The 132565-nt window shown below is 42.6% G+C and overlaps 2 protein-coding genes across 6 annotated transcripts; one reads left to right on the top strand and one right to left on the bottom strand.

Annotated features, from left to right (window-relative positions):
* The first annotated feature begins 968 nt into the window (after positions 1 to 968).
* SLC37A2 (solute carrier family 37 member 2) lies at positions 969 to 76973 on the top strand. Of its 3 annotated transcripts, none has more exons than XM_073603244.1 (19): positions 969 to 1093; positions 30437 to 30518; positions 32386 to 32476; positions 37724 to 37802; positions 43312 to 43447; positions 48024 to 48100; positions 50141 to 50307; positions 52032 to 52072; positions 52395 to 52556; positions 53059 to 53149; positions 54118 to 54180; positions 56106 to 56191; positions 62508 to 62556; positions 64657 to 64730; positions 67106 to 67184; positions 68668 to 68765; positions 71859 to 71923; positions 74172 to 74231; positions 76546 to 76973. In XM_073603244.1, the coding sequence occupies exons 2-18, from the start codon at positions 30453 to 30455 to the stop codon at positions 74215 to 74217; spliced, it is 1470 nt and encodes a 489-aa protein (XP_073459345.1). In that variant the 5' UTR covers positions 969 to 1093; positions 30437 to 30452; the 3' UTR covers positions 74218 to 74231; positions 76546 to 76973. The 3 variants fall into 3 exon arrangements, with proteins under 3 accessions (XP_073459345.1, XP_073459344.1, XP_073459343.1); XM_073603242.1 differs by lacking the exon at positions 969 to 1093 and adding an exon at positions 6193 to 6448; XM_073603243.1 differs by lacking the exons at positions 969 to 1093; positions 74172 to 74231 and adding an exon at positions 6192 to 6448.
* A 13474-nt stretch (positions 76974 to 90447) lies between these two features.
* Positions 90448 to 116134, bottom strand: LOC141111187 (gastrokine-2-like). Of its 3 annotated transcripts, XM_073603245.1 has the most exons (7): positions 115979 to 116072; positions 114361 to 114412; positions 111805 to 111942; positions 111502 to 111639; positions 111312 to 111428; positions 106893 to 107015; positions 90448 to 90664 (listed from the first exon to the last, which is right to left on the bottom strand). In XM_073603245.1, the coding sequence occupies exons 1-7, from the start codon at positions 115990 to 115992 to the stop codon at positions 90575 to 90577; spliced, it is 672 nt and encodes a 223-aa protein (XP_073459346.1). In that variant the 5' UTR covers positions 115993 to 116072; the 3' UTR covers positions 90448 to 90574. The 3 variants fall into 3 exon arrangements, with proteins under 3 accessions (XP_073459346.1, XP_073459347.1, XP_073459349.1); XM_073603246.1 differs by lacking the exon at positions 114361 to 114412 and having other exon boundaries at positions 115979 to 116134; XM_073603248.1 differs by lacking the exon at positions 106893 to 107015 and having other exon boundaries at positions 115979 to 116077.
* Between the last annotated feature and the right edge of the window lie 16431 nt (positions 116135 to 132565).

Here is a 132565-nt window from a genome sequence, read left to right on the forward strand (position 1 = left end):
AGCCGCACCACCCAGGTGGAGAACAGAGCGTGTCAGGCTTGGGCAGCAGGCGGGAGTTAGACACAGGAGGAGGAGAACTGGAACACGTTGGGCACGGGCCGCCCCACCGTGATGTCACTGCGTGGCTGGTCTCTCACACAGAGACAGCCGCTCCAACCTGATTTCGCTTTCCTCCTCTGACAGGAGGGAGGGGGGATGGGCCTCGGCAGGAAACACAGCGGCGTCCAGCAGAGAGAGCCGCCTACAGACAAGGGGAGGAGGAGGAGGGAGAGGAGCACTCTGGCGCTTCAGCGCCCCCACCTCTGTGGCGCCCAAGTGCACTGCACCCCATGCACCCCGTTCAGGATCTGCCCTGCACCTGGCTAGTCCATTTAGAGAATCCCCTGTATTCATTGAGAAAATGCAACACATTCTCTGAATGGTGCCTGTGCCAAGCAGCTGACTTCCTGTGTTCACAATGTAGCTGGGCAGCCGCTCAGCATAAGACTCAGAAGCAAGTGGAGATCATTGGAGTAGCGGTGTCTATCAGTGGCGAAATTACCAGGGTGCAGCAGTCGTAGTTGTGACTGGGCCCTTGAGTTCCACCAGTGTAGGGGGGGCCGCCGCTGCCCCAGAAGTTACTACACTCACCGTGCATTCAGGTGCACACAGTCCCCGCCCGCTCCACCCATCCTCTTCTCACGCACGCACGTACGGACACGCTGCACAGTCCCCTCCCTCTCAGCCCTCCCTCACGGGCACAGTCCCTGCCCGCTCCGTACATCCTCCCCGCCCGCACTCACGGGCACACTGCACAGTCTCTGCCCGCTCACCGCGGCCGAGAGGGAGTTCCACGGGCCTGGCCTTGTTCCGCGCGGAGCTCCCCTTCCGCCGCGGAACCCTTTTCGGGGCGGGAGGGTGCGGGAAAGGTTGCTGCGGATATATGTGAGGAGGTGATTTTCACGGGCACAGTCCCCGCCGGCTCCACCTATCCGCTCTGCCCATCCTCTCCGTCCGCACTCATTGGTACTCACAGGCCCCGCCCATCCTCTCTGCCCGCCCAAGCAAGACCTAGCAAAGAGGAGGAAGCAAGTGATCTGCGAGTAATCTGCAAGTGAGTGGCACTGATCCCATCCCTCATATCAGCACTGCTACTGATTGCCCCCCACACCACTACCACTGCTGCCACTGATACCCCCACCACTACTACTGCCACTGATTCCCCCCCACCACTATTGTCACTGATACTCCCCACCACTACTGCCACTGATACCCCCACCACCACTACTGCCACTGATATCCCCCACCACCACTACTGCCACTGATACCCCACCACCACCACTACTGCCACTGATACTGCCCCATCACCACTACTGCCACTGATATTGCCCCATCACCACTACTGCCACTGATACCGCCCCACCACCACTATTGCCACTGATACCCCCCCACCACCACTATTGCCACTGATACCCCCCCACCACCACTATTGCCACTGATACCCCCCCACCACCACTATTGCCACTGATACCCCCCCACCACCACTATTGCCACTGATACCCCCCCACCACCACTATTGCCACTGATACCCCCCCACCACCACTATTGCCACTGATACCCCCCCACCACCACTACTGCCACTAGTGCCACTGATACCCCTCCACACCACCACCACCGCCACTGATTTCCCACACCACCACTAGTGCCAATGATACCCCCCACACCACCACCACCACTACTACTGCCACTGATTTCTCCCCCACACACACCACAACCACTGATACCCCTCCACACCACCACCACCACTACTGCCACTGATTTCCCCCACCACCACTAGTGCCACTGATACCCCCCACACCACCACCACTACTGCCACTGATTTCCCCCCCACACACACCACCACCACCACTGATACCCCTCCACACCACCACCACTACTGCCACTGGTTTCCCCCACCACCACACCACCAGCACTACTGCCACTGATTTCCCCCCCACACACACCACCACCACCGATACCCCTCCACACCACCACTACTGCCACTGATTTCCCCCACACACACACCACCACCACCGATACCCCTCCACACCACCACTACTGCCACTGATTTCCCCCACCACCACAGCACCACCACCACTAGTGCCACTGATACCCCCCACACCAGCATTACTGCCACTGATTTCCCCCACCACCACACCATCAGCACTAGTGCCACTGATACCCCCCCACACCACCACTACTGCCACTGATTTCCCCCCCACACACACCACCACGACCATTGCTGCCAGTGATCCACCCCCCACAACCATTATTGCCACTGATCCACCCACACCACCACGACCACTGCTGCCACTGATCCCATCCCGCAACCACCATCCTTGCCACTGATCCCATTCCTTCCCCCAACTGCCACTCATCCAATCCAATCCCCCTCCTTCAACTACCACTCATCCCATCCCTCGCCACTGATCCCATCCTCCCACCACCGCTGCCACTCATTTCATCCAATGCCCCCCACCGCTTCCACTCATTTCATCCAATCCCCCCCTTCCACTACCACAGAAGGCACAGATGACATGAAATTATATACTGCACAAGGTGCAAGCCTTAATTTAAAAAAATAAAATTTGGTTTACATCCACTTTAAGTTAACAAATGAATCCAAAACTAAACACATTTTTCTTTTGTGCACATCTCTAATGGTGACCCTTATGTTTGCTATATGTGAAGTCCAGTGGCGGGTGGTGCTATGTTTTTTTTTGGGAGGGGGCGATAAACAATCAATATCGCCACCCACCCCCTCCCGGCAGTTCAGATGGATCACCTGCACCCCCCCTCCATCGGCTGGTCACCCATCAGCCCTGCTCCTACCCCATCTAGGTCGCGGGCAGCGCTTTCTCTGGGCGGCGGCTTCACCCGCGTCTCCTCCCTCTTCGGCTTCACAGCTTCCCCCCTGTGTCTCCTCCGCTTCTACCTCTTCTCCTCCAATATGAGCGCTTCTCCACTCGGCCAATCAGGTCTCAGGATCTGCTTCCTGATTGGCTGGGAGGAGAGTCAGGAAGACAATGGCAAATATTAATTTGCTATTGTCACACAAGTGGGTGGACTCGGGGGCACAGCCCACCCTTTTTTTAAAGCCAATTAGAGCCTCAGGCTCTAATCGTGGGCTTCTAAAAAAAAAAATAAAAAAATAAAAAAAAAACCATTGGAATCCATTTGTCCGGCGCCCTGCATGTAGATTAGGTGCCGGGCAAATGGATTAGGGGGGCGGCACCCCATATGGACGGGCTGCCACTGGTGAAGTCTTGTATCTCAACCTATGTGATAACTACCAGTTATCAGAGGTTTACGAGAATATTAAGGGCACTTTTACACTAATACGTTTTTCCTGTGTTTTTACCCTTCAAATCCTATGTGACTCTTCACACCACTGCGTTACAGCTGCAGTGTGTTTTGAAAAGTCCTGAATGCTGCATCTTTGGTGCAGTTTTGGAAACAGCACCAAAAACGCAGCTTGCCATTAAAATGAATGGAAATCGCAGTAACATTGCTGTAAAAACGCACCGCGATTTGCATTTTTTGTGCGTTTTTGAGTCACATGTCTATTTTTCACAGGTGCAGGCAACCCAAAAACGTACCAGAAAACTACAGGAAACTCATCTGAAACATAGCATGTGTGTTTTTACCGCAATTTTGCTACAGAGCAGTGTGAAAGGGCCTTTTGGCTACATGTACATGGGGTGTTTAGCCTATGTGCGTCAAATGCCGTCATTTTCAAGGCACAGGTGCAACGTCCAATCCTGCTGCCAGCAGCCTGTTAAAATCGATGATAGGCTAAAAGCTGGAAACTGTACTGAGTGTTTAGGCTACTGTTACACTGATCTGCTGCAAAAACGCATATTTTACCACATTTGCGGTGATGTTTTTTATAGGACATGTGACTCAAGAACCACACCAAAAACGCGTTTTTGCCTCTTATTCCATTGCTTTTATTAGAAGGTGTGTTTTTTTTTTTTTTGTTTTTTTTTAATTCCTCAAGCATGCTCCATAAATGCTGCAAGGAGGATTTTTTTTTCACCGTAACAGAAGCGCACCGCCCTAGTGTAAACACATTCATTGATTTGAAAGGAAAGCACCTTTCACGCAACAAGACTGTTCGGATCCGCCTGTCTGTTTTTCAGGCGGATCCGAGCAGGCCATCCATTGACTCCTATGGGCAGACGGATGTCAGCGGAGATGTGTCCGCTGACACCCGACTGCCATCCGATCCACTCAAGACAGATGTATGGCGATACGTTCGTCATCCGTCTTGGCGGATCGGATGAGATCTGCTGAAAACGGACATGCTGTTTTCTTCCGATCTCCCCATAGGAATCAGTGAGCAGAGACAGACCTGTCATCCGCTGATTCAGCGGAGATCAACGTAGCGCTCTCCGCTGAGCTAGCCGACGTGCAGGTGGCCAAACCCACCCCTGGGGACAGAAGAGGACAGCAGGAGCTCAGAAGTACCTCCCCTATGCACGTCGCAGCCCCCGATCCGGAAGTGCAAACCACCACCAGACAGTGCAGTGATGTCCAGGTCCAAAGTGTGGGTGCCCAGGGCACTGACATACGGAAGGCATCCACACTTTGGACCTGGACATCCAGAGGATACAACCACTTTGGGACGTCTGGATACTCATCCACCCGTTATGCAGCCCATATTACATAGGCTCTAACGATCGTCTGCCCCAAATAGATTTGCTCAATATACATTGGGTCTGGCGTCCATGAAATATTTCTATTTGACCTTGGTGTCCTGAGTGCTGTCTGAACACGGAATCATTCCATTGGAATTTATACATTTGTAAAACATCTTCAACTCTCAAATCCCTGATGAAGGTATCAGAATACTGGAAACGCATTGGGTATCAGGGTACATCACCCCTAGGAGAGTACATATAACATGATCATTTTCATCTGTATATTTTCTGTTCTGTTTCTGTATGGAATGTATTTTTGTATGATGTAGACGTTTTCACGTCTTTTTATTGCATATCATTAAAAACATATTTTTTATCTTAAAGCGGGATTCTGGCCGTAAAAAAAAAACATGTAAAAGTCAGCAGCTACAAACACTGTAGCTGCTGATTTTAAATAAGTACTTACCTGCCCTGGGTGCCCGCGATGTTGACCGCCCGAGGCCGACCCGTCCCTCGGCTCTCGGGTCCCGGCACCGCCATCCTAACTCAGGGAAACAGGCAGTGGAGCCTTACGGCTTCACTGCCCATTTCCTACTGCGCATGCGCGAGTCGCGCAGCACTTTGTGAATGGGACGCGATGTGTTGTGGGACACACACAGTTCCCATAACACACCTCGCCCCATTCCCCAGAAGACAACGCGGGGAGGAGAAGAGACAACATCACCGCGGCGTAGAGGCAGATTAGGAAGACTGCCTAGCAACAGCCATTTCACGTAAGTAAAAAAAAATTTTCTTCTTCTTTTCCTCCATTTTTTTTAGGTATTTTTTTGTGCAATTTTTTTTTTTTTCAGGGTGGACCTCCACTTTAACAGTTGGTGGTTTATTAAAGTCCCGCTAAAGGGGGGGGGGGGCCATTTTTCTTTGGTCTATCACGTTAGGGATGGGACCACCACACTCTACATTTGATATGATGGAAGCCTCTCTCTTTCTCAGCCGCTGCAATGTGAACCCAGGCTTAAGCTTATAGGGATTTGTGCTACAGCCCAGTGTGCATGAGTCATTATTGTGGGGATGTGTCGGTGCATGCAATACATACACCTGTTGTAGATTGTAAGCTCTAACGAGCAGGGCCCTCCGATCCCTCCTGTATTGATTTGTATTGTAAATATACTGTCTGCCCTCATGTTGTAAAGCGCTGTTGGCACTATATAAATCCTGTATAATAATAATAACTCAATCATGCTGACTCGGTATATCATTTTTATTGTTTTTGATTGCAATGTAAATAAAACATCTTAAAAGAAAAACAAATGAAATAATCTGCACACATGGCCAGCAGGCTAAAAGCAGGCACCCATGTATATATCACTTGCAGTCTCCTGTTGACATAACACTTGTGCTACACACTCATCACTTAGTGACTGTGCAATACCCATCCCAAACTTTGCTCAGCACCCAGCCAGATGTTGCAAGGGTTAATGTGGGCAGTCCCTTTTTTTTTTTTTTTTTTGTCCTGCCTATGGTGATCACATGTCCCCTGTGGTCACATGGTGTTTCTTTATTCTCATTCATTGCTTGTACAGCTGTTTGATGCTGCACTGGGAGGGTGTGATGCCACAGTATATAATGCAGGACCCCAGCAGAGCCATGTGATCCTGCAGCCAGGAGCCCCAACACAGCACAGCAACCACCCCACCACCAGGACCTGCTCCATCCCAAATCCTCACCATGAGATCCTCCCTGGCTCCAGCCATCAGGCTGTTCCATACTGTGTCCAGAGACAGCTGGTAAGAGGGGCAGCGGGGGAAGGGATAAGGGGGGGGGGGATACAATCAGATAGGATGAATGAATTTACACATTTCAGTAGAGAATTCTTTAATATCTCATGTACCAGTTGTAGAAAACTGCAACAATAAAAATCACTTCTGCGGATGCTGCTGCATTGCCAAATTCTTTTGTATTTAATCCATTATATTGGAGAAGTAACCATGCCCACATTTGTAACGGATGCAGCCCGAGTAGGAGCGTTCCCTTGTTAGATTTTTGCTATTAGTGTAATGAAATCTATTGTTCTCATTCATCAGCGCGCAGTGCAAAGTTCAGGGTCTGCAGAGTGTAGTAATCATCCTGAGCAACAGGCATTCAGCCTTGTCCGATGTAATACAATAAATAAAATCAGCTATTTTGGATAGCAACGCTTTGATCTGCTTTATGAAATAAAAGCATAAAGTGATTTGAAGCTGCATTAGTGCACTTGTAGTGATATTTATTCTGATCGCTATTATTTTCAAACGTTTACCCCCTCCTTAAATCCTAAAACAAAAATCTCATCTATTGCTGCTTACCAATTCTTAGAAGTGATGGCTGCATTTGTAATCTTTATTAGGCTTTTTTTTTTTTTTCCTTAATTTTCACCTAGTGATACGGCCAGTAATACACTTCTTGTCTTAGACTCGGTTCACACTATTGTGACTTAAATTCTTATACAGGATTTATATAGCACCAACAGTTTGCACAGCACTTTACAACATGAGGGCAGACAGTACAGTTTCAATACAGGAGGAATCAGAGGGTCACGAGGGAAGGGGCACTTAAATGCAGCTTCTTACACTCCATGGCACTCAAGTCGCATCAAAGTAGTGCAGGAACATGTTTAAAGATGCTACGACTTTAGTTGCATAGATTGGAATAGGTGCCATTGAAGTAAATGGGTTTTGACTTGTCATGCAACTCACAACACATAAAGTCGCATGACAAGTTGCACTCGTGTGATCCGGGTCTTAAGCTTGCCATACACTAGTAGACGTTCATATCATTCCATAGAACATTAAAATTTAATTTTGCTTGTAACAATTAATTTTGGGATGAATGTCATTTCCTCAATGAAAACCACATTCATTGAAAAAATCCATCCTGCTCCTTTTGTATTTTCTCATCACTACATTTGAAAACGAACGTAGATTTGACCCCACTAATGATTAGAAAATGGAACAAATGTTTTAAAATGAAATATTGCAGACAACTTTTATATTAGTAACCAGCCAGCATTAGGGTGTCTCTGTCCTGGACGGAGGAACAACGGAGACACCTTTTGACAGCAGCGTTGTCAATCTAAGGAGAGGTAAGTGTAAGAGCCCTTGCACACTGGGGCGGGGGGCGGCGTCGGCGGTAAAACGCCGCTATTGTTAGCGGCGTTTTACCGTCGGTATGCGGCCGCTAGCGGGGCGGTTTTACCCCCGCTAGCGGCCGAGAAAGGGTTAAATACCACCGCAAAGCGCCTCTGCAGATTTCAATGGGCAGGAGCGGTAAGGGAGCGGTATACACACCGCTCCTTCACCGCTCCGAAGATGCTGCTGGCAGGACTTTTTTTTACCGTCCTGCCAGCGCATCGCTCCAGTGTGCAAGCCCTCGGGGCTTGCACACTGGATACACAGCAGCGGCACTTTCGGGGCGGTTTGCAGGCGCTATTATTAGCGCAATAGCGCCTGCAAACCGCCCCAGTGTGCAAGGGCTCTTAGATGTACCAGCAGATTTAGAAGGACTTGATTAATAAATTCTAACTAATCAAAAGTCTGAACTTCAAATAACACTTTTTTTAAGCAGTTACAATAGTTTTTTTTCGCCTTTTGGGACAAAGGTTTTACATAAAGAATTTTAGCTGACCATTGTAAGCATCCCCCATCAGTGTTAAATGGTTTATCTCAGCTCTATAATTGCCAGTTTTGCTGGACAGCTTGGTCTGTCAAAGGAAGTTGAAAAATAACAGATTCACTGTCAGGATCAGCAGGTGAAAATAAAGGGGGGGGGGACCTACAAAAAGAAAACCAATGCAGCCATCACGTCTAAGAATTGGTGAGCTGCAATATATTATATTTTTGTGTTTGGGTCTAATATCACTTTAATGCCCCGTACACACGGTCGGACATTGATCGGACATTCCGACAACAAAATCCTAGGATTTTTTCCGACGGATGTTGGCTCAAACTTGTCTTGCATACAGACGGTCACACAAAGTTGTCGGAAAATCCGATCGCTCTGAACACGGTGACGTAAAACACGTACGTCGGGACTATAAACGGGGCAGTGGCCAATAGCTTTCATCTCTTTATTTATTCTGAGCATGCGTGGCACTTTGTGCGTCGGATTTGTGTACACACGATCGGAATTTCCAACAACAGATTTTGTTGTCGGAAAATTTTATAGCCTGCTCTCAAACTTTGTGTGTCGGAAAATCCGATGGAAAATGTGTGATGGAGCCTACACACGGTCGGAATTTCTGACAACAAGGTCCTATCACACATTTTCCGTCGGAAAATCCGACCGTGTTTACGGGGCATAACAGCATACGCTAGTGGAACTGCATAGGAACATTCCTACGAAAATTCCTATCAGAACATTCCTTCTTGTTTTCCAGAGTCAACTAATTTTGAATGAAGTCCCAGACAATATTAAAAGGGTTTCATTGCCATATTCCACGATTTTTCCCTGAACAAAAACAACATTCACAGTTAGAATTTTCCATGCTGCTCTTTCAAATTTTCTTGTCACTATGGTTAAAAAACCATTAGAAAATCAACCGAACGTTTCTAAAACTAAGAATTTTGTTCACAATTCTATTAGCAGATGGCAAACCTAAGCCCAGTCCCATACAGTTTATGGTACATTAGCATGATAGGTTGTAGTAAGGTTATATGAAAGAATACATGATGTGATGCACCTCCTGCATTTGATTGACAGCTGGAACATAACATAACACCCCCCTTCTTGCTCCATACAACAAAACAATTTTAAGTATTAATCATGAAATGAGATGAATATACAGCAGCAGTGGTGGCTGGTGCTCAAAACTTTTGGGGGGGAGCGCAAAAAAAAAAATCAAACGCCGCCACTGTGACCCCGCCTGCTCGCCGTCTGCCCAGCACTTACCCTGTCTCGGTGGGGCAGCAGGTGACGGCGGTGTCTGAATGTGTCTCTTCCCATCCTCTCCACCCATCAGGCGTCCAATCACAGCGCCTGTCATTTCAGCCAATCAGGTGAAGGATAACAGAGCTGAGCACCTGATTGGCAGAGAGGCGGTTCAGTGTTTGGACAGCGAATATTCATTCGCTGTTCTAACACACCTGGGTGAACTGCAAGCGCCACACATGGCGCTCACAGGTCACCTTTTTTTTACGCCTATTAGAGCCTATGGCACACTCCTAAACCTTGTGGACAGCCTTCCCAGAAGAGTTGAAGTTGTTATACCTGCAAAGGGTGGGCCAACTCAATATTGAACCCTATAGACTACAACTGGGATGCCATTAACATTCGTGTGTGTAAAGGCAGGTGAATATAGTGTAACTGAATAAAAATGAAAGACCTGTGGATATAAGAGTTAGTATATGGATCGGTCCATAGTAACAAGAGCTCAAGTCAGAAACTGGTGCCCAAGCAGTCTACACGTTTTGTGGCATAAACCACTTCATCAGGTGCAGTTATAAATTTGGGACGCAGTTTCCTAATTACACCTCTTCTCCTGCTTGTATCTTCAACCACTTCCCACCCGGCCTGTAGCAAAATGACGGCTGGGTGGTGGTTCGGTTATCCTGACTGGGCGTCATATGACGTCCAGCAGGATAATTGCCGGCGTGCACCTGTGAGGGCGCGCAGTGTGGCGATCGGTGGTGCGGCGTGTCAGTCTGACACACTGCTACACCAATCTTGGAAAAGAGCCTCTGTATCACAAGAGTGTGGCTGTGTACCGCTATTAATTTGTATTGGAGGCTGTAAGTGGCGCGTGGGGCTCAGTGTTAATTTTGTCGACTAAAAAGACTAAAACGTTCTAGTCGACTAAAATGGGACTAAAACTAAAATGCCATTTTAGTCAAAAGACTAAAACTAAATTGAAATTTGACTTCAACATTAACAATGGTCTGTAGTGCATGTTCATACCTCAATACCATAAATAATAACATATTAGATTTTTCACTCCAGCAGTATATATTGAGTTTGGAAATTGTAGAGAAATGTTAACTAATGCATTACAATTTAATTACACCCATTAGATTTTAGAGGACTAAAATGTACTGGAGATTTAGTCGACTAAATAAAACTAAAACAATTGCAGAAGACTAAAATGCCATTTTAGTCCTAAGGCTAAAACTAAATCGAAATTTGCTGCCAAAATTAACACTGGCGGGGCTCCATGGGCACCAGAAAGTGCCAGGGATTTTACACTTGAGAACTTGTAAGTTGATGAACGTCCATGTGCACGATGCCTGAAAGAACATTCCTTGAAATGTTTACAAAGGATTCAATGACAGGAACATCAGAAGAGCCACAAGGATATTCCAAGTGCTGAAAGATGTTCTTTCCTGTAGCTTATGTGGATGAAGGGGGAAGACTAAGGAATGTTACCACCTCCAGCTTATTTTAGGGGGAGGGAGAGTAATGGTCAGCTGAAAATATTTAAAATGGTCAGTTGACTTTATCTAAAGATTAGAGGGCAGGAGGCATGGCCTTAGGCCCCATTCACACTAGCGCGTTTTTTGATGCATTTTGCATTTTGCAGAAATGCACGGGAATTTTTTAACATGGGTTCCTATGGAACATGTTCACATCAATGCTTTTTTGTATCTCCGCGTTTTTGGAAAGGGTCGGGGACTTTTTCTCATGCAAAATGCAGCGTTTTGCATGTAATGGTTTTCAATGGACAAGCATCAAAAACGCAAGTGCACCTTTTTTGCAGCGTTTTTGGTGCGTTTTTGGTGCGTTTTTGGTGCGTTTTTGCCGTTTTTTTTTTTTTTTTTTTTTTTTTATTTTTTTTTTTTTGTAATTTTTTTGTAAGACTGTAAAAAAAAATGAAAAAAAAAAAAAAAACGCAAAACGCAAATCGCGGCAAAAACGCGGCAAAAACGCCGCTAAAACGCGGCAAAAACGCGGCTCAAAAACGCGGCAAGCATGAAAAAAAAACCTCCAAAAACGCTCAAAAGCAACATGCATAGGTGTGAATCGAGCCTTAGACCTATTATAATATCCCAAATCAACTGTGACCGGCACCTTTTATCTTAAGTGCCCATACAGACATCTACAACTTGAATCTGATATCATGTGCTGTGGTGCAAATATCTTCTGTGAACCTAGCCTAAAGCTGGCAAGTTTACCTGCTTTTCATCCACTGGGTATTATGGGTACATCACATGCGATCTTCCATTGCCAGAAGTTATGCAATCAACAAATTTGAATGACCAACCAACCTTGGTCTATTGTGAGTTTTAAACTGTTCAATAAATTAAAAAGTTCTAATAGTTTATTACAATATTTTATTGAAAATGGGGGGGGGGGGGGCTTTGGATCCTGGGTTCAGTCTGTGTAGTTTCAGTCCTATCTTAATAATAATAATAATATAAAACAGGATTTATATAGTGCCAACAGTGCACCCTTTCTAAAAGGTCTAATTGTTTGTTTAATGAGGGGAAAATCAAGTTGCACCCTCAGACTTAATGTACACGGGACGTTTTACAACCTCTCCAGAACAATTCAACTGGACAGATAGTAACCGATGTTTAAAAACGTTCGTTTTGCCGCGTTTGAGTTTAGAAGCGTTTTTTTTTTTCCAAATAGTCAAAAATTAAACACCTGTAAACAAAACGTGGCTAGATGCGAGTTACCTCGTTTATACGCATATACCAGCTGTTACAGGCGTTTGGCTTTTCAAATGCCTTTGAACATCCTTCCTGAACATGTGTGGTGGTTTGTTTTTGTTTTTTTCCAAAAAAAAAAGCTTCTAATCTCAACTGCCTAGAAACACTACAAAGGGCCCTGTGTGCATTTACTGATAAGATAATATGGAGGAGAGTTCAGGGTCAGCTGAAAAAAATACCCAACTGCTCCTAAACGTCCGTTTACCAGCAGCAGTGTACATGAGGCCTTAGGCCAACCATACACGGTTTGAATCTCGGCCGGTTTAGCAGGAACCCGCTGAGATTCGAAACCATTCGAATCGATTGGGTACAACCAGCCTGCCAGATTCACCTCCGATCATGGAAAGCGGCTGCTATAGCCGCTAGCGATAATCCCTGTCTTCTCCCGGTGGGGTAAGCCGTCCCGGCTGGGAGATGACAGTGATTATCTCTACCGGTGCAATAATTGGAAGTGAAACTGGCAGGCTGGTTGTACCCAAGTTGATTGATCAACGGGTACATTCAGCCTGCTCATTAATAGTTTGAATCTCAGCCGGCAGGAGGGATTCCCCTGTCAGTGCTGTTTGTGATGATTAGGGAAATGTGCATATCTTTCCTGAAACCCGTGGCTATAGGAAAAATAATTGGAACCGTCTATGGCTGGCTGGCCTTACTAGAAGATCCAATTTTTTTTATTTTTTTTGTTTTGTTTTTTTGGGAGAGGTGGGAATCTGGTTGCAACCCTACTAAGAGATCCAATTCAGTGAGGGGGTGGGGGGATCCGATTGCAACTCTATAGCTAGCCATACGTGGATCAAAATTCAGCCAGACCAATCGGCTTCTGTACAACTACCCTATCTGGTTTTCTCCACTCAATTAGCTCCGCAGGCTATAGCCGGCAGTGCTAATCTTTGTATTCTGTCAGCAGGGAAGTCTGCTGCACCCCTGCAAAGAGATCCAGTTGTTCACTAAGGCTTCTGATGGTCCGGCTCATACTTATGTGGCTATGTACAGCCCTTCTTGAGGCTTTCAGGTTAGGTTGAGCTGTGTGTTTGGTTTTTTTTTTTTTGTTTTTTTTATATAGCAGCTCAAGCCAGGCCAGTGTTGCCAACCGCCCGTAGATTTACGGGCAGCCTGTAAATTTAACCCCTTTTTCGGGCTGCCTGCTAAAGTCCGTTATGGGCATCGGTGCCCGTAAAAAAAAAAAATGGCCGCAAGCCGACCATGCAACTGCGCATGTGCCGTTCCGAAGCCGACCGGGCTCGGGAAAGCTCGTACGCGCTCGGCCGGGCGGCGCATACGCAGTAACGTAATGGCACCTCCCGGAGCCATTTTCGAATAGAAGATCGGGACACTATGGCGGTCGGTGGATAGGCGGAGAGGTCCAGAGGAGCCGAGCAGGGGTGAGGAGGAGGAGAATAAAACTGTAGGGGGGATATCAGAGTGAGAGGAGGACATCGATGAGAGCCCGGAGGGTGAAGCCGTGGCATGCAGGGGAGGCCTGGACAGATAGTCTCTGTCCAGTGTCCACCATCATATTACTTCTCCACATCATCAGTGTGCTGTGTCCTCCTGTGCCCATTTCACCTCTCCACAGGTCAGGGCAGCACAGTGCTGCCCTGACCTGTGGAGAGGTGAAAGGGGCACAGGAGGAGGACACAGCACACTGATGATGTAGAGAAGTAATATGATGGTGGACAGAGGAGGAGGCTACTGTGAGGAGGACACTATCGTGTCCGCAGCCTCTGGCCACCTTGTGCAGTATATCCTCAGCCTCGGACCATCTCTTGTCTTTTATCATGTGTGCAGTCTCTGAGGGGGATTCTAGAAAGGAGTCAAGAGTGGGAGCGCCACTGGGATGGGGGTTATGGGAAGAGACAGACATGTGTGGACTGTGGAGAGGAGACTATAAAATAAAACAAAACCAGAGCCGCCAAGCTGGAGCCCTGCATGGTGCACCTGAGAGGAGGTCAGTGACAGCGCTGCCAGGCCAGTCTGGGGGGGTCACTGATGTAAGGAGGGGAGTGAATACAATAATGTGAGGGGGCATATATACTGATATAAAGGTTCCCCCCCTTCCCCGTTTTAGTAACCCCCCCTTACCTTAGTGTATTCACTCTGCGGAAGGTGGTCTCTATTCACCAGAGCCCCCCTCCACATCAGAGTTCCCCCTTACATCATGATCTGCAGCGTTCCCCTTTACATAAGAGTTCCCTTGCACTATAAGGGGGAATCCTTCAGACTCTGATGTAAGGGAGAACTCTGTGCTGGCTGGGTTATAGTAACCTAACCTTCATGTAAATTGAGAAATATGTTTTTTGACTTTAACTTAAACACATTGCTAGTAGCATTAGCTATGTGTTCATAGTTCAAATATTGATATTTGCACAGTTTAGCACTAAAAACAGTTATTTTAGGTACTTTTTTTGCCAGTAAAGAATGTGGATAATGAATGTGGATCTTCCAGTAAATTTCATGATTTGTTGCCAGTAAACAATTGGTGCCGTTTGTAAATTTTGTCGTTCTACCAGTAAATTTCACTTCGAGGGGGTTGGCAACACTGAGCCAGGCTATGTAAGTATTTTTTGTTGCCAGCAGCCTGAACATGCCCTGGGCTCTGACAAGAAGGCAGCTGACTGCTCTAACATTTCACATGCCTTTACAAGTTCAGCTGATGTTAAAGCGGAGGTCCGCCCACCGCTGCAAAAATTAAAAGCCAGCAGCTGCACATACTACAGCTGCTGACTTTTAATAATCGGACACTTACCTGTCCTGGAGTCCAGCGATGTCGGCACCGCAGCTGATGTTTCCATCAGCTGTCTGGTGCATGGCACCTCCATTGCGAATAAGGGAACCCGGCAGTGAAACCTTAAGGCTTCACGCCGGGAACCCTACTGCGCATGCGCTCCGCTCCTCTCCTCTCTCCTACTGGCCCGGCGACCGGGGAGGGAGGAGGAGGGAGCCCCAGCCATGACGTCAATACCCATGGCTGAGGCTCCCGGAAGTGGGAACAGGTATCCTGTCCATCCCCCCCGAAAGGTGCCATATAAGTCATCGGAGGGGGGTAGGCGTACAAAGAGTGGAAGTTCCACTTTTGGGTGGAACTCCGCGTTAAGTGAGCACAGTGTGTCCAATCTGATTTTATTCAGGACAGATTTTTCATTGTGTTATCCTCAGGAAGGAACCTGTCTCTTTAAACTCTGTCATATCACTGTTACAACATCTAGAAACTGCAAGATGCAAACATGTATTTCTTTTCCAAACATCTATTTCTCCTTTTTCAAACAATCCACCGCTTAGGTCAGCAATGTGCGTTTTTTGGATGATAAGAAAAGAGAAGATACATTTTCACCAAATAAGCACATCTCTGTTCCAACCTTCGGATTGTTATTATACATTGCCTGCAGGTCTTCTTAAACTAAATGTATACCATAAGGCAATGATGGCGAACTTTGGCACCCCAGATGTTTTTGGAACTAGATTTCTCACGATGCTCATGCACTTTGCAGTGTAGATGAGCATCATGGGAAATGTAGTTCCAAAACATCTGGGGGTGTCAAGGTTCACCATCACTGCCTTAAGGTCTCATTCATATGAGGCCCGTAGACCATAAATGGACAATTTGTTTATGCAGCTTGAGCCACGAGATGCTGTGTACAGGCATCCCATGTAAGTATATGAGGATACAGCAACTACACGGACTGTTGTCCTAATTTGTCACGTGTGCAGGTGAGCGGCCTCAGCACCCGTGTGAATAAGGCCTAACTGAACAAGATTTAGCTTGCTCTGTGCATCATAAACAGTTGTCATGTTTTGTGAATTCAAAAAACCTTTTCACCCTTTTTTTTTTTTTTTTTTTCTTTTTGTTTTTTTTAGATGAACTCAAGTGATAGCTAAATGGCATTTCTTACGGCGGGTTTTCCAATGGTGATAACAGTGGGAAATGCCTGTGTATTGTGTGTTGGCCACTTATAGTGTATATAAGGGAGACAGGCTGACAATGCAGGAGTACAATCGACTGAAAAGAGGATTGTCACAGGAAGTGCCTGAATGAGGCCCCACATCTGAATATTTTAAAAAGTTTAAAAGCTACTTTTAAAATGACATTAACATGTGAAACATGAGTTACCACAACACATTGCAATGCACAATTCATTGTGAATGGCACCCCAATGCATTGTACAGTAGAGCCCAATGCACAGCACACCGCAGTGCAACACAATGCTTTGGGCTATGTGTTTTTTTTTGTTTTTTTTTTCATCTGCTGTGTTGTGTTGGCAGACCACAAATACTGAATGGACCCTCTGTACACTGCTACACCCTTCCCAGCAAACTATGCAATGAAAAATAAAAAATGAGGATTTTTAGTTCACATATACTGTATTGCAATACATGTTTAAGCTGATCAACTCCGTCAAAGTAATCCATCTTCTGGCCAGTCCTACACTGCCTTGCCACTCAAATGCTACGGTGGACAGCATGCCAACCATACATGTACAAGCTATTGGGATTTGAGCACAGGTATATCTTTTCTCTGTGTTGGCAGACCATCCACAATGTATGGGGCGCCTTAATGCAACACACATTAAAGTGGAACTTCACTCTCTGTCGGAAAGTATATAATACTATAATAATTTACTTTTGAACATATATATATACTTCCTGGTTTCCAGGCCTAGACAAATGATGTCATGCACCAAAGATGCCTTCAGGAGGGAGGAGGGGGTTTTCTCGGCTAAGCATACCCTCCTGCCTGCATACCCAAACTAAGGGCAGATGGATTCCAGGAAGTAAATGCTACATGGATCATCTGCCCTAAGTGAAGCTGGCCACAGAAATGCTAGGAGGTGTTTTTGAAAGTAACTTCTCAGCAAAATAAAGCATGGAAACCTGAATGGATGGGGGAGTTTGCTTTCAATATTAAAATAAATTAAATAGTGTTTTTGGTTTGTGGTGCTCAGGCGCAGTGTAGTTCCGCGTTAACATCTGTAAATTAATGCATCACAATGCAACAGTTAAAGTGGAACCAAAGGGGTTCATACTTACATTTCCAATGGTCCCACGCCGGAATCTTCTCCTGTGTGCTGGTCTTTGGCTGTCTCCATTGGCCGGCGCAGGATTAGGCTGTTATTCTGGCACACGGAGACCGACCTGTTGCTGTAAGCTGAGCTGCACATGCACTGCTCAGTTTACAGTGCTGGAGAAGATAGGAAGCACACAGAAGGGGCAGAAGAGACATTGCATATCCCTACTGCAATAAAAGCCTGCCTTCTTGCTATTTGTGTATTGTATTTGTGACAGCGGAACCTCTTTAACCCCTTTTTTTTTTTTTTTTTTTTTTTTTTGCTTGTGTACACTTGCTTCAAAATGTGTCATTGAATACACTTTTTTTTAAAGCCCTCTCAATGCCAATCAAAGCACCTGTGTTTTGGAGGTATTGCAGGTATGAGATATCATAGGATGCACTGGGAAACAAACAAGCGAACTGGAAAGACACCATGAGTAGTCACTTCCAGTTCATGTGTATATATTCTGGAAGTGTCTGGTGCAGACATTACATCCGGTGTGGAGCAGCAGGAAGGTGAGTGGGGTCTGGAGTGGAGCAACTAGCAGACAACATATGTGGTATGCAACATGGGAACGCTATAGCGGATGGTGAGCATGGACAGGAGAGAGAGGACTGAGCTGCAGAAAATCAGCATAGTTTGGGGTCCAGAGCAGGAGACACTAGCAGATGTCGCATTAGGTGAGCAGTGTTGGAGAAATATACAGCCAGAGGTGAGGGGGCCAAAGAGAGGAGAGGAATAGTAAACCAGAGGATCAGCAGAGCTGAGGGTTACTACTGAGCGGGGCATCAGCAGAGCTGGGAATACTACTGAGCAGGGGATCTGCTGAACGAGAGTACTAATAAGCTGGGGATCTGCTGAAGAGGGTACTAATAATCTGATGATCTGCTGAATAGGGCTACTAATGATCTGGGAGTACTACTGAACCAGGGTTATACTAAACCCCTTTAAAACAAATAGAAAGTCAGCACTCATATGTCATTTGCCAAGCTTCATTAAAGCTTCAAAAAAGCATCACAGAAGCATCAAAAACACATCAAAAAAGCATGTTGAAGCTGTAGGTGCTTTAATGTGTGGTAAAGTCAAAGCATATTTAAATGAGCCCTAAATGTGAATGGACCCTAAAGCGTTCAGCTGAGATACAAGTTGTGCATCTGACACAATAATGAAATGTCCATCTTTTGACAACAGATTACAGTGATATTGAATTTCATTCTTAAGGCGATTGAATAGGCTTTGTAATTACACGTTACTGTTTTATCCTAATTCCTGGCATAGAAATACTATCACTAGACAATGGTGACCTTTTTATTCAACATATTCAAGTTATGATCTGTAATGAATATCTCACCAGCTTCTGGAAATTGAAGAGATCACTTTAATTAACATTTCTCTCTATAATATGGTTAAAGGTTAACCAATGACAAAAGTGTTACCTAGTTTTCTCTCAGCACCCCTCCAATCCTGGCCATTCGGCTTTGGACACAGTCTTCTTTGAAGGATTTCCAAGCAGAAGTGCTGGCTGGCCATTTCTATAAGGAGAATTCGTTCAAAGGCTATTTGATGTCAATATTTAGGGATAGTTAATGAGAAAACCACACTTAAAGTTCATGGAGTTTATCAGAAAATATTTTCTTGAGAGGTCCAATTTAGCCAGTTTGATCTTGGTAAATTCCTATTGGTAAATATTGGCTTAACATATGTGCAAAGGTCACCCTGTATAGTTGCCATAGATGTAAAAGAATGCATGACATGACATGTAGTGTTGGCTTGGGGGGATGTTTGTAAGCTGGGTTTGTCCAACGAAAAATCGACTGGCCATAATTAATTAATTTGGCTAATTGCTATTGGTAGTTAGGGCACTGAGGGCCTTCTCCTTTCCACAAATGTGGAGAAGGCCTTCAGTAGAGTTGTGAAAAAAAGTTGCGCTAATAATGTGATAAAGGCAACAGATAAATGCCTTAAAACCTCATGGAGGAATATAAATACAAATATAAGCAATATTCAATGTGCAAAATGAATTATAAACAAGTGATAATCAATGTTATAAAACAAATCTTAAAGAGCGCAGATAATGTCCATATAATCTGTGCGCAATGAACAGTGATTAATTGAAGTCCATATACTGTGTATAGCAAAAAACAAAAACCAAACAGAAGGACCAGGAAAAAGGACCAAAAAAGAAATATCCCCAAGTGACAGGTGAAAAATACTCTTGCTGCAGTGAATGGGGTGCGTAGATGAAACCTCCACCTTCAAAAACTGCTGCCTCTTACCAGAGAGCGTTGGTCTCTTAATTATAGGAGACCTCACTGGGCAGACGGCTGTAACCCCAGCCCGGGATCTCAGAGACAGGCACTAGATGTCATCAGGTCCACAGGAACCCTCTCCACAGACCACAGCAGGATGGGTTGGATGTGTCTCCTCAGGAGATTTACAGCCTATATTGGGGGGTCTTCTGAATCGGGAGTGGCTGAACCCGACAGGATGGATGGATAAGAGAAAATAAATAAATAAAATAAATAAAAATAAACTTTAATTTTATTTATTTTCTCTTATCCATCCATCCTGTCGGGTTCAGCCACTCCCGATTCAGAAGACCCCCCAATATAGGCTGTAAATCTCCTGAGGAGACACATCCAACCCATCCTGCTGTGGTCTGTGGAGAGGGTTCCTGTGGACCTGATGACATCTAGTGCCTGTCTCTGAGATCCCGGGCTGGGGTTACAGCCGTCTGCCCAGTGAGGTCTCCTATAATTAAGAGACCAACGCTCTCTGGTAAGAGGCAGCAGTTTTTGAAGGTGGAGGTTTCATCTACGCACCCCATTCACTGCAGCAAGAGTATTTTTCACCTGTCACTTGGGGATATTTCTTTTTTGGTCCTTTTTCCTGGTCCTTTTTCCTGGTCCTTCTGTTTGGTTTTTGTTTTTTGCTATACACAGTATATGGACTTCAATTAATCACTGTTCATTGCGCACAGATTATATGGACATTATCTGCGCTCTTTAAGATTTGTTTTATAACATTGATTATCACTTGTTTATAATTAATTTTGCACATTGAATATTGCTTACATTTGTATTGATATTTCTCCATGAGGTTTTAAGGCATTTATCTGTTGCCTTTATCACATTATTAGCGCAACTTTTTTTCACTACTTATCTGATTGTGCTGTATAACACTCTAGTCGCAGCTTACACATTTTTTGATTGTTAGCGCAGTATTTTATTTTTTCCTTCAGTAGAGTTGTTTGGGGCTTTTTATTTGTCATGTTTGAATAAAATTAGACTTTCTTCCTCACATGACCATTTGGGTTGCCAGCTTGTACGCAAACCCTAGTACTAAGCTCAAAATCAATGGCCTCCAGTCCTAACCCCTGCTTATTAGTAATGGGACACAACTGGGGTGTCCTCTTGTCCCTTGTTATCTTCATGTTATCAATCGCGCTCTTTATCAGAGCAACTCATTCTTTGCCATGCTTTTCAGGTGTCAGGCATAAAAGAACACCGTGATTCAGCATTTATTGATGGCCTACTAATTACTATTTCCCAACCACAGCCTACAGTTTAACAACTCCTCAAAGCTTTTTTTGAACCTTAAAACTAATTGTTCCAAATCAATGACCCATTTTTGGTCCCATCTCAAGACCTCTCTGCCTTTCCGCTGGGAACCAGAAGTCTATTAAATACTTGTGTATCCACATGCCCTCCTGATTACCTGACCTCTTCCAGGTCAACGTGCCCCAAACAAGCCCTTTAAAAGTGGGATCTGACAATTTTGTCTGATTTGGTTGAATAGCTATGATTCAGTATCCTGCCTAGACTTTTGCTTGGGTATCAAATTGATTTCTAAAAGTTTTCAGCAACTCTATTGGAGAGTGATTTGAAGGAACCAGCCGCACACCCCGACATCCAACAGGTCGATGCTGGCATAGGTGATGGTAAAAAGGTGATTCAACCCCCTATTTTTCTCTGCCCCCCCCCTTTCCTCGACTGCAAGTGTAAACAAGCCCTTACTATGCTGGCTATAGATTTAAAATGTTTCTTAATATTAGAAGTTTAATCTATAATTTTTTTATTATTGTATATCAGTTATCACGCTCTATATGCCGCATTACACAAGACCCAGAGAGCAGTATGATGTGCAGAGACGACTTCACTGTTCTTGTGGTTTGGACAGATTTGCTGCATCTGGTGCAAAGATTGAGTCATCCTGTCATGTGACTGGCCAGGAGTGACTTTTTGGAAACATTGACAATTGGAAAAATGTGGTTCTTTGTCACTCACAGCCTCACATATTGTGGTTCTTTGTCACTCACAGACAAACTTATTGCATAGTGCTGTGCAAAGATGATCTTAATGCAACCCATAGAAACGACTTTCACATTTCCAGAGACAGAGAGAGTGTACAATGTAGTGGAGAAGGGTGGATCAAAGAGGCAGAGGAGATTTTTGCTGCAGAACTTTTACTGGTAGACCATTCACTTGTATGTATACCCCAACAATGGAGCTTTTATTTGCTCCCTCCCTAATACAGTTTAAACCATCTTGTTCTATCTGTTCAAAAAGTGCGAAAAAAAGTTGATCCTGCCTGAAATCTTTTGAGCTGATACTTTGCTGTGCTCTCTGCCTGTGCTGGCTGTTATTAGTTACATTTATTCTCAGTTCTCTCTGTGGGTTACAGAATCCCCCCCCCCCCCCATGTTATACTGCTTCTCCATAGATACAGTGCAGTGAGTGTTGTCATCCTAGGACAGGATGTGTGTTTTTGGCAGGATCAGCAGGCAAAATTGAAGAAAGGAAAGCTAACACAGCCATCACATCTTAAGAATTGGTATGGTGCAATATAATACATTTTTGGTTTTAGACATACTTTATTATTGTTAAATGGTGGAGAGCAGTAGTTCCTCCAGCCCAAACTCGCTCATCCATGCCTTTATGGACCTTGCTTTGTGCACTGGTCCAAATCATTTGGTGGAGGGGGGATTTTGGTGTGGGGTTGTTTTTCAGGGGTTGGGCATGGCCCCTTAGTTCCAGTGAAGGGAACTCTTAAGGTGTCAGCATACCAAGACATTTTGGACAATTTCATGCTCCCAACTTTATGGGAACAGTTTGGGGATGGCCAGTGGCAGCTGCTCCATTAGGGGCGCAGGGGTGCCGCCCCCTAATCCATGCGCCCGGCCCCTAATGTACATGCAGGGCGCCGGACCAATGGATTTCAACGGGGTGTTTTTTGTTTTGTTTTTTAAGCACATGATTAGTGCCTGAGGCTCTGACGCAGAGCACTGAGCCCACCCAGTTGTGGAACACTAGCAAATTATTATTCGCTATTTTCTTCCTGCTTCTCCTCCCGGCCAATCAGGAAGTGGGTCTTAAGACCTGATTGGCTGAGAAGAGAAGCAACTGTATTGGCCGCCGAGGAAGGACGCTGCCGAGGTAGAGATGCAGGATGAAGCCACCGAGGAGGAGGAAATGCAGGAAGGAAATGAAGCTGCCCGTGATGTAGATGGGGTAAGTCTAGGGCTGGTGGGCAGAGAGCAAGTGATTGGAGGGGGGAGGGGGTGACAGGTGGTTTGTTTGCCCCCCCCCCCCAAAAAAAATGGCTCACCAGTGTTCCAACATGCCTGAGCACAAAGCAAGGTCCATAAAGACATGGATGAGCCAGTTTAGGGTGGAGAAACTTGACTGGCCTGCACAGTCCTGACCTCAACCCAATAGAACACCTTTAGGATGAATTTGAGTGAAGACTGTGAGTCAGGCCTTCTCGTCCACACCAGTGCCTGACCACACAAATGCACTTCTGGAAAAATGGTGAAACCTTCCCATAGACACACTCCTAAACCTTGTGGACAGCCTTCCCAGAAAAGGTGAAGCTGTTTATAGCTGCAAAGGGTGGGCCAACTCAATATTGAACCCTATGGACTATATAGTGGGGACGGAAAGTATTCAGACCCCCTTAAATTTTTCACTCTTTGTTATATTGCAGCCATTTGCTAAAATCATTTAAGTTCATTTTTTTTCCTCATTAATGTACACACAGCACCCCATATTGACAGAAAAACACAGAATTGTTGACATTTTTGCAGATTTATTAAAAAAGAAAAACTGAAATATCACATGGTCCTAAGTATTCAGACTCTTTTCTGTGACACTCATATATTTAACTGTCCATTGCTGTCCATTTCTTCTGATCATCCTTGAGATGGTTCTACACCTTCATTTGAGTGCAGCTGTGTTTGATTATACTGATTGGACTTGATTAGGAAAGCCACACACCTGTCTATATAAGACCTTACAGCTCACAGTGCATGTCAGAGCAAATGAATATCATGAGGTGAAAGGAACTGCCTGGAGAGCTCAGAGACAGGATTGTGGCAAGGCACAGATCTGGCCAAGGTTACAAAAAAATTTCTGCTGCACTTAAGGTTCCTAAGAGCACAGTGGCCTCCATAATCCTTAAATGGAAGATGTTTCCTAGATCTGGCCGTCTGGCCAAACTGAGTTATCGGGGGAGAAGAGCCTTGGTGAGAGAGGTAAAGAAGAACCCAAAGATCACTGTGGCTGAGCTCCAGAGATGCAGTCGGGAGATGGGAGAAAGTTGTAGAAAGTCAACCATCACTGCAGCCCTCCACCAGTCGGGGCTTTATGGGAGAGTGGCCCGACGGAAGCCTCTCCTCAGTGCAAGACACATGAAAGCCTGCATGAAGTTTGCTAAAAAAACACCTGAAGGACTCCAAGATGGTGAGAAATAAGATTCTCTGGTCTGATGAGACCAAGATAGAACTTTTTGGCCTTAATTCTAAGCGGTATGTGTGGAGAAAACCATGCACTGCTCATCACCTATCCAATACAGTCCCAACAGTGAAGCATGGTGGTGGCAGCATCATGCTGTGGGGGTGTTTTTCAGCTGCAGGGACAGGACAACTGGTTGCAATCAAGGGAAAGATGAATGCGGCCAAGTACAGGGATATCCTGGACGAAAACCTTCTCCAGAGTGCTCAGGACCTCAGACTAGGCTGAAGGTTTACCTTCCAACAAGACAATGACCCTAAGCACACAGCTAAAATAACAAAGGAGTGGCTTCACAACAACTCCGTGACTGTTCTTGAATGGCCCAGCCAGAGCCCTGACTTAAACCCAATTGAGCATCTCTGGAGAGACCTAAAAATGGCTGTCCACCAACGTTTACCATCCAACCTGACAGAACTGGAGAGGATCTGCAAGGAGGAATGGCAGAGGATCCCCAAATCAAGGTGTGAAAAACTTGTTGCATCTTTCCCAAAAAGACTCATGGCTGTATTAGATCAAAAGGGGCTTCTACTAAATACTGAGCAAAGGGTCTGAATACTTAGGACCATGTGATATTTCATAATGTCAACAACTCTGTGTTTTTCTGTCAATATGGGGTGCTGTGTGTACATTAATGAGGAAAAAAATGAACTTAAATGATTGTAGCAAATGGCTGCAATATAACATAAAGTGAAAAATTTAAGGGGGTCTGAATACTTTCCGTCCCCACTGTGTGTGTGTGTATGTGTATAAATATAAATATATATATTATATTCCATTTAAATATAATTCAAATCCATTGAATATAAATTCAAAAAAGTGAGTAACCCAAATAAACCATTTCATCCAGCCAAACCTGCAAAAATTTGCATTGCTACACTGCCTTCTTCACACAGCGTTACACATTGCAAAAAAACTTTAATAACGTTTATAAACTTTTCCAGAATGTATACCAGCTCATTATGAAATGCTCACCTTCGATCGATGCCGTTGAAGTGGTCCCCGCACACCGCTGTGACCGGCGACATGTCTCTCCGGAGTTATTTCCGGGTTCACGGGCTCCAGTGTTGTGATTGGCCGAAGCCGTGATGATTTTGCTCCCGCGCCTATGACGTTGGCACATGCGTATACAGTGAATATCTCCCAAACGGTGCAAGTTTAGGAGATATTTACGGTACCTACAGGTAAGCCTTATTAAAGGCTTACCTGTAGGTACAAGTGCTGTAACTAGGTTTACAACCACTTTACGGATAATATTTCAAATGGCATGACATTTCCTATCTATCCTTATAGATAAATGTCTCCTATGATATCAAATCATAATTTACAAAGGTCATTTCCTTCCGTACCTGTGTTAATTTATCCAGAACGCAACGTCCGTACATCTACGTCAGCTGTGTATGCAAATAATGAATCATTCACAACGGTAAGTCTGTTATCTTGAGCAGATGATGCATGGCTGTATTTCACTGCTTAATCCCACATAGAAAGGCAATTATCCCATGGAGCTGCCAATGTATACACTTTGTATATAGAAATGTTATTTCTTCAATTTACATTGGCAGCTCTATGGGATAATATTGCTTAGCTATGTGGGATTAAATGGTGAGATACAACCATGCATTGTCTGCTGAGGATAAGAATAGGATATTTTGTGCTCACTGTAAAATCCTTTTTCTTTTTTTTTGGACAGAGTGGAGAAGGATTAAGACACCTGTCGGGTTTTTTTTTGCTGTCTGTGCCCGTTAAGGAGATTCACCCTCTCTTTGTCCGATTTACCATTATTTGTGAAAGTAAAAGTAAATTCCCAAATTTTGGGTAATCCCCAGCAAAGTAATAGAGAAGTCTTCCAATGGGGACATGGGGGTCCCCAAGGAATTCCTTTTTAACCTCCCTGGCGGTATGATTATGTCCGATTTTTGATGCTGAATGCGGTACAATTATTTTACATGGAAATTTGGTGTTTTATATTGTAGGCCTGTAATTCTTAGGAATAACTCACTTAAATCTGTCTAAACCTGAGTCTAGTAGACATCCCGGGTATGATAAAGTTTGAAAAACTAAATTATAATATAATAAATAATTATAACAAATAATAAAAAAATTATTCAATAATGTAATCAAATAAAAAACACTGAAATTTGCTCAGTTGCAGAATTGTCGCTGTCATTACTTTTAGTGTTTGATGACGAATTTCCCCACAAATCACTATCACTCAATTCTGCAAGTGATTCTAATTCACTATTGCTGTTTTCTAGCTGGTCTAAAACCACTTTTGATGTAAATGGACACTTTTTGGTTGCTATGGACAATTTCCAGTTTCCAGGCAGAAAGAACAGTATTTATAATATAAAACTGCATGCGGGGCATTGGACAAACCACTAGGGACAAAAGGGATGTGAAATAAATTGATACAGTAATGGAATCTGTAAGATTACAGTGTACTGTATATGTATTGTGTTTTTTTTACTTTTTTTAATTTGGCGCCGTTCTCCGTCCCCGTGCGTCGCAACGCTCGCAGGGAACGGAGCTCGGCACTGTGATAGATCCGGCGGAGGACACTGCTCGCACACAGAGCAGGGAGAAATCGCAGGATTCTGGGTACAAGGTAAGGAAGCTGTACCTGTATCCTGCGATTCAATCCCGAGTGTGGCTCGGGGTTACCACTTTTGGTATTGAAAATCCACCCCAAGCCACATTCGGAAATACGTCAGGGAGGTTAATTTGCAGAGATTTCCTCTCGCTTCCTGTTTGGCTATGGGACAAGAAGTCAGGGGAAATCTCTGTAAAGGGACCAGATGGCAACCCCCCCACTTTCTCCATACTCTATCCAAAATGGAGGAAAAGTTTTGCCTATAGTTATGCTTTAAGCACTGTAAAGTTATACTGCCAGCTGCAGAAGAAATGGGCACTCGGCATGTAAAAACTGATGGCCAACCCCCTAGAGGCTATAAGACATACTGCTCTAGTAGATGGGGGTTTAACATGAAAAGGTGGTAATTCATCACACAGCCCATGAGCCTGCACAGCAACCTGTTGATTCCATTTAGAAATGGTGGATCTGGAAGCCAGAGAACCTCTTTGAAGACCTTCTAAAATACCAAACAAGGCCTCCCATGTTGGATGATAAATCTTGCAGGAAGTAGACTTAGGAGCTTCAAGCTTGGTTGGGATAACAGAAGCACTAGGACACAAGAGTCAGCTTCATACGATCCTATTGATCAATCTTCTGGGAGACCAGTGTGCCAGTGAGAGACAGTATTGGCCACCTAGTGACCAGCCTTGCTAGTTGGCTTATGCGGAGACTTGGGAATGGCATTAAAGCAGTATTAAAGCGGGGATCCACCCACACCGCCAAAAAAAAAAAATATTAAAAGCCAGCAGCTACAAATACTGCAGCTGCTGACTTTTAATACATGTCCACTCACCTGTCCCAGGGTCCAGTGATGTCGGCAGGGGACGCCAAGAACCCGCTCGGTTCTCTGCAGCTGCCGCCACCATCCTAGGTGAGGGAATCAGGAAGTGAAGCGTTGCAGCTTCACTTCCTGGTTCCCTACTGCGCATGCGCGAGTCGCGCTGCGCGTCCCTAGTGGTCCCCGCTCTCTCCTGGGAGCTGTGTGTTCCCAGCAGACAGCGCGGTCGGGACGGGAAGAGGCATAGACTCCCATGGGAGTCTATGCCGGAAGTGGGTGCAAATACCTGTCTTAGACAGGTATCTGCACCCCCCTCCCCCCTGAAAGGTGCCAAATGTGACACCGGAGGGGGGGAGGGTTACGAAAAGCGGAAGTTCCATTTTTGTGTGGAACTCCGCTTTAAAGCCAAAAACAAAACTGTAATGCATTGCAGCTTACCAATTCTTAGATGTGCTGCCTGCATTTGTTTTTATTTATTTATTTTTTTTAGAAGTTTTTTTTTCCTTTATTTTCATGTGGTGATACAGCCAGTTAGTCTGTTATTTTTCAACTTCCTTTAACAGACTAAAAGTGGCAGTGGGAAGGTTGAGACAAACCATTTACCACTGACAGGGATGCTTAAAACGATCCGCTTTTATTTTTTTTTAAAAACCCTTATCCCAAAAGAAAAAAAAAAAAAAAAAGTTCACTATATTTGCTTAAAAAGTGTTAGCTGGAGTTCAGCTGTCAGTTGTAAGGTGGTCCATAGATCATGGGTGCTCAACCTGTGTCCTTCCAGCTGTTGCGGAACTACAAGTCCCATCATGCCTCTGCCTTTGGGAGTCATGCTTGTAACTGTCAGTGGCTTACAGTGCCTTAAGGGACTTGTAGGTCCGCAACAGCTGGAGGGCCACAGGTTGAGCACCCATGCCATAGATTATTCTTTTTTCGTTCAACCGATAGGTTGAATGAAAAAAAAAAAATTGACTCTGACTCTATTCCCCCATCCACACATTTGTTGTGGATGGGGGAATCCTCCTGCAGTGTCTTTGTATTCTGATAGTGGGGAGACTCCCCCGCCGTCAGAACGCATCGATCAGCAATGCCAGCTATAGTTGGGGCGTGCTTATTGAGTGGCAAAATACGACAGCCTGCCCATACATGGATCAAAAGTCAGTCCCTGCTGAATTTCAGGCCTTGTATGGCCAGCTTTGGTCAAATCCATCAAAATCTGCTAGTGCATTTAAAACTACCCTCCCCCCAGACTGACAATGCTGCTGTCCAAGGGTTGCTCTGTTGCTCCTCCAGTGGGGTAGAGCCACCCTAAAGCTTCATACACACTACTAGTGTTTTTTTTTTTTTTTTTCAACCCAGCGGATTGAATGGTAAAAAACTGACAGCTCGGTCGGAGCCGCTGTTCTAACAATCCGATGTTAGTACAGCGATCTCTCCTGCTGTGCTATTGTGTTCTGACAGGAGGACACCCCCTGTAAGAACTATGGTCAGGGCTCTCATTGGCTGAGAGCGCTGATTGGGAGCCGGTTGTCAGACTTTTTTTTTTTGTTATGTCCCTTCGACAAAAGTTGGTTGACTTCTATCAGACTGGCTGCCATACACAAAGGCCAAAAGTCGGCTGCTTTCTTTTGAACCGGCTGATGTCGCCTGACATTCAGCCTGCGTGTACTAAGCTTAGGACAGAAAGTGTTACTGGTTGGATCACCTGTATGATAACCTCTTGTTTGTACAAATTATCCACAAAACTAAAAATTATGGGAAAAAAAAAATTAAAGGGAAAAAGAAATACAAAAAGAAAACGAATGCAGCCACCGCATCTAAGGATCAATAAAATGCAATATATTACTTTTTGGGTTTAGATACGCTTTAAAGATGAACTAAACTATCCTATCCCTTACAGCCAAGGAAGCTATTACATTTGTTTGCGGGTTTAATGCCTCTTTAAGCCTTCACAGGCAGACTATCTGATACGCTCTGATCAGGCACATTGTCTATTCATTTGCTTTTGTTGTGTAAAACTGATCTCCCTGTTTGTCATAGGCTGGCATTCTTCTAAGAAGTTTGGACTTCTAATGGTCTTGTGTGGTCGGCAGTTGCTGCTATCACTACGAAATTCCATTCTAAATTGTATCAAAATGTTACTGTGCAGCCAGACCGGCACTGCAGGGAGTTCGGATGTTTCATATACCGTATAACCAATGTGTTTACTCTGCTCAATGCTCAATGTTTTCTGTATGGGAAAATGGAAGGACATAAGGCTGGGTTTGGCATTTGCACAGTTCTGCGGCTCTCTTAATGGCAGCCCATGACTTATAATTGCACAGATTTCAGTGTGTAATTAAACACATACTGTCCTTAAAGTGACACTAAACTCAGGTTTGGAAAATAAAGTTATATTCAAATATATATTCTTGGCTCCGAACTTTTCTGTTGCTCTCAGCCTTCTCCAAATCACCGAAGTCCTTCCTTCTTTTTTTTTTTTTTTTCTAGCTGTGATATAACTACTTTTTGAAGGGTGGCTGCATTTGTTCTCTATTATTTCACTGTATATAGGAATGTCTCCGGGGTGCCCCCCTTGCATCAACGGGCCCAGCGGGGGTGCCCCCCTTGCATCAACGGTCCCCACGAGAGGGCCCCCTTTGCATCCCTGGATGCACTCTGAAAACTTGGGGGGCACAACAAATCTGGGCTAAGGGCAGATGGATTCTAGGAAGTATATGCCACATCAATCATCAGCCCTTACTCAAGATGTCTGCGGCTAGAAATGCTAAAAATTAACATAAAAAATTTGACCGTCACAATCTGAAGGGGAACTCTGAATGTTTGTTTTTATCTCTCTTCTCTTTCCTGTAGGTATCGGGGGTACATTATGGTTTTGACTTTCGTGTTTTACACCAGTTATCACTTGTCAAGAAAACCCCTCAGTGTGGTAAAGGTGAGTAGTGATTTTCTATGTAGCATGTATTTGAAGAGTACCTGTATGTTAAATCTGACCTCCATCCTTCCCTTTTAGTCTTGCACAGTTGCACAAGCTCCTCTCCTGTACTGAAATGACTTACTCTGATTTCACTGCACACTGTGAGCTTCTCACAATGTGCATAGGACGCTGCAGCAAGTCAGATGGAGACTTCCTCATTTCCTGGCTGAAGGACATCCAGCATCTTCTAGCTCTTTCCTCCCCAGCCTGACTAATTATATCCCACCCCTTTTCATTCATTGGATTTCAGTTTTTAATTGTGGATGGTCACCATCACATGTGGGCGTTACCTAGGAGGTCTGCATGCAAATGTAGCTTGCCTTGAAACGCCCAATTGCATGTATATGTTGAAACGCCCATAATGTTCCGTTTTCAACAAACGGGCGAACAGCCAGTGTTCGAGTCAAACTCATGTTCGACTCGAACAGAAAGCTCATCCCTACTTGCCATGAGGTGCCATGTTGAACTTCCAGTGATCAGTATGAGAGAGTGATAGCGACAACACCAAATTTAACACACCTGCTCCCCATTCACACCCGAAACCTTGTAACACAAACGAGTCACATGACACCGGAGAGGGAAAATGGTTAATTGGGCTCAATTTAGATTTTTTGTCACTTAGGGGTGTACTCACTTTTGTTGCCAGCGGTTTAGACATTAATGGCTGCGTGTTGAGTTATTATGAGGGGACAGCAAATTTACACTGTTATACAAGCTGTACAATCACTACTGTACATTGTAGCAAAGTGTAATTTCTATATATATATACACATATTATTATTATTATTATACTTTTATATTATTCTCGATCTCAAAAACCAGAAGGGGGGGGGGGAGTTTTCCCCATTATGAGTTCAGAGCGTTCTCTTTATACTGAGTGCCTTTCATTGAAACCATCATCCATATCATATGTTTGTCAGCTGCTCCCCCCGGGTTTGCCTGTAACAATGGTGAGAATGGTATTACAGAGGAGCCATCTACACCCACCAACATACCTTCAGCCAATATACTGGACTTTTCATCAGAGCTTCCACGTGATGTATTTTCAATACTCTTAAAGCGGATCTAAAGAGAGGAACACTTGCCTTCCCAAGCTCCCTCGCTAGTGCTGGCATCTTCTCCTGTGTGCCGGGTTTCATCCGTCTTCATTGGCCTGGCACAGGATGATGTCATTCATGCTCAGGATCTAGTCATCCTGGCACAGCGAATCGGCCCGGCTGCTGTTAGCTGAGCAGTTCATGCACAGCTTAGTTTACAGTCTGGGGATTGCTGTAAGCAGACAGGTAGGTATGTTATACATGCAATGTCTCTTCTGCAATTAAATGCTTGGCTGATCACAGTTTTATCACAGTGGAACTTTTGTTCCACTTTAAATCTGCAGCCTTCATTAAAGTGATCCTGCCATACAGGTCCTTGTTCAGGCACTTCCTGTTATGGGGTGCCAGCACTCTGTCCCTGTTCCCCCAATTGTGCTCCTTGCGTTCTGCATCAGACATTCTCAGATGTGTGAAATGCCTGATCCTCCACTGTGCCCTGTGCTGAGAGGAGTACTGATGCAGGGTGCTGTGAACATTTTCATCACTAGCTACAAGTCACTTATGTGTCTGTAGTGAGAAAATGACACTTGTGACATGTTGCATATAGTATATAAGCACAGAGCACAAATGATATGCACTAACCCATATCAACCAATAAAAATGTATTTCTTAACTGAGCCAGTTACAAAGAACTAACTTCTAAATGTTTCCTATAGGTCAGTGCACATTATTCTGGCTCTTTACACAGCTGTTGTACATTAATAACATGTCTTGTTTTGTGCTTACAGGGTCAGCTGCATCGAAATTGCTCTGAATTTCCCAAACCTCCAGGTAACCTCTCCGAAAATGACACCACATGGTGTAACTGGGCCCCGTTCGGTAAGTGGGAATAGACTAACCTCACACTGATGACATCAGTGCTGATAAAACTTTTCTAGCTTCTTAAACTGACAGTAGTTGGAAGTACCTGAATTTGTCACCTGTGCCAATAATGTTACAGAATCTCACGCAATGGCTTGCCTGAATTAGGCACATGGTAGTTTTAAAGGAAATATGTGTTGTTGGAGCTCTTGACCCAAGGATAGGTGGATAACAAAATGGGGTGGCCTAACTTTTAGAGGCAGATATGTTTCCCAAAGGGTCCCTATGGAGCTCAGATGTGCACTAAAAAGGACGAGCGTGCCATAGGACTTGAATGAGTTTATTGATCACGGCAAGGAGTGAAAAAGCCAACACCTTTCAGGGGCTTAACACTCCTACTTCATCAGGGCAACATAAAATACACCAAGGATCTAAAACTACAGACATTGATTATATATATATATATATATATATATATATATATATATATATATATATATATATATATATATATTCAATCACAAAAATGAGTACACCCCCCTCACATTTTTGTAAATATTCTATTAGATCTTTTCATGTGACAACACTGAAGAAATTACACTTTGCTACAATGTAAAGTAGTGAGTGTACAGCTTATAAAACAGTGTAAATTTGCTGTCCCCTCAAAATAACTCAGCACACAGCCATTAATGTCTAAACCGCTGGCAACAAAAGTGAGTACATCCCTAATTGAAAATGTCCAAATTGGGCCCAATTGGCCATTTTCCCTCCCCAGTGTCATGTGACTCATTAGTGTTACAAGATCTCAGGTGTGAATGGGGACCAGGTGTGTTAAATTTGGTGTTATCGCTCTCACTCTCTCATACTGGTCACTGGAAGTTCAACATGGCACCTCATGGCAAAGAACTCCCTGAGGATCTGAAAAAAAAGAATTGTTGCTCTACATAAAGATGGCCTAAGCTATAAGAAGATTGCCAAGACCCTGAAACTGAGCTGCAGCACGGTGGCCAAGACCATACGGCGGTTTAACAGGACAGGTTCCACTCAGAACAGGCCTCGCCATGGTCGACCAAAGAAGTGCACATGCTCAGCGTCATAATCAGAGGTTGTCTTTGGGAAATAGACGTATGAGTGCTGCCAGCATTGCTGCAGAGGTTGAAGGGGTGGGGGGTCAGCCTGTTGGTGCTCAGACCATATGCCGCACACTGCATCAAATTGGTCTGCATGGCTGTTGTCCCAGAAGGAAGCCTCTTCTAAAGATGATGCACAAGAAAGCTTACAAACTTGAAGACAAGCAGACTAAGGACATGGATTACTGGAACCATGTCCTGTGGCGCCATGTTGAACTTCCAGTAACTAATATGAGAGGGTGAGATTGATAACACCAAATTTAACACACCTGCTCCCCATTCGCACCTGAGACCTTGTAACACTAATGAGTCACATGACATCGGGGAGGGAAAATGGCTCATTGGGCCTAATTTGGACATTTTCACTTAGGGGTGTACTCACGTTTGTTGCCAGCAGTTTAGATATTAATAGTGTGAGTTATTTTGGGGGAATAGCAAATTTACACTGTTATACAAGCTGTACACTCTTTACTTTACATTGTAGCAAAGTGTCATTTCAAAATATTTACAACATGTGAGGGGTGTACTCTGCGGTGTTGCGACAGGTGGGGGGCTGTACTGATAAGGTGGGGGGGTAGTTTGTTCTGGTAGGGAGGCTGTACTGATAAAGGGGGGTAGTTTGTCCTGGGGGTGCTGTACTGTTAAAGGGGGTAGTTTGTCCTTGGGGGGCTGTGCTGATGGAGGTGTTAGCTTGTGCTGGTGGGGGGGTTGTACTGATGGAGGTGGGTAGCTTATGCTGGGGAGGGGCTGTACTAATGGAGGGGGTGGTTTGTACTGGGGGGGGGGTCTGTACTGATGGAGCGGGTTTATACTTAGTGAGGGGTCTATACTGAGGAAGGGGGGTCTGTACTAAGTGGGGGGGTGACTATACTTGGAAGGAGGGGGGGTCTGTACTGAGGGGCGACTATAGTTGGTGGAGAGGGGGCGACACCATGTTTTACCGCACCAGGTGACACCAACCCTAGTGACGCCACTGTCTGCTGGAAAAGGTAGTTGAACTGTATAAAACAGGAAAGGGATATAAAAAGATATCCAAGGAATTAAGAATGTCAATCAGCGGTGTTCAAACTCTAATCAGGAAGTGGATAAATGAGGGGTTCTGTTGAAACCAATCCACGGTCAGGAAAACCAACTAAAATTTCATCCACAACTGCCTGGAAAATTGTCCGGGATGCAAAGAAAAACCCACGAATAACTTCAGGTGAAATACAGGACTCTCTTGAAAACATGTGGTGTGGCTGTTTCAAGATGCACAACAAGGAGGCACTTGAAGAAAGATGGTCTGCATGGTCGAGTCGCTAGAATAAAGCCATTACTACGCAAATGCCACAAAGTATCCTGCTTCCAATATGCCAAACAGCACAGAGACAGGCCTCAAAGCATCTGGCACAAAGTAATTTGGAGTGATGAGACCAAAATTGAGCTTTTTGGCCACAACCATAAACGCTACATTTGGAGAGGAGTCAACAAGGCCTATGATGAAAGGTACACCATTCCTACTGTGAAACATTGAGGTGGATCGCTGATGTTTTGGAGGTGTGTGAGCTATGAAGGCACAGGAAATTTGGTCAAAATTGATGACAATATGAATGCAGTATGTTATCAAAAAATACTAGAGAAACATTTGCATTCATCTGCCAGGAAGCTGCGCATGGGACGTACTTGGACATTCCAACATGACAATGATCCAAAACACAAGGCCCAGTCGACCTGTCATTGGCTACAGCAGAATAAAGTGAAGGTTCTGGAGTGGCCATCTCAGTCTCCTGACCTTAATATCATTGAGCTACTTTGGGGAGACAGCCCAAAAAATTACAGGAACTGGAGGCTTTTTGCCAAGAGGAATGGGCAGCTTTACCATCTGAGAAGATAATAAGCCTCATCCACAAATACCACAAAAGACTTCAAGCTGTCATTGATTTTAAAGGGGGCAATACACAGTATTAAGAACTGGGGTATGTAAACTTTTTTTTGATCAGGGTCATTTGGGTAGTTTCTGTTTCCATTTTGATTTAAAAAGGGTAAATACAGTTGATAATGGCTTTAGCCAAACACTAACCATGAGTGAAAAGTTTTTGTGTTATCGGCATATTCTGTGAAAAATGGCCAAGAAATCAAATTCTACCAGGGTATGTAAACTTATGAGCACAACTGTGTATATGTATATATGTATGTGTGTGTCAAATAGTCCTGGTGCCTATGTCACAAAGTGAGACCTGCAGTAAAATGTCACTAGTGCTCTGAATGAGACTAAGCTTGCTGACGTTTAAAATATATTTAATACATTCAGCCTTTTTAATGACCTGTAGATCTTTTTATTAGTTTTTTTGTTTACCAAAAGAAAAAGGTTAAAAGCAAATTGGAACAGTGTGTGTGTTTTTCACATGGTTATTTAGCCATTCTAAACCGATATTTTTCTTTACCAATGCCAACAAACATGGATGGGAAGAAAAAGAACAATGGGCATTTCCAAGAAAGGCTGACTATTCTATGCATGTGTTGCCACTGAGGTGAGCAATGTTTATGTAGACCCCGCAGAGTATCGACAGTATATGAAAGAGAGATGGCAGACACTAGACATCTATTGCCCTCGGTCTTCCATAATAAAGTGAAGGATATGATTATAATGCCATGAATGTATTTACCTGCTGGCACAAATAGGACATTAGTGACCATTCATCATCCTTTGTGTTGCTCATTTATTGGCCCTAGTCATTGAAATCCAACACTGAATCATTTAATTTACACACAATTAGCAGATAAGGGGCTTGTGTAAAGGTTGTAAACTGCATTTAATTACTTTTTTTAAGCGGATTCCCATTGCCATGGTCACATAATGCTTGCGTGATCACAGGTGAGTTTTTAGTCACCCCCCATGTGACTGGCACATAGCCCTAGGCCAGGGGTAGGCAACCTCGGCCCTCCAGCTGTAGTGAAGCTACAAGTCCAATGAGACATTGCAAGACCCTGACAATCACAGACATGACTCCAGAGGCATGATGGGATTTGTAGTGCTGAGGTTGCCTACCCCTGCCCTAAGTTGTGGGTCCTGGTAAAACTAGCCATACGCTTGTAGATTTTTTTTTTTTTTTTTGAGTGACTGTTGAACCATACAAAAATTGTAAGTACATTCCGTAACTTGACAAGTGTAGTCTGACAAGATTTTGTTTGCTTTTAGCTTTTGACTTTGGTACTAATAGATTTTACTGAAGGAAAGCCACATACACCATTAGAAATTTGTACATTCAAGAGAAAATTTACAACCAGCTACTTCAAATTTTCTTGTAATTGTGGTTGAAAAAGAATGTTGATTTGACCCCACTAATGATTAAAAAAATCGAACAAATGTTCTTAAAGCAGAGAATTTTAAACACAATTTCACTAGTGTATTGTGGCAGATGTTGCATGTCAGTTGGAAGATCAGACCTGTTGATATATCATTCATTTGAAAATATATTCAGGTTCAAGCTTTTAATATATGGGATTTGAGTGATTTAGGTTTACATCAACTTAAGTGTTTAGGTGTGAAGGGCAACATTATTGCCTTTGGAATAAATCTGTAGTATTCCATAATTGTTTTTTTTTTTTTTTACATATCCTAAGATCAGCACAGCAACTATTTCCTCTGTGCTATTTTAATCAATGAGTAATAATGGGGTTATTTTTAATGTCAGTCACTTCTCCTTGAATTCTCTTTTGTTTGGAAAATCTTAACACTAGACCCATAGCTGACATGTGACTAAATCTATGTGTAAAATCATTTTTCTGTTAAGTCACACATGTCGGATGCTTACAAAATATTTTCCAGTGAAGGAAATTTTGAATTCCTGGTTCATATATGGTTCATTCTAAATATGTGAAATCATAGTGCTACATTCTTACCTTCAAGTAAAGTTTTTTTTCAAAATGTGTTTTTTGCATTCTGAAGCCTGGACAAGTTTATACCTTTTAATTTTTTTTTTTTTTAATTGGTTTTTCAAAGCCATACAGAAAGAAAAACGCATAAAACAATTAGACTTTATATACCATAATATACCATATTTTACATAAAATGAGCAACATTATAGCTTAATTTGGCTGCTGCTATAGAAATACAGTATGTAAAGAAAATACATTTTTGGTCTTTTCTTTCTAGATGGTCCCAATTATAAAGAACTTCTGGGGTCTCTGGACACAGCGTTTCTAGTATCGTATGCCATTGGCATGTTCCTGAGGTCAGTATATGAAGATATCACTGATGAGATTTTGACAAATACTACTACTATTACTACTATTACTATTACTACTACTACTACTACATTGGAAAAATATGCTATACTAATATTTGGAGCCCAGCAGGGCTGAAGGCCAGGCACAAGTTAAAGAATGTGACCCAACAGAGCAAGTGACCATAATGGTATGGCAGTCATCAGATCTTGCTTGTTGTTACTGCCAATTCTTGCCTACCAGTATTCTAATCTTTATGGGGAACTGTTTGGACGTGTTTTTAGAAACCTCATCTTAATATTCTGCCCCATATAAGAGTTATGTATGTGTTAGTGGAGAGTTGGATCCATAGTAGATTGTAACCTGGAGTCAAAATCTAACTTTTAGAGATAGCACTATGTCAGCTGGGGTATTTAGACCCTGGGTTCTAGTCTTTTACCTTCAGATGATTAGACACTTGCAGGCTTTTGAGGACACGCCCCTTGGGCACCTCAAGGAATAACCCTATCCAAACCCTTGAGTTTTCAGTTTTTTGCTAGTGTCCTAAGGTGATGGACCTCTTCTCTCGTAAAAAAAACATCAAAATGATTCATAGTTTAACTAGTTTAATATTTATTTTTTTTCTTTGGAATCTTCTATAAACTCTTAATATAGTATATTGATTGGTTTGCGCAAAAGTTGTTATAGCATATACAAACTATGGTATATTTCCTGGAAATTTTTTATTTATTTATTTTTTAATTTATATATATATATATATATATATATATATATATATATATATATATATATATATATATATACACTAGCAATGGTGGTGATCAGCAACTTGTAGTGGGACTGCAATATTGCGATGGACAATCAGACACCAACTGACACTTTGTGGGAATCACAAACCAGTGACACTAATACAGCACTGCCACTGTACTAATGACACTGGCTGGGAAGGGGTTAAACGTCTAGAGTGATCAAAGGGTTAAATGTGCCTAGCCGATGATTTTGTATAAACTGTGTGCGGCTTTTTACTAAGGGAAGAGATGGATTTTATCACCTGCTTTGCAGGAACACAAAGTTCATCACTTTCCCCCTGTCAGAACGGAGCTCTGCTTTGTTTACATAGGCAGAGCTCCGTTCTGTGTCTCTCCCCGACGATCCCTAGGTGCCAGCGGACATCCATTGCGCAGCACCTGCAGATCGGCTTCTGCTGTGAGTAATCACAGCAGAAGCGTGCCGCCGACAGCACATGCGCGCACACACATACCCTCACCCATAACTATAGTGGAAACCAGGCGACAGGAAGCCATGGTGAAAACTAAGGTAAACAATTGCTCTGCTGAAAGCCCATACAACACTCAACCTCAGAGTGATAGTGCTTCCCTTGCACACCGGTCTCTGCATCTGACTCTTGTTCCATTTTCAGGCATGCAAAGAGTCCCCTACATAACAAAGGCAGATTTTTCTGCACCTATGTCACAATTTCTCAGACAGCTAACTACTTTAATACAGTCAACTCTGTTCAGGGCTACAAAACGCCAGGCCTCTTCTCTAGCTCCTTCATCTTTAAATGAGTCAGATTCAGATATGCCTCGTCTGGAAGAGGTGGACACAGAACGGAAAGAGGAAAATAGAGGCAATATTAGAGTAGGTTGTGGAAGATTTCTCATCCCCATACTCCTATACACCTAAAGCAGCAGCTTCATGTAATCTGCTTGCTAATGTGGATATGCTCACTTCTGCTGTGCACAAAAGCTTTGGCATTTTGGTACTTGGTTTTTCCTCCATCTTGCCATGTCTCTTTGTGTACAAAGAGACCAGCAAAATATATAAAAAGAAATTCCCTGTCCGCAAACAATTAGTATGCCAAATGGGTCACTCCAAAAAGATTTTCACTCCTTTTAAAAATCATTGCTGATCAAATAGAAAAGTGTTTATGAAGAAGTGGTCTGTAGCAGTAGTTGATCCTGCCATTTCAGTTCTCACTGTACCAGTTGACGATGTTCCTTTATTCAAAGATTCTACATACTGTATAGGAAGTTTGAGACACTCTATTCTGGAAGACCCAGCAACGTAGCAAATTTCAAAGTAAACAATAAAACTTTTATTGCATTTCAACTTTACTAGGTTGTTTACAGTAGATAAAATAAATGCCAAGGCTTTTAAGTTATCAGGAATTTCAGAAACATGCAAAGTAATGAGTGCTTTGCCCCTAATCGTTCTTTAAAAATGTTGATGAATTTGGCAAAACATTAAACATGGATTACCTCACTTCTGCATTTATCGGACTCTATTCTTAAAGTAGTATCTGACAAATCTCCTCATTTGGTGCTAGGCTGAGAGAGGTCCTGGCACAACATGCATAGAAGACAATGTTTGTGACGTGATTAAACTTTGCAATAGGCAATACGCTTGGACTGTCCTTCAATCTGGTATTCTCCTGGCTCAAAACAAAGCCAGCTCCATAAAGACATGATTTGACCAGTTTGGTGTGTAAGAACTCCGGTGTCTGCACAGAGCCCTAACCTCAACTCTACTGAACACCTTTCAGATGAATTTTAATGCTGATTGAGAGACTGGTCTTCTCATCCAAAATCAATACCTGACCTCACAAATGGGCACAAATTCCCACAGACATACTCCAAAATCTTGTGTAAAGCCTGCCAGAAGAATGGAGGCTGTTATAACCACAAAGTGGGCATCTCCATATTAATGGCCATGGTCTTCTCATCTAAAATCAATACCTGACCTCACAAATGGGCACAAATTCCCACAGACATACTCCAAAATCTTGTGTAAAGCCTGCCAGAATAATGGAGGCTGTTATAGCTACAAAGTGGGCATCTCCATATTAATGGCCATGGTTTTGGAATGGGATATCCAACAAGCTCATATACTTGTGATGGTCAGGTGTCCACTAGCATTTGACCATATAGTCTTCTCTATTCCACCTTCTTTGTAGGGAAAGGTACCTCCCTATATCCAAAAGTTCTCCCAGTTGTCTTGCGGTTCCTGAAAATTTCTCTTTCTTGGGTAGAAATGTCCCTTTTTAAAAGGCTTTATCCTAAGCACAAACATTAACTCTTGATCAGGTTTAGCCTTCTGATATAAGAATTGTAGCCACAAAGTACATTAAGGCATTCTCTGCCACCTGCTGTATTTGTGTCTGATTTCAATAAATGATCTTGATCTCTGCATCTTTCTTTGGACTGTTCGTTTTTGACATTGCATATGGTGTACGTGTTTCTGAAGAAAGCTAGGAGTCCTTGGGAGTTCATTTTGGTGGACGTGGGCCAGGTCCTATGGCATTGGCAGCCATTTCAATAATACTAAAGTCAATAATTCACAGGCTGGTTTTAGAGGATCAATAACAGAAACCTGAAATATGATATTTGTTGGTATTTCCAGCAGGCGTGTGAACAATAAATATTTATCTCCCAGAATAATGAAATGATTAATGCTGAAGCAGCATGCTTTTATTTTCATGATGGAACCCAGTAATTGTAATTTAAAGTAAACAACTCCCAGTAGGATCTGGTTTAAATGGCTGAATTGCCTTTTGATTTTTCATAGTTTTATATAATTAGCACCACTTCAGAAGTGTAATTAAATGAATAAAAAAGTCTACCTGAAACAGTAATCTTGTGTTTTACCTAAATAAAGGAAACTCCTGTTTGCCAAGCTTATAAATCCAGTTTTTATGTTTTTTTTTTTGTGAGACCAGGTCCTGGTAAATTCTTCCAAAACCTTCCATGCCCCAACCATTTAAAAAAAAAAAAAATACAATAAAAGTGTGGGAATATAAAATATGTATTTTGAAAATGGACTAAAAAATGATCAGTGGTCAAGAACTACTGGTATAGAGCACAGAGCTCAGGAGTGTGTAAAATGAAACACAGTATACAGAGTGCAGCAGTGGGATTATAGAACTTGGTGCCCTTTACCCCTTTAGGTGTAAAGAAAATGCTCTGCTTTTGATGGTCAGTAAGAGAAAAAATGGCTGGCGTCAGTGGAAAAACGATTCACTGTCAGTGGGAGTAAAATTTCTCAGCATCATAGGTCAGTAGCAGAAGGTAAAAATGCCCCTCTAGGGCAAAAATGGCCCATAATTGACTGTAAAAAATTCTGCAGTGTCAGATGGAGGAAAAAATGATCCAGTGTCAATTTGAGAAAGGATATTGATGGTCAGTGTATGTGAAATCTATAGATTTGTGGAGATGTGCGTGTACTAGACACCCACTGGATGATGCTCTGGCTTTCCAGTGGCCCAGTTTGAGTGTCCCTTAGCTAAAGAAAGGAGGGAGGCTGCAGCCTGGTGGTTGAGAACCACTGCTCTGAACGACAAGTGTAAAATTTGCACCCAACTACATCATATGTACACAAATTCAGTAAAACAAACTACAATATAACAAGTAATAGAATCTGCTCAAAGGCCTGGAATTTGATTGGCCCTTAATTCAGGCAATAGGTCAGTCTTCACTCTGCCTCAAGACATTTATGTCCATGTTCAAAAATTAAGAGGACAAAATTATCATTTTCTAGGGTATGTGTTCTTGTTAAGCAGTTAAAGCTGTAGCACATACAACAACTGAACATGAACAATATTGAGAGTTTTTTTCTTTTCCCCAAAGTTAGATCCAAAACCTGAAGAATTTGGCATAAAAAAAAATGTCTGTTCTGCCTCTCCAATCTAAGCACTGAAAGTGATCTCTATAACTGATCCATTTGTGGCAAGATAGCTGTAATTTACAGTCTCTGTAGAGTTAGCAGACAGTGACTCAATCCAAATTACATTTTTCAAATCGTAGAAGGCTTTAATCCAAACTTGTACAGATCATCACAGATGAAAATCAGATAAAGGTAAAAAAAAAATCGTAGTATGCCTAGCTCCAGCAATTTCTCAGAACAGAAACTAAAGACACATTGAAAAGACTCTGAGACTAGCTATACAGATCATCTCCTAGCTACAGAGAGGAAGGGGCAAAATTATTTTTTTTTTAATTTTATTTAATGAAGCAGTGGGGTTTAAATCTATCCCTGTGCCCAAAACCGACCCCTTATTAGTCTCACCGTTTTTACATTTTTATTTATTTTTTTTTCACAGAAAATAAATGGTAAAATAAAGTATGCTAAAAAAGTGACAGCACACAAATATTGATCAAATGCACAAAAAAATTTTTTTTTTTTAAGAAAATTTTTGCAGAAGCAAAACAGTTTCTGCTTCAGCGATATTTTATCAATGGTGAGCTTTGAGAAAAAAAACTTTACCCCTAATATTAACTGCACACTATAGACCAGCTTGTTACTGTCTTCAAGCTATTCATTCTATCCCTCGAATTAAGGCTTTAAAACCATCAGTTGCTTCACAGAGCAGCCAAAATAGATTTATTGTTGGTAAGTGACAGATCATAATGAAGTAAATAAGCTGTTCCTACTGTTTAGCAGCTTTCTGATAATAGAAGACCATAGAGAACATGTAAAAGAAAAATAATCTTTTATTACTTGTTTTTTCTTTGCTTGCAGCGGTATCTTTGGGGAACGTCTTCCGTTGCGCTATTATTTGTCCGGTGGTATGTTCATCTGTGGTGTGTTCACTGCTTTCCTGGGGCTGGGCTTTTACTGGAAAATTCACGCCCTCTGGTACTATATCCTCTTCCAGGTGAGATCGTTATATCAAAGAGCAATACCATTATGTAAAATAACCACAAAATAGAATGCCAATATAACAGTATGCTAGGTTTTGGCGTGAAGAACAGTAGTGTTTTTCAGTACTAAAATCAGAAATGGTTCTCCACATGCCCTGATCCATAACATTAGTTTAACCCTTTAGGTGACCATATACTGAATAATCTGACTGTACAATCTCCTTTAGATCTGCCATCAACTAGGTAGTAAAAGGGCTTACCACATTTGATACAGATTTAATAGATTACTTAGGCGTGTCCTCCTATTTCATATTTTTGGTAAATGTAAGAGAGATTGTATAGTATTTGGCCAGCTTTTGGTTGATTCTATCAGTTAAAACTCAGTTGAAGTCAGTTTCAGCCAGATAGACTCTGTACTAAGGCCAATGTCACATATGTGCGGCTGCGGGTTCGTGCCTGGGGTCCGGCGATTCAGGTTAGAAATTTTACCTGAATTCGCACCTGAACTGGACCCAAACACGCACCGGACCCTTTTTCAATGCGGACCGGGGCCGCCACGGACATGTGTTAACCGGCTCCATTGAGAGCTGGTCAAACTTGCCTGTCATGCGAATTGGAATGCGTAAAAAGCCGCATCCAATTCCCATTTTCATAGTCCTACGCACTTGCCTGTTTAAGCAGTAGTACAGGGTACCTAAAAAAAAAAATATGACTCTGCAGTCCTGTAGGTGCCAGGGTTTGATCCCACTGCCCAGTGCACTCTCTAATGCATCAGAGATGGTAAAACATGTCCACTATTTTCCACAGTATCCTAGGACATTTATATTGAGGAGTGTGGCATTTGCTCATTTTATACCATCATAAAGCACTGGAGCGGGAGGGCAGGAAGTGGAATTTCACTACAAAAAAGAGGGTATTTTTATTTTATAACTTAAAAAAATAAAATAAAATTTGGACATACAGAAAAAAAAATTAAAGTGCATCTAAGCCCAAAGAGTAAATGCTTCCAAGCCCCAAAACAAAAAAATATATCATATATTGCAGCTTACCAAACCTTAGATTATTTTTTTTTTCTCCTTTCTCAGTCTGCTAATTAAGGGGAGTGGTTAATTGCTCACAGGTGTGTATATACGTTTTCATACAGCTCACATTTGCGCTGGCTCACTGCCGATGCTGGCTTGTATGTGGAATTTGTGAACAAAAGTGGAGAGTTTAAAAACCAGGAGTTGAAAACAGGAGTTAAGACAGGAGTCTTCTAACCTGTAAGTAACATAGTAATCTTCCTATAAGTAATTCTATTGTAACTGAGAAATGAGTGCTAGCAAGGTTGAAGGTTTTGCTCAGTGCACAGTGTGCCACATGTATGCAAAAATGCTGCAACAGCTCCAGGGTGGATACCACTGGGACAAATGTGGGCAGGTTGCCCTTCTAGAAGCTCACATTAGAGATCTGGAGGAGCAAGTTGCAACACTGAGCAGAAAGGACAACCTTGAAAGGGGGTCCTCTGCTTGCTGAGCAGGTGGTCAGTGGGGTTGATGTGGAGGGTGGAAGGGCAAGTCAGGATTATCAGGTAGGAAGATGGGTTAATGTAGTTAGAGGGAGTGATAGGGGCTCACAGAAAAGGAAGGCCAGTGCCGTGTTTGTGCACCAAAACATATTTTGGTGCACAAAAGATCAAAGTCTTTACCAAGTAACTATATTTCAGTTGAACTTCTATAGTTGGAAAGATACTGGAGAGTTTATTAAAAGACCACGTAGATGAGTTCTTGCTGGAAAAAAATATTCTAAGTAACAGACAGCATGGATTCATGAAAGACAGAAGTTGTCAAACAAATCTGATTTCCATTTTATGAGGAGGCAAGTAAAACCTTGGACAGAGGGGTGGCTGTAGACGTGGTATACTTGAATTTTGCAAAAGTGTTTGACAAAGTTACCCACACAGCTAATGTCTAAGGTAAGGTCTACAGCAGGGGTCTCAAACTACCACTGGACAAGTTTTATATATCCCATGGGGTCCACATGTAAATTTCAAAAACAACATTAAACTACATACAGTGGTAGTTACTACTTGCTACCAGTCACTGCAGCCTCACTGTGCCCATCAAATGCACCCTTACCAGTGCCCATCTAATGCACCCTTACCAGTGCCCACCAAAAGCTTGCCTCACCTGTCCCCCCCCCAAAGCGTGCCTCACCTGTGCCCACCAAAAGCGTGCCTCACCTGTGCCCACCAAAAGCGTGCCTCACCTGTGCCCCCAAAAGCGCGCCTCACCTGTGCCCACCAAATGCAGCCTCACCAGTGCCTGGATCACACAGAGCGACAATCTCCCACTGTGCCACGGAGCTTGGATTTGAATTGCCCAGGCGGCCACTGTAACAAAGTCCCACCTCCTAGACCGGCTCCGGCTCTATGATACACGTCACACTGATTCAATTTTTCTGACATTGGATCAGTGTGCTGCCTATCACAGTAAGCGGGACTTTGTTACAGCGCCACTGAACAATTCAGACCCAAGCTCCGTGACAGAGCAGGAGATCCCTGTTTTGTGTGTGTGATGTACACAAGGAAAGGAGAAGGGAGGGGAGCAATCCGGCACTTCGGCACCCCCTCCCGCTTCTGCCTCAGCTTGTGGCGCCTGGGCGCAGTCCCCTCTGTGCACCTGCCCAGGATCAGCCCTGCCGTTACAGCTCATATCGGCCCCAGGGCAGGCGGCCTACAGGGAAATTTCCCTGTATACCGGTAGGCCAGTCTGGCCCTGATCCTGGTGGACCAGTCCTGCTGGCCTTTTGTAACCGGTCCGCGGGCCGGTACTTTAAGACCCCTGGTCTACAGGTTTGGAAAAATCAGTTTGTACATGGATAGAAAACTGGCTAAAAGACTGAATTCAGAGAGTAGTGGTTAGAGATTCATACACCAAATGGTCTAAGGTTATTAGTGGTGTACCCCAAGGTTCAGTGTTGGGACCATTACTTTTTAATACATTTAGAAATTATATACGGTCTAGGATTAAAAGTACCACTTCAGTGTTTGCATATGACACCAACCTATGCAGTAGAATAATGTCATTACAGAATGTCTCCAACTTACAAGCCGACCTCAATGCACTGTTTATTTGGGCAACTATGGGTCAAATTAGGTTTATTGTTGATAAATGTAAAGTTATGCACTGGGGGGCTAAGAATATACATGCATCATACATACTGGGGGGTGGGGGGGTACAACTGGGGGAGTCTATAGTGAAGGATCTGGGTGTTCTGGTAGATAAGCCTAATGGCATGCAATGCCAAGCTGCGATTTCCAAAGCGAGCAAAATCCTTTCTTGTATTAAAAGTGGTATGGACTGCAGAGAGAGAGATATATAATTTTGCCCCTGTTCAAATATTTAGTAAGACCTCATCTGGAATATGCAGTTCAGTTTTGGGCACCAGTTCTCAAAAAGGATATCAGGGAACTGGAGACAGTGCAGAGAAGAGCAACCAAACTGATAAAAAGGCATGGAGCAGCTCAGCTATGAGGATAGATAGCTGGTTCTGGCAAGCTCAGTAGATTGTTTTAAGAAAGGACTGTATTCTTACCTAAACGTACATAAATAAACTGGATACTAATAATTATAGGTGAAGTTGATACAAGGAATATACGATTGCCTCTAGGGGGATCAGGAAGGATTTTTTTCCCTTGCTGGAGCAAATTGGCTCAAGCTGTATTGGGTTTTTTTTAATGCCTTTCTCTGGGTTGTCACCCAGGACACTGCATTTCTGGCAGGATCAACAGGTGTTTTCTAAAACTAATGTAGCCACCACATCTAAGGGCTAGTAATCTGTAATATATTATATTGCATATTAAAGTGATTGTAAACCCTTACATATACCCAGTGAACTGGCCTCAGGTGATGCACAGAGATTAAACAAAATATCCTGCATAATTTGCACCTGTCTATCTGCAGCCCTTTCTTCTCTACATAAATCCAAAGTGCTGAATTTTAAACTTGTCTGAGAGTTCAGCAAAAAGGGGGCAGAGAACTGAAGTTACACTGGAGATCCTCAGTGAGGAGAGCTCTGAGAGCTGATTGGAGGGCAGAGATGCACCCCCCTCCACACAGCACACATGAAATGAGCTGAGGCTGTCATTCAGCTGGAGATCCCTCCTCTGTCACCTTTTTTCTCTTGGTGTCAGGAAAACTTGTCAGAAGTGATTTTAGCTGATAGCAGAGGGAACGAAGCAGAAGCCAAAAGTGACACTTTGTGCTTTTAGTACACACTATACAGGGATATGCTTTGTTCATGTTTCATGTCTGATGTTTACAACCACTTTTAACTTGAAACAGAAAAAACGTAAAGCTTATTCCTTAAAGTCATAACTCTAAAACCTAAACCCCTAAAATACTGGACTTACCTTATTGGTGCCAACAGTATCTACTATAAATCCTTACAATCCTGTGACAGCATTAAACTAGTTTAACTTTGTCCTTTTGGTGTTAGGAAATTTACAGGACTTTCCATGAAAAAATATTTTAAAATGTTGGCTAAACCTTCTCTTATTTAATTCTGTCTATTTGTGATGCTCACTAATCATGCTTTTTGTTTTTGTAGATATTAAATGGTTTGGTTCAGACTACAGGATGGCCGTCTGTGGTAGCCTGCATGGGGAATTGGTTTGGTAAAGGAAAGTAAGTTCATAATACAGCTGTGCCTATTTCCTGGGTGTATCTTCAGAGGTTAAAGATGTTCTCGTACAATATAGAGGAACCAGCAGATCATAGTGTGCCATTAGTCTGTGTTATGTGCCATTGGGACCTAGCAATCCAAAAAGGAAAGAAAGGAAAAAGGGTGCACAAGTCTTGTGCATTATCCTTAGATATATTTTATTAAAAGTTGAATAAAAAACTACTCACAAACGTATGGAAGAAAACTTGCGATACAAATCTCCAGACAGCAATTAGTGACCACAGACTCCAGTTGGTAACAGAGGAGATTTCAGGGGCCACTGCCCTCTGACGCTTTTCGAAGGATTACCTTCTTCCTCAGAGCCCAGCAGTGTTGCATCCTTCAGCTTCCCATATATATATATATATATATATATATATATATATATATATATATATATATATATATATATATATATGCACCAATATGCATCCAAAAAGGCACCTCCCAAAGGGATCCAGAGATACCGCCGATATTAGTGGGTGGCCCATGGCCAAAGGGTAACACCCACCAGTCAATGGTAGTAATAATAAAAACCACATAAGTAGACAAACAATCGATTTAAAACAGTTGATTAACTTCATAGACAGAGGGCAATGACGTCATGCGATAGGTTAGTACCAAACTGTGTCTATAGACTAGTGTTAATCAAAGTACAAGGAATGGTATAGAAAATGACATTCATATATTCAATACACACACGATCAAAATGATACCGATAGTGTGGAGCGATTATTGTTGACAGATGAAGGGCCGGATGATCACTGTAGTTTCCTAATTCATATTGCATGAGGATCACCCTGTCACTATATTGCCGGTCCCCACCACCAGAGGGGACCAGAAACACTGTCCCCACCACAATGTTGGTGCAACATTGGGAACTTTGAGGGTTGGCATGTTATTGAGACCCCTCAAATGTGAGTGTGTCATTGGGCAAGGCTCAAAATTTCAGGTCCTGAGCTACTAGCCAGGCCTTAAGAGTTACTCCCCACCAGTTGCCCCACCCAACCCCTACTCTACCCCGCTCTGCCCTTCACCTAATTCCTCCCCTAAACACGCCCTCGTAAATGATCTCACTGTTAAATGTTTAATGTTTTTATACAGAATTAAGTTACAAACATAAATATTAACAATATTAACATAATAGCATATTTCATTGATCTGACTGTGATAAATAAAATAAGGATAAAATACGATTGGCTACTATAGGAATTGTACACATCATTACTGTCTTATTAAGTAAATATTTTAATGCTATATTAAATATAGTATTATTAAAATTAAAACCAATGAATGACACTTTCACTGATTTTAGGATGCAGAGAGACTTACAGCGAAGTTCAGCACTGGACAGGGGAGTTGGAGCTGCCAAAGTTAACTTTTCTTATTAAGAAGCTGGTGATTGGTTGCTAGGCGGTAATAGGAAAAGTAAACGTTGGCAGCCCCCACCCAATCCCCCTCTTCACCCCTCCCCCACCTGATCTTGTTCTTAGCACACAGTGGGAGTTGGGAAAGAGAATGACGGAACAGAGACTGGAAGGAGAATCGCCTCCCATTCAACTCCGCCTGCCGGCGGCACCCGCCCCTCCTCCGATACAGCTCCACTCTCGCCCTCAGCTTATTTCCACTCGCCTAATGCGAGCAGGCGAATGGAAATTTGAGGGCTAACTGGTACAACAGAATCTTATGTCATTGGGACCCCCGAGTGTCAGTGTGTTTTTGGGACCCCCGAGTGTCATTTTGTTTTTGGGACCCCCCCCAGCCTCTGTGTGTCAGTGAGCCATCGTTTTGAGAACACAAAAAGAAAAATAAATCTGAGGATGCCTTAAAAAATATACATCAAATCCATGTCTGTTTTCCCATTCCATATGTGATTTATCCATGCTATAATTAAGTTACTTCGTTGTTTCTCCGTTTATCTATATTGGAAGAATAGCAACACATTGTAAACTCCTCCTATTGATACAATCTTATTGTTATTTTTTACTTTGTTCCGCTCACAGGAGAGGGTTTATCATGGGGATCTGGAACTCTCACACAGCTGTCGGCAACATATTGGGCTCTCTAATCGCTGGCGTTTTTGTCTCCTCTGCCTGGGGCTTGTCCTTCATCGTACCTGGAATTATAATCGGTGCCATGGGAATCATATGCTTCTTCTTCCTCGTTGAGTGTAAGTCCCTGGTATATTTGTTCTGGCACGTTTTGTGCCAGTGGCGTATCTAGAACCTTCAGGTCCCCGGTGCAAGAAACCATGAAGGGCCCCTCTGACCCCCGACCGGGGCTCTTCCCTCCGAGGCTGGTGGCAGAACACCAAGGTCCAGTCGCAAGTGCGACAATTGTGTCAGTAGTTTTTCATTTTTGTAATTTTATTTTATTTTCCATTTTCAAAAAAAATATTTTTTAGGAGCCCTGTTGGGTGGCAATGGTGAGATATGGGGGGTCTAAACAGACCTCTGATGTTTCACCTTTTGAGACAGAGAAAGGAGATTGAGGACACAGCCCTCAAACTCCTTCTTTGCAGCCTCAGCTGCACTGAATGAATGGATAGGAATAACTCTGTACGGAGTTTCCCATTCATTCACAAACTAAAGCATAGTAAACAAAGTTTACTATGTTTGAGTTATGAATGGACAGAGTTAGTGATCGGTACGGATCACTGACTCTCCATTCAGACAAGTAAGGGGCCAGTAAATGTGACCCTTCCCTGCTCTCCGTCCTGACAGATTCTCCGCAGCAGCCAGCAGGAGAGGTAAGGGGAAACCCGGCAGAGCTGTGGGAACGGGGGGGGGGGGGAGCTGGGAAAGAGCACGGGGGGGGGCAAAAAAAATAAGCTGGATAGGAGGAGAGGCGGGGGCGGCTGCATATAGAGGAACCGATCTGGTTTCCTCCTGCAGCTGCTAAAAGACCCCCTTCTCCTCCTCACCCTCCCTTAGGAGGAAAATAGAGGGATCAGTTCCTCTATATGCAGCCACCGCTTCTCATATCCAGGTGTGCAGGGGGCTGCACGGGCCCTCTGCAGCATGGGACCGGGTCACATTTGCAACCCCTGCTTTTGTATTGGTGGAACAGTGTACGGTGTAAATTACAGTTGTTTTTTGGGTGGATTATAGTTTGTTGGATGTTGAACTGCAGCAATTTGGTAATTTGTAGGTTACAGCATTTTTTTCTAGTGCGGGCCGTAAAGTATTTCCTGACTGAAGGTATCTACCGAAGTGGAGCCTTTACCGGCTGAGGCATTGTTCAATTTATCATTAACAATCATAATAACCCTTTTCTCCCCTGGGGACTCAAAGCGGTGTTGGAATCTTTTGAAGAAAAGGGTTTGTCAGGGGTTGCTATAAGCCTGGGTTTATAGGTGTGTGTGAGTCTGCAGAGAGGTGCTTCCTGGACAATGGATGGCAGTGAGTTCCATATGGTGTGTGTTGCAAGATAGAATGCATGAGATCAAAAAGATTTTAAGACTATTCTGAGCAATTTGTCTTTTCTCTGAGGAGTGGAAGGCACATGTAGGAGTATGGGTGACCAGACGTTCTGTCATATAGGGGGAGGCATGTTATTTAGAGTTTTTTATAAATGTGTAGGCTGATTTTTGAAGGGTATCCTCCATAAAATTGGAACCGAGTGTATGCAGACTAGAATTGGAGTAATGTAGTAGTGATGGAGTTGGTGGGTGAACACATGACTGCTGCATTTTGTTGGTATATCCTCTGCTAGAATCAGATGTTTGATTGTTGTAATCTTCTAAGGGAGAGTTCTCCATATTTAAAGCACCCAAGAGTCACAAAGAAGGAATGAGAGGGCCACACAAAAATCCATCCTGATAAGTCATGGCAGGTCGAGACTGTCTCTTGACTTTATCTCATCCAAATGGTCTTATTTATGCTTTCTCTGCAGATCCTGAAGATGTAGGCTGTACCCCTCCGGATCAGAAGAATGTGAGTCATTTTATTATCCTAAAAAAAACTCAGAGAATCTTTGTACAGAAGCTACTCTAGACAGGTATTTAGGACAATGCAATAACAACTTGGAAACTATATTTATGGTAGGATTGGTAATTTTTTTTTCCCTGGAATTGCTAAAAATATCCTTAAAAAAAAAAAGGTTTAGTTATTCTTTAATATCAAGACATTATCAATTACCAATCAGTATTTGTTTAATTTTCTTTAAAAAAAAACAATGCCATGATTTGGACATAAATGCACAGCTGTAATGTGTCGGAGAAAACTGACCCTATGCCATTATGTGTTATAATTTCAGGAAGAAGTGAAAGATGAGTTGGAGAACATTCAGGCCATGAACGCCAGCACAGAGAACATATTTAAGAGACCGTCCGGAGCCGACCTTGAGGAGTCTGTAAATCCTCAAGAGCCTGTTGAACACCCACAGGCCATTAGCTTTTTGGGGGCGCTTAAGATCCCGGTAAGTGGGTATTTCCAAAGAAATCTTTGGATGGAATGAATTCAAGGTTTTTTGTTTTTTATTCTTTGTCCAGACTCTGGGCTCTGGCTTTGGGGCTCTTCGGTGAATGGTTGATGGGACCTTGTGAGGGTCCTCTGCTTTTCACTTAGCCAAATGCTGGTTCCTCAGGATGAAAACATTTGTGTGTGTGCATTGAAGAGATAAAGCCAACCTATTTCTCCTAAATCTTAAGGCCTTTTCCCATGAACATACTTATTTTATGAATGTGTACAGATTTTACTTATTCTGCCCCCTGCATCCCCTCCCATGCTTAAAAGTAGAAATACTGAGCGAATGTTCTATCTCACCAGTCACATGACTAAAGAACCATGCTAAAATGCTAACATTTTGATACTAAAACTTTGATGGAATCAAACAACAAGGGGAGCTTGTGGATGGGCCCCAAACCATCCACTCTACATTGTTTGTCTGACTCTGATCAGAGGCAACTTTTTCTTTTCAGGGCGTGATGGAATTCTCGCTGTGTCTGCTGTTCGCAAAGCTCGTCAGTTACACCTTTCTCTACTGGCTCCCGCTCTATATATCGAATGTCGGTAAGATCCCATGCAGTGTAATTAGAAGGCCCGGGCCATTCAGGGATGCAGAGGGGTTAGAAATAACAAATGGAATCTTTTTCCTCCCTGAGACTTTTAATAAGACTCCTTCACTTCTTTAGGATTAATGCATTGGATTACCCAACAGAAGCAATTATGGTGGCTGCCATGTAAACAATGAATATGCTACTTACTTTACTGTCATGCTGATATCTTGGCTTCAGTGCTTTGGAAACCGTTGGCCCAGAACAAGTATTAGAGATGATCAATTCAGACACTTTTCTGACTCCTATTTAAGGCATGCTTGTTTTAAGTCTGTGATTCAATTCTCTAAAGTCAGACGCAAGCCAGGAAACTAGCATTTTTTAAAGGTTGCCAGCAGTGTTAGCCCCAATACTTTTGTCATGACAAAATCACTGAGTTTCTATAGGACTCCAATGGTGAGGACGTTCACAGTGGTTTGTCTCTGTACTTCCTACAAGACATAGGGGAAGTGTCAGACTCTCACAGCTGGATTCTCTAGTTATTTCTAGATTTCAAATAATTCATCAATACAGGGAGACACCAATATCTTAGTCAGGTTTAAGGGTTTCCGTCATCGTTTGTTCTCAATTGAGTCTTCTTTCCATCCATAGTTAGACTTATAATACGTATTGCTTCTGACCTTTTTAGCTCTCACTTTGTGCCATAAGTAATAATCTACAAACTGTAAAAATCCAAGTAGATGGTTTAGAAACAATTATGCAACCTCTTGGTGGTTTGCCTTGGAATGGCTTTTGCCCTCCTCATCCAGCAAGGATGTTGAATGCATTTTCTGGCGTACAAACAGCCACTAGAGGGAGAGCGCACAAATCTGTATATAATTATAATAGAGTATGACAGTGCGTGCACATAAATGTCAGAGTCACTAAAATAAAAACATGGTTTATACAGTATATTTTAACATTTTTGTTTCCTTTGCTTTCTAGCTCACTTTGATCCCAAAAAAGCTGGAGACATGTCCACTCTGTTTGATGCTGGCGGAATTATAGGTAAGGTCTTTCAGATCCTTTGTTTCAGTAAAAAAAAAAAAAAAAAAAAAGAAAAAAAAAATTCCAAATAGCTACTCTACCCCCAAATCATTAACGCATATCTAAACCCAGCTACAAAAAAGGTAATATATTGCAGATTGCCTGTTCTTAGATGAGGTTGCTGCATTCATTTTTTCTTTCAGGATTTTTTTTTTATCTTAACTGCTCTTTCCCTCCTTTTTTCCATACCATAGAGGGGAGGGGTTCTGTAGTCCTTTAGCAATAGCATAGAAAAATATAAGAGATAGAAGTGCACCACAAGCAGAGAGCACAGGAAGTTAACAGTTACTTAGATTTCTGCCGGGATCAACAGGTATTTGATGCACTTAAAAGAAAAAAACAGCAGGAGCAAATAAGATGATTTTTTTTTTTGTCTTAATTTTTTTTATTTTAATGCATTTTACTACATACAGATAAGAGAAAAGATATCATCAATGTATGCCCAATGTCAGCCCAGGCTGTATTTTTTGAAGTGTTTTAACATGATGTATTCAATGCATAACAAACATTCATATAATGGTATGACAGTGACTGAAATATAAAGACCCCTCAAAAATATGCTGAAATATGAAGTATGAGGCCAACCTCTATGCGATGGGTTTTTTCATAAGAAATCTCAAAACCTCAATTGAGTCTATGGATTGCTCAGAAAAGGGAAGAGAAAATGTTTGTAGGTAAATTAAATCAGAGAAGTTAATTGTTAGGCCCTGCCTGTTGTGCTAATGGGCAACCTTATGCATGACAAAGTAGAGCATGGAGCATTTTGTCGTGTTCTAGTTTTTAGTGTTTTTTACTACATGACAAAACACGCATTTCCTAGCCGCTTTTGGGGTGCTGTTATCAATTTATGGCACCACAAGCATGAAGTGTGATTTTTTGCGTTTTGTGGGAACGTGAGTAGAAACCTGAGTTTCTATGCACATTCCCAGAACGTGCAGCTATGAATTGAGCCTTGAGGTTTACATTGGTGTTTTTATCAGAAGGTGTTAGTTATAAACCCAGAATATCAGATACACTAGAACAGTGGTTCTCAACTCCAGTCCTCAGGACCCACCAACAGGCCAGGTTTGCAAGATAGCTGAAATACATCACAGGTGATATCACTTGCTGCTCAGTGATTGCAGTATTCTAGTCTGCAACTCCCCAAGGTAATACTTAAAATCTGGCCTGTTGGTGGGTCCCGAGGACTGAAGTTGAGAACCACTGCACTAGAAGAAGGCGGGAGATGAAGAAAAGAGGGTGACAATGGGAGGGAGCGATTGGGTAGGAAAGCAAACTCACCCACCCATCCATGCCTCCATGCATTTTATTTTGCTGAGAAATCACTTTGATAACCACCTAAACCTAACCTAGCATTTCTGGCATTGGCCATCGTAAGTAAGGGCAGATGATTCATTTAGTATCTACTTCCTTGAATACATCTGCCCTTAGCTTAGGCATGCAAGCAGGAAGGTGTACTTAGCTGAGAAATGTATGAAATGAGGGATGTATGAAATCATTTCCCTAGGCATGAAAACCAGGAAGTAACTAAAGAAATGTAAAAACAAAAATTTAAAATGAGTAAATATGATCTACTCTACTTTCCTATCTATCCACTGATGCTAGCAGCATGAGGATTACAATGTTGACCGAGAGAGAAGTTCCACTTTAAGTACTGCATCCCTGTGTCTGGATGGGTATTAGATGATCCCTAGAGAACCATTGAAGTCTCCAGGAAAGTAATGCACTAGCCATGGAGTCCAAACCATTTTGAAGTTGTTGAAGAATGGCTGACCATTTTTTATTGATCAGCTATCATGTCAGTTTTGTTGAATTTGCTTGATTGTTGAAATACCAGGCCACCATATTACTGTCATGTTTTAATCAATGTATGAATTGTGTTCTAGGTGGGATTGTTGCAGGAGCAATATCTGATTACACTGGGGGACGAGCCATCACCTGTGCTGTCATGCTGATATTAACCGCCCCAATGGTGAGTGCTGTGACTTGACGATGATCGCAGTAATTTGTGGGCCTGTGTCCTTGCTCACTTCCCCACATGGAGGACATCCTCTATTATCTATATAATTTCTTCTTTTTGTTTTTTCTGTCTCTATTGAATATGGATTGTGGTACAGTGTTCAATTTGTTCAACCATAACAGAATAATACAAATTTCTGTATTTACACTGGAGATATATATATATATATATATAAATTTATTTTTTTTTAAATCTTTTTGTTTTTATTATATACCATATTTTAGACTCAGTGGTATCATTGTTGGGTCTCTGAGCTTTTCAGTGCAAATCAGGCAGATCACAATTGGTGGGAGATGCTGTACGCAGTAATGCCCACATGTGATGCAAAGCCTCCATGATTAAAAGAACTAAAATCCAATGAATGGAAGGATGGAAGGGGTGGGCCAGGGACAGAAAGGCTGGGGAGGAAAGCGCTAGATGATGCTGGGCTTCCACCAGCCAGCAAATGAGGCAGGTTGCATATTACTTGCTACAATTTCCAATGCACATTGTGAGAAATCTGTGCAAGACTATAGGGAAGGCTGGAAAATTCAACATTAAATCTGTTTCAAGTGTTCCTAAACTCAAAAAGTAAACTGTATTTTCTTTATCGTACATCACGGGACACAAAGCAGTCATTACTATATGGGTTTTACGCCACCTACTGGTGAATGGGCACTGGTAAATCAATCAAACAGGAAGTCCTCCTCTATTTAATCCCTCCTACAAAGGAAGTACCTCAGTTTTTTCGCCAGTATCTGTTAGGTGGATGGTCACTGATGTGACGTGCTCTTGGAGCATACTTGGAGGTCTGGATGGTTCTATTAGGAATCATGGACTTCCATCGGATCCATTCGAAAAAGCTATCAGCCAAAGTGGATGGTACCCGAGCTTCATTGGAAGAAGAGAAGATTCCTCAAGGTTTTTGCATGTAATTCAGCCTTATGGCGCTGGACCCTGTGTAATGGAACCCTGTGCAGTGTTTGTTCTGACCAAGGTGCTTTCCTGCAGGGTACTATACAGGTCCAGGGGAGTGGACACCAGATTAAGGTGGACCCAGTCTCTGAAGGTCTTTTATGACAAAAATCGCCGTGATGGGTGAAGATTGGACTCCTGTTATGTTCAGAGTCCTGCAGCAGGAATGGTAAGTCTGCATTTTTGCAGTTTCTCTTTTTTAAAAAAAAAAAAAAAAAGAGAGATCTGACTGTCTGTTCTCCCGGTGGCCACCGGGGGCAGTGTGCTATGTACTTCTTAGTCATGTGGGCTGCGGTTTCTCCTCCAGCCACTAGGGGTGCAGGCTCGCTCAGTATTGCCTATTTTTATATAGGCAGGAAGTGGAAGGGCGGCCATGATGCATGTGGCAACAGGTTCAGCAGGGCCTCTGGAGACCTAGCAGCAGCCCATGGATACTAACAAAGTGTGAGTACTTGCTATGGGAGAACTGTGTGGCAGACAAGTCATGATTATATGCTGCATGTTTACTGCTTATCCGGGGGGACTGTACAACTGTAAGTCGATACACCCCTGGATGGTTTGCATGGGTGCATTTTAAAGAGTTGCATCTCCAGTATAGTGTGCGTTTGGATGCATATGTGCTTAGCTAAATCCTGCAAGATTAATATGGCATAAATGGTGCAGTTAAGCAGGTGCTTAGCAAACTAGCTAAAACGCACAGTTGCTGAAATGCACGATTGCTAAAGATACGTGTTTTTTACATATTCGCATTAATATACATGGTTATACATGTTTGCAATAAATGATTATGGTTGCACAAAGATGCATGTTTATTCATGGTTGCATAAAGATACATGGTTGCATAAAGATGCATGTTTAGACATGTTTGTATAAATATATATGATCGCATAAAGATGCATGTTTACTTAAAGATACATGGTTGCATAAAGATGCATGTTTATACATGTCTGCATAGATGTGTGTTCCGTAATGTTGTATAAACACATTTCGTAAACGTAGGCTTGCTTATTGCGTAAATGCATGTTTCCATGGGCACCTATTGCATGAATGCGTTTTTACAGGGACGCACGCTTTCATATTTTGCCTAAATGCATAGTTGCATAAGTACATGCTTCCATGGATGCATATTGCTTAAACACATGCTGGTATGTTTTCATTTGTACTGCATACGTATGTTTATATACATTACGCTGGATACATATGCACTTGTTTGCCTGGGACTACATGCAAATGTGCTAATTTGCCTGGGACTACATGCATATGTGCTTGTTTGCCTGGGGGTACATGCGTGTGTGCTTATTGGCCTTGTACTGCATACATAAATGCATGAATGGCAAGAATACTTGAATACCTGCATGCTTGCATACCTGGGTACTTGCATACCTAAGGGGTTGAATAGAGGTAAACCAATATTCTTTTATGCCTGCATCCTTGGAGGACTGTATATTAGGTTGGCTAATATAGTTGCTGCGTTATTTACCTGTTATACTAGTTAAATCATTCCAGAAAAGAGGCAGTCGGGGGGGGAAGCAGGTGCACCGCTCTCAGGTTGAGTGATCTGGCGGTTTCCACATCCCCCGATGGGCAGTGATGTCAGAGGCTTCTAAGCCACTGTGGTGTTTGCCATTGCAGTATTTTCCTGACACATTCATTTTTCATCAGAGGAACTGTGGCCACATCACCTTGATCATGCCTGATCTCTGTTGATTGAAGCCCAAACAGGATCAAGCCTGGTTAGTATATGGATGTGAGACTGCCCGGGAATACCAGATGCTCTAAGCTTTTCCCCATGTGTGAGGGAGGCATCTGAGGCTGCTGTGTTTGAGAGTATCTCAGGTCAGTCCCTGAGGTGGTTTTGCTCCTTTAGCCAGCAAAAGCTTGATAGGTTAGGCCTTCGGGGTCTGCCAAAGAGTCGTTAGTCTTTGCCTTGCATTTGACTCTTGGAGCAGAAGGTATGAGTTCATTAAAAAAAAAAAAACCCTCAACCGGTAGCGGTCCCAAAACCAAATGGGAACATAAGGTCTAGCTTAGATTTTAAGCCGCTGGACATCCTTCTGTTGCAGGCTCTGTACATTTATGTCCCGTACACACGGTCGGATTTTCCGATGGAAAATGTGTGATAGGACCTTGTTGTCGGAAATTCTGACCGTGTGTAGGCTCCATCACACATTTTCCATCGGATTTTCCGACACACAAAGTTTGAGAGCAGGATATAAAATTTTCCGGCAACAAAATCCGTTGTCGGAAATTCCGATCGTGTGTACACAAATCCGACGGACAAAGTGCCACGCATGCTCAGAATAAATAAAGAGATGAAAGCTATTGGCCACTGCCCCGTTTATAGTCCCGACGTACGTGTTTTACGTCACCGCGTTTAGAACTTTGTGTGACCGTGTGTATGCAAGACAAGTTTGAGCCAACATCCGTCGGAAAAAATCCATGGATTTCGTTGTCGGAATGTCCGAACAAAGTCTGACCGTGTGCACGGGGCATTAGTGTTGACCTCTCTATGAGAGGTAGATTTTGGGGTCCATAGTCATCAATGACGCATATCTTTATGTGCTGTTTTTTGCAAATTGCAGTGTAAATTCGTCTTTTATTTTTGTGACTCTGCTCTTCGGGCTGACCACAGCTCTGAGGGTTCACAAAGCTTCCAGCCCAGTACTGGTCTTGCTGAAAACGCAGATGTGCCAATCTCAGTTTACCTCAACTATCTTTGTTCAGGAAGCGGTCTGTTCCAGATTTTCCTTTGATACATTTCTGCAGGAGGAAGTTGTATCCAGGTCAAGGCACGTTCCCTATGTACAGTCCTACTCAAGGTCTTTGGTAGAGGATCATTCTCTCTGTCTGAAACGGGAAGATCCAGGCAGTAGATTGCCAGAGGGCTCTGTTCCTGGGGTATTGCAGAGCTAAAATTGTTGGTTGATGGTTTGAAATCTGGAGAAGGAATAGGCAAGATAACCACTGATGCTAGCTTCTCCAGTTGGTTTGAAGGTGGCTATAGTTCAGTGGACTTGGTCTCCACAGGAGAAAAACTGCCCATCGATATCTTGGATTTATGGCCAGTACGCCTTGCTTTAGATGTTGGGACAAACCAGTTGTAGATGTAATCCGGAAATGTCTCTGCAGGCATATATCAACCACCAGGAGTCATGCGGTGGTTGATGTATATATCAACCATCGCATGACTCACCACTGATATATATACATTCTGTCTGAGACAGTACAACAAGTGCTGTCTCTATCACTAGTACATACTCCAGGTATAGATATATGACATGGGGAACTCTGCAGGTGGATCTACTTGATTCCAAGTTGCACAACAAGTGGGATCAGGTTGTGTTTGGGATGAAAGTTCCACCGGCAATAGGGGCAGATGCACTGGTAACACCTTAGGGACCAGTTCTCCCTTATTTGATGCTTTCCCTCTGTTTCGACTTGTCCCACATCTTTTGCAAAGAATCTGGGAGGTGGTAACACTGATAATAGTGTTAACCGAATTAGCCCAGGAGGGCTTGGTACACTGACATAGCGAGGCTTGCGGGGTTTGCTCCTTGAACACTCCCAGTCCAGCGGGACCTAATGGTCTTGAGTCCTGTATTTCAGCACCGTTGAGCCCCGGAAGCAGGTTTCAGGGAACCTCGATACAGGACTTGGAAATATATATATATTTTTTTTTTCCTGGGGGAAGCCAGGAAGTGGCACCCTCAGGAATATGAGTGGGACATTTTCTTTTATTTCTCCAATCAGTAGGGGAAAGGAGATTGGCCTTAAGTACCATTTAAGGGTTCAAGTTCATCCCTATCCATTTTTTCCAGAGGCCATTGTTCCTTGCATGATGTTGCGTCCTAATCCATCTCTATTGCCTAGAGTGGTTTCCAGTTTTTACTTGAATCAGGACAGTGTCTTGCTTTTTTATTTTTATTTTAATCCAGTCGGCAGGAGAAAGATCGCTACCTACTCTAGAGGTAGTTCAGACGTTCAGGGTCTACTTGAGTTGTTGGCACAGGTCAGGAATCCTGATTTGTGCAGCCAGAAGAGTGCAGGAAGGGCAGGTGGCATCCAGGTCAAATGTTTAGCAGTGGAGCCGCCAGTTTATCAATGATGCCTATGATTTTAATGAGCAAAATCCCGTTTTTTTTTTTCTGGGGTGAGATTCTCTGCCAGGTGTGTGGGAGTATCTTGGGCCATCGGCCATCAGGTGTCAGTGGTCCAGGTGTGCAAGACCGCTATTTAGTCTTTAATTTTATACATCCACAGTGTTTTTACCAGGTGGATGTCAAGAACATGGAGGAGACTGCCTTCGGTCTCAGCGTATTACAAACAGTAATAGTGGCAGTTTTTGCAATGGTGTCTCCCTCCCCTCAGGGGCATTGCTTGGGAACGTCCCATATATTAATGACTGCTCTGTGTCCTGTGATGTACAATAAAGAAATTAGGATTTTTTTCTACAGCTTACCTGTAAAATCCTTTTCTTGGTGTACATCACGGGACACAAAGATCCCTCCCCTTTTTTCTGGGAAGTGTATTGCTTGCTACAAAACTGAGGTACTTCCTGTGCAGGAGAGGTTATATAGAGGAGGACTTCTTGTTTGATTTACCAGTGTCCATTCAGCAGTAGGTGGTGTATAACCCATATAGTAATGACTGCTCTGTGTCCCATGATGTACTCCAAGAAAAGTATTTTACAGGTAAGCTGTAGAAAAAATTCTAATTTCATGCAGTTTCCCTTCTTTATTTTTACATAATCATCTTGCCAGTAACACACAACCTGTCCTAGGGTGACAATGTCTGCTCACTGTATCATATCTATGGAGAAGCAGCATTGAAACTTTGGGACAAGATTACAGAAACCCTCCTTCTCTCCTCATTTCAATAGCATAGGGGAGAGGTGTTCTGTAGTCCTCAGAGATAGCTGCGAAAATGTAACTGGAGTGTAGCACAGCTAGTACAGGCAGTGTACAGGAAATTATCAACTCTCTGGATTTCTGGCAGGATCATCAGGTAATTTTTTTTGCACTCATTGAACAGATATATTAAAACACTTTCAATCGTATATTTAACATACCAAAGGTGATTGTATAGTCAGATTGTAATAATGCACATTACAGTCTGATAGTACAACCTCTCCTTTAGATCCACCACCAAAGTGGCAAAGACCTGAAAAATTCAGAACCAGCAATCTAAAGTGATTTGTGTTTAAAAATAACCAATTCCTTCCGTTTACAAAGATAATTGAGTTTTGAATAAGTCTTGGATTTAGGATGTTCAGCATACTGTCTGCTAATCCCGCTCTCCTTTTCTGCTCTTCCAGCTGTTCATTTATAATCAGTTTGGTCAGACCGACATTTCCACCACAATCAGTGAGTCGCCATCTCCTTTGTTGGTCCTACAATGTCCTCTTCTCTGTTTCTTGTTACATTGTATCATTGGTCATATCTCCTTTCTGTTCCTTGTTACATTGTATCATTGGTTATATCTCCTCTTTGTTCCTTGTTACCAGGGCCAGCACCAGCATAAAACCTCTTTGGATAGGATAGAGGGGGTGGTAAAATCTGAATCCCCAGCCACTTGATTTGGATTCTTAAAGCGGAGCGCTGCCGAAAAAATTTTTTTTAAAAGTCAGCAGCTACAAATACTGCAGCTGCTGACTTTTAAAACATGGACACTTACCTGTCCAGGGCGCCCGCGATGTCGGCACCCGAGGCCGAACCGTCTCTCCGTCCTCGGGTGCTGCCGCCTCCATCTTCGGTAAGGGAATCAGGAAGTGAAGCCGTGCGGCTTCACTTCCCGGTTCCCTACTGCGCATGCGCGAGTCGCGCAGCGCAATACGGATGGTCCCTGCTGCCTCTGGGACCCGTGTGTTTCCCAGCAGGCAGTGGGGAGGGAGCAGGAAGTGGCGTAAATAACTGCAGATTCTGCGGCTATCTATGCCGGAAGTGGGTACAGATACCTGTAATATACAGGTATCTGTACCCCCCTCCCCCCTGAAAGGTGCCAACTGTGTCACCGGAGGGGGGGAGGAATCTGATGAGTGGAAGTTCCACTTTTGGGTGGAACTCCACTTTAACATCTTCCCGCTGATTACACGTGGGTGGGTATTTATCCGTGAGTCCTGGGAGCATGTTGCACAAGTGCTCTCCCAGCATGAAGACCGGCCTCTCACCGAAAGTCCCAGGTCTCCTATCTAACAATAGGGAACTGGAACTCCTGTAACTTTTAAATGGCTATCACAGTGATCAGTCACAGCAGCCTGCCCCTGTGTTTTTCTCTCTTCCCTGAATTGAAAGAATACATTGTTCCTTTCTCTCCTTGCAGGGGAGAAAAATGTCAACAAACAAGTGTGTAGTAAAAGAATACAAATAATAAAAATTTTTTTAAATAAAGAAAAAATTTCCAGATCAAGGTTTGTTCTAGGCCAGTGCCACGGTTAGTGTTAGGGTCAGGGTCAGTCTATTTTGGGTAGGATTTAACAAAAAAAAAAAAAAAAAAAAAAAAAGCATTTTTAAAATTAGTATCAGTGCCAGTTAGACCCCTTTCACACCGAGGGCGTTTTGCAGGCGCTATAGCGTTAAAATAGCGCCTGCCATCCGCCCTCAAACAGCTGCTCCATTGTTTCCAGTGTGAAAGCCCGAGGGCTTTCACACTGGAGCGGTGCGCTGGCAGGGTGTCAGCAAAAATCTTGCCAGCAGCTTCTTTGGAGCGGTGAAGGAGCGGTGTGTTTACCGCTCCTCCACCGCTGCTCCCTATTGAAATCAATGAGGCAGTGCTGGAATGCCGCCGGCAAAAAGCCGCTATTGTGGCGCATTGCAGGCGGTTTTAACCCTTTCTTGGCCGCTAGAGAGGGATAAAAGCGCCCCGCTAGCGGACAAAATGCGCTGCAAATCCGACGGTAAAACGCCGCTAAAAATAGCAGCGTTTTACCGCCGAAGCTATAGGCAGCTCGATGTGAAAGGGGTCTTAATGTCAGCATTGATGTGTTTTTTAGGGGGGATAAAAACAAAAGCAAAAAGCGCACTATTGTTTCTGGGCCCTACTATGGGTACAAATAATGTACACATATGTGATATCGCTGCAATCGGCAGCAAAATGCACCTTCGCCTTTTGTAGACAAAATTTTTGCACCAGCCTTGCTTGGTACGTTGTATCATTGGTTATACCTCCTCTCTGTTCTTTGTTACATAGTTTCTCTGATTGTATCTCTTCTCTGTTGTGTCATTGGTCATATCTCCTTTCTGTTCCTTGTTACATTGTATCATTGGTCATAGCTCTCCTCTGTTCCTTGTTACATTGTATCATTTGGTCTTCTCTGTTCCTTTTTACTTCATATGCTGGGTTGTATCTCCTCCCTGTTCTTTGTTACATTGTTTCACTGGTTTTATATCTTCTCTGTTCTGTCATTGGCCATATCTCCTATATGTTCCTTGTTACATTGTATCATTGGTTGTATCTCCTCTCTGCAGTCATGTTGATTGTCTGCGGGATATTGGTGAATGGGCCATATTCTCTCATCACAACTGCCGTATCTGCTGATCTGGTAAGACATCCTACTGATCCACTAACCAGTTGTCTAAAGAAGGTTTATAATGGGGACATTTGTACAGTAGTCCCCAGTCTTTTGAGTTTGCGTTTTATGAATAACAGCATAGTGACAATGCCAAGGTGCTCCACCCTTCTAACAAACTCCTTCTTCTATTGCTCCTGGTGTTGAATGTGTCTGCAGGAAGAACAGTCATTTTTTATTTCCTAGTGCTGATTGCAGAAAAAGTGTACACAGGAGGGAAGTTCCCACAAAAAGGCAAAACAAAAACATTATCTGCAGCAATATTTGTTGCTAGATGTCAATAGGGAACTGATTTAAAGCGCAACTTCAGCTTGAAGCCTAAAGACCCAGCCCCAGCTCCTATCTGCTCTTTGGAATGCTGGTGAATGTCCCACACCAATAGGATCCATCTGTCTTTATTTGACCCTCATTGGCACTTCCACACATCAATTTACTGAGAAGCCTCACCCACTACAAGCCTAATTTCAACTTTCATCTGGTATGTGAAATTTAGAGAAGATGCACTTAAGCAACTACACCAGTTAATCCAATATATTTTTCAGAGCCTTTGGCTGAATACCCAAACTGTGTTTTTTTATATACTGTACTTGGATGGTGTAATTCTTTAAAACATGTATATATTGTTTATATTAGCAAGCTCAAAAATGTCAGGAAGAGGGTGAAGGCCTAAGAGCCAAGTAGAGAGCAGGGGTTGAGGGCAGAGTGGAGGAGGAAAAGGCCAATATCAAATCGTTGTCAGGTGAGTATAAAAGGCTACAACAGGCCTACATATAACAGCGCTTGCGTCTGGGATGTGATGTCCCTGCAAACAGAATATGGTAAGGGTACGTTCATAATTAGGAAACCGCTAGACATTGAAAAAAAAAAAACATAACCTAAAACCCCTTAGGGCAGTATCAAACAGCACAGGTGTCTGGCTGCTGGAGCCACCTATCCCATATTTTATTATATTTCAAGGGGCAACCTCTATAAAGATAAACCAGTTTTTTGTGTGTAGAGTTGACCTCTGTCATCCAGGCTTGAAAAGTAGGGGGAGCAGCCTGCATCCAGTGACGTGCTACAAGCTTCCAGGCATTGAAAAGAGTTTCATGTAGGAAAACATTAAATAACTTGTCTGCATCCGGTACTGGAAGAAGGCCAATTAAACCTGGTTTAGGGTCTTATTGAAGTGGAGAACCCGTCTGGTCATGCAGAAACTTAATGTTATGCACCAAATAGGCCTGTATTGCTGGGCAGGTCCACAACAGGTAGAAAAGGGTGCCTGTAGCATCGGGGACATAATGGGCTACGGTCTGGGCAATATCTAAAGACCCGGAGTGTAGTAAGGTACACTCTATGTACAATATACAGTTGCATGAGTCTATCAGATAACCCGGGTGTAACTAATTTGCTGCCTTCTAATACCTCATCCCGCACTACAACATCCAGAGTCCCAACATCTGGTCCCCACTGAGATTTGGCCCTATTGGCTATGTGGGTAGCTGGGGGTGCACAAAGCATTGTATAGGGTGGAAAGCAACTTAGTGGGCTCCATACCTGTGACAATATCTATCAAAGGTATGGACTAGAGGTTAGGAAATGTGTTTGGGCCTGCAGAGCACGGTGAAGCTGTAGATATCTTAATGTGGTTTAAATGCCATTGTCACTTTATCCTTATTGCCACGTGTTTGTACTGTTGTTTTGTGTAAATCTTTTTAATGGAAATACTGTGTCTTGTTTTGAAGAAGAATTTATAAAATGCCATGCCAAGTATAACAATAAATGTGGGGCAGTTTTGCATGTTCATATTACGATTAAAGCGGAACTCCAGGTGTTTAAAGTCATCCTTTTCTTCAGTCCCCTCCCCTTCTCTTAGGCAATATACACTCGTTAACTTAAATTTCTAGCAAAATTATTTTTTTTTTTAAATCTAATGTATTGGTCATGGGACCACTGTAGTCCCATTCTTCTCCTTTCTGTGGCATAGCTGAGGGCATGGAATGGAGCTGCTGCGACACAGGGACTACATGGATTTGTGGTTAAAACTGCTATGGGCTTAGCCACTGTGCAGTTTGGACCCATATTAAAGACTGCTGGCTGTGGTGCCTGCATGTCACCCCTGTAGTACTGAGAACTACAGGAGGCCTTAAAAGGACAGCACAACAAAGTGCTGAGCCTCAATATCATGCAGCCAGAAGATCCCACAAAACTATTGACGGAGGAGAGTACACAAAGTTCTGCAAAGATGCTGAACATGGAGCTGAAATGCACAGAAAAGAGGCCAAGATTCCCTCTGCAGCAAAAATGAGTTAAAAAACTCAAAAATGAAATTCTACTTTAAAGGCTTTATTCACCTTTTTATTTTGCAGGGAACACATGAGTCTCTACATGGAAATTCTAAGGCCCTATCCACGGTCACCGCTATCATTGACGGTTCTGGATCTATAGGTTAGTGGGATGGTCACATTCATCTTTATAGGAAGACTAAAGCTTCTTTTGCAACATGTAATAACATGTACAGGATTAACAGAAATGTAAAAGGGAGATTTGTACAATGCTGGACTCATCTGGGCAGTTAGGAAAGAAGGTAGTGGAAGTTGTGACTGCCACATAGGCGTGTGCCAGATGTGCCTGGGCACAGCCTAATCACTGTGGGCAGTGCCACTTCCCCCTATTCCCTGGACAACAACCCCCCCCCGTGTTGTGCCTCCCCTGCAGTGCTGCTGGCTTCCCTTCTCTCCTGTTCTCTCCTCAGGCTGCCGTGGGGGATGTTTCAGAATGTAGAGTTGGAGAAGGGGCTAGTAAATATGTCATTTACTGACCCCTTCCTTTTCTAAATGAACACTTACTCACTTTGTTCATTCATAATTGAAGCATAGTAAACTGTTTACTATGCTTTGGTTTGTGAATGAACAGGAAGCTGCTCAGCACAGAGCACTATCCCGTTCATTCACTGTCCTGTGCAGCTGAGGCTGCAGAGAAAGGTGTGTCTTTTTAGCTTTGGGGTGCACACCCTAATGCAATAGGCTGTGCACATCTGTGACTTGCCACAGTAGAGCTTGCTGAATTTTTTTCATCTGACCTGTCCCTCCCCGTCACCTTGAGCAAGTGTGCAGCTAAATAACTTCTCTTGGCGGAGAAAGAACATTCTATGAAGGGTAGGATGAATTAAGAGTTGGGGAGGTTAAAGAGTTTGTATTGTGGTTGCATAGGAGGGTTCTAAGGGATTTGGGTACAGGGGATAATGCAAAGGACATGTTAATTGTAAGGTTAGTATTGGGGCTGGGGATGTGGAGTCTGGAGCAACGGGTGTGTGACTGAACATTTAGGAGGTAGTGTAGATCTCATACATTGGGGCTCAGGTGTGCACCCCCCCCCCCTTTGCATGTAGGGATATTTTGAGACTTTATACAGAAGAAATTGGAATTCCCTTTAGGCTGTGTTCACACTAGTCCGGGTGCGAATTCCAGCTTCGGTTTCTCTGCGAAGAGAAAAGTCAGCTGTTCAGCGGTTCCTCTCCATTGTAGCTGCGGATCAGCTGACTTGGGAGAGGGGGGAGGTGTAGTGAGGAGGGGAAGAGAACTTGTGTTCATAACAGAACACATCTGCATATCAGATGCGTTCCCATAGAAGATTATGTACCTTCAATTCGCACCGCAATGCCTAGAAAACGCACACTTTTTTTGGACAATGCAGAGTGGGAATGCAACGTACATATGTGAACCAAATTCATGCAAATAAATAGATTTTAAAATGTTCTGCGAATTGTATTGGTTAAAAGTGCCCCGCTAGCAGCCGAAAAGCGCCGCTAAAACGACGGTAAAGCGCCGCTAAAAATAGCGGCAGTTTACCGCCAACGCCCCAGTGTGAAAGTGCCCTAATTGTTTCCCTGTTCAGTATATGGGTTTGATTATTTTTGTTTGTCACTCAGGTGCTGCTCTGGGACCCACGTTAGCCTCTGTCCTTTCTTCCAAAGGCTGGAACTATGTCTTCTACATGCTGATTGCTGCCGATCTCCTGGCTTGTTTGGTGAGATTTGTTGCTTTCTTCGGGTATAGCTGTCAATGTAGGTGGGATCAGCAGTTCACTGTATGTTCCCAAAATTCTACCCCCTGTCTTATATTCAACAAACTAGGTCCTATCCAATATATACCACAAAGAAGCCATCTCCCACTTAACATATCTTTTTTTTTTTTTTTGCTGTACACAAGCCATATAATCATGGTAAAATGTAAATGTTATATGGTTTGTATACAATAAAAAAGATATGTGGGAGATGGTGTCTATGTGGTACATATTTGTGTACGTTAGAAGGAGCACCTACTCCTAATTACTTTAAAAAAAATAGCTAAAACTGTGTGGCTGCCCCTTTTAAGTGTAAAATAACACTTGAAAATGTGCAATAATTGTGAAAAGTAAGGTGCTACACCTTACAAAAAGTACGTATATGGTAAACATCCACAATAAGTATGAATAACCAAATATGTATAATATAAATCAATCAAATTATCAAAATTAAAGTCAATAAAGGTATAATATCCCAACACTGCTAAAAAGTGATGAATTGTGTATCTTCTATTCCAATATTTACACAAACCACGTGGGGTAAAAATGCAAACTCACCACGCCTGAATGGCCAGTAATGGCCTAGCAAGCATATATGTGAATCCACCAGGGCAGGGAAAAAAAATCCAACGACTTCCAATGACACTTATGCCCCGTACACACGGTCGGATTTTCCGACGGAAAATGTGTGATAGGACCTTGTTGTCGGAAATTCTGACCGTGTGTAGGCTCCATCACACATTTTCCATCGGAATTTCCGACACACAAAGTTTGAGAGCAGGCTATAAAATTTTCCGACAACACAATCGGAACGTACAAAGTGCCACGCATGCTCAGAATAAATTAAGAAACGAAAGCTATTGGCTACTGCTCCATTTATAGTCCCGACGTACGTGTTTTACGTCACCGCGTTCAGAACGATCAGATTTTCCGACAACTTTGTGTGACCGTGTGTATGCAAGACAAGTTTGAGCCAACATCCGTCAGAAAAAATCCATAGATTTTGTTGTCGGAATGTCCGATCAATGTCCGATCGTGTGTACAAGGCATTAGACCTCAGCCATGCTTCTCCTTCATGGACAAGAAGAAAGGGTATCATAGTGCATGAAGGTTATTCAACATCACATATATTACATTTAAAATTGATGCACTCGCATGTTAACCACCTGGTATCCGCGCTATAGCCGAATGACGGCTACAGCGCGGACCTACATTCCCGGGAGGACGTCATATGACGTCCTCGCCTGTGCACGCTCCCTGCGCGCGCCCTGCAGGGCGCGCGCCGGGCGCGTTGTGATCACCGAGTCACTGAGACTCGGCTGATCACCGATCTGTGTAAGGGGCCGGTCCCGGCCCCTTACCATGTGATCAGCTGTCAGCCAATGACAGCTGATCACATGATGTAAACAAAAGATCGGTAATCGTTTTTTTTTTTTACTCACGCTGACAGCGCGAGTAGAAAAAAAAGCCGATCACCGGATCGGATGTGAGGGACATCGGTCCCCAAGTGGAAGAGGCACATCTGCCTCATCAGTGCCCACTAAAAGTGCCACCTAATAGTGCCCACAGTGCCACCTAACAGTGCCCACAGTGCCACCTAACAGTGCCCACAGTGCCACCTAACAGTGCCCACAGTGCCACCTAACAGTGCCCACAAGTGCCACCTATCAGTGCCCACAAGTGCCACCTATCAATGCCCACCTGTAGTGCCAATCAGTGCCACCTGCCAGTGCTGCCCATCACTGCCACCCATCAGTGCCCATCACTGCCACCCATCAGTGCCCATCACTGCCGCCTATCAGTGCCCATCACTGCCGCCTCATCAGCGTACATCAATGAAGGAGAAAAATTACCCGTTTAAAATTTTTTAAAACAAAATATAAAAAAATAAACTTTTTTTTTAAAAAAAAATCAGTTTTTAAAATTTTTTTAATAAAAAGTAAAAACCGCAGAGGTGATCAAATACCACCAAAAGAAAGCTCTATTTGTGGTGAAAAAATGATAAAAATTTCATTTGGGTACAGTGTTGTATGACCGCGCAATTGTCATTCAAAGTGCGTCAGCGCCGAAAGCTGAAAATTGGTCTGGATACGAGGGGGGTTTAAGTGCCCGGTAAGCAAGTGGTTAATGTGCCATAGAGGCACCAATATAGACAGCCTTTAAAACAGAAGGGGAGTGCACTGCCGCTCCTAGCCATGGAGCCGGTGTGCATTCCACGGACCAGAAATCTCCTACTGGAAGTTATGTCACCAGAACCAGATGTGACGGCAGTGGTCTCCCCTCAACGTGTTTCACAATCCAGCGTCCTCAGGAAGATACTGAGCTTCCTGAGGATGCTGGATTGTGAAATGTGTTGAGGGAAACCCATCGAGAGAGAATCATAGCTGAGGTCTCAGTGTCTTTGGAAGTCACTGATCTTTTCCATTGCTTGATGTATTCACATATATGCTTGCTAGGCCATTACTGGCCATTTAGGTTTGGTGCATTTTTACTCCACGTGCTGGTCCATGTATTGGAATAGAAGATACACAATTCATCACTTTTCAGCACATATTTGGGTAAGATCTGGTTTGTTGAGCCTATTAAAATGGGGGTAGGATTTTGGAAATAATATCTTGTATGATACTAGAGATTCCAAACCTTCAGAAACCGTTGTAATGATTGTCTTAGGCATCTAGAGTCAATCTGCATATTATTATATCTACCAAATTAATTATATGTACATTTCCTGCCCTCAGTCCTGACAGTAAAGAAGATCTAATGTAAACACACTACAAAATTTGTAATCGAAGCCTATGTCTGGGCAAAAGAAAAAACAACATAGTCAATGCTTCTCTGTAATAGGGCACATTTCCCCATGGTTTTCACATTACAAATTATGCAAGTAAAGGAGATTACCTGTAGCTCTGCCACAAATCCAGTCCGCTCCTAACCTCCTGTACTGAGCTGACAACTCTGCCTTTGCTGCCCTGAAATTTCAATCAGTTTTGTCATTATTACTTGGCAGCGAATAGTGTTAATAAATGTTAATAAATACCGACTTCTTGTATCCTCAAGTTCCTTGCCCGTCTGGTGTACAAAGAGATTAAACAGCTCTGCCGATGTTTCAGCAAATCCAGGGGGTAAGACGACATGTTTTTTTATTTTAGATTTGCATTTTGTGCTTTCCAGTCATGTCTTTCTAACTTCCAGTAGAAATGTTTATATCCTTTGGCCTGGGATTTCACAAAAAGCTGCTGTGTATAGAGCACAGAACAAGCACAATGGAGTCCATCCCAGGATAATGGAAAGAAAAGTAATTAGTTTAGAAAAACTGTTTGTGTAGTCTGTTAAAATGTATACAAAGCTACAAACCTAGTAGAGGCCTATAGGTTCGCTTTCCTAGATGTTGTTCAAATCATAGGTTAGGTTTGGTGGGATCAGCTGGCATCCAATGTCTCCAGTAGTGCTAACTCCCATCTGGCTCCATTCCCATTTACTCTGGTGTTCTTACTCTGCTTTTGTAGCTTTGTCCATAGTATACAACCAATTTTATATCCAGCAGGAAGAGTGAGTGTCCCTTCTAATGTCTGCAGCTAGTTTGTGCAGACCCCAGAGATATGATATCTCATGACAAGAGTCCCTGATAGATGCACAAAAGTATGTGAACCCTCTCAACCCCAGCCTCTCCAAATGATGGAGTTCAGGTGTTTCCCATGAAGGACATTAATAATACTGCAGCATATAAGGACTTTTTTTTACTATTCTGCTCTTCTAACCTTGTGGGAACAGTTTTCAGTTTCACTCTGCCAGCATGACTGTGCCCTGTGTACAAAACCAGCTCCATAAAGACATGGTTTGATGTGGAGGAACTCAGTGACCTGCACAGAACCCTGACCTCAACCTTACTGAACACTTTTGGGATGAATTGGAATGTCTTCCTCATCAACATCCCAACAAGCTCATATAGGTGTGATGGTAAGGTGTCAACAGCTTTTGGCCATATAGTATTTAAAACGGCGCTCCACACAAAAGGGGAAGGTCCACTTAGCTGCCTCCCCCTGGTGCCACATTTGGATTTTTTCAGGGGTGAGGGGGGGTGCTAAACGGGTATCTGGTTTTGACAGGTACCCGCTCCCACTTCCAGGTGATCTCGGCGCAGCGAGACCACCCAAAAGTTCGGCCCCCCTCTTCCTTCCCCAGCCGCTGGGACATTTACAAAGTGAAGCGTGCCTCACACATGCGCAATAGGGAACTGGCTGTGAAGCCTCAAGGCTTCACTGCCGGTTTCCCTCACAGGCAATGGCAGTGGCAGCACCCAAGAGCCGATGGAAAAATCGGCTGGGGTGCCAATATCACTGGATTCCAGGACAGGTAAGTGTCCTAATATTAAAAGTCAGCAGCTACAGTATTTGTAGCTGCTGACTTTTAATTTTTTCTAAAGGCGCCTGGACCTCCTTTTTAATAAATTGTTAGCTGGTTTAACACTCTAACATCAACCAGACACTGAGGGGTTGATTTATCAAAACTTGGGAGTGCAGAATCTGGTGCAGCTGTGCATGGTAGCCAATCAACTTCTCACTTCAGCTTGTTCAGTTAAGCTTTGACAATAAAACCTGGAAACTGATTGGTTTTTATGCAGAGCTGCACCAGATTTTGCACTCTCTAGTATTAGTAAATCAACCCCTGAGTCTCTTTTAGGAAGGGTGACCCTTTAAGGTTTTGTGTCTGTATTGTGATATTGGGTAAATTGTCTATACATGTACATATATTAGGGTTGCGCCGATAATGGGCATTTGCACGAGTACTCATACTCGTGCAAATGCTACGATACCTGAAACCAATACCTTTTGCAGTGCGATTTTGAGGTCATACAAAATGAATGGGCTCAAATTGCACTGGAAAGAATTGCATGTGATTTTTGAACAGAACGCGCTGCTCCTGTGTGAACCCAAGCTTGTCAGTCTTCAGCCTGGGCTCACACAGGAGCAGTGCGGGAAAGCGCATGCGATTCAGGCTCCTGTGTGAACCCAAGCTTGTCAGTCTTCAGCCTGGGCTCACACAGGAGCAGTGCGGGAAAGCGCATGCGATTCAGGCAGGAATCACACCACATTCCTGTTCAAATCAAATGCGATGCAGTGCAAATTGAGCCCATTCATTTTGTTTGGGCTGAAATCGCATTGCAAGGGATCTGTACTTAGTATCAGCGAGTACTTGCCCGAAAGTATTGGTACTTCGTGCTCGCCAGTAATAAACTGCTATCGGTGCATATACACCCAATCAGTGTATTTAGCTGTTTGCCTAGAGTTCAGCTTTAAATCTGAATTATCCTTTTATTGGTCATAATCATAAAATATTATCAAACAACAAGTTGTTACTGTGTTTTTATAGTGATAGTCTGACATTAAAGAACAATATTCCCGGATCATATGAGTAGTTAAATGTACAATCGTAAGTATGAGCTGTGTCCGGGGCCCTTTGTGCTGCAATCCGCAATGTTGCTGCAATTTCCTGCCAAGTCTGAACTCAGATGCAAAACTTCCTCCCCTCCACACGGAGGTCCCATCACTACACCATACTGCAGGCCTAAAGTTTAAAATGCAAAGCTAAAAAATTTGTTCAAAGTTATAATCGCCATTCTTTTGTGAAAAAACACAAGTTTTAACCCTTTAACAACCTTACACATGTAACAAAACTATCTATGACTAACCACCCTGGGAAAACAAACAAATGCCCCTATTGTAGCCATGTTCTGTGTACTATTCCCCCCTGTATGCTGTAGATTGCACCAGAGAATGTACTTCTCTGTACTCTTTTATTCTACCAGGAGGGGGCAGCAGAGTTGAGCTAAAGAAGCTGAATACATGCAGTTTCTGCAGTAATGAGTTTTAATGAGGTGACGCTGGGGTTCGCTGGAAGTGTCTGCCAATCTAGCAGTCACCAAATATCTCAAATATATAAATTGCTGTTCACCTTCCTAGGACAGCTAAATCCAAATTATCTGGTTTCTGTACATATTTCCTCCAGTCCTTACTTCCATTTATATTATAAGTAAGCCTCGTTGTCCTGGACATGGTTATAATAGGGGCATGAATATATTTACTGATCTAATTCAGTTTAACAACTAACCGATTAACAAAACATAAGTATTGCATCTGTTAAGACTCATTCCGCCTATAATAATCTTTGTATTTCGCTGTTAATTAGTTGCTAATGATTCTACGGCCATCGGGGGGGGGGGGTTCAGATTTGGGTTGGGTTTTAGATTTTGATAATTAGGTTGCATAATCCATGTAAAGACGACCACACACAGCTGCACATTATTAAAAACAGGAATCATTTCTTGCATTTAGGCAGGATTCCATCCTACTTTTGGTTAACAAAATTAATAGTTTTTTTGTAGGTTTAAAAAAAAAATGTTTTTCATTAGAGCGCCATGCAAGCCGTGCTGCTTAGTCCTTTTACTTACACTTTTTTCATGCTGACTGTTGTGGTGGAGGAAAAAGGGTTCAATGGGGGAGGGGGGGGTGTCTGTGTTGGTACTTCTAGTTGTAGTATTCAATGGGTCAGATCAGGTGATCATGAAGACAGTGTTGTCATTATACCACCAGAAGTGCCTGGGGTCAAAATTAAAAATTTCAATGTCGGCTAAGTGGCTTACAGGTGCTCCAAGCCTAACAATTTTTTTTTTTTTTTTTTTAGAAAGCAGCCACAACTTGAGTGGAAAAGCATGTCCCCTGCCAACATGCTGCAGAGAATAACTCTTGCTCCCTGTGTGGAAGCAGTTCTCCAATCATCAAAGCTTATCCTCCCTACTGACTGGAGACCTCTGATTCATCAGGGGTGTGTGGGACCACTGCAGAGGCCACTGCTTCCACCCAATGAGCAAGGCTCTTTCTTTACAGCATGCTGGCAGGAGACTTTTCTACCCAGACTGGAACTGCCTTCTAAAGAAAACCAACTGTAATGCCCTGTACACACAATAGGATTTTCCGATGGAAAATATGTGATAGGACCTTGTTGTCGGAAATTCCGACCCTGTGTAGGCTCCATCACACATCTTCCATAGGAATTTCCAACACACAAAGTTTGAGAGCTTGCTATAAAATTTTCTGACAACAAAATTTGTTTTCGGAAATTCCAATCGTGTGTACACAAATCCGACGCACAAAGTGCCACGCTAGCTCAGAATAAATTAAGAAACTAAAGTTATTGGCTACTGCCCCGTTTATAGTCCCGACGTACATGTTTTACGTCACCGCGTTCAGAACGATCGGATTTTCCGACAACTTTGTGTGACTGTGTGTATGCAAGACAAGTTTGAGCCAACATCCGTCAGAAAAAATCCATGGATTTTGTTGTCGGAATGTCCGATCAATGTCCGACCGTGTGTACGGGGCATTAGACTTTTTGCACCTTTTTGTTTTCATTCAAATTGAATGCATTTAGCTGATTTTAAACTAAAATTTAAAATTTTGGCTTTAAACACAGTTTATTCCCAGTTTTGAATCAGTTCCTTAATGCATGCAAAAAACATGTCAAAAATTTTTCCAGTCGATGACCACTGTTTATACATTCTGTGCTTACAACTTGGTGATGGGTATTCATTATTTTCATGCAGTGATTTGTATTTTATTTATCTTATTTATTTATTTTTTTTACGTTTCTGAATCAATGTAAAGCTTTGCATGAGATCATAAAAAATATATGTTTAATTTGAAGTTTGAACTTTTTGCTTTTATTGATAATCTTATCTGTTTTATAGGTATCAAGATATGTGACGAATCCTCTGTGGCTGTTCAATGTTTTCATTCGTTTTACGGCTGGCCGGTCCAGCTAGTTGCTGCTATTAAATATTATTGAATGCGGGAAGTTTTTAATTGATTTTCTTTAAAGGATTTTGACTTGTCGCTACTAAAGATCAGAAGAGGAGAAAGGGTTAAATAATCCAAAGACCTGTCATATCATTCCTATCTCTGTGTAAAATAGGATTTGGTTTCTATTATGCTGCATTTGTTCCTGTTAAAATCCCAAACTTTTTATGTTGTCTGATGTTTATAGGGACTTATTCATAGCTTGTATATAGACCAAGGATCATTTGCAGGCTAAAAAACAATCAACCGTATAATTGTCAAGGTAGTGATATTTAATGGTATGTACATAAAAAAATAAAAATAAAAAAAATCTCCCATATTTTTCTGCGTGCAAACTGTTACTGTCTGAAAAAGCAGAAGCGGATACTCAGGCTGGTACATTATCTATGTTAGTCTAAACCAGGATATACATGTACAGTTTTTTTGCCTTTGTTCAACCAGCAGGTCGAAACGAAAAAAATCAACTGACAGATACCCACATCAACAAGATGTTGATGCAGGGATCTTTCCTGCTGTATCTTTGTATTCTGACAGAGGGGATTCCCCCCCCCCCCGCCGCCAGAATACACAGATCTACGCTTGCAGCCATTGGCTGCAAGAGCTGATCAAATACTGGTTTTCCAGCAGGACCGTTAGAACGGCTTCGGTTGATCAGACAGAAATTTGTCTGGTTCCTGTTAAACCAGCTGAAATTTGGTTTGTGTGTCCCGGGGTTAATACAAATTGTTTTTCCTCACAAACATCATATAGTATACAAGACATAAAGCAAAAACAAGTTCAGCAAACCCACAAACTTTAACAAAAAAATAAATCAATTCTAATTACACTGTTGGTTGCTAACCGTTATTGTTGCTTCTGTAGGTCTACTGATGTTCACATTCTTCACCTGCTTACATTAGATTTTTATGAGAAATTTTAAGAGAATGGGACTTTAAAGGTACTTCATATACAAAACAGAACAATTGAATAATATAAAAATATAAGTCATTTATTCAAAAAACACAAGAAATGATAAAAATATGGCTACAGTTCCAATCATAGTCCTGGGTATGCACACCTAGCCTAACCCTGACCAAATGAGAGAAATGAAGTTACATATATGTTGTTCCTACGTCCTGAAGTGTCAACATGTTTCGCCGAAGCGGCTTCATCAGGAAAAGGACGGAGGCATTCAATCAATGTTAAAAGCAGCAAACTGTGCACAACCTTAGTTGTGTAAAGAAAAACCACAGGATATAACACTGCACATACATAGTTCACATCGTCCACCAATAAAAGAATACACACACATACACGCTCCCACCCCCACCCAGACCCAACACAAACCAACAAAAAGAAGAGAGGGAAAAAAAACCAACGGAGCCCAATCCCCATACCTTAATGGTAGGTCCTGGAGTGAGCGCAGCTGGGAGAAACCAAAACGGCCGCGCTGCTTACGTCCAAAGCCAGTCCATGAAATGTAAGACTTCCCTTAGGGAGGGATGTGGTAAACTGGTGCTCTTTCCACCCCTAAAATGATTAAATTTCATTATGATGCATAATTTATTGCAGATACTGCTGCACTTTTATCTCCTTGACCAAACTAAAAACCACATCCCTCCCTACGGGACATTGACCCTTCCCAACAGGACCATCACGTTGACCATTTCTAAAATACATGATGCTAACCCCCACAAGAAATATATATATATATATATATATATATATATATATATATATATATACTTGGGTGAAACTGGATACTAACGAGAGAGGCCCCTGGAGGAGAGAAAGGAGGATAGGTCAAATAATAGTATTGGTCTCCAACTCCTCATTTAGTCAACTAGGTGCCATAAATGTCCAAAAGGTTTCTCTCTGGCAAAGCCGAGAGAACATTTCAGCCTCAGGTAACTGCATGGAGATGGACCCGATGCTAAAAAATTCCAATTTGGATGTGCCTTTGCATGGTACAGTGAGGGAAGAAAGTATTTGATCCTCTGCTGATTTTGTACATTTGCCCACTGACAATTAAATGATCAGTCTATAATTTTAATGGTAGGTTTTTTTTAACAGTGAGAGACAGAATAACAGAAAAATCCAGGAAAAACGCATTTCACACATCTCCGGAGGGATTTTGTCCCACTCCTCTCTGCAGATCCTCTCCAAGTCATTAAGGTTTCGAGGATGGTGTTTGGTAACTCAAATTTTCAGCTCCTTCCACATAATTTCTATGGGATTAAGGTCTGGAGACTGGCTAGGCCACGCCAGGACTTTAATGTGCTTCTTCTTGAGCCACTCCTTTGTTGCTTTGGCCGTGTCCTTTGGATCATTGTCATGCTGGAATATCCATCCACGGCCCATTTAAATGCCCTGGCTGAGGGCAGGAGGTTCTCACCCAAGATTTCATGGTACATGGCCCCGTCCATCGTCCCTTTGATGCGGTGAAGTTGTCCTGTCCCCTTAGCAGAACCCCCCCCCAGGCATATTGTTTCCACCTCCATGTTTGATTTGATGGTGGGGGTTGTGTTCTTGGGATCATAAGCAGCATTCCTCCTCCAAACACGGTGAGTTGAGTTGATGCCAAAGAGCTTGATTTTGCCTCATCTGACCACAACACTTTCACCCAGTTCTCAAATACTTTTATTTCACTCATTAAAATGCAAATCAATGTCTAACTTTTTTGAAATGCGTTTTTCTGGATTTTTTGTTATTATTCTGTCTCTCACTGTTAAAATAAACCTACCATAAAAAATTATATACTGATCATTTCTTTGTCAGTGGGCAAATGTACAAAATCAGCAAGGGATTAAATTCTTTTTTCCCCTCACTGTAAGTACTAAAATGTTGTGGGACACAATGTTTAAGGCAACCAAGCACAATGACTATACAGTGTTTATTGAACCACATGTGCATTGTGTGAATGGTCTGGTCTATATAAAATAGGCCGCAAGAGCACTTCAAACCATACACCACAAAGTGTGCTGCAGGTAATAAATTGGTTGATATCATTTACTTTACCATTCCCGGCAGTAAAAGTTTTTTTGGCCACGTCCGATGAACTGACAAACTTTGCACTTCCTCTTCCTATGTTAAGAGAGCCACAAATTTCTAAAAAGGAAGGCAAATCACATCTTAGGCTGAATAGTCTTGATTTTACTAGGCGCTATGCGTCTTTTTACATCTGAAGCTTGTCTAAATGGTGTATTTGGTTTCTCTGGAAGAATGCTACTTAAAGTGTTTAAGTCTAAATTTCAAATCCATGCCAGCCCCTCTTAGAGCCTGGCATACCACACTATGCAAGTCATTTCTAAAAAATGACAGATAGTGTAGATCGGCAGCCAACTGTGAAGTTGTGCCACATCCAAATTATAAAATTATACAAAGACAAAGAGTTCCCCTATTAGTGGACTTTTTAGGCATATATAAAAAGGCGTAGAAGTGTATATAGAGTACAGATATAGTTTATTAACTAGAAAAGTACTTAAAAATATGACAATAATGTAACGTCTATTATTGGGAATGCGAATCAAGCAGTTTTACATTGGTGTACATACAGTGTATAAAACAATACTCTTGTACCCAACGCGTTTCTGAGTTAATTAGCCTCCTTCCTCAGGGGTGGGTGTGATTTAGCAATAGTTATTAACACTGTATTAGCTGACTTGGCATTCCATGAAACTTTGAATTAAAAACAGCGACAATGACACGGTCTGTCTACCCAGTGTGTTCCTGATTCTGAGAAAGAATATTTGTTTTGCATATTGAAAATGGAATTCCTATATAGGTAACAATGGGATTTCTATCAAAAAATTATATATATAGTATTCTCTTCGAAAATGAGAAGAGAGAGCCCATGAGGGGCGTGTAAAAATAAAAGCTTCAGGCTCCACTGAGGCCGGAAGGCAGGTCCTGAAGGTGGCTCAATAGATGTTGTTTTAGAGACGTATGGTGAGTGGATAGCAAGCAGGTAGATGTGTGTCTGTTCAGGCCGGTGTCATCCCGCGGACTGCAAAGGATGACCCCGGCCTGAACAGACACACATCTACCTGACAGACCGTGTCATTGTCGCTGTTTTTTATTCAAAGTTTCATGGAATGCCAAGTCAGCTAATACAGTGTTAATAACTATTGCTAACTGTTTTATACACTGTATATACACCAATGTAAAACTGATTCGCATTCCCAATAATAGACGTTACATTATTGTCATATTTTTTAGTACTTTTCTATTTAATAAACTATATCTGTACTCTATATACTCTTCTACGCCTTTTTATACGTGCCTAAAAAGTCCACCAATAGGGGAACTCTTTGTCTTTGTGTCATTTCAAAAAACGAGCGTTGTAAATACCTATTTAGCGCTATCTTCAGGCTGGTCATGTGACTCATGGCCGTTTTACAGCTCAGATACATGGCTTATGCGGGAGGGGCTAAGATCTCCCTCTGACATCAGTGGGGGAGATCATGTGGCCTCCCGCAGAATCCCTGTCTCGAGCCTGAAAAGCGGCCGTGAGTCTTGTGACCGGCCTGAAGATAGCTCTAAATATGTATTTACAACGCTCATTTTTAGAAATGACTTGCATAGTGTTGGTATGCCAGGCCTTAATAGAGGGGGCTGGCAGTGACCATTGTAGGTTTTTTATTTTTTTAATAGCGGTGGGGCAGGGAGGAGACAGAGACACAGAGGGAGCTGACAGGCAAGGAGGAGGGAAGAGAGGATATCAGAAAGGACCGCTGCGTATGATGGAGGGACACACTCTGACCACGGTGGTCAGGGCTCAGCAGCCCTGATTTTTGTGGTCAGTACAGAGAGGGGATACAGGAAGTGGCAGGTTCAGTGAGGTTTTTTTTTACAGTTTAGAGGGGGGGCAGATTACACAGCACAAACACTGTGCTGTTTAAACTGCTTTAAGGGACCAGGATCTGATTTTTTTTTTTTTGGGGGGGGGGTTAACAAACACTTTAATGCTGAATCTTTTAATAATCTAGTCCAGTGTTTTTTTCAAAGTGTTTTTAATTGCTCAATGCTAATTAATGTATCCAGGGATACATTTTGTAGATACATCCCTATAGTTATTCCCCTTCTCTTCTGGCAGAACCACTTTGTTTTCAAATTTGCACAAAGCATCCTGGATGTACTTTTTAATATACCCTTTCTCCAGGAATTTTCTGCACAATATTTGTCCCTGTTATAAATAATCAGGTGTCTTCATGCAATTTCTTCTTAATCTATTAAATTGGCTATATGGTATATTATTTTTCCAGCTTGCCAGGTGACAACAATTAGTTAAGGTATGAAATACCTGCAGTGTCCTTAAAATGCATTTCTGAAACAATATTCTTTTCCTCGTCCCATGACAAAACCAGATTCAGAAAAAATACTCTTTCAGTCTATAAAATGTGTAAACTTGATATTATATTGATTACAGTTACAGTAATTTACTAATTGGTACAGTGCCTTGAAAAAGTATTCATAACCCTTGACATTTTCCACATTTTGTCATGTTACAAACAAAACCGTAAATGTATTTTATTGGGATTTTATGTGATAGACCAACACAAAGTGGCACATAATTGTGAAGTGGAAGGAAAATGATAAATGGTTTTACAAATAAATATCTGAAAAATTGCCTTCAGAAGTCACCTAATTTGTATATAGAGTCCACCTGTGTGTAATTCAATCTCAGTAAAAACTTCAGAGATTTATTAGAGAACCTTAGTAAACGAGCAGCATCACGAAGGCCAAGGAACACACCAGACAGGTCAGAGATAAAGTTGTGGAGAAGTTTAAAGCAGGGTTGGTTTATAAAAAAAAATATCACAAGCTTTGAACATCTCACAAGGCACTGTTCAATCATCCAAAAATGGAAAGAGTACGGCACAACTGCAAAACTACCAAGACATGGCCATTCACCTAAACTGACAGGCCGGGCAAGGAGGGAATTATTCAAAGAAGCAGCCAAGAGGGCCCATGGTAACTCTGGAGGAGCTGCAGAGATCCACAGTTCAGGTGGGAGAATCTGTCCACAGGACAACTATTAGTTGTACACTCCACAACTCTGGCCTATATGGAAGAGTGGCAAGAAGAAAGCCATTTCTGAAAGAAAACCATAATAAGTCCCGTTCACGGGAAGCCATGTGGGGGACACCGCAAACATATGGAAGAATGTGCTCTAGTCAGATGAGATCAAAATAGAACTTTTTGGCTTAAAAGCAGAAAGCTATGTGTGGCAGAAAACTAACACTGCACATCACCCTAAACATACCAGCCCCACTGTGAAACATTGTGGTGGTAGCATCATGTTGTGGGGATGCTTTTCTTCAGCAGGGACAGGGAAGCTGGTCAGAGTTGATGTGAAGATGGATGGTGACAAATACAGGGTAATCTTAGAAGAAAACCCTTTGAGTCTGCAAAAGACTTGAGACTGGGGCAGAGGTTCACCTTCCAGCAGGACAATGACCCTAAACATCCAGAGCTACAATGGAATGGTTTAGATCAAAGCATATTCATGTGTTAGAATGGTCCAGTCAAAGTCCAGATCTAAATCCAATTGAGAATCTGTGGCAAGGCTTAAAAATTGCTGTTCAGACGCTCTCCATGCAATCTGACAGAGCTTGAGCTATTTTGCAAAGAACAAGGGGCAAAAATGTCACTCTCTAGATGTGCAAAGCTGGTAGAGACATCCCCAAAATGACTTGTAGCTGCAGCTCATGGTGGTTCTACAAAGTATTGACTCAGGGAGGCTGAATACAAATGCATGCCACTTTTCAGATATTTATTTGTAAAAAAAATTTGAAAACCCTTTATTATTTTCCTTCCACTTCACAATTAAGTGCCACTTTGTGTTGGTCTATCACATAAAATCCCAATAAAAATATATTTACATTTTTGGTTGTAACATGAGAAAATGTGGGAAATTTAAAGAGGTATGAATACTTTTTCAAAGTACTGTAAATATTTTCTTGGGGGCTGTCCTAAATAATATAATCTATGTACCGTCTATAGTACACAATAGGTCTACCAAAGGGATTATCTCTCCAAATACACTGTTTCTCCCAGAAGCCCATAAAACGTTTTCCATTGCCCCCCTTGCTGTGCCAGACTTTTGGAGATCATATGAAACAAGAAACTGAAATGATTATGCTCTCATGCAAATTTTGTACATGTACTAATAAACTGAGCTTGTTGCGGGTGCATATAGTCGGTAGCGAAAAGAAAATGATCGAGGGCCTCCAATCCCGCCCCCGTGACAAATTGTATAATGAACACACGTCCAATGATAGCCAAAGATACCCTGGTTACCACCTATATTTTTGAAGATGTTCCAATATGTGGGAGTAAGCCCTAATATAGGCAGGGCGGGAAGTCACCACAGGCTGGAGAAAATGATCCACATATTGAGAAGTCCTTCTAGTAAGACCATGTATCCCTGCTATGATTGGTCTACCAGGTGGACCATTTGTAATGTGATAGAAATATGGTGTTTTATAGATATCTTTCGCAAGGAACATTTTCTCTGTTTTGTTACTAGTCCCATTGGCATATGCTTCCTTTATGATCTCCAGGGAGCTTCTGATACAGTATGTGTCTGAATTGGATAGTAGTCTGAATGCCTCTCTCAAATAATATTCTCTATTTTGAATCACAACTTCTCTCCCCCCCCCCCTTTATCTGCTGATTTAATTATAATTTTTTTTTTTTTTTTTTTTCAGATTCTTTAATGCTTCTTTTTGAAGTCTTGTGAGGTTACTATACCCCACAGCCTGGGGATTCTAACATAATTTTGTAAAATCCGCATACACTATGGAATAAAATGTTTTAATGTATTCACTTGGTGGGAATAAAATAACAGATTTTGGACAGAAAGGTGTGTGTGTACAAAGGGTTTAAAGGGATTAGAACATTGACTGAAACCTTCACCCTCACCACATATCTGACCTTCAGCGTAAAGTTCTTCCAAGATTGGAGAACTTCTAATTCATCAAATTCATTCGTCCCAGCTGAAGCACCCACTTCTGCACAATCCCCACTAAAATTTGCTTCTGCAGACTGCAAATCTTATGTTTAGAGCCCTGCAGACTTTTATCATTGGACTATAACATCCTTAATTCATTTATTAAGGTCCTTAAAAAGTTCAAGTTTAGCTTTACAGCTTGGGGAATAATGTAACCCTTTTTGTAAACGGCCAATTTTGCCCTCAGGAAGCATGTGGGAGGAAAAATTTAATATTTTTATAGTGGAACTGGACAGTCCTTTTTCTCTCATTTTCTTTCTGTTGGTTCTCCCTCCTCTGGATCCTCCTTAATATATATATTTTTTCCAGGAGTGGAGGTACCCTTAAAAGATCACTAATAGGGTCACCATATAATCAAGCAGTGACATCCTGATCTGGTTTAGAACACATATGTTTCAGAACCTGTTAGGAGTTGGAAACGGGAAGATTCAATTCTGAATTTACCCCTGAGTGATATCATCACTACAATTGGTGTTGGGGAGTATTGTTTTAGTTGTTTTTAGGGATGTGTCTTTACTTAGTTCTTTCTCATTATTGGGATGCTTCAATTGTGGAGAGATTGGGCACTTCAGAGCACAGTGCCGAAAACAAGAAGATTAATCTAACTTAGACACTGCTTGGGAAGCTATTGAGAAGCTTCATGGGGCCCCAGTGAAAGAGCAAACTGGGTGCCCGCTTACAATAACCTGCTCCAACCTAAAGACATCAGGAAACAGCAATGGCAGTCCTTGGACTTGCCACAGGCTCCCCCTTTTGTTTCTGTGTGGCAAACCTATTTGTCTTCTTCAAAGGATAAGTTCACCTTTGCGAAAATCCTTTCATGCTTATACTAACCATTAAAATGTGAGTACCATCTTTGCTTATGTACAAAATAAAGCTTTTTAAAACGGTTTTACGCTATGGGCATCCCTTCTCTTTTTCATGTTGAACACATTAAAAGTCGCTAGACAACATTAAAAGCATGGACCAGAGCTGCCAAGAGTTGCTACACAGTGGCAGATACTGTGACCGCGCAATACCCCTGCAGGGGTGAGGCTATTCGGTGAGTGTATGCACATTAGGAGCACGATTAAGAAGCACCATCACCAAGCCAGCACTTGAACAAGAAGATCTTTTTAAACAATATTGTTTTTTAATAAGGACTGGTTCTTTCTGAGCACAAATCACTTTGCCACAAGACCTTTAAAAACAATATTGTTTTTCCAGCAAGCACTGTTTTTTTGTTTTTGAGCACAAGTCACTTTGCCAATGAGCCTATTGTAGCTTATTGTTGCTAATTAGCACATATTTTTTTCACTAAGCACCTTCTTGCATATGCACTTTTACTAAGATTTACTTATGCATTGTATGTGATACTATATTGGTCATATTTTTTATGTAATCCCATTACAAAACTGGGAAATAGCATAAATTTAATGTCTGGTTAACATTCACAGGGGTAATTCACATATGAGACAAATAAATACACTGAAGTATTCCCTCTGGCTACAAGCTTATAGCACCACACCAAGGCAAATGTGTACACACACAAGGTCCAAGGCATCTGCTACTAATTTATAATATACACATTTCAAACCCTCCAACTTTCCACATCTAGTTTGGGAGACTAGATAAGGTGCAATACAGTGGTTTTATCATCAATTATCCACTCCACTAGAACAGCGCCATACCTACATCTGTTTTACATTTATTCCAGTACACTCCACTTAGGTGGAACTGTACCTGTAGAGGCAGCAGTTCTATATCCTGTCTGTACCTATATCCACTGCACGGATTCATTTTTACATACCTTTGCGAAAATGTTACATGTTCCATCCGTTTTTACTACTGACAATGAGAAGTTGGAGGCCTTCACCTCTTGCACTAGACCAGGGTTCTCTAAACTTTCTAGGCAAAGGGCCAGTTTACTGCCCTTCAGGCTTTAGGGGGGCCGAACAGTGGCCAGTGGGAGTAGAAAATGCCCTGGCATCAGTGGCCCATCTTTGGTTTTGATGGAAGACATAGTGCCCCATTGTTGATATCAATGAGAAGAAGAGTGCCTCATTGATGGTGTTAGTAGGTGGAACAGTGCTCCATCATTGGTGACAGTTGGTGACCGAAGGACCAGATAAAGGCAAGCAGAGGGCCACAGTTTGGAGATCACTGCTCTAGACTGACCAGTGTCACTGAACTAAGACCACATAGTATTTTCCATATATGTGTGTATATGTACTGTATATGCATGAGGTGGTATCAAAAAGTTTTGAGACTAGGCTTGTATCATGCCAACAGATGGCAGCACAAAGCTGTATGCACAGTCACAGGGACCACCAACCTTTATAAGTCAGCATGCCAAAAGACTTCGTCCTGTGTACATCGAGAGCTGTGTAACTGGTGCTATTCTGACCACGTCTGCTATTTAATCATGGGCAGCAAGTTAGAACAAAGAGCAAACGTGAAATTCTGCATGAAACTGGGCAAATCTGCCACAGAGATGTTTGACATGATTTGGCAAGTTTACGGCGATGCTGCAATGAGTTGTTCAAAGTGTTTTGAGTGTCACGCACGCTTCAAGAACGGAAGAACATCACTTGAATTGACAAAAGATCAGAAAGACCTTCAACGAACGTAACCCTCTAAAATGTCTAAACTGGCAACTTATGCACGATGATGGTCGGACACTCAAAACACCTTAAACTACTTATTGCTGCATCACTATAAACTTGAGGAATCATGTCAAACATCTCTGTGGCAAATTTGCCCAGTTTCAGGCAGAATTTCACGTTTGCTCTTTGTTCTATCTTGCTGTCCATGATGAAATAGCAGACATGGTAACGCACATGGTCAGAATAGCACCAGTTGCACAGCTCTCAATGTACACAGAACAATGACTTTTGGCATGCTGACTTATGAAGGTTGGTGCTCCCTGTGATTATGCATGCAGCCTTGTGCTGCCATCTGTTGGGCTTGTTACAAAGCTAGTACAAGTGCACTGCCATATTTGGCATGTAACTCAGTGTATTCTTATTACCCTTTCTTGTTGTTTTGTCTAGTTATTAATAGACCTCAGAATACAAAGTTTATATCACTGACTGTGTTCCTTTGAGATCGTATTATTGCTGAGTATTAAGGTGTTGTTGGTGACCTCCTTGTGAAACGCAGTGTCTGTGTATTCAGCTGGGTGTGTCAGAAAGGCTGAGGGGTTTAAGAAGGTTGAGGCCAGCCTTAGAGGACCCATCCAAACTAGCGGCTCCTTCAGGGGTGGGGCTACACTAGGTTTTCAGAGCTGTGACTAATCCCCTGTGACTCTTTGGTCACTGTTTTCATTTGTTTTACAGCTGACCAGTCCAGACAGTTATGATTACTAAATATTCTGGAACATGGGAAGTTTTAAATGTATTTTCTTTAAAGAATTTTGATGTGATGCCACTAAAGATCAGAAAAGGAAAAAGGTGGTTAATTCAGAAACCTGTCATCATTCCCATCTCACTGTAACATGTTTTGGCTTAATCCAAAACTTTTTCCATATTGTGTCGAAGTTGCAATGTTCCCAGGGACTTCAGAGTTTACATACAGTGTATACAGATCAAGGATTATTTGCAAAAAATCAAGAATTGACCATGTAATTGATTATGTGGTGATGCACAATAAAATGTAATTAAAGCGGAGCTCCACTCAAAAGGGAGAAGCTCCGCTTGTTCCCCCCCCCCCCCCCCACTACCACATTTGGCACCTTTCGATCAAAACCAGGTATCCGATTCCACTTGTTTGTAAGATTGCCGCAATCTTGTGTGACGATCTATGCAATGTCTGCCCCCCCCCCGCTGCCTTCTGGGAGACACACAGATCCCAGAAGACAGTGGGGTAATTCAGAAAGCACAGCATGACTCGCACATGCGTAGTAGGAAACAGGCTGTGAAACCACAAGGCTTCACTTCCTGTTTCCCTTAGAATGCCGGTGTTCTGTCAAAACAGCCAACTCGTCAAAATATCCAACCTCGTCACTTCCGGTTCATCTCCAGCACTAAGATTTCGATGAGTTTGCTATTTTGTCACACCGGCAGCGTATACACTATGGTACACAATATAATGAGCAGACATTGTTAGTCCGCCCGCTAGTAACCAACAACATGGCCGCCTCCAAGGCAGCAACAACTTTTTCCTCCTTAAAAAAGCCAACTCATTGTGTACCGTGTGTATATGCTGCCAGTGTTGTGTCAAAACAGCAAACTCATCAAAATCTCCAATTACTGATGCTGGAGAGTAATCGGCAGTGACGTGGTTGGAGATCTTGACGAGTTGGTTGTTTTCACAGAACACCAGTGCCTGCACCCAAACATCGTAGGCTCCCTGGACAGGAGAATGTCCTTATATTAAAAGTTAGCAGCTACAGTATTTTTAGCTGCTGACTTTACATTTTTTTTGTACAGGCTCCACCTCCTCTTCGAGTATGCAAAACAAGAAAAAAATGTATTAATAGATTTCTGTTTGCAAAACTGTTATCTAACAAAGCAGAAGTGGATACTCTGATAGATTGGTACAATATTTACCAGTGGGTGAACTCACCCACTGGTATCAATTTGATGGCGTGGGAGTAACTAATGGCCAAAAGGGTAGCATTACCTGAGCAGGGCTTGCGGCAAGTCTGGGATGAGTTGAGGCAACTAAATGATCAGATCACCTATCTCCCCCTTCAATTTAAATCCTACTTCTGCCTTTAAGTTGGCCTTGGCAGATTTATTAGATGTAAAACATTGGTTCTAACTCTAAAGACAGCAGATTATTTATTTGTAGAGAACCCAGTTACACTAATACTCCATCACCTACCTAAGATCCACAAATCGGGCAACTCCATACAGGGTCGCCCAATTGTTGTGGGCATTGGCTCACTCCTTGATTACTGGGAGGGGGTCGATATTCATCTCCAGCCACTGGTCCTGCAGTTGCCCTTGCACTGGGCTCCCAATTTTCTTTGAGGGACCCTAGATGACTTCTACTCGTTGATCATTCACAGCCTTCAGGCTGTCAAACACCATTTATCCAGGTACATCTCCTAATCCTATCATGTAAAATACAGGTATGTAACATTTTAATTTCCTATAAGGGATGACAAACCTGTTGGATGTACCCTTATTATATGGGTGTGTTGACAAATGTACCTTTTATTATTGTAGAGCTTGACTGTAGTTCTCTTCCAGATGAAGCGGGCATAGACCCGTGAAATGCCTCAAAGGTACAGCAAACAATCCATTGCCCATTGGGGCGGGGATGATGAGTGAAGATATACAATACAAACCTATGTACTTATAATGTTGACATGCAATACTTATGTCTTTTTTATATGTCATATATGTTTTTTAATATTTGTAAAATACAATATTGACTTTTTATGTATACGTGGTACCTTTTAAAGTCCTCTATTTTCTAGCTAGGGTCTTTTTGTATGTAACTTTCTAAGGATGTGGTTCCAGACACTATGGTGTTTGTTACTAAAGCTAGAGAGGGCAAAATTAGTCACAATTCTGCATAGAAACCAATCCGCATCCAGGTTTTATTGCCAAAGCTTAATTGAACAAGCTGAGGTTAGAAGCTGATTGGTTTCTATGCAGAAATGTGACTTATTTTGCCCTCTCTAGCTTTAGTAAATAAACCCCTATGTGTCTAAGATTTAGTTGCTTCCTTAACGGGACTCCTTCCTCCCATCATTTATCTTGATGTAAAAGGAAAATATACAGAGTTTTGATGAAAATGTTTTACTAAGTGAATGATTTTTATGATATAGAAAAGAAGATGGTGTAAGGGATAACACAATTAGACATACTTTTTGTGCATGTATCTACTTCTTTATTTTACAAATATTCATAGGATACAGTAATTGTAACCAATGTTATGTATAGATTGACAGCAATATTTTCCTAAAGCCTAGAACTCTGCAGAGGAGGGTCCCTTCACCAACTTATAGTGCATGTAACTCGAAAACATCCAACTTGAATATCAACTGTAATGTTGCCATGAACTTTCCGTTCCCGAAGATCCACCTAGAAGAAGAAAACACTATTTATTATTGTCATCATTCCCTCGTGCTGTATTTTACCCTTGTACCTCCCGAGCTAAAATGTGAACTAAAGTAAAAAAAAAAATGTGGAAATGATATGATACGGATCTTGTGCTGAAAGATACTTCTGTCTTCTAGCATATCGCATTTGTTTCTTTAGTAAGCCACTTCTTAGATACAGAGCAGGCACATGACCTAGCAATTGAGTGTACAGATGGGGATATACAAGGTTTTGTCAGTGACAATTAAACACTCCTCATCTTTGCAAGCATCTTCAAGCTTAGTAAATCATGCCTGAATACCTAATTGCCTATACAACTTTCTCCCTCACTCCTCTAACAGCCAGCACTCTTCTGATCCCTCTGGGCTGTGGGAGGGCCCTCCGCATCCTCACTTACAATGCAGAACTGCTTGTCCTGCATTAGAAAAGATGATGTCAGGGTGTGACCGACAGATGGCATGCCAAAGAGAAGCAGCTTTAGGGGGACTAGTCTCTTGGAAAGGAGGATTATGTGGGAGCAAAGGGTAAAGGAAGCAAACATGCTTTTTAACCACTTGACCTCAAGGTTTCACCATAATTTTTTTTTGCTATTCAGCACTGCGCTACTTTAACTGGCAATTGTGCGATCATTTAGGGTTGTATGCAAATTACATTTTTATCATTTGTTTTTAACACAAATAGAGCTTTCTTTTGGTGGTATTTGATCACCACTGGGTTTTTTATTGTTTGCGATATAAATTAAAAATAACTGACAATTTTGAAAAAAAAAAAAATCAATATTTTTTTCATTTCTGTTATATAATGTATAATTCATACATTCATTTCTGTTATAATGTATTCTACTACATGAACTTGGTAAAAAAATAAAAATAAAATAAAAATAAGTGTATATTAATTGGTTTGTGCAAAAGTTATAGCATCTACAAACTATGGTGAATATATATATTGGAATTTACACAGCTATGACGCTATACTGGTAATGGTGGTGATCAGCGACTTATAGTGTGACTGTGATAGGGTGCACAGCAATCTGGCGCTAACAGACATGATCTGGGAGGGTCACTAACTGACACTAACTTCGCTAGTGACACTAATTCAGTAATAAGATAATACTGTACACTGACATAGGCTTCTACCTGATAGTGTCCCTTGCTTATCCTCTGCTTAAGTTGAGAGCACTGCTTGGATACCGATTGGCAGACCTTTTTTGGTCATGCGCCTTCGTCAAAAGCCAGCTGAACATCCGGCTTCTGTCGGACCGGCTGCAGTACACATTATTTCTTTGCAGTACACACAGTTTCTACTGAACTGGCAGATGCTGGACGACATTCGGCCCATGTGTACGGCTCTTTAGGCTAAAGTTACATAATCCATGGGCAAAATCACATCCTGGTACCTGACATGTTTTCAGAACTAGCCAAGCCATACTAAGATTCTGGTCAATTTATAAACTTCTACGCTCCCACTAAAAGCCAGTGGGAACATTCCAACTCATCATCCAAACGACTGTCCTTTTGATCTCTAGCCAAGTACCTTTCCTACTAGAGTCTACTCTTTGAACCAAAGACCTCATGTTAGGCAGCCTTCCAGCATCTCCTGTTAGCTAAGAGAGTTAAATCAGCCATAGATTGTTTGAATCTTGACTGATTCAGTAGGGACCGGGTGAGATTCAAACCATGTATGGGCATGCTGAATGCTGAATCGATCAACTTGGGTACCACCAACCTGTAGGATTTTACATGCAATTATTGCTAGCAACTATTATAGCTGCTAGCAGTTATCACTGTGTATTCTGTGGGGACGGCTTGCCCCCTGTTGGGAGAATACAATCGCTCCACAGGGGGGATGCCCCCTTCAACACATCTATAGCCGGCTTTAATGAGTCTTCTTAGACTTCTAGTTGTTCCCATTAGCTGCAGGGTAATGAGTCTTGTGAGAGACCCAGCTGCTCTGATAAGCTGAGAGGTAATGAGTCTGGCCACATGCCACGTAGCTAGAATGGTCCTTAGCACAGGAGGAGCCTTATTTAAACCTCATCAGCCTGTTCACCTGCGCTTGTGACAGCTTTATATTCACAGTTCTCTGTTTATTTCCCTGCCTGGCTACTACTATTATCTCAGATCCCCCTTAGCCATCCTTTGCCTTGGGCCTGGATTACTTTTTAGATTGCCACCTGAATTTGATCTCGGACTATTAACTGAACTATGCTTGCTTGCTACCAGCTCTGACCTTGGAACTGTTTTCGGACTACACTTTCTTACTACTTGCCTTGACCATGGACTGTCCCTGGACTCCAGAGGTGGGGGACTCGAGTCACATGACTTGACTCGAGTCGGACTCAAGTCACCTGTTTGAGGACTTGCGACTTGCTTGACAAAATGAAATAAATGACTCAACTCGACTTGACTTTGACTTGCCACTAATGACTTGCGACTTGACTTTGACTTGGGCTATTTGACTTGCAATGACTTGCAATGACTTGGCACCACCAGTGCTGTGTCTTGGCCTAGGCAAAAGCCGCCCCCCCACAAAAGAAAGCTCCCCCGAGTCCCGGCTTCTGCCCGCACAAATACAGCTTACTAACATTGTGGGCGGGGATCGCATAGGTGTCCGCGAGCGGCGCTTGCAGTGTTCGCGGCCGCCGCAGACTTTTTTTTTATTTGATGATGACTGCACTGCAGTCTCTCCTTCTAGGCTGTACAGGTCTCTGTATTCCGTCCGGCCAGGCTGCGGCGCCGCCCCCCTCCTGCTGCGGAGTGATCTCTGAGGGAGGGGCTGGGCTTCTGTGCAAGTGTGCAGAGCCAGCAGCGTGAGTCGCGGGCCTCACGGTGGGGGAGGAAGAAGGAACTGGAAGTTGCCCAAGGAGCCAGCCAAGCCTAGCCGACTGACTGAATCTGAGTGGAGTCCAGTCCAGCAGCCATAGAATAAGTCATGGCAGACTATTATTCTTCTACTGAGGGGGCACTGGAGCAGGGACAGTCACACGACTTAGGGAGGAACTGGTCTGAGAATGGGGGTCAGTGCAGTGGTCGTCGCAGCACAGAAGAAAAAGCACACAGCCCGGAGCCGAGGAGGAGGAAACAGATTTGCAGAAGCTGCAGGTTTGTTTGATGCAGTGCCAAGCAAATGCTTCCCTGAAAACTTCCCTGCAAACTTTGCAGGGAAGCATTAGCTTGCTTGGCACTGCATCAAACAGACCTGCAGCTTCTGCAAATCTGCACTAGTGATGTAGCAGCTAGCAGGGCCCTGGCCAGTGGCCTGTACTGATGATTGCAGGTTGCAGATATGATTGCAGATGCAATCAATCATCAATATCATTGCACATGCTAAAACTATGAAACCTAGGTAGGTACAAACCTTCTTTCCTTGTTTTCTCCTCCTCCTTGGCTCTGTGCTTTTTTTCTCCTGCGCTGCGACGGCCACTGCACTGACCCTCAGTCCCAGACCAGTTCCTCCCTGAGTCCTTCACTAATTAACTATTACTTGTGCGAAGTACAAAGTGCTCAACGTGAATATTACATAAAAATCATATTGCTGAATTAAGTGCTCCATGCGTACTACAAACTCATTAAACAGTCCACATCCAGTGAAAGTTCATGTACTGCAGTGCTCCATGCATGCTGAAATCAATGCAAACTTTAGCACTGGTCACTGTATTGGTGTCACTGGTGCCCAAAAAGTGTCACTATGAGTCACTAATGTAATATTCTAATCTGGAATGATAAACGTGTCACTGTTTTAAACAAGGTTAGGTTAGGACCGTATATATATAATACATTAAAAATAGTTCTGTAAGTACTAGTGTACTAAGCAGCAACACCTTATTTTCTGGCAGTGCCCGGGCCGTCCCGACAGCAAACTCTGGATCCACCCCTGACAGATCAACGCACAAGGCAGCTATAATGGAGGGAGCGATTCCAAAAATAATTAAATTTGGATTTAAGGATTATGTTTTAGATGGTGAAAAGAAGAGAACGGCGATATGCAAGGTCTGCAACTCAAAAATAAGGGACACGTCCACCACAACATCCAACTTCATCTGCCACTACAAAACCCACAAAGAAAAGTAGGTACAGTAATGTCACGTGTATGTATATATATATATATATATATATATATATATGCAAATTAGGCCTACATCCCACTTTAGGTGGGAGCAGAGTGTATTGTTGTTCAAATCAATAAATCACATAGCTAACTTTTTTTCTATCTCTCTTCTGTTTACTCTATAGATATGAAGAGTACATCCATACCAAAGGGACTTTTGATGATACCCAGCCTCAAATCTCACAATTCATCGCACAGGGGACTGTGCAGCTATACCACTGCAACCACCAGCAGCAAAAGGCAATTACAAACTCAATCCTGTCAGACCTCATTATAAACTGCAACATGCCACTGTCCATCATTGAACATCAAAGCTTTCGTCGCTTTTTGTCAATAGTAGACAACAAGTACTCTCCAGTAAGTAGAAGAACAATTACTGGCAAGCTTGACAATCTGGTGGCAGATAGGAAAATGAAGCTGAAAAATGAACTCAAAGTGGTAGATCATCTGTCAGTGACTGTAGATATATGGTCAGACCGCAGGATGAGAGGCTTTCTTGGAGTCACAGTGCACTGGATCAACATTGAGGATGACCGTCTTCAGTTAAAATCACAGTTACTTGCGTGCAACCGCTTCAAAGGTCCCCATACAGGGGAAAGAATTTGTGAGGAATTTGAGCATATATGTGAAGAGTACAAGATTAAAAAAAGGTAGACCACATCATCTGTGACAACGCCGCAAACATGAAAAAAGCATTCACTACATGTTTTCCAGGACAGCTAGATGAAGACGATGACCTTGATGATTCAGACATTTGGAATGACCTGTCAGTGGAAGAACAGGAGATGTTTGACAATTATTTGAGTGCAAAAACCCAGACTAGACTTCAATGTTTTGCACACACGCTTCAATTGGTAATAGGTGATGGACTTAAAGAGACTAAATTAGTCAATGCAGCTCCCGCCAAAGCTTCCAGGTTGAGCTCCTTGTTACACACAAGCACCTCTTTCAAGGAAAAATTTGAGGAGGAGTTTGGACAGCGTGGAATCCCTGCCTCTGTTACCACACTCTGGAATTCCACACTGAGGCAATTTAAATCTGTGGTCAGCTGTGACCAGCTGAAACTGACTAGAATGCTTGAAGATGGGGGACACAAAGAGACTGTATTCACAGCTAGAGAGTGGAATCAGATTAAGGAACTTGTGGATGTCCTTCAACCTTTTGGAGAAGCCACAGACCTCTCACAGGGAGAAAAACTTGTGACAATAAGTGCTGTTGTACCCCGTATCCTTTCTCTGAATCACCACTTGGAAAATCATAAACAGAGCGTGCGCTACCTTGGTGGCTTGATCCGTAGCCTGCAAGAATCACTCCAAAGACGATTCGAAGGGATCTTTGTCAATGTGAGGATGGCAGATGAACAGAATGATGTAGCAACCTTACCCTTCTCTGACCCTCTATACCTAAAGGCTGCTCTGCTGGATCCTTCATTTGGCACCATGTGGTTGACCCATGATGTTTTGGCTACCGAAAATGTCAAGGAGGCTGTGTCTGCGATGATAAAAAGTATGTTATGTTTTTGGTAATAACCCGTTTGCAGTAATAACACCTGAGTGCATTGAGTCACTGTTTTATGCTTCTGTTTTTCAGACTTGATTCTCAAAGAGGACTGCAAGCCCACCCCAACAACCACCGATGAAGACGAGCAAATGCCAGTGGCAGAGTCAGAGAGTCATTCTGGGCTGTTCACAGCATACCGCAAAAAACAGAAGAGAGATTCATGTTCCAGTCCCCAAATTCAGCTGAACCAGTATTTAGACATTTGTGGTGGACAGAGCTGCCTTCAGTTTTGGGCCATGAACAGGCACATGCTCCCCTCTTTGTTCAGGGTAGCGGTAAGAGTAATGTCAGTCCCTGCATCAAGCGCACCTGTTGAACGTGTGTTTAGCCATGGTGGGGTGATAATGCGACCCCATCGCTCACAAATGAGCGAGAAAGTACTTTCAAATTTAATTTTTTGCAAATGCAATGCATGTTAAGTGGCTATTCTGAGAATAGCCACTTAACATGCATTGCATTTGCAAAAAATAGTATTCTGAGAAGTGAGAATGCTATTTTTTGCAAATGCAATGCATTTTAAGTGGCTATTCTAATAACTAAGAAAAAAGGAATAGAAGTAGATAGGCGCTGTTTCCAAGCCTGGTGAATTCAAATGTGTTATTCCCTTAGTGGGAGGGCAGTATGGAGTGGGAAAGATTGTAAAGATGTTGCCTATAGTATTTAGTGAATGTTTATCCCGTGGAATTACTATAAAGGTCCTGGATGTGCATAAGTCAAGTTGGTTGTCTGACTTAATCTGACTTAATAAAGTGCAGTGTGTGCTCTAAAAAAGATATAACTTAATCCGTATAAATATAATATATCCATATATAAATTAACCCTATTTTTAAATTAAAAATATTTGTGCAAAATTATGTGATCCATAACGTAATCGATAATGTACATATGTAGTGAACAAACAAATATATATAATCAAGTGCTTTCAGTGCTGCTACAAAAAAACCCCCTGGATTCTGATGGATATTCCAATGAGTAAACCTTTCAGTGCGTGCCTTAATCCGTGTTCTAATAGTGATTGATTGCACTCACCAGATCCTAGCAGCACTGAAAGCACTTGACTATATATATTTGTTTGTTCACTTCATATGTACATTATCGATTTACGTTATGGATCACATAATTTTGCACAAATATTTTTAATTTAAAAATAGGGTTCATTTATATATGGATATATTATATTTATACGGATTAAGTTATATCTTTTTTAGAGCACACACTGCACTTTATTAAGTCAGACAACCAATTTGACTTATGCACATCCAGGACCTTTATAACACATTTGAATTCATCAGGCTTGGAAACAGCGCTATCTACTTCTATTCCTTTTTTCTTATATCTTACTCCACCTAGTGGAAGTAATCGGTAGTGGCAGCAGTTCCAACAACATTCTTTAATTTTTAAATTTTTATTCCATTGCATGCATCCCATTGTGCAGGTGTTTCTCCCTCTTTTTTCTATTCTAATAACTAAGCTCAAAGTTTGAACTTGACACAATGCCAAATTGCCAATATCTGGACACTTGAAGAATGGTGATGAGAATACTATTATTCTCATCACCATTCAAGTGTCCAGATATTGGCATTGTGTCAAGTTCAAACTTTGAGCTTAGTTATTTTCCCCCTCAGCGAGGACTACATTTTTTCAGGCTTGTTGGCCATGTAATTGCTGAGTGTTCTGCTCCTTGTCTGCTATTTGGGCATTCAAAGTGTTTCTTTAATATGCCAAGAAAAAAGCACTAAGCAGTTTTGTTAATGTTGAAAATAAAACAAAACTTTTCCTGAAAACTGACTTTTAACTCGTTTAAAGGATGGAAATGGGGTAGATCAGCCTGACCAGCCTTGGGACTACAAACACCATGTAAACATTCCTTGTAATAGGAATAAAAGTGATCAAACATTTTTTTTAAGGGAAAGTGTGAAAATAAAATATACAATTAAAAAAAAAGTAAAAAGTGCCCCCGTCCCTGCGTTCTCGCACGCAGAAGCTCCCACATATGTAAACGGCGTTCAAACCACACATGTGAGGTATCGCCACAAACGTTAGAGCAAGAACAATAATTCTAGCACTAGACCTTCTCATCATCTTTCACATTATACAAAAAAAGTATATAATTTTACACAGACTAAATAATATACACTGATTTGGATTATTTTTACCAAAGAAATGTAGCAGTATAAATTTTTGCAAAATTTATGAAAAAAACCTTACTTATTTGCAAAATGTTATAACAGAAACACATTTTAAAAAATGGTCTTTTTTTATTTATAGCGCAAAACATTAACCACTTGGCGACCGCCTCACGCCGATTTACGTCGGCAAGGTGGCACGGACAGGCAAAATCACGTACATATACGTGATTTGCCTTCCGCGGGTGGGGGGTCCGATCGGTCCCCCCCCCCCGGTGCCCGAGGCGGTCGCCATTTCTTCCCGGGCGATGAGAGGTGAGGGGGAGGCCATCCATTGTTGGCCACCCCCTCCCGATCGCTCCCGGCGAATGAGAATGCTTCCTTTCCCTCTGTAATGTAAACAGAGGGAAAGGAAGTGATGTCATCCCTCCTCGAGTCGGTCTTTTTGATCCGGCGCCGAGGAGAGAAGACATCAAGTAAGTCTGCACAACACTACACTAACAGTAGAACACACCAGGCACACTTGTCCCCCCCCATCACCCCCCGATCACCCCCCTGTACCCCCTGTCACTCTGACACCAATAGCATTTTTTTTTTTTTTGCATTGGTGTCAGTTTGTGTCAGTTACAAGTGTTAGGGCAGTTAGGTTAGCCCCCTTTAGGTCTAGGGTACCCCCCCTTAGGTCCAGGGTACCCCCCTAACCCCCCCTAATAAAAGTTAACCCCCTTGATTACCCCCCATCACCAGTGTCGCTAAGCGATCGTTTTTCTGATCGCTGTATTAGTGACACAGGTGACGCTAGTTAGGGAGGTAAGTATATAGGTTTGCTTATAGCGACAGGGACCCCCATATACTACCTGCTAAAGGTTTTAACCCCCTGATTGCCCCCTAGTTAACCCTTTCACCAGCGATCACCGTATAAGTGTTACGGGTGACGCTGGTTAGCTAGTTTGTTTTTTGTAGTTTATTACAGTTTATTACAGTTTATTATAGTTTTAGGGCACCCGCCGTTTATTACCCTATAAAGGTTTAACCCCCTAATTGCCCGGCGGTGATATAAATTACATTTTTAGGGTCAGATAAGGTCTGCGTCGCCCCAGGCAGCGTCAGGTTAGCGCCAGTACCGCTAAAACCCACGCACGCAGCATACACCTCCCTTAGTGCTATAGTATCTGAGCGGATCGATATCTGATCCGATCAGATCTATACTCCCCAGCAGTTTAGGGTTCCCTGAAACGCAGTGTTAGCGGGATCAGCCCAGATACCTGCTAGCACCTGCGTTTTGCTCCTCGGCCCAGCCCTGCCCAGCCCACCCAAGTGCAGTATCGATCGATAACTGACACTTACAAAACACTAAGCACACATAACTGCAGCGTTCGCAGAGTCAGGCCTGATCCCTGCGATCGCTAACAGTTTTTTGGTAGCGTTTTGATACAGTCGCTGACAGTCAGGAGCTTTTTTGCCTGTGAGTCTCACTAGTGTACCCCTAAATTTAGAGCCCAAAATGGCAAATTGAAGGTACACTAGTGAAGAGGCCTACACGTTTCTGAGTATGACAGATAGTGAAGAGGAAGTCACTCATCTGTCAAGTTCAGGCTCAGAATATGAACCTGTAGAGGACAGTGGCTCCATGACAGATAGCTCTGACGACGGAGTTGTGGTCCCTGCTAAGGTCAGGCGTACCAGACCCCAATCTTCTTCTGTCCTTGAAGTGCAAGAACCGCAGGGCTCTCGTATGGAGCAGAGAAGTACTAGCGCCGCTATTCCTTCTGGTGAACTGGCAAGCACCAGCGGCCTAGTACACCCTGGTCATACATCCAGCACTGCAGTATCACGTGGTGACGTGGCGAGTCCCATAAGTGCAGTTCAAGCTGGCGAGGTGGCAAGCACTAGTAGTGTCCCGCTGCCACCAAGAAGACAAAGACAGGCCCGTCGTGCCCATAGTGCCCTTCCTGCTGCATTGGCCAATCCGAATTGGGAACCCTCCACTTCTGCAGCACCCGTACTTCCCCCTTTCACTGGCCAACCCGGAATTCAGGTGGAAACAGTTGACTTTACGCCACTGGATTTTTATTCACTGTTTTTCACCGAAGATCTCTATAGATCTATTGTGGACCAAAGCAATTTATACGCTGGTCAACACATCGCCGCTAATCCCCAGTCCTCCCTTGCCAGAGATTGGAGACCAATTACGGTCTCCGAATTTAAGACCTTTCTGGGCCTTTCCCTCCTCATGGGGTTGAATAAAAAGAGTAAGTTGCGGTCATATTGGTCCACTGACCCAATTTACCATTCACCCTTGTTCTCTGCTTCCATGGCCAGGGCACGATACGAGCAGATTTTGCGGTTCATGCACTTCAACGACAATGAACTCTGTCGTCCTCGTGGAGACCCTGCATACGATCGGCTCTACAAAATTCGGCCCCTCGTAAACCACTTCAACCAACGTTTTGCAGACTTGTTTACCCCCCATCAAGTTGTCTGCATTGATGAGTCCCTGATTAAATTTTCTGGCCGCTTGTCATTCAAACAGTACCTTCCCAGCAAGCGTGCCAGATACGGGGTCAAGATGTATAAGCTCTGTGACAGGGCCACAGGCTATACATATAGTTTTATGGTTTACGAGGGCAAAGATAGTCACGTAGAGCCGACAAACTGCCCTGACTACATAGGAAGCGCTGGCAAGATAGTGTGGGACTTGGTGTCACCCTTATTCGGAAAGGGGTACCACTTGTACGTGGACAATTATTATACGAGCGTGCCACTTTTTAGTCACTTGTTTGATCAGCAGATTGGAGCATGTGGCACCGTGCGACCTAATCGCCGGGGCTTTCCCCAACGGCTTGTAGATTCCCGTCTTAGGCTGGGGGAGAGAGCCTGCTTGAAGTATAATAATTTGCTCGCTATGAAGTGGAGGGATAAGAAGAATGTTTTCGTTCTCACCTCCCTTCATGCAGACACGACGACCCAAATTCCTACGGCGACTGGTGTTGTGGAGAAACCCCTCTGTGTCCACAAATACAACCTTAATATGGGAGGGGTGGACCTCAACGACCAGTTGTTGGCGCCGTACCTAGTTGCCCGTAAGGCCAGACGCTGGTACAAAAAAAGTGTCTGTTTATTTATTTCAATTGGCTTTGCTGAACGCTCATGTACTATACAGAGCTTCAGGACAGACTGGATCCTTCCTTAAATTCCAGGAAGAGATCGTCAGAGCCCTTCTGTTTCCAGACGGTGCTCTACCTCACCTTCCCCAACCAAATGCAGTAAGCCGGCTGCATGAGCGGCATTTTCTTTATGCCATCCCGAGTACCCCTACTCAACGAGCCCCCCAAAAAAGATGTCGTGTCTGTAGCAAGCGCGGATTTAGGCGTGACACCCGGTCTTATTGTCCCTCCTGTCCTGGCAATCCTGGTCTTTGCATGGGTGAATGCTTTGAACGCTACCATACATTAGTTGAGTATTAGCGTAGGGTTCAGCACTGCACAGACTAGGCACACTAACACAGGGTCTCCCAAGATGCCATTGCATTTTGAGAGACCCAAACCTGGAACGAGTTACAAAAGTTAAAAGTTACTAAAAAAAAGTGTAAAAAAAAAAATAAAAAAAAAATTAAAAAAAATAAAAACACAAAAAAATATATAAAATAAAAAAAACAAAAATAGTTGTTGTTTTATTGTTCTCTCTCTCTCTATTCTCTCTCTATTGTTCTGCTCTTTTTTACTCTATTCTATTCTGCAATGTTTTATTGTTATTATGTTTTACCATGTTTGCTTTTCAGATTTTTTATACTTTACCGTTTACTGTGTTTTGTTGGTAACCATTTTATTGTTTTCAGGTACACCATTCAGTTGCAGCGCGGATTTATTTATCTTGACAGCAACAGCGTTTGCTCCCACGATATATAAAGCCGTGACTCCAGCGCTGTCGGAGGTGATTTCACCACCACAGTTACATACTTCAGCATATATGCCGAAGCGTGGGGGCAGCAGTGGGTGGAGGAGCAATTTGCTCCTGCCTTTTGCGGGAGGATGCCCCCATGCTTCGGCATATATATATTTTAGGCACAGGTTGCGTTAAATGTTTTATTTTTTACTATGTTTTTTTTTTTGTATTTGCTTTGCAGGTATGGTAAGTCTTACTGTTATACTGTAATGTTACTTTGGTTTATTGTTAACCATCATTTGCTTAGCAGGTACGCCATTCAGTTGCAGCGCGGATTTATTTATCTTGACAGCAACAGCGTTTGCTCCCACGATATATAAAGCCGTGACTCCAGCGCTGTCGGAGGTGATTTCACCACCACAGTTACATACTTCAGCATATATGCCGAAGCGTGGGGGCAGCAGTGGGTGGAGGAGCAATTTGCTCCTGCCTTTTGCGGGAGGCTGCCCCCATGCTTCGGCATATATAAATGGTGCATGTATGCCCATCATTAGAAGTGGGTGGATGAAGGGAGGTATTCTAATGGTGGGCATACCCACCGATCAATATCTTTTTTTCGTTCAGCCCACAGGCTGCATGAAAAAAAAGTTTACAATATATGCCTAACAAGGACCAGCAACGTACTGGTATGTTGCTGGACTTTGAGTGGTTATACCAGAATGATGCCTGCAGGTTTAGGTATCATCTTGGTATCATTCTTTTCAGCCAGCGGTCGGCTTTCATGTAAAAGCAATCCTAGCGGCTAATTAGCCTCTAGACTGCTTTTGCAAGCAGTGGGAGGGAATGCCCCCCCACCGTCTTCCATGTTTTTCTCTGGCTTTCCTGTCCCAACAGGGAACCTGAAAATGCAGACGGTGATTCAGCCAGCTGACCATAGAGCTGATCAGAGACCAGAATGGCTCCAAACATCTCTATGGCCTAAGAAACCGGAAGCTACGAGCATTTCATGACTTAGATTTCGCCGAATGTAAACAGCGCCATTGGGAAATTGGGAAAGCATTTTATCACACCGATCTTGGTGTGGTCAGATGCTTTGAGGGCAGAGGAGAGATCTAGGGTCTAATAGAGCCCAATTTTTTAAAAAAAGAGTACCTGTCACTACCTATTGCTATCATAGGGGATATTTACATTCCCTGAGATAACAATATAATTAATAAAAAAAAAATAAAAATGAAAGGAACAGTTTAAAAATAAGATAAAAAAGCAAAAAAATAATAAAGAAAAAAAAAAAAAAAAAAGCACCCCTGTCCCCCCTTGCTCTCGCGCAAAGGCGAATGCAAGTGTCGGTCTGGCGTCAAATGTAAACAGCAATTGCACCATGCATGTGAGGTATCACCGCGAAGGACAGAACGAGGGCAGTAATTTTAGCAGTAGACCTCCTCTGTAAATCTAAAGTGGTAACCTGTAAAGGCTTTTAAAGGCTTTTAAAAATGTATTTATTTTGTCGCCGCTGCGCGTTTGTGCGCAATTTTAAAGCATGTCATGTTTGGTATCCATGTACTCAGCCTAAGATCATCTTTTTTATTTCATCAAACATTTGGGCAATATAGTGTGTTTTAGTGCATTAAAATGTAAAAAAGTGTGTTTTTTCCCCAAAAAATGCGTTTGAAAAATCGCTGCGCAAATACTGTGTGAAAAAAAAATATGAAACACCCACCATTTCAATCTGTAGGGCATTTGCTTTAAAAAAATATATAATGTTTGGGGGTTCAAAGTAATTTTCTTGCAAAAAAAAATTATTTTTTCATGTAATCAAAAAGTGTCAGAAAGGGCTTTGTCTTCAAGTGGTTAGAAGAGTGGGTGATGTGTGACATAAGCTTCTAAATGTTGTGCATAAAATGCCAGGACAGTTCAAACCCCCCCCAAATGACCCCATTTTGGAAAGTAGACACCCCAAGCTATTTGCTGAGAGGCATGTCGAATCCATGGAATATTTTATATTGTGACACAAGTTGCGGGAAAGAGACAAATCTTTTTTTTTTTTTTTTTTTTTTTTTGCACAAAGTTGTCACTAAATGATATATTGCTCAAACATGCCATGGGAATATGTGAAATTACACCCCAAAATACATTCTGTTGCTTCTCCTAAGTATGGGGATACCACATGTGTGGGACTTTTTGGGAGCCTAGCCGCACACGGGACCCCGAAAACCAAGCACCGCCTTCAGGCTTTCTAAGGTCGTAAATTTTTGATTTCACTCTTCACTGCCTAGCACAGTTTCGGAGGCCATGGAATGCCCAGATGGCACAACCCCCCCCAAAATGACCCCATTTTGGAAAATAGACACCCCAAGCTATTTGCTGAGAGGTATAGTGAGTATTTTGCAGACCTCACTTTTTGTCACAAACTTTCGAAAATTGAAAAAAGAAAAAAAAAATACATTTTTCTTGTCTTTCTTCATTTTCAAAAACAAATGAGAGCTGCAAAATACTCACCATGCCTCTCAGCAAATAGCTTGGGGTGTCTACTTTCCAAAATGGGGTCATTTGGGGGGTTTTGTGCCATCTTGGCATTTTATGGCCTTCAAAACTGTGATAGGTAGTGAGGAGTGAAATCACAACTTAACGCCCTTAGAAATCCTGAAGCCGGTGCTTGGTTTTCGGGGTCCCGTATGCGGCTAGGCTCCCAAAAAGTCCTAAACATGTGGTATCCCCGTACTCAGGAGAAGCAGCAGAATATATTTTGGGGTGTAATTCCACATATGCCCATGGCATGTTTGAGCAATATATCATTTAGTGACAACTTTGTGCAAAAAAAAAAAAAATTGTCACTTTCCCGCAACTTGTGTCAAAATATAAAATATTCCATGGACTCAACATGCCTCTCAGCAAATAGCTTGGGGTGTCTACTTTCCAAAATGGGGTCATTTGGGGGGGTTTTGTGCCATCTGGGCTTTTTATGGCCTTCAAAACTGTGATAGGCAGTGAGGACTGAAATCACAACTTTACGCCCTTAGAAATCCTGAAGGCGGTGCTTGGTTTTCGGGGCCCCGTACGCGGCTAGGCTCCCAAAAAGTCCCACACATGTGGTATCCCCATACTCAGGAGAAGCAGCTAAATGTATTTTGGGGTGCAATTCCACATATGCCCATGGCCTGTGTGAGAAATATATCATTTAGTGACAACTTTGTGCAAAAAAAAAAAAAATTGTCACTTTCCCGCAACTTGTGTCAAAAAATAAAATATTCCATGGACTCAACATGCCTCTCAGCAAATAGCTTGGGGTGTCTACTTTCCAAAATGGGGTCATTTGGGGGGGTTTTGTGCCATCTTGGCATTTTATGGCATTCAAAACTGTGATAGGAAGTGAGGAGTGAAATCAAAAATGTATGCCCTTAGAAATCCTGAAGGCGGTGCTTGGTTTTCGGGGCCCCGTACGCGGATAGGCTCCCAAAAAGTCCTAAACATGTGGTATCCCCGTACTCAGGAGAAGCAGCTGAATGTATTTTGGGGTGCAATTCCACATAGGCCCATGGCCTGTGTGAGCAATATATCATTTAGTGACAACTTTTTGTAAATATTTTTTTTTTTTTTTTTTTGTCATTATTCAATCACTTGGGACAAAAAAAATAAATATTCAATGGGTTCAACATGCCTCTCAGCAATTTCCTTGGGGTGTCTACTTTCCAAAATGGGGTCATTTGGGGGGGTTTTGTACTGCCCTGCCATTTTAGCACCTCAAGAAATGACATAGGCAGTCATAAACTAAAAGCTATGTAAATTCCAGAAAATGTACCCTAGTTTGTAGATGCTATAACTTTTGCGCAAACCAATAAATATACGCTTATTGACATTTTTTTTACCAAAGACATGTGGCCGAATACATTTTGGCCTAAATGTATGACTAAAATTGAGTTTATTGGATTTTTTTTATAACAAAAAGTAGAAAATATCATTTTTTTTCAAAATTTTCGGTCTTTTTCCGTTTATAGCGCAAAAAATAAAAACCGCAGAGGTGATCAAATGCCATCAAAAGAAAGCTCTATTTGTGGGAAGAAAAGGACGCAAATTTCGTTTGGGTACAGCATTGCATGACCGCGCAATTAAAAGTTAAAGCGACGCAGTGCCAAATTGGAAAAAGACCTCTGGTCCTTAGGCAGCATAATGGTCCGGGGCTCAAGTGGTTAAAAAAAAACAGTTTTTCCAAAAGAAAGCTCTATTTGTGTGAAAAAAATGACAAAAATTTCAAATGGGTACAGTGTTGAATGACAGAGTAATTGTTATCCAAAATGTGAGAGCACTGAAAGCTGAAAATTGGTTTGGGCAGGAAGGGGGTATAAGTTCCCAGTAGGCAAGTGGTAAAACAGCCATTTACATGAGCTATAAGAACTTTTACATCTATTTTTCAGTTTGTATCTTTTCTCTAATTTCTCCTTGCTGTTGTCGGTTATTATGTACTTTAGATGTCTGCATGTTTTCCTATGGTTACTGTGCCCTGACCCATATGATGATATAAATAAAAAGCACCTTACCATTTTTGACCAGTAGATGGGTACATCAGAGCAGAGAATGTTCATATTCATTCCCAAATTGACCTGATTTGCTTCTTTAACTGGTATAATATTATAGGTTATTTTTTCGCTTGGTGGAGTGTTCTGTATAAGTAAAGAATTTCAGTTCTGTTAACATTACATCCATTATTCTGTGTATGTAAACAAATTTAAAAGGAAGAAAAGGTGTGGGATAATGGAACATTTTGTCTGGGTAGGTATCCAAGGCATATATTCAATCCATTGTAAGGAAGCTTCATCTTTTTGGACAGAGGTCTTGGGCTGGCTCATTTCTCAGATTAACTATTGTTACATTGTGAAAAGTGCAAAACAGGTTGTGTAAAATCTGTAAGTGATTTTTATTAAACGTTGCCTTCATGAGACAACCAAACATTCAAGGGGAAGGTGTCCCTTCATTAGGGTTTAGAAGGTGTTGAAGGAATTCTTTTCTTTTACAAAAGGCTTTATTGTCTTTAAAAAAAATACACAACAGAGCCAATGGGATGACAATTGCATAACATACAGAATGTACAAGTATAGAGATTGCAAACTTAACATTGACGTGGATCCATTCAACTAATGAAATAAGTAGATCAGAACTGCATAACATCATAATGAGCAAAACTACACTATTAAGATTACTTGAGATATCAAGCCAAAGGAATTGAAAATCCACGATGAGAACATAGAATAAAAAACAAAAAACAAATTACATCTGTAAGCTCAATTATGTCATTACCGGGCCACAATTAAAAGGCCTAATAGATCTACACAACAATGAAGGAATACAAGTTTAATGAAAAAGAAAAGCTGGTGAGCCGGAACAAGAGGAAGATTCCAGGACGGGTAGAGAAAGAGAAAAAAGGAGAGACAAGGATAAAGAGGTCTCAGGGAACTAAAGGGGTTGTAAACCCTCATATTTTTTCACCTTAATGCATCCTTTACATTAAGGTGAAAAAAAAAACCTGGCAGTGACCGGCCCCCCCATTTTACTTACCTGAGCCCCGTCTTTCTGTTGGCGGAGATACGCTCTCCCTCTCTCCATGAGGTCCTGGCTCTTGATTGGATAGATTGATAGCAGCGCAGCCATTGGCTGCCGCCGCTGTCAATCAAATCCAAGGACACAGGCACTGGGGTGTGGGGCCGAGTCCGGTATTCATGTCTATGGGCGCAAATGCGGGACTCAGGAGCACGCCTGCAAGGTAACACGCAGGAGAGCGCTTCTCTAGGGGGTTATCTGATGTGGGGAGGAGCCGCAAGAGCCACCAGGGGACCCCAGAAGACAAGGTTCGGGGCCACTAGAGGTAAGTATGACATGTTTGTTATTTTAAAAAAAAAACCCTTACAATCACTTTAATGTCCTCAGATTGACATAAGAAGGTTATCAAAGCTTGATAGCTGAACATGGGATCCAGGGTTGCCAAACTCTGAGAAATTTTTCATGGGTGTCAAGTAAATTTTTTGTTGACCATACGTTGGGGTATTCCAGGCTCTCGCGCTATGGTGAGTTTGGCTGCTGCAAAAAGATACACCGCTAATTGTCGTTACGGCCGTAGTAACTCATCAATTGGCTTACAAAGGAGAGCTTCATACAGATTTTTTTGATGTCTGAATGGAAGAGTGTACGCAGGAGCACATAAACCCGGAGTTGAAGGAATTCTATTCTGAACCAACAGAGCAGGAATTATCATGAGAGGAAAGCTGGGTATCATTTAGGAGAAAAGTATTCTCTAGTCCCTGCAATGCAATATTGGTAAAGAATACATTCCCTTGATCACCTTCCAAACCCCCAAAACATGTTCAGTTTCTATTGATTATAACTTTATTATGACTGGATGATATTGGTTTTGCACACCATTCTGAATAAACTGTTACTTGTTGTCTGTGAAAATCAGCTCAGCTGTTAAAGAAATACTCAAATCAGCCTGCCTGGCACCAACAATTGTACCACAGTCAGAATCACTGAGAATGCATTTTTCCCCATTCTGGTGTTTAAGGTGAACATTAACTGAAGCTCTTTACCTGCATTTGCATGATGCTATACACTGTGCTGCCATGGGATTAGATAACTGCATAAATACTGTATGTAACATAGCGCCACCCCTGAAGGAGCCGCATGAATATATTTGGTTCTGTACTCTGCCTCCCAACCCAAACAACTGTCCCAGCCCCTCTGGCACACCTAGCAAACAGACACAACTGTAGAGAACCAGGAAATTTGTTTACTGGAAGGCTTTTCACAATTGAACAAACAATAATTGGATAACTTATTAGTCAAGAATGGCAAAAACTCTTATCTATAACGGTTTAAATTAAGACCACATGCAGACTTCAAAATAGTACAGTTAAACAACTTAAATGGCTCTAAAGTGGCTTATGCACTCAGGCATGAAGTAGAACAGATCTGGCTTGATAACGGTCAGCCTGTTTCCCTCAAATCCTGAAATCACAGACCCAGGCAATAAACCTGTGCTGAAATAGGCAACAATGTAAATGATCAACTTGAGGATTCTTGTTAGAGTTCCTCTTTAGTGAAAATTACTAGGACAACCAAATCACTGCTACTGAAGGTGAAACAGGAAGGTTCTCACAATGGAGATATCCGGTATCTTCAGCTAGCCTGGCATTGGTGCACTTGTTGTCCTGTTTGACAGGATGCACAAAGTGTATTTGGAAGTATCTTTGCAAGGAAAAAGCAGAATGCTGGCAGTATTCTGGTAAGCAAGGCAGATACAATGACTGCTCAGCTGGGTGTGATTGTTTCTACAGGTGTAGGTACCGTTAAGGCAAAGTTGTCTGCCTGCAGTGTCTTTAAAGTTGGCAAATGCGTTTTTAAGGTGGGCAAGTGCCCGCTCACCAGTCCTGCAACCAAGGTCCAAAGGAAGATGTCCTGGCAAGATGATTCTTCAGTTGGCCCGCCTGACCACCTTACAACCGGAACGTCTCATGTCCTCAGGAACGCCTAGAGATGCACCTGGGTCCCTCTCTGGTGGGATGTCCATCACTGTCCGACTCCTGGAGCTGTGGCAGGATCAGCACACCCGACTTCTGGAGCTGTGGCCAACAAGTTGCCCCCCGATGGAGAACAGCAGCCCCTCCGGTCCCATCTATCTTACCTTGCCTCATGGTGAGATTCTCCTTGCTCCCAGGTAGCCTCCTTGTCTCCCCACCTCTGTCTGTCCCAGAGCATGCTGAGGTGTGTAGTTCTTGCCCCAGGGATCACAGTGGAGCTGCCTGATCTGGGGACTACATGTCCCAAGATGCATTGCTGCAGTCATCCTGAGATTTCATGGGTCCCCGCCCCTGCCAATAGGGAAGCATGGGAGGGAACAGAATGGGCGGCCGTGGATCCTTAAGCGCCGCTCGGCGTGCTTTACTGTGAAGAGGAGGGGGGAATCCCCCACAGGAGCTGACAGGCTCTGTGTCCCTCAGAGCCTGCCAGTATACATTCCGGCAATGGTTGGCGGAAGGTGAGGGGCCGCAGATGGCAGGATGGCACCCACTACACAGGTATACTGGTGTTCCTAATAAAATTCTAGGTGTGTGTAAATATATTATCTATGAACTTAGATAAAAAGAAGGCTCATTAAGATGTATATAGAAAAGGTGTAATTGCCTGGAGAATACACTTTAGGGGAAATGGAGTGGCTCAAGCATAATGCCTAAGCCATTATTCTGAATGTAGAAAACAAAGCAGATACTGCTCCTAATTAAGAAAAAGGGGCACAAACCCGTTCCTTAATTAGTTGCAATCTGTTCTATGCTGTGTCCGTGACAGACAGGGCACAGAAAGCAGTTAAAGTGATTGTAAAGGCCACCTTGTAAAACAACCCATTCAGTTTAAAATTGAAATGAAAGTAAAAACATCTGTGTATGGATATTAAAATATATATATATATATATATATATATATATATATATATATATATATATATATATATATATACACCTTTTTCTTTCTTTCTTATAGGTAATCACATTCCCTTTGTTCTCAGCTGCATGAGAGCTGGGGGGGGACAGCAGTACACTGAGCTTTACAGTGAAAGGCTGTGTAGGTGGGGTGTGTCAGAACAAGTCTGATCATTTGAGTAGAGAAGGCATAGCATAGCTAGAGAACTGACCACGGTGTGCTCTCCTGGTTAGTGCGGTCAGTTTATAATAAGGAAGCAGAGAGACTGGCAGGAACACCAGGGATTTCACACAAAGGAAGCAATACAAAGAAAACAGGAGGCTTTTTCATACAAATACATGGTACAGCGGGCACATATCAGGAAAATGAAGTGTTGGGGTAACAAAAGCTTTAAGTTGGAGCTCCCTCTGCCCACCACCGCTCCTCCCCCTCCCCAGGATAGTTTTGTTAATTTCCCTGTTTGTTTTTATAAATATTCCCATTAGACTTACATTGTTCTGGAAAATTCTTATCATCTTCAGTATTTCAGGTATAGATGGAGTTTGAACATCATCCATCCTCAGTAACTGACATATGGTGCTGTTGGAAGTCCGCATACCAATGATTCTCTGTGAGAAAATATTAGTTCTGATTATCACATCATGTGACTATTGGCAACAGAAATCACAAATCACCACTTACCCGCTTATAATCAAACAGAATGGCGGAGGAAAAATTATTCTTGTGGACAATGAAGACGGCCACATCTTCCTGTTCATTCACCAAGATTGTCTGCTGGAAGTTGTGTCCATCCTGAGAGTTGAGCTTCATCATCACCATCTATAGTATTAACAATATGGCCAATGTTATCAGGAGGGAACTAAAACAGCATACAGTGTGCAATTTCAGGAACTTGTTTCCAGCTCCACAGAACCAAACTGAAACAGTTACTAATATTGTATGTTTCAATTGCGTGTAGAAAAAAAAAGTTGAGATGTTTCTTACCGTTTCTGTGTGTTTTTGAGTCATGTAGACTCCAATTAAAGTTGACACAACAGTGATGAGGACAAGAACAAGTGCCACAGAAACTCCCACAATCCACTTCTTCTTGGGCTGCTTCGTACTGGGGAAGAGGCTGTATGGCTGATAGATAGAGAATAATAGAAAATAGGAAACATATGTAGGAGTACCCCTGCAGGGGTTGTAGATGTCTTGTTGTCTTGTTCCCCACTATTCACAGCCATGTACACAACAGCTTCAGCTTTCATCAAAACACAGTGAACAGTCCTTGAGCTTTGTTTTGTATTTATATTAGGGGGTAATAACTTTGATGGGGATAGGAATTATGTGATATCCACTTGACAGTAACAAAACCAGGGACAACTTCCTCCCTATTTACAGCTCTGATTGATTGTTCTCCTTTATCCTGTACAACTCCAACTTATTCCTCCACCTTGGTCTGTACAGCTCTGATTGATCCCTCTTTAATAGCTAACAGTCTCTGCTAGATCAGGAACAGTCCCTTATAGTGGGGGTTGGCAACCTGTCGATTGCAGGCTACCTGTTGACCGTCGACAGGTGACAGGTAGACCACAAAGACATCCCACTGTTGCCGGCCTGGTTCTCACTCCCGGACCGCTCACCCAATCCCAGGCTGCAGAGGCAGTCTCCGCCCCTTTCATACGTGCGGCTGCAGGGCGGGGAAAGCCTTCAGATTACCTTGGGTGGGTTCGGGCTCTTCTCTGAACACGCCTGAGAACTTCATTAGGTTATTGCACGCCCATCGCCACCCGCCCTCCTCCTCAGCTCTGCACCTTCCCTGCACCACTCTGCATTTAAAACTTCTGTACACTCCAGCTCACCTGACACCCCAGCCCTCCAATCCCCCCCAATACCATACCCTCCTGACACCCCAGCCCTCCGATCCCCCCCAATACCATACCCTCCTGACACCCAGCCCTCGTGATCCCCCCCAATACCATAACCTCCTGACACCCCAGCCCTCCTGACCCCATCAATACCATACCCTCCTGACACCCCAGCCCTCCTGATCCTCCCCCCCAATACCATACCCTCCTGACACCTCAGCCCTCTTGATCCTCCCAATAACATACCCTCCTGACACCCCAACCCTCCTGATCCCCCCAATACCATACCCTCCTGACATCCCAACCCTCCTGATCCCCCCAATACCATACCCTCTTGACACCCCAGCCCTATCCCCCCCAATACCATTACCTCCTGACACCCAGCCCTCCTGATTCTCCCCAATACCATACCCTCCTGACACCCTAGCCCTCCTGATCCCCCAATACCATACCCTCCTGACACCCCAGGCCTTCTGATCCCCCCAAAACTATACCCACCTGACACCCCAGCCCTCCTTATCCCCCCAATACCATACCCTCCTGAGACCCCAGCCCTTCCGATCCCCCCAATACCATACCCTCCTGACACCCCAGCCCTTCTGATCCCTCTAATACCATACTCTCCTGACACCCCAGCCCTCCTGATTCCCCTCAATACCATACCCTCCTGACACCCCGGCCCTTGTGATCCCCCCCAATACCACACCCTCCTGTCCGCCCAGTGCCATGCCCTCTTGAGACCCCAGCCCTCCTGATCCACCCAATACCATACCCTCCTGACACCCCAGCCATCCTGATTCCCCCCTAATACCAATCCCTCTTGTACACCCAGTGCCATGCCCTCTTGAGACCCCAGCCCTCCTGATCCTCCTGTACTGTACCCTCCATATCCCCCAGTACCATACTCTCATTACCCCCCTGCACTGCGCCCTCCTGGCCCCCCTGTACCGCCCCCCCCCGACCCTATACGTTGACTTTCTGACCTCCCTGTACAATGCCCTCCCAACCCCTACCATACATCCTAATGACCTCTGTACGCCGCCCTACATGCTACCCACCTCTGTACACTGGCCTACCTACTACTGACCTCTGTACACTGCCATACATCCTACTGACCCCTGTACACCGCTCTACATACTACTGACCTCTGTATACTGTCCTGCATACTACTGACCATTGTAAGCTGCCCTACATACTACTGACCTCTGTACACTGCCCTACATACTACTGACCTCTGTACACTTCCCTAGATCCTACTGACCTCTGTACGCTGCCCTACATACTACTGACCTCTGTACACTGCCCTACATACTACTTGCACTGGCCAGAAATCAGAGCAGATAGCCAGGCCTGAAATTAGTCAAGAAAATCAGCCTGCAGTACCAGATGTTCTGCCTTCATGATGGTCTCCGGCATCAGACTTGTGGGGGTAACCAATTATGGCTGTTTTGTCTTTTTACTGTATAGGAGAATAATACACTAACAGCTGCCCACTAGTCATAGCTTCCAATTCCTGGCATAAAATCTCATATAATATAGATCCAGAGCATTGTGCACAGCTGCTTTCATTTTAATTTGTAAGGATCAACTTATGTGTATGTCATCACATTACCCTGGCATTCAGCAAAAAAAAAGTATGCTGCATATCAAGTGAAGTATATTCTTAAATTAGAAGGTTTTTAAATGTCATTACTTCCATCACAAGTCCATGGGAGTTTTTTCCTTCATTAAAGTGGAGGGCCACCCTAAAATAAAAAATTGCATCAAAAATCTTTAAAAAAATTAAAAAAAAAATTTGAAAAAAAAAAAATTTTTTTAACTTACCTGAAACCCTTGTTGCTAGGCAGTCTTCCTAATCTGCCTCTTCCTATTCCACCGCACTTCCTCCTCTTCAGCGAGCGGCCCCGTTGCCTTCTGGGAAATGTGTGTGTCCCAGAAAACCATGGGGCCATTCACAAAGCGCCGCGCGACTCACGCATGTGCAGTAGGAAACGGGCAGTGAAGCCGCAAGGCTCCACTGCCTGTTTCCCTTCGTTAAGATGGAGGCGCCAGCGGCTGATCCGATGGACGGTTCGGCCTTGGGGGGCTGACATCGTGGGCTCGCTGGACAGGTAAGTGTCCTTATTAAAAGTCAGCAGCTACAGTGTTTGTAGCTGCTGACTTTAAAAAAAAAATAAATATTGCGGCCGGAACCCACCTTTAAGGATAGTGGATTGGGTCATACAAAGCATCAAGCCTTCATAGCCAATAATGCATCTGTAACCTGGTCTATGCACTATAGTTGAGTTCAGGTGTTTCCAGTGAAGGGCCCTGTTAATGCTACAACATACAAAGACACTGTAATGTGGACAGTTGTTCAATTCCAAGATTAAAAAAGTTACAATCTAAGTGCAGAATAACATACTATAATAATTAACATAAAAGACAATTGGCAACTCAGAAACAAATGAGAAAACAAATGCATATGTATATCACTGGATAACCGCTGCCTAGTCCAGCATGGGAAGCCTCAGAAGGCAGCTCTGTCTGCTGATACAGGGCACTGCTACTGTGGGAGAGCACTCCTAGTATACAGGGAAGAAGATGACAGCATGGGAACTCTAGGAACTCCAGAAATTAGGTCACACGCTTTGGGAGAGCTGGTGGGTGTGGCAACAAGAATCAAAGCCACCTATCTTTTTCAAGAAGACAGCGCTGCTTTTTGAGGCTCCCCTGGCTGAACTAGGTGGTAGTTATCCAGTGATGGCATTAAATGTGCATTTGTTTCTTCATTCATGTAAGTGGCCAATTGTCTTTTATGTTCATTATTAAAGGCTTTTATACTACACTTAAGCTGGCTAGACATGGATCAAAATTCAGCCAGTTCAGCAGGGACCAGCTGAGATTCAATCCATGTATTGGCAGGCTGATGGTACCCAAGTTGATCCATCGATTGACTTGAGTAGAACCAGCCTGAAGAATTTTTTTTACATTTGATTACTGCCAGCAGCTATAGCCGCCAGCAGTAATCTTTGTGTTCTGCCAGCCAGGAAAGCTCCCCGTACCCCCTGCCCACAATAGCGCTATTTGTGTTGATCAAAGGCTGATCAAAAAATGGATCCATCTATGGCCAGCATAAGAGAAAGGGATGTAAGGGGAAATAATGTACTATTATGTACAGAATGTAATCAGAGCTAAAATCTGGGAAATAAAAAGCAAAGGACAGTTATATGACCCCTCTAATCTTGCAGACAGTAATTACCCCATATACCTTCTAATTTAATTGTATATAACAGAAGAAAAGTAACATAGAAAGCAGAAGAGGAACTTACAGGAAGGTCCCCATCACTGTTCTTGGTGGCTTTTTCTTCCATGTTCCTATGAAAGGAACTGCTACAGATGTCTCCTCACAAATGAAGTATCAGGGTATTTATGGACAAAGCTGTGTGTGTTCCTCATAGGTATCCTGGACTGGATGCCAATAATTTTGATAAACTTTAAACAAACATTGTCAGATGGCTTGTAAAGACAAGAGATGTTGCAAGAGAAAATTCTGTACAAAGAAGATGTTGAATAAACATCAACATTGTATACTTTTAGATTGAGCAGTTAAAATATGTATTCTTTCCCAATCCTCTATAATCCTGAAGTGTGTTTGGAATCATGGGGAGAACAGAGGATCACTACAACTCTCGGTATGAAAGCATCCAACTTCCATTTCCTGTGACCAACGAGATCAGTTGCACTTGACGAAAGCTCCAACTCATAAACCTACCCCTCTCTCCAGCACTCATTACTCTACTCCCTTATGCTGGGAAGAGCCTTTGACTCTGCAATGGAGAAATTTATTTAAAAAACTCCTCTGTTGAAATGCTTGCAAATGCAGTCAGGAGCCGGCTATCGTTGCCTGCAATTCAAAGGACAATGTGCAGTGCTGTTGTTGAAGGGTTGTTTCCCTCTAGTGTTGGCCTGGACTCCATGTTGTCATTTCCCAAAGGGAAAGCACTGAGCAGAGCAAAGCATACAGGGAATTGTAGTCCCAGGACTTAAGTTTCACATTCATATTGAACTGTTTAGGACTACAATTACCAGATAGCTGAGAGGGAAGAGCAGACTGCTGGGAGAGCTAATAAAAAGGCTGTTCTAGGCCTAGATCGCTCTCTTGGGACCCCGGCTGGATCTGCAAGCAGGGACTATGTGACTGGGTGTGCTGTGGACAAGTCGTGGCCTGTGCAGGAAGAGTCATCACATGTGTATCCTACGGGCATCTGTGGACATCATTGTTTCACTGTCCAGTGGCAGCCTGGAGGCGGCTTCTGCTCTATCAGCTCTATCATCTATCTCATCACGTTTTACAGCTGATCCATGTGGCCTGCAGCGTGGTGCGACAGAAGTTGCACGCCATCCCCTGAGCCAGGACCCTGAGGGAGATCATGTAAAGCCACTATCATCATCATCAGCAACATCAATTACAGTATTGGCGCACGGGCACTTGCCCATCCAGCTACATAGACACTGTATACAGACACCATTGTCTTTCTTCCCCTTGCTGATACTTGAAGTACCACAGGATACAATACCTTTAAGAAAACAGTCACAGTGATCACTTTGTACTCAAATAACACAGGAAGATTCTGCATTCTTTGCTTGCTAAACCATACTAGCTGAATTGCTCTGCTCTACCATTCAGGATTGCTTCATACACAGTTCTTTAAGTACTTGCTGAAGACCTAAAGACATCATCTTTAATACAGAGCTTATAAAAACAAATGTGTTGTGCTTAAATATAGAACTAAATGAATAAAAAAACAAGTCAGTCCATGTGTCTTCAAAACGACACCAGTGAAATGCCTTCACAATATGAATATGTGCAAAAGCTCTTATTCACTCAGCTCCTCCACCATGTGAATAAACCACCAGCATAGGTTTTGATGTACTCTTACCAGAGAGTGTTGACCACCTATTACGGGTGGTCAAAAGGGGCTCATAAATTTCATATACTCCATCTACGGTTGTTTCTCAGCATACAAAGAGCAGGAGGGATCATCCAACTGTCACATGGAAAACGATAAACGGTCTTAGATCGTGATATCCAGTGGAATGTATCAGCAAAGTGATAAATGCCACATAGTGTAAATCCTTAAAAATTGTCTTTATTCAAGTAATGCACTGACATGCCATTACATAAGAAGTACCTGGAAGAAGTCCTATTGCGACGAAACCGGTCGGGTTAAAGCATTGTTTCCTGTTATCGTTTTTGGATTGAGCCGTTGTTTTGGCTGATGAAGATTTTACTTCTTATGTAATGGCATGTCAATGCATTGCTTGAATAAAAGATCTTTTTTTTTTTGCATCTTTTTTATTTCTATTACTTGAATAAAACTCATATTTCCTCCCCCAGGTGCCACGTCCCCTGATTTCTCTGTCAATATCAAAGGCTCAACTATCAACTTGCCCCCCCACGCCAAGGTCCTAGCTGTAATCCTGGACTCTGAACTAACCTTTTGGTCCCACATCCTATCGTTATCCAAAATTTGCCGCCGCAACATCTCCCAAGATATGCCCCTTCCTAACCAATGTCACCACAAAGCTTCTAATCCACTCCCTGGTCATCTTCTGCCTTGACTACTGCAACTCCCTCCTCATTGGCTTACCTCTAAATAGGCTATCCCCACTTCAGTCCATCATGAACACTGCTGCCAGGCTCATCCACCTCACAAACCGCTCAGCTTCTGCTATACTCCTCTGCCAATCCCTCCATTGGCTGCCACTCAGCCAACAAATTAAATTCAGGATACTAACTATAACTTAGAAAATGGCCATCCACAATCTGGCCCCCAGCTACATCACTAACCTAGTCTCAAAATACTAACCTAATCGTTCTCTTCGCTCCTCCCAAGACCTCCTTCTCTCAAACTCCCTTGTCACCTCATCCCATGCTCGCCTTCAGGACTTCTCCAGAGCCTCTCCCATCCTCTGGAATGCTCTACCCCAATCTGTCCGATTTTCTCCTACTTTATCCACTTTCAGACGATCCCTGAAAACTCATCTCTTCAGAGAAGCCTATCTGGTCCCCACCTAACAACTGTACATTTATCTTCTCCATCAGCACATTCCCCACAGTTATTACCTCTTGACCTTCCCTCTTAGATTGTAAACACTAAGGAGCAGGGCCCTCTGATTCCTACTTTATTAAAGTGTATTGTATTTGTACTGTCTACCCTCAAGTTGTAAAGCACTGCGTAAACTGTTGACGCTATAGAAATCCTCATGCACACGGACGTTTTTACAGCTGCTTTTTTGAGCTTTTTTTGCAGCTTAAAAAGGCCTGTCTATGTTAGTCTATGGCTTCATGCCCACCTAGGCGTTTTTGAGCTGCAAGTGGCATAGGCGTTTTTAAGCTGTAAAAAAAACCCAGGACCAGTGGGTTCTGAGAGACGTTTTTCAGCTGTAAAAACGCTCTAACGCTGAAAAACGATCAAAAACGTAATTCACCAACGTTTTTTAGCGTTTTTGATCCATTGAAAAAAAAAAAAAAATTGAAAAAAAAAAAAAACGCTCAAAAACGCTAACGCAGAAAAACGCTCAAAAACGCTCAAAAACGCTAATGCAAAAACGCTGAAAAAAGCTGAAAAAAGTTTAAAAAAGTCACTGCAAAGATACTGGCGTTTTCATAACGTTTTTTTAACAGCCTGTGTGCATGAGGGCTTATGATAAAACCTAATTTTAAGGATTTACACTATGAGGCATTTATTTCTTTGCTGATACATTCCACTGGATATCACAATCTAAGACCAGAGGAGTATCATTTTCCATGTGACAGTTGGATGATACCTCCTGCTCTTTGTATGTTGAGGAACAACCGTGGATGGAGTATATGAGATTTATGAGCCCCTTTTGACCATCTGTATTAGGTGGTCAACACTCTCTGGTAAGAGTACATCCAAACCTATGGTGGTGGTTTCTTCACATGGTGGAGGAGCTGAGTGATTAAGAACTTTTGGACATATTCATTTTGTGAAGGCATTTCATTGGTGCCCTTTTGAAGACACATGGACTGATTTGTATTTTTATTAATTTAGTTCTATATTTAAGCGCAACACATTTGATTTTATTTACTTGTCTATGTGATTATATCTCATGCTTGTGGTGCTGCTATTTACACATTTAGTCATTCACGAGTGCAGTTTTTCTTGCTTTTCATTTAATACAGAGCTACCTTTAACCTTTTTGTTTCTTTTCCTCCTCAGTCTTAGGAAGTGACTATTGTTATTGAATATAAAGGGGTTTTCCTTCAGCTATCTGGGACTCTGTTTAAAGGAGCCAGTCTAGTTACAAATCCAACAGTTTACTGAATGTTTTGCTAATTGTCATAGTGTTATGTGCCTGTGGGCTGAGGTACAAAAAGGAGTGATCTGACATTCAAAAGTAATCCCCTACCTTTCTTCTGCCTGTTTACATAGGTATCAATTGAGTGAACAAGGGTTTGACTGTATTTACCTATATTGTGCCTCTTTGCATTTCTTACTAACAAATATTCTTTGCCAGCATAATTGCAATCACCAATAATGATTTTCTACCTAAGATAACGTACGAGTTTATATTGTTCACCTTAATATACATTCTTGCTACGGTAAACAAAGTTTAACTGTTTCACTAGTATCTGGTAATAATGACTGAACCCAGGGTGTCAGAGGTGTCGGAGGACTTTCAGGGTCAGGGAAATCAGTGGGGTACCGATTCTACCAGCGGCGCTCATGGGGGTAGCACTACACAAACAAAGGTGAAAGACCACAAGCGACAAGACAAAGACCAATTTGTCCCTAGTGCTGACTAAGACTCAGATTTAGAGTCTGACTCCTCCTCTTCACCACTCATAATGCTTTACAAGTCTTGCAGTGGAAGCCACCCTGCAACTGCAACCTGGACTTCAAACCACTGTTAAACATCAACTCAATAGTTACAGAAGCTCAGAAACAAGATTTCTCCCATCTACTGGATTTAAACCACAGGGTTGCTGTGATGGAGAATATTGTTATAAATATCCCATGATACGTACAGCGCACTGGAAGTTTCTTATCATCCTCGGTATTTCTGGTATAGATGAAGCTTGAACCTTATCCTTCTTCGGTAGGCAACATACGTTTGAACCTGTTCGAAGTTCGCATACCATTGATTCTCTGTGAGGAGGAAATATTAGTTCTAATTATCACATTGAATAACTACTGGCAACAGAGATTAAAGATTGCCACTTACCTGCTTATAACAAAACAAGAAATAATAAAACTGTTGAAAGAACAACAGCATAATTAATAAACTGGACTATACAGCGGGGCAAAAAAATATTTAGTCAGCCACCAATTATTCAAGTTCTCCCACTTAAAAAGATGAGAGAGGTCTGTAATTGTCATCATAGGTATACCTCAACTACGAGAGACAAAATGTGGAAACAAATCCAGACAATCACATTGTCTGATTTTTGAAAGAATTTATTTGCAAATTATGGTGGAAAATAAGTATTTGGTCACCTACAAACAAGCAAGATTTCTGGCTCTCACAGACCTGTATCTTCTTCTTTAAGAGGCTCCTCTGTCCTCCACTCATTGCCTGTATTAATAGCACCTGTTTGAACTTGTTATCAGTATAAGACACCTGTCCACAACCTCAAACAGTCACACTCCAAATTCCACTATGGTGAAGACCAAAGAGCTGTCGAAGGACACCAGAAACAAAATTGTAGACCTGCACCAGGCTGGGAAGACTGAATCTGCAATAGGCAAGCAGCTTGGTGTGAAGAAATCAACTGTGAGAGCAATAATTAGAAAATGGAAGACATACAAGACCATTGATAATCTCCCTCGATCTGGGGCTCCACGCAAGATCTCACCCCGTGGGGTCAAAATGATCACAAGAACGGTGAGCAAAAATCCCAGAACCACACAGGGGGACTTAGTGAATGACCTGCAGAGAGCTAGGACCAACGTAACAAAGGCTACCATCAGTAACACACTATGCCGCCAGAGACTCAGATTCTGCAATGCCCCTGAGCCCCCCTGCTTAAGCCAGTACATGTCCGGGCCCGTCTGAGGTTTGCTAGAGAGCATTTAGATGATCCAGAAGAGGATTGGGAGAATGTCATATGGTTAGATGAAACCAAAGTAGAACTGTTTGGTAGAAACACAACTTGTCGTGTTTGGAGGAGAGAGTATGCTGAGTTGCAACCAAAGAACACCATACCTACTGTGAAGCATGGGGGTGGCAACATCATGCTTTGGGGCTGTTTCTCTGCAAAGGGAACAGGACGACTGATCCGTGTACATGAAAGAATGAATGGGGCCATGTATTGTGAGATTTTGAGTGCAAACCTCCTCCCATCAGCAAGGGCATTGAAGATGAAACGTGGCTGGGTCTTTCAGCATGACAATGATCCCAAACACACCACCCAGGCAACGAAGGAGTGACTTCGTAAGAAGCATTTCAAGGTCCTGGAGTGGCCTAGCCAGTCTCCAGATCTCAACCCCATAGAAAAACTTTGGAGGGAGATTAAACTGTGTTGCCCAGCGACAGCCCCAAAACATCACTGCTCTAGAGGAGATCTGCATGGAGGAATGGGCCAACATACCAGAAACAGTGTGTGACAACCTTGTGAAGACTTACAGAAAACGTTTGACCTCTGTCATTGCCAACAAAGGATATACAACAAAGTATTGAGATGAACTTTTGATATTGACCAAATACTTTTTTTCCACCATAATTTGCAAATAAATTCTTTCAAAAATCAGACAATGTGATTGTCTGGATTTGTTTCCACATTTTGTCTCTCATAGTTGAGGTATACCTATGATGACAATTACAGGCCTCTCTCATCTTTTTAAGTGGGAGAACTTGCACATATATATATATATATATATATATATATATATATATATATATATATGCATTATACTAGTCTATACCAGCAGGTGGCACTGCAGGATGATAGTATGTATTCTATGGTACAAAGTAATAGCAGGATGTACCGTCTGTATTTCAGTGCACTTGTGTCCTCCTTGTTCCTGTGTCATGTTTCCTAATGCTGTATGACATGCATTGCTAATCCTCCATGAAAGTAAAGTATTCCCTGCATTCAAGAAGCTTCTAGCGCTTAATTGCAATACTCTGTACGATAAAAACTGGCGGAAGAATAATTATTGATGAGGACAATAAAGACGGCCACATCTTGCTATTCATTCACCAAGACTGACTTCTGGAAGTTGTGCCCTTCCTGAGAGCTGAGCATCACACCATCTGTGGTAAAAAAATAAAAAAAAAACTTGGACAGTGTTATCACAGGGAATTAAAAGAGCCTGCAGTGTGAGATGGAAGAACACCGTTCCATGGAAGTAAATTGAAACCTGTTTTTAAAAGGTATCTGTGGGATGTAGACAATTTGAAATGTTTCTTGCCATTCTGGTGTGTTTCAGAGTCATGTAGACTCTGGTTATAGCGGAGTTCCACCCAAAAGTGGGAAAAATTACCTGTTTGCAAAATGTTTTAACAAAATATGAAAAACTTTTTGTTTGTTTTTTCCAACATTTTCAGTCTTTTTTTGTTTGTTTAGCAAAAAATTAAAAACCCAGTTAAATACTACCAAAATAAAGCTCTATTTGTGTGAAAAAAATTATATAAATTTCATATGGGTACAGTGTTGCATGACCAAGCAATTGTCATTCAAAATGTGAGAGCACTGAAAATTGGCCTGGGTAGGAAGGGGGTATACAGTGCCTTGAAAAAGGATTCATACCCCTTGCTTTGATCTAAACCATTCCATTGTAGCTCTGGCTGTATGTTTAGGGTCGTTGTCCTGCTGGAAGGTGAACCTCCGCCCCAGTCTCAAGTCTTTTGCAGACTCTAATGCCGCGTACACACGAGCGGAATGTCCAACAGAAAAAGTCCGACGGGAGCTTTTCATCGTATATTCCGATTGTGTGTATGCCCCATCAGACTTTTTACGTTGAAAATTCTGACGAACCTAGAAAGAGAACATGTTCTAAATTTTTCCGACAGAACCAATTCCTATCAGGAAAACCGCTCGTCTATATGCTGTTCCGACATACCAAAAAGGACGCATGCTCTGAAGCAAGTACCAGACGGAAGCTATTGGCTACTGGCTATTGAACTTCCGTTTTCTAGCCCTGTCGTAGGTGTTGTACGTCACCATGTTCTGGACGGTCGGAATTTGGTGTGACCATGTGTATGCAAGACAGCTTGAGCGCAATTCCGTCGGAACTCTGTCGGAAAAACCTTCAGAGTTTATTCCGACGGGAAAATTGGTCACGTGTACAGGGCATAACAGGTTTTCTTCAAAGATTGACCTGTATTTAGCTCCATCCATCTTCCCATCAACTCTGACCAGCTTCCCTGTCCGTGCTGAAGAAAAGCATCCCCACAACATGATGCTGCCACCACCATGTTTTACGGTGGGGATGGTGTGTTTAGGGTGATGTGCAGTGTTAGCTTTGCACCACACATAGCGTTTTACTTTTAGGACAAAAAGTTACATTTTGGTCTTATCTGACCAGAGCACCTTCTCCCGCATGTTTGCTGTGTCCCCCACATGGCTTCTCACAAACTGAAAACGGGACTTCTTATGGCTTTCTTTCAACAATGGCTTTCTTCTTGCCACTCTTCCAAAAAGGCCAGGTTTGTGGAGTGCACGACTAATAGTTGTCCTGTGGACAGATTCTCCCACCTAAGCTGTGGATCTCTGCAGCTCCTCCAGAGTTACCATGGGCCGCTTGGCTGCTTCTCTGATTAATGCTCTCCTTCCCCGGCCTGTCAGTTTAGGTGGATGGCTATGTCTTGGTAGGTTTGCTGTTGTACCATACTCTTTCTTTTTTCAGATGATGGATTGAATAGTGCTCCATGAGATGTTCACAGCTTGGGATATTTTTTCATAACCTAACCCTGTTTTAAACTTCTACACGAAGGCCCTGTGCACCTCTTCACTCTCCTCCCTGCCGGAGGAGTACCGCAATTTTAGCGTTGTCTTTGACCTTTGTCAAAGTCTGGTAGTTTGCGCAATCATACGGCCATATTTACCTGGAGAGCGGAGGGAGGAGCCTGGTAATGGCTCTGTGCACGGCGTGAGGATCCTGAGAACCCTCTCCCTGCAGCTGAGAGGAATGATCGGCCTGATGAGAAGGTGTAGGTAGCTTCCCTCCCCGCCCCCCCCTGCTCATCACTCACTGAGCTGTCTTGTGGTGTAAGCCAGAGGAAGTTTGTACCTGCGTCTGACTGCATCCCCCCCCCACCCCTCCGGAGTCGGATGGGCTAGAAGGCTCATCGAGGACGGGGGGTTAGGAGAACTGGAAAACCGCGGAGATCGGAGCGCTTCGGAAGCGACGGCAGCAGGGAAAACGGTGCGCTGCTGGGGGCTGTTTCAAGTCCCCAGTGGTGTTGCCGGCCGCGGAGAGCGGAGGAACCAGCTGAAGTGCACCGGGGAATTTCGGAGGAGAGAGCCAGGAAGGTGGGTGAGTGGAGCAAGGAGCAGCGGCAGCGGACACTGAAGAGCTGAGAGCAGAGAACAGCTGAGACTTCAGCGGGTCAGACAGACCTGGGCAGATTGATAACATCAGAGACAGCACCTGAACGTTCGCAGCATCAGAGAGCAGCAACAAGCAGTAGTGAGCGTCCCTTTTTGTCCCAACTTCAACAACAACTAAAAGATAAGTACCGTATTTTTTTTTTTTTTTTTTTTTTTCTTTTTTTTTTTCCCTCTTTTGGCTTTTTTCTATTGCAATTGTCTTGAAGTGAACAGGCAAAGGAAAAGTAATAGAACAAAAGAAAGGGAAAGGGAAAGAACACATTGAAATAAAATGAAATAAAATGGAATGAAAAGCGAAAGTAAATGAAAGTAAATGAAGGCGAAAGAGCTGAAAAAGTAGAATCAAGTGAGCTAAGAAAAACAATAAAAACAGGGGGGGGAACAGGGGAGAAGGAGAAGGTGAAAGAGAGACAAGCCAGCGGAAGAGTTGTCTCCCAGCCCCCACCTGCTTGCTGCTGCTGCTGCTGCAGTATCTCCCTTTCTTGTGATTTTTTTTTTTTTTTTTTTTTTGCAAATGGTATTAACTATAGGCTCGAAAGTACAAACTATAGAATAAGAAGAAATTTCATAGTAACAAAATGTGGAACATATAAGCTCATACTGGAACTATACTACTGAATATATAAATCATCTTGCTGAATACTTGAATTAGATTGCATTATATCGCTAAAACATTTGAATTATTTTGCTGAGCACCTGGGCCCTCATGCACACGGGCTGTTGGGAGAACGTTGTGAAAAGGCCAGTGTCTTTGCAGTGACTTTTTTTTTTTAACTTTTCTCAGCGTTTTTGCAATAGCGTTTTTGAGCGTTTTTGAGCGTTTTTTTTTTTTTTTTTTTGCTCTTTTCTATTGCAATTGTCTTGAAGTGAACAAGCAAAGGAAAAGTAATAGAACAAAAGAAAGGGAAAGGGAAAGATCACATTGAAATAAAATGGAATGAAAGTGAAAGTAAATGAAGGCGAAAGAGCTGAAAAAGTAGAATCAAGTGAGCTAAGAAAAACAATAAAAACAGGGGGGGGGGGGGGAACAGGGGAGAAGAGAAGGAGAAGGTGAAAGAAAGACAAGCCAACGGAAGAGTTGTCTCCCAGCCCCCACCTGCTTGCTGCTGCTGCTGCTGCAGTATCTCCCTTTCTTGTGAATTTTTTTTGTTTTTTTTGTTTTTGTTTTTGTTTTTTGCAAATGGTACTAACTATAGGCTTGATAGTACAAACTATAGAATAAGAAGAAATTTCATAGTAACAAAAATGTGGAACATATAAGCTCATACTAGGAACTATACTGCTGAATATATAAATCATCTTGCTGAATACTTGAATTAGATTGCATTATATCGCTAAAACATTTGAATTATTTTGCTGAGCACCTGGGCCCTCATGCACACGGGCGGTTAGAAAAGCGCTGTGAAGACGCCGGTGTCTTTGCAGTGACTTTTTTTAACTTTTTTCAGCTTTTTTCAGCATTTTTGCAATAGCGTTTTTGAGCGTTTTTTTTTTTTTTTTTTTTTCTTGCAGCTTAGGAACGCCTATGCCACTTGCGGCTCAGAGACGCCTAGGTGGGCGTGAGGCCATGGACTGACATAGACAGACCTTTTTGAGCTGCAGAAAGGGCTCAGAAAAGCAGCTGTGGAGACGTCCGTGTGCATGGGGACTTAATACTATGGTTTAAACAATTGAACAGCACCAAGGAATGCTTAATGTACTTAAGGTAGTAACATAACTTCTGGAAAACGGGGACTACTTATATCTCATTAATTATTTCTATTATTGGATTGTGGGGAGGATGCTGGGTATGAGAACGGAACAAAAGAAATATTAGTAAAAATAAGTCAATTTAAGAAGGCTGGGAGATTTTTTCATCATTAAGAGACCCCAATCAAGGGGTATTCTGGAAGGCAGCTTCGAAGATCTTATAAATCCAGCCATAGAAACAAACATGAAGGGGAAAACAACAAGAAGTGCGGGAGCAATACCGAAATCACCTAGGACCAACCTAGGCCCAAGTCCAGGCCCTATGAACAGGTATATACAGCAAGGAATCGGAGAAGGAGAGAAACAAGTGGGTTCAAAGGGCAGACAAATAGATACAAAAGAGAAGGACAACAAGGATAAAAAAGGCCAGTATAAAGTACAAACAGAAACCAGCCACCTCTCAGAACCCAGAATGGAGCCAGAAATGGGAGAGGAAGACAGAGGAAAGGAGGAAGGACAACAAGGGCCACAGTTGCCAACAAAACAGGATATGGAAAAAATGTTCGCGGCACTAGAGAATTCCCTAAAAGCAGAGATGTCAACACTCCATAAAGATATGGGATATATGTTAAACAGAGTGGAAGAAGTAGAGATCAAAGTAGACCTACATCAAAAAAACATAAAGGAACTGGAAGACGAAATAAAGAAATTAAAACGGGAACAACAGGAACAATCATATAAAATAGAAGAGCAAGAAAATAGAGATAAAAAGAAAAACTTGAGAATACGTGGGTTACCGGAAACAGAACAAGCAGAAAATCTAATAGAAAAAATGAACAATCTCTTCAACCAAATCTTGGGAAAGGAAACAACTAACACAATAGGAATAGAAAGTGTCTTTCGAGTAAAAAAACCTCAAAGGTTCGCAAGGGAAACATCTAGAGATGTAATCATACGCTTTGAAAAATGGGAAGAAAAAAAACAGATCTGGATAAACCTAAAGAGGAAAACACAAATAGAGTTTGCGGGAGGTAAATTACAAATATTTCAAGATTTATCTCAAGAAACGTTGAAAAGAGGACGGATACTAAAGCCATTATTAGAAATCCTCCGGGAGCAAGAAATTCAATACAACTGGGGTTTTCCAGCATGTCTAATAGCAAGGAAAAACGGAATAAGTGTGAGGCTAAGACATGTGGAGGAGATTCCGGACTTTTGCAACAAACTAGAAATCCCCTCCCCAGAACTGGAAAAATACGCAAATAGTCAGGAGCGAATAACGGCAGGAGATGACCTGCAGTGGCAAGTAAATTCAAGGATCAGACATCAAGATGTGGACTCTCGAGGAAATTAATATCTGAGAAAATACCACACAACGGTGCAAGGGGCCTTAGAGTGGAAAGGGGGGGGGGGCTGGGGTTGATGGGATGGGAAAAAAGGAAAGTGAAAGGATTGGTAAAACACAACAAAAATGCAGGGAGAGGGAAACAGGGACTCACGGAGTGGACAGGGGGTCGCCCTATTAGTGCTTAGGCAGGGGGGGAATAGGGTGTCTTACAGAGCTCCGCCTCACAATAAATAGAGCAGAGGGGGCAGAGTGTGCCCCACAAAACAAAGTAAAACGCTCTCAGCTCTAGAGAATATGGGGGTAAAAAACCCATATCAGAAAAAAGGGAGGGGGAGGGTGGGAGGAGGGAAAAGGGAGGGAAGGAGGGTGGGGAGGGAAAGGTCTGAGTCACATGAGTGGTTACATAGGCGCACCTATTTTGAGACAAGAGATGAGGAGACCCCGTGCGTCCGCTGGGTGTCCCCTCCATCCGGTCACCTAGGGGGACCGCGTGGGGGGGAGGGCCAGAGGACGGGCGGGGAAGAAAAGGCACAAGAATGGAAAACGTAAACAGCATAAAAATAATCTCTTACAATGTCCGAGGACTAAATTCCCCAGGGAAGAGAAACATCATTCTCCGAGAACTAGAAAAAAGTAAAGCAGAAATAATTTTCCTACAGGAGACGCATATAACCCAAAACTCAAATGCCAAAATTTATTCAAGAAACATACCAACATGGTATCAAGGAGACTCGCCAATAAGAAGGGCCAAAGGAGTAGCCATCGGTATAGGGAAAAATGTACGTTTTCTAATAGATCAAAGGAAAATAGACCCGGAGGGTCGATATCTTTTTATTACAGGAACTATACACGGGGTAAAATATACATTGGCCAATGTCTACTGTCCTAATAAGAACCCTAAAAAATATTTGATAGATATAATTAAAATACTAATGGAATTCAAGCAAGGAAAATTAATACTAGCTGGAGACTTCAAGTTCAGCATGGATAATAAAATGGACAGTACCTCAAGAGTAAGGGACAAAGAGGTAAATCAACTAAAGAAATTAAAAAGAACATTATATGAACAGCAACTAATAGACCCTTGGAGAATTCAGCACCCCAGCACAAAGGACTACACATTCTACTCAACAGTACACAAAATTTACTCCAGATTGGATTACATCATGGTCGAACATAGAAACTTGGAAGAAATAGAAGAAACAAAAATAGGCATAATAACCGCCTCAGATCACAGCCCAGTAACCTTGAGAATGAAAATAAAAGCAGAAGTCCTTGAAAGGGGTCCATGGAGAATCAACGAAACTTTATTAGAAGACAGTGAGACCGAAAAAAGCATCATAGAAGAAATTAAAAGATATTTTGAGGAAAACGATACACCAGAGTTATCGAAAGCAACAATATGGGAGGCGCATAAATCTGTTATTAGGGGCAAGTTAATAGCCATAGGGGCAAGAAAAAAACAGGAAAGGAAAACAAACATGCAACAAATAATTAAAGAAATTTATGAATTGGAACGAAAACATAAAAATCAAGTAAACAACAAAATCTTCGGCCTACTATCTCAAAAGAGAGAGCAATTAAAAGACTGGATGGAACAAGAAGAAAGGAAGGACTACAACAGAGTAGTACAAGAAAAATATAAATGGGGTAATAAACCAGGAAAATACCTAGCAAATTTGGTAAAAAAAAAAGAAGTCTTTGAATTACATTGAGAAGATCAAAAATGAAAAAGGAGAAGTGGTAAATAAAACTACAGATATAGCGATAACATTTCAAAAATACTTCAGCTCCCTTTATGCAATAAAAGGACAGGAAAGTTGGAAAGAAGCGAATACAAGAACAAAGAAGATACAAGAATATTTAAAAAAAGCAAACTTACCAAAACTAAAAATAGACCAACTAGAAGAATTGGAAAAAAATATTACGCATGAAGAGGTAAAACTGGCATTAAAGGAAACTCCCGTAGGAAAAAGCCCAGGTCCAGACGGGTTTACGGTCAAATACTATAAAAAATTTGAAGAACAGCTGACTCCAAAACTATTAGAATATATGAATTCCTTAGGGGAAGATGAAGAAATAAGAAGTGAATCGTTATTAGCTCATATTACAATACTACCAAAAGAAGGGAAAGACAAAGTTAACTGCTCAAGCTACAGGCCAATAGCCCTATTGAACGCCGATACGAAGCTGTACTCCAAGATCCTGGCCACTAGGATAAAAAAACTAATCCCACTGTGGATCAACCCGGACCAAACTGGTTTTGTCCCGGGGAGAGAGGGGCGGGACAACAGCCTAAAATCATTATTGATGTTGCACAAGAAGGTGCAGAATGAGACCCCAGTTCTATTCCTGTCATTGGATGCAGAAAAAGCATTTGACAGGGTAGACTGGGGTTTCATGATGGATACATTGCGGCATTAGGGTATCGGGACAAAAATGATGAAGTGGATAACAAATTTGTATAATGGCCCGACAGCAGTCGTAAAAGTAAACGGTAGACTCTCTCCAAAAATTGAGATGCAGAATGGAACACGGCAAGGCTGTCCACTGTCTCCACTATTATATGTATTGGCTTTAGAACCACTATTAGCAACACTCCGCAATAACAAAGAGGTAGAAGGAGCGAAACTAGGAGGAAAAGAGCATAAGATCGCTGCTTACGCGGACGACATCTTGATGTACGTATCCAACCCAAGAGTGTCACTCCCAAACATACTGAAAGAAATTAAAAAATACGGAGAACTGTCAAACTTCAAAATTAATCCAATAAAAACGGAAATATTAAACATAGGTCTAGAGAAAAAGGAAGTTCAGTTTTTACAAAAAGAATTCCCATTCACTTGGGTAAAAGAACTAAATTACCTTGGAAGTAAAATAACTCCTATGCCGCGTACACACGGTCGGACTTTTCGTCTACAAAAGTCCAACGGACGCTGACGGACTAAAGCTGGCTGGTAATCCGATCGTGTGTGGGCTTCTCCGGACTTTCAACGGACTTTTTTAGCCTAAAATCCGACGGACTTTAGATTTGAAGCATGCTTCAAATCTTTACGTCGTAAGTACGACGGACCCCGAAGTCCGCTCGTCTGTATGCTAGTCCGACGGACAAAAAAACGACGCATGCTCATAAGCAAAAACTAAACGGAAGCACTCGGTCTAGTAAAACTAGTGTTCGTATTGTAGGTAGCACATTCATCACGCTGCAAAATCTGTGATCGTTCAATGCAGCGCATTTTATTTCTTCTTTACGAAGGCTCTAAAGAACGAAGGTGTTTTGCTGTTCATAATCAGAGTTCTCCCAAACTGATTTCTGGATTCTTTTTCTCTTTGATCTCATGAATGATATAGTATGCCTTTTTAAAACAATGTTTCCATACTAATAATACTTTTTCCCCCTTTTTTTTTTTTTTTTTTTTTTTTTTAGGTTTGTAAAGTTAACACAAAGAACCCATTATTATTTTTTTTTTTTATAGTGTTTATTTTTTAGTTTTTAGATAAAGTTAACCCAAAGCACCGTTTTTGGTTACGTAATTTTTTTGATTTTCAAGACTCACCACTTGAACATTATTAACATTAGTAATGTATTTTTGGTGTGTTTTTTTTCAAACTCAATGAGATTGTTGTCCCTTGTTAATTTAACATTGTGTGTAAAATCAATGATTTCAAAGAAAACACATAAAGTCTTTTGCTAAACTCAAAAAATATCCATTTATTCATGGTCAAAATAAAATAAAGAGGAAGTCAACGCTGGAAAAAGTCGGTGTACCAGAAAATTGGGATCTTGAGGAGTCCATATAAGAGGGAGCACAATCTGGTCCAAGAATCCCAGAGATCAACAGCACCAGCAGATGATCTAGATGTCCCCAGACTGTGGTCCTACAACAGCCTGCGTCTTCTGTCAGACCAGACTGAACCCAGGTCATCATTTTCTTCTCTTCCCTGCAGCCTTTCCTCCACGCTGCCCTGCAGCCTTCCCTGTAGCCTTCTTTTGAGGCTGTGGCTCTGGTGTTTCAGTTGTGGCAGGAGGAGGAGGAGGAGGAGGAGGAGGAGGAGGGGGGGCTGCCTCATGTAGTTGGGTGTTTTGTGTTAGCGTGCCCTGCAGCCCCTTATGGATTGTTTCCCCAAATAGGCGCTCACAAATGAGGCGCTGCTCCCTATTCATCTGAAGAAGCCTGCTGGCTAAGTAGCAGCCATAGGATTCTTCCGCTTCGGGGGGGCTCCTTAAAAAACGGGTGGCCTCTTGCATGAGGCGCAGGGATGCGTCCTGTGTGACCATCCCCTTCCTGGCCCTTT

This window comes from Aquarana catesbeiana, linkage group LG10 (genome assembly GCF_042186555.1).
Source record: "Aquarana catesbeiana isolate 2022-GZ linkage group LG10, ASM4218655v1, whole genome shotgun sequence".
Classification (NCBI taxonomy): Eukaryota; Metazoa; Chordata; class Amphibia; order Anura; family Ranidae; genus Aquarana; species Aquarana catesbeiana.

Excerpts from the sequence above, each read along its gene's own strand:
- LOC141111187 (XM_073603245.1), bottom strand. Across the intron at positions 111,429-111,501 it reads TTCTGTTTGATTATAAGCGG|AGAATCATTGGTATGCGGAC; the intron begins GTAAGTGGTGAT and ends ATTTTCTCACAG. Across the intron at positions 107,016-111,311 it reads TAAGAATTTTCCAGAACAAT|AACACTCCACCAAGCGAAAA; the intron begins GTAAGTCTAATG and ends TTACTTATACAG.
- SLC37A2 (XM_073603242.1), top strand. The coding sequence starts at position 6,390 with ATGAGATCCTCCCTGGCTCCAGCCATCAGGCTGTTCCATACTGTGTCC. Across the intron at positions 37,803-43,311 it reads GCCATTGGCATGTTCCTGAG|CGGTATCTTTGGGGAACGTC; the intron begins GTCAGTATATGA and ends CTTTGCTTGCAG. Across the intron at positions 56,192-62,507 it reads TGATATTAACCGCCCCAATG|CTGTTCATTTATAATCAGTT; the intron begins GTGAGTGCTGTG and ends CTGCTCTTCCAG.